This window comes from Homo sapiens, chromosome 6 (genome assembly GCF_000001405.40).
Source record: "Homo sapiens chromosome 6, GRCh38.p14 Primary Assembly".
Taxonomy (NCBI): Eukaryota; Metazoa; Chordata; class Mammalia; order Primates; family Hominidae; genus Homo; species Homo sapiens.
Window position 1 is genome coordinate 48,496,211 of NC_000006.12, and position 144,179 is coordinate 48,640,389.

At 35.1% G+C, this 144,179-nt stretch overlaps 1 long non-coding RNA gene across 5 annotated transcripts, besides 1 other annotated feature; it reads left to right on the forward strand.

Annotated features, from left to right (window-relative positions):
- Nucleotides 1-28,223: 28,223 nt before the first annotated feature.
- Nucleotides 28,224-102,345, forward strand: LOC107986602 (uncharacterized). Of its 5 annotated transcripts, none has more exons than XR_001744151.1 (4): nt 28,224-28,375; nt 38,132-38,363; nt 42,990-43,071; nt 100,975-102,345. It is a non-coding gene; the product is annotated as an uncharacterized LOC107986602 (long non-coding RNA). The 5 variants fall into 5 exon arrangements; XR_001744155.1 differs by having other exon boundaries at nt 38,181-38,363; XR_001744154.1 differs by having other exon boundaries at nt 28,224-28,364.
- Nucleotides 72,790-72,990: a silencer, noted in NCBI's record as "peak5834 fragment used in MPRA reporter construct". NCBI's record gives its function as "represses an SCP1 promoter by STARR-seq MPRAs in K562 erythroleukemia cells {active_cell/tissue: K562}" and the evidence as "EXISTENCE:reporter gene assay evidence [ECO:0000049][PMID:32103011]".
- Nucleotides 102,346-144,179: the final 41,834 nt, after the last annotated feature.

Below are 144,179 nucleotides of genomic sequence, written 5' to 3' on the forward strand. Positions count from 1 at the left end.
GGGTATATACCCAAAGGACTATAAATCATGCTGCTATAAAGACACATGCACACGTATGCTTATTGTGGCACTATTCACAATAGCAAAGACTTGGAACCAACCCAAATGTCCAACAATGATAGACTGGATTAAGAAAATGTGGCACATATACACCATGGAATACTATGCAGCCATAAAAAATGATGAGTTCATGTCCTTTGTAGGGACACGGATGAAATTGGAAATCATCATTCTCAGTAAACTATCGCAGGAACAAAAAACCAAACACCGCCTATTCTCACTCATAGGTGGGAATTGAACACTGAGAACACAAGGACACAAGAAGGGGAACATCACACTCTGGGGACTGTTGTGGGGTAGGGGGAGCGGGGAGGGATAGCTTTAGGAGATATACCTAATGCTAGATGACGAGTTAATGGGTGCAGTACACCAACATGGCACATGTATACATATGTAACTAACCTGCACATTGTGCACATGTACCCTACAACTTAAAGTATAATAATAATAAAATAAAATAAAGAAAAAAACAAAAAACAAAACAAACAAAAGAAATATATCTTTTAATTTTTTAATGGTGCTTATACTGTTGAAGTAGATATATAATTCATATTGCATATTGAATACCATGTGATTTGTACTATTTGCTAGGCAAGCTATTGGGCTTCACATAACCTCACTAACCTAACTAACTTTGCATAACCCTCACGTAATCATCTCAGAGTTTGCTCCCATTCAGAATTTCCTTTGATGTTATTATTTTCAAAGTGTCAAAATCAACATTTTTTTATTTTTTAAAAAGTGGTATTGTTCTGCAACAATCCCTTCTGATTTTGCTAATTTTATTGAGATGTAGTATTTACAGCAAGAAATATCCCTGTATATCTGAGTGTTTGAAAATGGTTAAGTTTTCAGGGAGTCTGTCAGAATCATACACTGTGCTTTCAATCCTAAGTTCCTTGAGATCAAAACCATCTTTTTTATATGCTGAAAGAGGAGAATATTGAGAAACTTTTAGTGTTTCCTAGATAAGTGTTAGTCTCCTACTGCAGGGGTTATTAACATTTCATATGTTGAGAAGACATCGCTCTTCAGTAAAAGCCGAACCTTTGGCTTGAGACAGTGTGAGACAAATTCAGCCAGTGAAGTGGTGAGCAATGTTCCTCATGAGTTTCAAGCGGGAGTTTCATAGCTACCCCATAGGAATTTATCATTTCACAAGCATTTTACATTATTATTTTTCACAAATAGTCACACATTTGTATTCTTTTGAAATTGGATTGTTACCTCTATCTCTGTTTGAAATAAAGACTGCTTTTCTCAAAGAATTCAAGACACTCTTTAATTATATTAATTTATTCACACGTAGTAGGTGCATTTACAAGTTATATGAGATGAATTGAATCATTATCAGTACCATTACTGATAGATTTATTCACAATAAATCTTCATTGTTGAAAAGTGACCACCCTTTTCTTTTTAATTAGGTTTATCCAAAGGAAACAACAGACCTAATTCAAGTGAGTAGTTCAACCCTTTGGATTTGGGTTGGAAATATCAGAAGTGAATTAGAAGTGAGAAGGTGTTAATGGAGGGGTGATATGTGAATAAATAACCAAATCAAATTTTGTCATGTGGCCATGCTCTCTACCCCACACATAGCTTTGAGAGTGGCTTGTCCAGGTGCCATAGATATCTCTTCTATGCTATCTTGCTCCTCTTTGGTACAAATATTCTTAGGGGAATATGAACTTTTGCTTATTCTAACATGTGTATGAGCTTCAATGCCTTCATGAAGTCTTATTAAATGGACTGATGTGTAACTTTCATGTTTCTTGAATTAGGTATCTTTTGGTAAACTGTCTCTGTAACTTGGACATTTATTTCTTGTTTAATTATTTGTGGGCTGTGTGTCTGCTGTGGGTTGGCTGCAGGTCGCCTCAGCTCTGCTAAGCTCATCTGGGATTGGTTTCATGTTCTTACAGGTATTCTTATCTCAAGCTGAAGGAAAATTCACCATTTGGGACATGTTTTCTCCAGGGTGTGGCGGAGGAACAGGGGATCCTCAGTCAACCTATAGAACTACGTGGAAAACTTTGGCTTGGATTCAGTAAGTACAATATTCACTTACTTCCCACTGGCCAAAGCCTGTCACATGATCACAGCCGTAGTCAATGAAGTGAGCATGAATGCTTCTCCTATAGGCAAGATTCACGCAACAGGTAAGGATGCATACTCAATCCTATTATAGTGAGGAATGAGAAGCTGGGAACAATCATCTGTCTGTCTCCGTTTTAACCTCCACCAGTAGCAGAAGCCAGCACTAAGGGAGTGCGGCAAGCTCGCACTAGGTTCAAGAAAGCCACTGAGGCATGCTGGTGTGATTCCCTCCTCTTGCCCCACCTCACCTGCTTCTACTCTCATGAAGTCATCACTGGGAAGTGCACACTGGCAGCAGGAGGGGATAGCCTAATATCTGGCATGCAGGCTGACAATACAGTTTTGGCACATTATAGTGTAAAATATTTCTAGTAGTACTCCACATTCATTCTGTCTACTGCAGATAGCCAATTTCAGGGGCCAAGAGGAACTTCCCTGTTGAGTAAACACCATGGGATACGGAGGAACAGGTGAGCACAGCAAGAAATGGGGCCATTTGTTGACCCCTCAAAGGAGGATAATTTGCACAAAATTTTGTATCTACTTTGACTCCTCCTAAGGAAAAATAATATTAATAATGAGAATTTCCACAAGAAAAAGAGGAAAAGTGAAAAATGGAAAAAAAATTATAATAATGTACGTGACAAAGTTCTCTAGCTACTACAAGGAAAAAAACCCTAAAATCTTAGAGTTGGACTAAACCCTAGGGCTCTTGGTGAAAATTTACTTTCCAAGTTTATTTTGGTGTAAAACCTATCGTAACATTTCCTGAAGTATTTTCTTTAGATTGCTATTCAGTTATATGAAGGAAAAAGTCTTGGGAATTCTAGTGAAATCAAGGTTAATGGGTTTCCTTCATTGATGTAATTTTTATATGATGATGTTAAATAAATATAATACATATGTTTTCATGCCTTTTGGGCCACTTATTTATTCCAGCACCCTTTTTTTAATTTTATTTTTTTTAAAATAGAATTTTAGAGAACTATTGTTATACAGATTATACTTCGGGAAAACATTGTCAATTCCGATAATGGGTTCTGGACAACTTGAGATGGAAACGGACTTCTAAGTTTTGGTAAACATGCCATATCATTTCTTCTATATTATCCTGGAACTCCAATGGACTATGTACCAACTGATATTATCTCCAATGTAATCCTTCTACGTGTGCTGGAATAACTTAACTAAACATTTAGCTTTCTGTTGTTTCCTTCTGTTTTATCCACATTTCCTTATGTAAATATTCTTTATGTCTAAAAGCGTTAAGCTTCTATAATGCCATAAAATATTTGTGTAGTGTGTTGTATTTGTAACCCACAATGAACCACACTTTCTAGTACTCATGCCCTGCAGTTTCCTCACTTTGAGTCGCTACTGGCCCTGTGATATGCTTTTACCAATGAAATGTGAATGAAATGATCCCATTCAGTTCCAGCCCTAAACATTAATAAGACTAGGCAATTTCTGTGTGTTTTTTTCTGTTTGTTTTGATTTTTACTTTTAAAAACCTAGCCTATAGAGCCAGGAATCATACTATAAGGATGCCAAGACTATCTTCATAGAGATGGGATGTGTGGATAGTCCTTGGTGGATGAGATAACATTTGGAAAGACACCATGAGCAAGAGAAATGAGTTGCCCCAGCTGATAACAGCAAGGCCCCAGACATGAGAGAGGCTTCTTGGACCTCAGTCTAGGCCATCCTTGTACTGAATCCAATCGGATGGGGGCTACGTTAGGTATTTCTATCCAATCAAAACTGTCAAAATTAATCACACAAACAAAAAAACATTGAGAGTAGCTCAGCTGAAATTCCTGACCCACGGAAATGTAGACAACTAAAAGAGTCATTGTTTTATGCTACTAAATTTTAAGATGGTTTGTTATACAGCCAAAAGTATTAAAACAGAAGTTGTTCCTGTTTTCTAGCTGATGATATGGTGGGGAAGTAGCATAAATTAATACAAAACAATATAATTAAGAGTCACTATGTGGTAGGGGAGATAAAATAATAGAAGGTCAGTGTTTATAATTAATATCAAAAAATTAAGAGAGGATTTGTGATTTTTTGAACCTCTAAGTCAGAGAAAATTAATGCATACACACATACACATATAAAGAGACACACAAATACATATCCTATCCCAAATATGTAGAATATGTATTTATGCATATACAAATATATACACATATACATACAAACATACATGTATATATCCCAACTATATAGAATATCTCTATAAAATTTGTATAAATATATGCATATACATGCATATATATTCTAACTATATAGGATTTGTATATGGGAGATATATGTGTGTGTACACACACACACACACACATATATATATATAAAACTATGTAACAAATAAGTGTAACTTTATAGGATACAAACATACCAACAGGAAACCCAAATATGCTTTTGGATGCATACCAATAAATTTTTCATAATTTATCTAAATTTTCAGCCAATTCTCCAAAATAGGCATTATGCTCCCTGAATTATAAAAATGGGAATTGAAGTGCAAAATGCTTATATACCTTACTCAAGTCATAAAATATTTTATTCTGAACTAAATAGTTCTTATTCCCTTTTTGTTTTTTTTTTTTTTTGTTTTTTTTTTTTCCTGAGATGACGTCTTGCTCTGTTGCCCATGCTAGAGTGCTGTGGCACCATCTTGGCTCAGTGCAGCCTCCACCTCTCGGGTTCAAGTGATTCTCCTGCCTCAGCCTCTGGTGTAGCTGGGACTATAGTCATGCGCCACCATGCTCGGCTAATTTTTGTATTTTAGTAGAGACAGGGTTTCACCATATTGGCCAGGCTGACCTTGGGCTCCTAACCTTGTGATCCACCCACCTCTGCCTCCCAAAGTGCTGGGATTACAGGAGTGAGCCACTGTGCCCGGCCTGTTCCCATGTTTTTATGCTAATCTGCCTGCGTTTTCAGTCAAAATGACTGCAAAAAATATCTAATTGATGTTATTCAGCACAAATTGTAATGGCAGCAAATCTGTAAATTTCTGTCTGTGTTGCTCATGGCACTGTTCATGAGCTGTGGCCAATCATCCCATCAAAATCATTTCACTGTATTAGAATTTGCACACCATGGAAAGTCAAAACTCATTATTCAAATGCAATAGAGCCAGGCTAGCTCTGGATCAAATTGTCGTGTAGATCAGCATTTTCAGACATTAATGTTCCTGTGAATTTGAGATCCTGTTAAAATACAGATTAGATTTCAGTAAATCTTGTGTGAGGCCTGTTGTTTTGCATTTCTAACAAGTTTGTAGATGATGGTAGCCAAGGGCCACTCTCTGAGTATCAAGGATCTAAATAAGGTGATTCTCTCATCCTCCATCCCCACCACTATATCTACCCATAGATTACTTCCCAAGCACTGATGACAAGTACTCCTGGTTCAATTGGAATTCAAATATTTTTCTCTGTTCTCCAATCTCTATTAAATTTTAGGTGTGAGCTTTATCTAATCTCAAATTTTTTTAATTGAAAAATTACCTAGTAAAGTAATTACACACAATGAAAACAGTTTTGAATTCAACCTTTCCAAAAAAAGAAAAAAATAGTTTGCTGTAAAAGAGATTCTCTTTACATTTAGCCAAATAATACAAATAATAGTGAAATATTTGTGCCTGAAATGTGCGGCATTATTTCTGAGGCCTCTCTTCTGTTCCTTTGGCCTATATCTATTTTGGTACCAGTACCATGCTGTTTTGGTTACTGTAGGCTTGTAGTATAGTTTGAAGTCAGGTAGCATGATGCCTCCCACTTTGTTCTTTTTGCTTAGGATTGTCTTCGCTATATGGGCTCTTTTTTGGTATAAAATTTAAAGTAGTTTTTTTTCTAATTCTGTGAAGAAAGTCAGTGGTAGCTTGAAGGGAAAGCATTGAATCTATAAGTTACTTTGGGCAGTATGGCCATGTTCACAATATTGATTCTTCATATCCATGAGCACGGAATATTTTTCCATGTGTTTGTGTCCTCTCTTATTTCCTTGAGCAGTGGTTTGTAGTTCTCCTTAAAGAGATCATTCACATCCCTTGTAAGTTTCATTCTTAGGTATTTTATTCTCTTTGTAGCAATTGAGAATGGGAGTTCACTCATGATTTGGCTCTCTGTTTGTCTATTATTAGTGTATAGGAATGCTTGTGACTTTTGCACACATTGATTTTGTATCCTGAGACTTTGCTGAAGTTGATTATCAGCTTAGAGAGATTTTGGGCTGAGATGGTAGGATTTTCAAAATATACAATCATGCCATCTGCAAATAGAGACAATTTGACTTCCTCTCTTCCTATTTGAATACCCTTTATTTCTTTCTCTTGCCTGATTGCCCTAGCCAGAACTTCCAATACTGTGTTGAATAGGAGTGGTGAGAGAGGACAACCATCTGATCTTTGACAAACCTGACAAAAACAAGAAATGGGGAAATAATTCCCTGTTTAATAAATGATGTTTGGAAAACTGGCTAGCCATATGCAGAAAACTGAAACTGGACCCCTTCCTTACACCTTTTACAAACATTAACTCAAGATGGATTAGAGACTTAAACATAAGACCTAAAACCATAAAAACCCTAGAAGAAAACCTCGGCAATAGCATTCAAGATTAGGCATGGGCAAAGACTTCATGACTAAAACACCAAAAGCAATGGCAACAAAAGCCAAAATTCACAAATGGGATCTAATTAAATAAAAAGCTTCTGCACTGCAAAAGAAACTATTATCAGAGTGAACAGGCAACCTAAAGAATGGGAAAAAATTTTTGCAATCTATCCATCTGACAAAGGGCTGATATCCAGAATCTACAAAATACTTAAACAAATTTGCAAGAATAAAGGATATGAAAAGACACTTCTCAAAAGAAGACATTTATACAAACATATGAAAAAAAACTCATCATCACTGATCATTAGAGAAATGCAAATCAAAACCACAATGAGATAACATCTCATGTCAATTAGAATGGCAATCATTAAAAAGTCAGGAAACAACAGATGCTGGGGAGGATGTGGGGAAATAGGAACACTTTTACACTGTTGGTGGGAGTGTAAATTAGTTCAACCATTGTGGAAGACAGTTTGGCAGTTCCTCAAGGATCTAGAAACAGAAATACCATTTGACTCAGCAATCCCATTACTGGTTATTTATCCAAAGGATATAAATCATTCTACTATAAAGACACATGCACATGTATGTTTATTGCAGCACTGTTCACAATAGCAAAGACTTGGAACCAACCCAAATGCCTATCAATGATAGACTGGATAAAGAAAATGTGGCACATCTATAGGATGGAATACTATGCAGCCATAAAAAAGATGAGTTCATGTCCTTTGCAGGGACATGGATGAAGCTGGAAACCATCATTCTCAGCAAACTAACACAGGAACAGAAAACCAAACACTGCGTGTTCTCACTCATAAGTGGGAATTGAACAATGAGAACACATGGACACAGGGAGAGGAACATCACACACCAGGGTCTGTTGGGGGGTAGGGGGATAGGGGAAGGATAGCATTAGAAGAAATGCCTAATGTAGATGACAGGTTAATGGGTGTAGCAAACCATGGCACGTGTATACCTACGTAACAAACCTGCATGTTCTGCACATATATCCCAGAATTTAAAGTATTTTAAAAAAGGAAAAAAAAAAGAAATATTTGTGCCTGAGGTAGTCTATCAGAAAACAGTTTTTGTTGCTTTTTTTATTGTTGTTTGGCAGGGGAATATTTTTGATAAATATCTAATAACAGATATTAGGTATTATAGTATTGACTTCTTTTATTATATATAGGACTACTCTGGGACCCACTTATTAAAATGAGAGGCAGGGGAGATGATGCAATCTATGTTCAAAATTTATAATTTTTTAACCTCTTCCTCAGCTCATAGGGTCTTAAAGAGATATAAAGGAATTTTCTATGTGTTGTATCTACCAACGTGTTTCATGGTAGGATTGGGAGGTTTAAACTGATTAGATTCTTTAATTTTTGGCTAAACTTGAACTGGTCTCATTTTAACTATGAAAAAATTATAGAAATCTATTCGAAGAGAGATTATATTGAATCCTATTTCCAAAACAATATCTATCTCTTTTACTTGGTAGACACTTGCATAATAGTAAATACCTATAATCTTTTCAAAGACTGTGAACTATCTTGATTAGATTGTTTCTGTAATAAAAATTGCCTGCCACTCAAGAAAAAGGAATAACATGCACTTTGTAAGCAAGTTTATAAAGGGTTAAAGCTATAAGAATATATAACTGTGTAAGTCCTGAGAACATGAACCAGGCATCCAATTTCATTTTATGAAGATCCTAGCAAAACAAAATAAGTTCTGTCTTTTTATACAGTTATATATGACTTAATTGCTTATATTAACACTTGCTTCTCAGTTGTATGCTCTTTAGAAGTGACACCCGTTTCAGCTTGTGCCTTGACTAATTGCAAAATGATTATCAAGCATCTAAATCCAAATGTATACCCAACATGGCTGATTAAAGAAATAATTCTCCTAGTCACTGGCTCAGGAAAAAATCGATCATTGGTTGTATGAAATTCAAAGAACAAAAAAGTAAATATGTCACTTACCATATATATGCTTTTATTATGGAGGGAGTTGAGTAGGTTGGTTATGACGATGAGGAAGGATTAGGGTTGGGAGACTTATATGGACAATTCTTCAAATACTTGTTTCCTAAAAATATTAATAATTTTCTACATAGCCAAACTTAATTAAAAATATATCCCCAAATGTTAATTCACTATGTGTTTTTATAGCAATGTCTAGGCATTTATGTGTATTTCATGAAGACTATTGGGTCACTAAGAATCACAGCAAATACCTTTTACAATCAGTAACCACAATATTCACACCAAAAATTGATACCTATGGCCAGTGTTCTAAAAAGACTGTAATAGCATCAGAAAGCAGAAGAAATGGCACTTGAGGGCAATCAGTTCTATTCACAAACTGTGATGAGCACCAGAAGCACATGAGAATATCATAAACAAAAGATATATCTGAGTTCACCAGGCTTCCTAATTCTCTTCTTTTGCATGGGGCAAGGGAGATAAATTCAAGATAGAGGCAAAGGTCAGGGGACCATGAGTGCTGAGGAATCCAAATTAATCAAAGGAAGTCTGAAACAAGGAGTTTCAGCATTGTTATGGTTTATTCTCCTTCAAAGACCATGTCAGAAACAGTTTAATACCAGATGTAATACCATAATTCAGCTTTTCAGCAGGACAAATTAACCCTATCTCTGGATTATTTGTCACAAAAATATCACTATGCCCGTTAGGCCACCTCCTACTCTGCACTTGAGTCATTAGTTTTGTCTCACCCTATATCTGCTTCTGGAAATTTTCTTCTTTTCACTAAGGGGCTAATGTGAGCAGGGTTGGCCATGCTTAACACACTCTTACTGTAATGGTTAACTTTATAGGTCAACTTGGCTGGACCTTAGATATTTGGTTAAACATTATTCTAGTTATTTCCATGAAAGTATTTTTTGGAATGAGATTAACATTTAAATTGGTAGTCATTGAATAAAGCAGATTACCCTCCATAATATGTATAAGCCTCATGCAATCAGTTGAAGACTTCAATAGAATAACGACAGACCTCTCCTGAGCAAGAAGGAATTTGACCAACACACTGCCTTTGGACTGGCACTGCAGCTCTTCCCTGGATCCTCAGACTTCTGGGAAGTTTTCTATTCATCGAGTCTTCTCAGTTGCATGAACCAGTGCCTTAAAATAAATATGTGTATTGTTTGTACTATGTCTATTTGTATAATCTACATCTATATTATCTATATGTACAACTGTATAGATAGATAGATAGGTATATTTTTTGTTGGTCTGTTTCTCTGGAGAACACTGAATAATACACTCCCAGTAGATTCTTCTTTTACAAGTCTGTATTTATTAGAAAGAAAAAAGTTGTAAACCTCTATTTAGCTATAGGTGGGATTATTCTTTACTATCAGTGTATTAGTCAGGGTTCTCTAAAGAGATGGAACTAATAGGATAGATAGATATATGAAAGGGAGTTTATTAGGAGAACCGACTCATGTGAACACAAGATGATGTCCCACAAAAGGCCATCTGCAAGCTGAGGAGCCAGGAAGCCAGTCCAAGCCCCAAAACCTAAAAAGTGGAGAAGCCGATAGTGCAGCCTTCAGTCTGTGGCCAAAGGCTTGAGACCCCCAGCAAATCATGTTTTAAGTCCATGAGTCCAAAAGCTGAAGAACTTGCAGTCTGATGTTCGAGGGCGGGAATCAACCAGCACAGGAGAAAGATGGAGCCCAGAAGACTCAGTCCACTCTTTCCATGCCTGCTTTTATGTTGGCAGCTGATTAGATGGTGCCCACCCAGCTTGAGGGTTGATCTGCCTCTCCCAGCCCACTGACTCAAATGTTAATCTCCTTTGGCAACACTCTTGCAGACACACCCAGGAACAATACTTTGCATCCTTTAATCCAATCAAGTTGACACTCAATATTAACCATCACAGTCAGTAAAATTCAGAGCTGCTCTATTATGTAGCAGCAAATGAGTCCTTGCTGTGGGAGATCCTCTCATTCTTTTTTCTCAGTTCATAATTTTATCTTTATCATAATTGCATAATGGTCAAGCCTGCTCATAATTTTATCCAGTTCAACTGTGTTGACTCCCATAATGACCCTAGCCACTTGCCCTCATGTGGCCTGTATTTATGCATCAAGAGAATGTGGAAAGCCCTGTCTCTATGCGTTTGATTTATGTCTTGATTGAGACTGAGGATTCTACAAACATCTGTGTGAATGCAGATAGATTGTTTCCCAGAATTTTTTGGTGCCTAGCTGAGAAATTCAATTTCTTCTTCAGAGAAGAAAGAAATAATGATAAAGTCATAGGTATTTAACTAGAAAAAAGCCCACCTTCTCCCATCCGTCAACCTTTAATGTGTGAGTCCCTAGTGGAAAGACATGATCTAAATGGCAAACATCTTTCTTCAAAATGACTGTGCTTTCTCTGGAGGCATCATTCCAAGGCTCTGGATATGCTGATTGAATTAGAACTTTCTCTGTAATATAATGAACTTAATGACAAATGCTTATGCTAATTGTTTGATTTTAATTAAGTCTAAGTAATGGCTTATGTCTATTTTTTTCTGAAATCATATTGAATATTTTAATTTAGGCATAAAATGACTTTCAAGGAATGAAAAGGATTCATATTGTAGTCATAATTAAAGTCTCAAGGCCTTATTCATAAATTTTATTAACAAATTTTTTATTACCTTATAATTCACCTACTCTAATTTTTTTTTAGAGGATTTTTTTTTCTTTTTTTATTATTATACTTTAAGTTTTAGGGTACATGTGCACAATGTGCAGGTTAGTTACGTATGCATACATGTGACATGCTGGTGCGCTGCACCCACTAACTCGTCATCTAGCATTAGGTATATCTCCCAATGCTATCCCTCCCCCCTCCCCCCACCCCCTAACAGTCCCCAGAGTGTGATGTTCCCCTTCCTGTGTCCATGTGTTCTCATTGTTCAATTCCCACCTATGAGTGAGAATATGCGGTGTTTGGTTTTTTTGTTCTTGCGATAGTTTACTGAGAATGATGATTTCCAATTTCATCCATGTCCCTAGAAAGGACATGAACTCATCATTTTTTATGGTTGCATAGTATTCCATGGTGTATATGTGCCACATTTTCTTAATCCAGTCTATCATTGTTGGACATTTGGGTTGGTTCCAAGTCTTTGCTATTGTGAATAGTGCCGCAATAAACATACGTGTGCATGTGTGTTTATAGCAGCATGATTTATAGTCCTTTGGGTATATACCCAGTAATGGGATGGCTGGGTCAAATGGTATTTCTAGTTCTAGATCCCTGAGGAATCACCACACTGACTTCCACAATGGTTGAACTAGTTTACAGTCCCACCAACAGTGTAAAAGTGTTCCTATTTCTCCACATCCTCTCCAGCACCTGTTGTTTCCTGACTTTTTAATGATTGCCATTCTAACTGGTGTGAGATGATATCTCATTGTGGTTTTGATTTGCATTTCTCTGATAGCCAGTGATGGTGAGCATTTTTTCATGTGTTTTTTGGCTGCATAAATGCCTTCTTTTGAGAAGTGTCTGTTCATGTCCTTCGCCCACTTGTTGATGGGGTTGTTTGTTTTTTTCTTGTAAATTTGTTTGAGTTCATTGTAGATTCTGGATATTAGCCCTTTGTCAGATGAGTAGGTTGCATAAATTTTCTCCCATTTTGTGTGTTGCCTGTTCACTCTGATGGTAGTTTCTTTTGCTGTGCAGAAGCTCTTTAGTTTAATTAGATCCCATTTGTCAGTTTTGGCTTTTGTTGCCATTGCTTTTGGTGTTTTAGACATGAAGTCCTTGCCCGTGCCTACTCTAATATTTAAAAATTAGAAAGTAAACCAAATTAATTACAGCAAAAATACTGAATATTATATATCCATAGAGTGATATAGATATCTAAATTATAATAACAATCCTAAAAACTTCTAATCTCTATTACTATCTAAATTGTAACCTAAGTAAGTACTTGTAATAAATTCCTGACTCCAGCAGTATATCTCAAAAAGAAGATAATAACTAAGGACATATCTATATAAAAACATTGTTGACCAACAAGTAATATTTTTTGTCTATTTGTCTTTTATTACTCATATTGAATATTTTGATTCAAGATCAGAATTCAGGAGTCTTTCACTTTTTATTACATACTTTAGCTCAATAATAATATTCTGTAATTAAGTGCCACACCCATGACTTTCTGGCCTAGGAGGCAGGTTTTCCTAAAATAATAGGAAATTGGGAGATAATTTTATATAGTTTTTCTTTCTACATTTGAAAATGCACATATAAAGTATAATAAAACACAAATATTTTTACTGTTGCTATTGTTTTACATGATATATTTAAAAATTAAGTAATAAAAGAGAAAATACTTTCATACAAGTAGATACTTTGCTAAATAATATTTAAGAATCAATTCCTATTTATTTAAAATATTATCTTCAGGATTTGGTAGATATTAATTTTTTCCATTAATCCTGTATCTCTTTGTGGCTGCAACTCTTTTAGCAGGTGTACAGATATTTCTACATCTAGTTTGAGATCCCTGTTGGTAAAAACTCATAGTTGTTAATAAGCTTGGTGCCTCTAAGCTTACTACCCCTGCCCACCCCCAAATTTCCTGTGCCTATCCTGATCCAGACAATGAAAACGACCCACCTCAAATAATAAAAATACATGGTTGAGTATCCACTGTTTGAAGGCTCAGACATTTAATTATCCTCGTTTACTCACTCTACTCCTTTGACTACTTTTTCTCTGTTATAGCTACCTGCTCTTCACTTACTTTCACCTGGCCCTTCCATTCTGACCTCACAGTATGATGTTTCTTAACTTTTGACTCTGAAATCGATTTTAAGGTAGTAATATCATTGATCTGCATTGGCTTGGAGAGGCCCATTATTTAGCTTAGCCCTGATCTCCTTGTGGAAAAGGTAGAAGGTTCTCTCAAGCCTCACAGTATGGCTATAGATTGAGATCTTGAGCCAAACCAAACCAGAGTGTTGCCAGCCTTCTATTTCCACTATTGTGCCTGCTGGGAAACTCTCCCTGTGGTACCCCTCTTACCAGAAGAGCCCTACTTATTTGGAAATGAACGACAAACAAACAGAGCTTGAGTTTCCCCCAGCCTTATCCTTAAAGACTTAAACACATTAATTTAAGCTGCTGGAATTTATTTATTTTTTTCTTTTTCACACAGCAGACGCAGACGACGCAACTTCAACATCCTGTGTGAAAAAGAAAAAGGTAAGAGGGGTACCCATTCTTGGCTTCAATCTCTTCCCACCACCTAGACCTGATCTGCCTTCCAGCCTCAGTCCCCACATGTCAGATGAGTAATTCTGCTTTTGCTTAATCACTTCTGGTAACAAAAAATTCACTTCTTCATGTTCGGTTCTTGAACAGTTCCACAGCCAAGCTCGCTATCATGACCATAGCTTTTCTCCTGTGATTTTCCTGGGTTGGTTTTTATTTCACCAGCCTAAAGAGCATAAATGTAAGCAGAATAAATGTAGAAGATTCTGGGATCCAGAAGATTATGTGGAATTTTCTTACCCAAAATGCTCTACTTCATTATTAACTTTTGCAAAATATAACATCAATAGAAGAGCATAACTTCTCAGATGTGACAATATAAGTGCTTATGATTAAGACTTTAATTTTTTACATTGTCTTACTTAAAAAAACAAAAATGTATACTTAGCAGGTGGCTTGCTGATCATTTTCTGGCCAAGAAAATCTTTCCAAAAACATGCATTATAGCATCATAGTTAATACGGAGTTTTGAGCCCAGCTATTTGGAAATGAAACCTTTATTTGGAACAGCATACTTTACTCTTATTGCTTTTAGTTAATATAATTATATATTTTATATATTAAAGTGATCTAAGATTATATTTGACTTTTTAATGAGGTCTCATACTTTAAGAATGGTGTGTTTAAAGTTAAATAAAACACCTCAGTTTATTTACTCAAGGTATTCTTATATTTGGCAAGATTTATTTATTTTACTGCTTTTCAGTTATTTTATTTAAATAGTTACAGGACGATAATTTTATGATTGTGCAAATGTATTGGGTTTTAATCCAATATATTAGTTAGCATATTTGTTTTTATTTTTTACATGTAAAATTTATAAGCATGCTTTTTCTGCTATTATATGTCATTAATAACACAACTTAATAGTTCAAGTTCAAAGTCAGAACCCTGAGATAAGAGCTATTAAGTTAGGTCAAGGTGATCTATTTATCTGCTTCCTGTAAATCACATAAATTAACTCATTTCTGCCACATCTATTTGTTTTTCCCACAAGGGTACCACAAGGGGTGCTACTAAATCTGTTCACCATCTTACCACTTCTCAGCTTCATAGCTGTATCTTCTCCCTACAACTCAATTATGTCATTACTGGTCTTGTTTACTGGTCTCACTGCTTCCCCACCCTCACCCCTGAATTCTCTTCTCATTACAGAAGACGTTGTTTAAAACCTAAGTCCAATCACATCACTCCTCTGCCCACAGCCCTCTAGTGACTCCCTGTTTCTCTCGGAGGAAGAGCCAGGATGCTTACTATTTTTTACAATGTCCTACCTGATCTGACTCACAATTACTCTCTGACCTCATCTTTTATTTTCCCCTGTACTTATTCTGCTCAAGGCTTATCTGCCAACCCCCTATCCTCTCACTGTTCCTAAACTTGTACCTTCACCAACAAAGCATGCAATGGCTCTCCCCTCTGCCTGGAACACTTTGCAGTATCTCTAGGTCTCACTCCAATACTTTATCCTTGTTTGTGCTCAAACGGCTTCTTTGTAGAAAATCTGACTTTGGTAAGTGAATGCTAGACTGCTGTAACATGATTTTTAAAATAAGATTATGCTTTCTTGTTATATCTTTTCTCCTGATGAGAAAAGATGTACATAATAAATAATTGGACATATTATATCTAGAGTATTAGGGTAGTTTGGTGGCAGACAAGCATATCATAAACATTCTGCCTTGTTTCCATATGTTTGAAAATCTTCCTCTGATTCATATCAAGGACACTTTCTTGATATACTGGCTTCTCCTCCTTTTTTTAGGAGAAAGAAAGCAAAAAGTTTAAGTTTAGGGTAAGATTATAAGATGGAGTTTCTCATTAGAATTAATTGTCAAAGTCATTTCTGTTAGCTTGGATAGATATATTTTTATGCAGATTAAAATGGTCAGAATTAACTCAATAATTAGCCAATGTATTGTGAGAACATCAGGCGCAGAAAGGCCTGCTATGTTATTACATCTTTAGAAAACACATTTTGTAAATTATAATGGTAGTCATATTGATCCAGAAACTAGAAGCAGAGATTGACTTGAAATTAATTTCTACCAACCAAAATGCAATTATAAACAATGTGACTAGATTAGTCCTGAGCATTGCTTCTTTTCTACTATTTTGGCTAAAACACATCTATGCTGTGAAAGCCAACTGGAGAGTTTTGCTCCTGTGGACTGAAATATTAGGGCTTTCTGTGTATGCTTTTGTGATTATTTGAATGAAATATGATAGTGCCATTTTTAGCTTACCATTATCTCTGATGAATGTCATCCTAACACAATTGCTTGTAGAGCATATATCAGAAATAAGTCACAGTTGTCTAAAACAGCTACTTCACTAGGCAAATCTGTCTCTTAGTTATATTCCAAATGTGAGTCTCAAAATGCTTTAAAAATAGAACTAAAATAATGTAAAGAACTTTGATTAGAAAACAGTACAAGTATCTACCAGTATCTAAATTACTCCATGTAATTTAGCACAAACTGTAACAAAAATAGTCATCCACATTTACTTCAGCATAATAAAAGGATCAGAAACACATTTTTTCTGTTTTGCTTTGTTATTTTTGCTTTGCTTTTTCTTCCAAGGGTTTTTATGTATCCTAGGGACATGGATGAAGCTGGAAACCATCATTCTCAGCAAACTATGGCAAGGACAAAAAACCAAACACCGCATGTTCTCACTCATAGGTGGGAATTGAACAATGAGAACACATGGACACAGGAAGGGGTACATCACACACCAGGGCCTGTTGTGGGGTGGGGGGAGCGGGGAGGGATAGCATTAGGAGAGATACCTAATGTAAATGACGAGTTAATTGGTGCAGCACACCAACATGGCACATGTATACATATGTAATAAACCTGCACGTTGTGCACATGTACCCTAGACCTTAAAGTATAATAAAAAAATATATATCTATATATATGTAAACTCGTTTTCTAAAACTATTCATTTGCAATTCAGGAGAACCTTGATATGTATAGTCGTACTCCTTAATCAGGAGACAGATACGTTTTAAAACTGTCCAAAATCAAACTATTTATTTCATTCATTCCAGTTAGTGATATTCTTGTGCTAAAAATAGGCTTGCTTAAAAATTTAAACTGTAATTTGAGTTTGGAGAGCATTTGCTTTTTAATAAGTTTCCAAGTTTTCTCCTATTCTTCTCTTTCCTGTTCTGAAATTCGTGGGAACATAAGGTTTTTGTATCTCCATAGCACCTTTAGCTAGCATTTACTGTGTGATACAGGCTCTATAGCTATTGAGTAGTTGACCGTAGTCATAGGTAAATGTATATTTTCCAAACTATTTAATATGCAGCAGTTCTGGCAATCTTAAAATGCAAAAAGAAAAATGACATTCTCTTAAGGCCTTTCTGTAGCATCCTATTGTACATAAACTAAAATAAAAATTTGTCCTTTCAAAAGCTTAAGAGAGCTACTTGAACTATGAGATCCTGTTTCCTTCTTCCACCTCATTTGGTTCATCACTAAGCTCTAAAACCAGTAGTGGCCTTTCAAATATTTGCCCAGCCAAATTCTTTCCCAGCACAGAGATTTTATAAATGCCATTCTCTCTACCTAGGATACCCTTTTCTCATAAAAAAAAAAAAGTCTAAAGTCTTTTAGTTTCAGCCTAATATCTTTTCTGTAAGAGTGCTAATTCTATCCCACATGTCTGTCATGTTTAATTTTTCTTTTATTTTTTTAAGATGGTACTCCTCATTATTCTCTATTTCAGCATCTGTTTATTTCCTACATGGCACAAATAGCTTTTTGCAATATTTTATTAACTGGTTTTTGGTCTTTCTGCTGAAGTAAAATGTAAATTCCATGTCTGTATAGCCTATGTCTGGATGATCAGCATTGCATCCCCAGGTCTGGCACAAATATGACGCTAAATAAATATTTGTTGAAGAAAACAGCTGAAATTTATCTTTATGTGTTTAATGTTTTAAATTTCTTTTTTAAATGAACAGTTTTGGAAATAATAATGCAATACACATTCTCCAGATTTAAAACCTATCAATTTTTGCTCATATTTGCTTCCACTTGTACTCTTTTATTCTTCTTGTCATTTTCCTTTGATAAAATAGTTTAAAGCAAATTTTAGACACCCTGTCATTTTCACATGTATAAACATACCCGTAATTACTAAACATACTAAATATACCCATAATTGCTCAAATATACTAAAACATACCCGTAATTACTCACATACTAAAACATACCCATAATTACTCAAATTCTCCTCCTGGGGAATGAGCACTGTACTCAAATTCTTGGGAGACAGTTTTGCCAAATAAGATTTTTTATTTGTGGAATTTGATTTGTAGTTCAATTACACCTGAATTGTGGTTGTTTGTATTTTTTGGGTGTCAGAAATTACTCTGAAATATGTACTCTTTTTTACATAATCACAATGACATTATCACAACTAATACAAATGGAAACAGTCTTTTGGTAGTATATAATACCTGGTCCAAAGCCATATTTCCTTGCTTGTCTTTTCAATACTGTTTTACAGCGTCTTTGTTTAAATACGTATTAAAACAAAGCCTAGGCTTTACATTTATTTCGCATATCTATCTTATTCTATCATCTATCTATCTATCTATCTATCTATCTATCATCATCTATCAGTCTCTTTTAACTTAAATTAATACATTCACTCATTTTTTTTCCTGCCATTGATTTAGTACAGCAATGACATCGATGGTCCTATATTGTGTCCTACCTTCTGTGGCTTTCTTTCTTAACATCATTTAGCTTGTTTTACCCCTTCTATATGCCAAGAATGGATATAATTTCTAAAAGTTGGTTAAAATCAGGTTCCAATTTTGACAAGACTGCTCTACATAATACTACATGGTTCAAATTACATCGCAGCAGGAGGCGCAAAATTATCCTGATGCTAATGTGACTAAAGTGAAAGTTAGATTCAGGTGTGGGCAGCCTGGTTACTCTTCTTACGTTTCCTCACCCAACTTTTCTCGAATAATTTACTTACTGGTGAATGTTGCCACAATTAATAGCTTTTGGGGTGTCAAAATGGAGATTTTTCTAATTCTGTCTTTCCTGCACATTTTTAATTTGACCTTGCTTGGAATGTTATAAGATGGTTAGTGGGACTTACTGTTATGTAGATATATTGATGATATTATTCATGTATTTGTTGTCATTTTTCCTGTTTGTTTTTTCTTTCTTTCTTTGTCCAAATTCTGATTAAGTTTGGTTTTTTTCAGGAGGAATTTTGAAGAGATTAAAAAACAAAAAGCCCTACATTGCTGCAGTGATAACCTTTATGCCACCTTCTTGTTTTAAAGTCTTGTTTTACTGTGCCTTTCCATGTACATCTCCAGACTCCACTTTCCATTCTCTTTTTTCCCTTTCTAAACATTTTGGGTCCAAGTAGCAATTTTGTTTTTCAGTATTAAAGTAGAAGGGCAGAGCTGATTTTGCATACATAAACTGCAGTTAATTACACAGCTGTGTGCCAGAGTTATCTAGGCTCTCCTTTGTGAAAAACCAAGGCTTACTCCTCCAGTTTAAAAACTGTCCAAATGTCATTTTAATTTATGAAGGCACCCAGAATAAGTTCTAATCTCATACTGCCCCAATATATTTACTGAAGCCAATTCTCTCTTTTATTAATTTTTACTGAAAATAGCACTTTTTTCCTCCCCCTGATAGTACTGGGTAATGTTAGAATGTCCTCTAAAATTCTTTGGACCTCATTTACATTCTCAAGAGATTTTTTTAAATTTACCAATAAGATGTGCTATTTGAGGAATTAGACTTTAGTTCAGTTGTACATGGATTATGTCTGCTCATATCATTCATGTCTGAGTCTTTCATTTTATTAATATGTGTATGTCTCCTCCACTCTGCTTCCTGTGCTATTCAGCTTGGATAAGAATGCTAGTGACTTAGGGCACAGAGTGCCACCTCATTCATATCAACTTCTCCACCTAGGAAATGAGCACTGCGCTCTGGGCTGCTTGTGTCTAAATCAACCTAAGCACCCAATGTGTGAGGCCTAAAACTAGACACAGTGAAAAGAGAATGATTTTATATTTATTTCTACAAGCTGCCTCATTTATAAGGGAATAACTAAAGGCTATTAAAAGAGGCCTTTAGGATAAAGGAAATTCAGACATTTACTTTGAGTCTCAGGACCTTGTCATAACAACCAGAACCACATTTATGCCCCTTCCTTCCTACCTGTCAGATGCAAGTTGATCTGTGTATTTGAATTTGCAAGGTGTAGATCAATTTTGCCAAACTATGCTAAATGGTTCTACAAAAGGCATGAAAATCATCAAAGAATAAACTGAAATTATAGGTTATATTGTCTGTAGAAAATATTGACATTAGAAGATAATCAAAAGCCAAACAGGCCTTCTCTAGTAAAATATGATTTTAAGGATGTACCAAAACCAAATTTATTATTTTATTTTTTTATTATACTTTAAGTTCTAGGGTACATGTGCACAATGTGCAGGTTTGTTACATATGTATACATGTGCCATGTTGGTGTGCTGCACCCATTAACTCGTCATTTACATTAGGTATATCTCCTAATGCTATCCCTCCCCACTTCCCCCACTCCACGACAGGCCCCAGTGTGTGATGTTCCCCTTCCTGTGTCCAACTGTTCTCATTGTTCAATTCCCACCTATGAGTGAGAACATGCGGTGTTTGGTTTTTTGTCCTTGCGATAGTTTGCTGAGAATGATGGTTTCCAGCTTCATCCATGTCCCTACAAAGGACAAGAACTCATCATTTTTTAAGGCTGCATAGTATTCCATAGTATATACGTGCCACATTTTCTTAATCCAGTCTATCATTGATGGACATATGGGTTGGTTCCAAGTTTTTGCTATTGTGAATAGTGCCACAATAAACATACGTGTGCATGTGTCTTTATAGCAGCATGTTTTATAATCCTTTGGGTATATACCCAGTAATGGGATGACTGGGTCAAATGGTATTTCTAGTTCGAGATCCTTGAGGAATCGCCACACTGTCTTCCACAATGGTTGAACTAGTTTACAGTCCCACCAACAGTGTAAAATTGTTCCTATTTCTCCATGTCCTCTCCAGCACCTGTGGTTTCCTGACTTTTTAATGATCACCATTCTAACTGGTGTGAGATGGTATCTCATTGTGGTTTTGATTTGCATTTCTCTGATGGCCAGTGATGATGAGCATTTTTTCATTTGTCTGTTGGCTGCATAAATGTCTTCTTTTGAGAAGTGTCTGTTCATATCCTTTGCCCACTTTTTGATGGGGTTGTTTTTTTCTTGCAAATTTGTTTTAGTTCTTTGTAGATTCTGGATATTAGCTCTTTGTCAGATGAGTAGATTGCAAAAATTTTCTCCCATTCTGTAGGTTGCCTGTTCACTCTGATGGTAGTTTCTTTTGCTGTGCAGAAGCTCTTTAGTTTAATTAGATCCCATTTGCCAATTTTGGCTTTTGTTGCCATTGCTTTTGGTGTTTTAGACATGAAGTTCTTGCCCATGCCTATGTCCTGAATGGTATTGCCTAGGTTTTCTTCTAGGGTTTTTATGGTTTTAGGTCTGACATGTAAGTCTTTAATCCATCTTGAATTAATTTTTGTGTAAGGTGTAAGGAAGGGATCCAGTTTCAGTTTTCTACGTATGGCTAGCCATTTTTCCCAGCATCATTTATCAAATCGGAAATGCTTTCCCCATTTCTTCTTTTTTTCAGGTTTGTCAAAGATCAGATGGTTGTAGATGTGTGGTATTATTTCTGAGGGCTCTGTTCTGTTCCATTGATCTATATCTCGGTTTTGGTACCAATACCATGCTGCCAATACCAGCTTTATATCAAGCTATCTTTTTCTCAGTCTAACACTTATTCTTTCCCTAACTGAAATGCTTATCATCAGGCTTTATTAGGACCTGCCTTTCTCTCAATGCTCATCTGTAGTTAGTGAGACTCTTTACCTCAACTTTGGCCAATCCATGTACCTCAGTCATTTTTGTTCAGTTATCAAGATTATATTAGGTTAACCTGCCAACCAGCTGATTAGGACTGGCGCTTTTTTATCTAGGGGAGTTACTATAATATGTATATGTGTGTGTGTGTATAGATTCAGTAGCTTAACCACACAAAAAAAATTACTTTTAATAAATTTTAAAAGAAGTAATTTCACTGTCCCTTCCTGTTGTACCTAAAGACAAAAATAACTGCAATGACATTTTTAACTATTTACTAACAATATTTGCATTGTCAATATTGGTAATGCTGTTATGAAACTATTATATATACATTGTAGGATGAAGCAAATGAGTAACTATGTTAATGGTGTGCAGAACCAAGAAAGACAAGAAAGCATACAAGAAAATGCAAGCATACAAGAAAATAATATAATATATTTTTAAGCAAAATTAATCAAAACCTCTCTAGTTTTAAATGTAAATAGGAAATATCAGTGTCAATTTATAAAACATTTTATCTTCAAAAAAAGATTTACCTATCTTCATGACTGAAAAGGGCCAATATTCCAGCCCAGTAGTAATCATCACTCTTCATCCAATGAGGACTTTTAATTCCATTTTTCACAGAAAGCAAGCAGAGCTTCTCAGATAAATGGCTGATTATCTGATTATAGATTTGGCTGGGGCAGAAAATATACAAGATATTATAATACTAGAAGACAAAGGATATATCAAATACTCCTGGTTTTGTACTAAAATAAAATAAAAGCCAAATTGAAAGGGTGCCTCTGACTAAGATGGGACACTTTGAATATCACAAACAATGATGACTGCAATGAATTGAAACTCATCAAATATGTTCAAATCCATAATTTCAAAAATGAGAATAAAACAACTAAATTAGTCATTTTAGAATTTTACTAGCACATCATTTTCTTATCATTCTAAAAACTGGTAAATAAGGGCAACGGATCAAAAACCTGTCCTGCCTATCCTAGCTCAACTGCTTTTCAGGGCAATCAAACTGTTGATCAACAGTTTCTCTTAGAAAACAATTCATATTGAATAATTCACATTTTCCCTAAAATAATCCAACAGTAGAGATGGGGAAGTGGGTGAAGGACATAAATGAAGTGAATTTTGACCATCACTGAGAATTTAGTTGAAATTGGGAGATGGGTAAACGTGAGTGTATATTTCAGTATTTTCTATTTTTTATGTCTGCTTGAACATTTCTATAATGAAATTTTTTAAATGTCAAAAGAACTAGTAAGCAAAAGAAAGAGTGAAGGATTTGGGGAAAAGATACTGATTTTGCCTGTCTGGATGGACATAGTGTAGAGACACCACTGCATTCTCTGAGCAGCCGAGATAGCATGAAACCACTTGGAGAGACAGAGTAAACAGAAACATCAAGAGGGCTCACCATCGTGCCCGTCACATTGGGTGGCTCCAAGTTACTTGTGATTTGAGTGGGTTAAAGATAGAGTAGGGGCAGATATCTTTAGGGGCTTTGACTTTATTTATACACTTTTTAGCCATGGAAGTTTTTTGAGAAATTAATTTAAATATTTCTATCTGTGTTTTAGAGATACGTTTCTGCTGGCAAAGTGAAAAATCTGAATTAAGAGATACAATGTTGCTGACAGAGAAATTAGTATATTAGAATATTATTACAGATAACACAATATGAGTGAATGAACTTATATAATGTAAGAGTGCAGAAGACAATTGGTATGAGAGAAACTGGAGATTTAGAATCATCAAAATGGCATAACTGAATGTGGGAGAGGAGTCAGATGAATTGAGGTATGTTTATAAAAATCCTTAAGATAAAAGATATAATTAGCTAGAATTACTAAGAAAGAACTTTTTCTTTTGATGAATGTAACCAGGAATGTGTGTGTGTGTGTGTGTGTGTGTGTGTGTGTGTGTGTGTGTGTGTGTCTAACTTCTATTTTTATTTTTTATTTACCCTTCTCATCCACTGTTATGCTAAAAATAGTTGGAGAATCAGGTCAACTCAACATTCGCTTTTGCTCAAGGCTACATCCAACAAATTGCTTCTTGCTTCAATTTAGAAGAGAAATAAATCAATTACCCTTGCTGAGGGGTGGCTATCTTGAGTGATTTTAGGAAAAAATCAGGTCATTCTAAACAGGTGTCTGAAATGACTGCAAAGAGTTGAGAGTAAATAAGCACTAATTTACTATCTCCTTCATCCCTGTAATGATGTGCTTAATAGAGGACAAATTTCATCACCAGGTATTGTCAGGGTCAAACTACTATTTTAGTGTTTCTATTAATAAAAGTATTATGGGGATGCTACACTGTCTCCGATGAAGGGTGTTTTTCTAAGAGGTTTAGGATTAAACCTTACCAGTAGCATTAGAGGGACAGCAATCTTCATATTAACACTGAGAAAAGCCCTTTGCATCCTAAATCTTCCTGACATCCTTATTCCCAAATTTGTTAACCAATGTTATCCTTAGGTGAGAAGCTAAAAGACAGAGGGACAGTAGATGATGAGCTGATTAAGGACAGAAATATGTTTTATTTATTTCAATAACCTAAGCATCTACTAGCGATTGGTAAGTGTCCAAGGAAGAAAAGATGGAAGCAAGCAGTTAAGTTAGTTGACATGTAGAAAAAGGTAAACACAGCAAAGAATACAGAAGTGAGAGAAGACATAAATTAACTATACATTTAACATACATTATTCTCCTATGGTAGGAGAAAAAAACAGTTTTTAACATGTGCTTGAATGGAGGGTGTATTGGATACAGGTGATTCATGTCTGGACAAGGAAAACTGTAGTCTTAATTATGTGAAAGCTTGAATGTCTGGCTTCAACTCCTGGAAAAGCTAAGAGCAGTGGGATTTATGATGTGCTATTTAAAATCTGGAACTCCCCTGGTAACTCCCAAGACCAGTTTGTATATGAATATTTTTTAGCTGGCATAGCCCATTAAATAGTCTGGCATAACCCGTTAAATAGTCTGTCTTGACGAAGTGACATTAGAAGCATAAAAAATCCACTGAGAACTTCTGCTTTAAACTCTCCCAAAGCCAAGATGTATCACACACATCTTGGTGGTTCAACCTGGAGAGAGAACAGGTCTCTGTGACAATAAGGACTCTTTATTAGACCTGCAGTTCGGGTCCAAACATTCTTTCTCTTGTCGCATCATATTTTTTGTCTTTAAATAAAATCTTAATGTGAGTATGTCTATGAAGTGTTACGAGTGTTTTGAAAAAATGAAACTTGTTAAAATGTTTGCAAACCGTATTCTTGAGAAAAGGAATGTGAGGCAAGGAGTCAAAAGAGAAAAACTGGGAGAATGGTTAAAAAAAAAGGTGGGGATTTGAGAAAAGATGGCTGTGGTTTAGCTATTGTGGCCTCTGTTTTTAATGGTCTGTCAATTCATGTTTGGTAAACTCATACCAGATTAAGAGCCATCTCTGAAGTTACTAGAAAATACTTATTTACATCTCCTATTTAAAATAGTTTCTTCTTCATTTTGTGCTACACAAAGATAACAGAGTCTTACACATTGCTGAAGTGTGTGGCTGATAATTGATCCAGAAAAGGCATAACATCAAGGATTTTTGGAAAAACAAACAAACAAACAAAATAAAGAATAGTGTAGTTCAGGCTGGCGTGGTGCCTCATGCCTGTAATCCTAGCAATTTAGGAGGTCGAGGTGGGCAAATCACTTGGGTCTAGGAGTTTGAGACCAGCCTGGGCAACATGGTCAAACCGTGTCTCTACAAAAAATACAAAAATTAGATGAGCATGGTGGCACACTCCTGTAATACCAGCTTCTTGAGTGGGCGAGGTGGGAGAATCATTTGAGCCCAGTAGGCGGAGGTTGCAGTGAGCCGAGATTGTGCCACTGCATGCCAGTCTGGACGACACAATAAGACCTTGTCTCAAAATAAATAAATAAAAGAAAATAAAAAATTTAGGCAGGGCATGGTGTCTCACACCTGTAATCCCAGCACTTTGGGAAGCCGAGGCAGATGGATTATGAGGTCAAGAGATCGAGACCATCCTGGCCAACATGGTGAAACACCGTCTCTACTAAAAATACAAAAATTAGCTGGGCTTGGTGGTGTGTGCCTGTAGTCTCAGCTACTCGGGAGGCTGATGCAGGAGAATCACTTGAACCTGGGAGGCGGAGGTTGCAGTGAGCCGAGATCATGCCATTGCATTCCAGCCTGGTGACAGAATGAGACTCCATCTCAAAAAAAAAAAAAAAAAAAAAAATTAAAAAAAGGTGTAGTTCATGGTTAATGAAGGGGATGAGTGTGCTGCTTCTATGACTCCTCATTACTTTTCTTTTTCTCCAACCAATGCATGAGTTGCAAAAGCAATCTCATTGTCTCTAAAAACAAACAAGAATTAGACCTGCATCATTTGAGCCAATAAGCAGAGGGAATCCTGGTTTGAGAAATTCTTATAATGTTGTAACTTGGGTTTAGGTCTAAAATTATGAGTGTTTTCTGTTTCTCTTTTCTGGAAATAAAAGAAGTCAAATCTAAAACAAACTACATGATTGATGTAGGCTAACCTGTTTTTGAAAAATCAGACTTGATACCACATTATGAATGTTTAAAATCAGATTAACAGATATTCCCTTGTTATGTGTTTAGTGCTACCTACTATTTCATTATGAGTCATAGTTCAGAGCTCTCTACTATTTCATTATGGGACATAGTTCAGGGCTCTCTACTATTTCATTACGTCTTGGGCTGCACATGATTAGACATTGGTCATCACAATTTGTAACAAAGATGTCGCTTTTGTCACATTTTAAATTAAATCAAAATAAAGTCCACTGTTTCCAAATGATCAACTGACAATGCATTAAAAAGCATAATTAGAATTCTTCTTTTCATCCTTTGAAGTTATCATTTAGTCAGACAAATATTGAAAGTAATGGCAAAAATCACAATTAATTTTCATCAACTTACAGACGATGAAGAGAGTACAAAATGACAATACCACTAAGATTAACCTACACAGAGGCAGAAGGTATGAAAATAATGTTTTACTGATTTACATTTCAAGACAGTGAGCAGAAGCATACAAGCATATAAGTTCTAGGCTAGGAATGAAGACACCATTACTTCTACTGCATTCAATTGGCCAAACCAAGTTACAGGGCAAAGCCAGACTTTTGTCTGGGGGGTGGGAGAGGGTGCACTGCAGGGGAAGACACCATACTGCTACTCATGGTGTGAAAAGCTATAAAGTCACATTACAAAAGAGACTAGGAACAGGAATGAGTGAAAGATTGTGGTCATTTCTATCATTTACCAAACCAGAGAAAATTCAAGTAAAAATTCAATGACATGGGCTTTATAGGATTCAGCCCAACTTTCCATTTTCTGCATAGAACAAAATTTCTCTTTCCTACTTTTTCTAAACAGGTAAAAAATGTTCAATCTGCAAACAAAAAAAATCATCTGAAGGAAATTTGTTAGTATATTGGTTAACATATTTTGATATAAACTCAATGCTTACAGCTGCATAGAGAGGTTTAAAATATAATTATATATATTAATGTATCTGATATTCATCATAAAGGGTATTATTATGATCAGCATTTGTTCTGATCTTTCCATTACAATCCTATAGTGTTTAAAGTGTTTTATTATTTCATAAGTTCTATTCCATGTACTTCAATGTAGTTCACTTTTGAAAGGTCATGTATTCTCATTTTTTCACTCACAAAATACCATCCTTGTATGAATAACTTGAAATGTGTGTAATGTTTATGTATATTAATTGGACTTAACCAACTAAGAAGGGTGTAGAGGAAGCTGGAATGAAGATTAAGCTACATGTATAAGATAAGAAGTTTCTGTGTTCAGACCATCGGAGAATACAAAAAATGGACAGGTTAAGAGATACTCATTAGATTAATCATTAGTTGTAGAGCAGATGTAATTGTTGGCGAATATTTATTAGTGACTAGCAACACCTCATTATTCCCAAGAGAGCTCTGGCAGGCAGAGAGCAGGCAGTACCTTAGGAGTTACTGGGAGTGCAGTCATCATAGCAGAGCCAATGACGTAAAGCAGTACCTTGAAGACACAGAGATATCAGAGATTGCAAAGTTGATCAAGGAAAGAAAGAACTGAACACCCTGGAAACTGAATGTGGGCCAAGGGATAGATCACAACACTGCTGTTCGAGTCAGTCTCTCTTCTAGCATCAACCATAGAGCTTCAGTGCAGACTAAAATCTTGGGCTGAAATCCTCCCAAAGCCTGCATGTGGAAATGTAAGTGAGAGGTAAGAAGGTTTCATCGTAACAGCCTAGCTGGGGGAAATGATTCATATTTATTCTTTTTTAAAAAAATAGATCTTTAGCAATTACAGACTGTCCATGTTGAGCATTCATATTTACTAATGTATTTACTACACACGTTCACTAATTATGTGACATTTGAAAAGTTACTTAACATTACTCCTTATGTAAAATGAGGATTCTAATATGGCACTAGTAAGTACTCAGCTCAAATACATTTTGTGAGAAGTGAACTTGTATAGCTATTTGTTTTGGTTATTGAACACAGGGTAACAAATTACCCCTAAAAGTTATGGCTTAAATGGAACATTTATTTTTTCATAAATCTGCCATTTGTGCAGGGATAGATCCTCTCCAGCCCACTCAGCATCAGCTGGGTGGCTGCAAGGCAGGGGACAAGAATACTTTGATGTCTCTTTCTTTCATACTTCTGTCAGTGAATGCAAGGTGTCAGTTGAGACCTTAGCCAAAAGATCCACATGTGGCCTTTCCATGTGGCCTGAGCTTCCTGAAAACATGAAGAATGAGATCTAAGGATAAGTGTCCCAAAAGCAAGAACAATCCAGGTAGAAGTGATATCACCTTTTCTCACAGTTCAGAAGTCACAGCATTACACCCACTGCATTCTATTCATTGAGGCAGTCATAAAGTCCAGTCCAATTTCAAAGACAGTAGAAAGAGTCTCTACTCTTGATGGAAAGGTGGCAAATTTCTGGAAGAGCATGTGAAAACTGGAATACTGTTGTGGCCATTTTTTGAAAATACTATGTGCCACAATTATATATGAGGTACTTTTTTAGGCAATAAGAAGTATATAAAAATTTATAAGTTCTTAAGGGTAGTTTCTGCCAGCTAATAAATAAATGCTAGTTGTTATTAACATTTTTAGCATTATCATTTTCACATAGAAAACTTTAGTGTTGATGAACAAGTATATTCCCTGCCTGCCCATAGACTTTAAAATAACATTAACAAATGAAATCAGCTTATAGTCATGTACAACTTTACAGCTGAGGTTAAAAACCTCTTTGCGTATGAAGTTAAAGGCCTTTGATGTTTTCGTATGGAATGTTTTAACGGATTCAATAAAAGTTGATTGATACCCTATTATACGGATAATTATACCATTGAGGTTTACCTATATGTATAGGATCTTAAATTTCTCCTCTCCAACGTATACATTTATTTAAACCTCCCAGAATTCCAACACAAATATTATTAGGAAATAGAAACTACATGAAGTAACTTACTATCTGCCACTAGAATTTGTATTTCAGTGAGAAAAAAACTATATGATGTGCCCACTATCCTAACACCAAAACTCAGCACTTAGAGGATAACAGACATTGCATAACTACTTGTTTTTGCTGATGCCTCACCTCCAGTTAGTAGCAGGCTTAGAGACGTGGTTCTGGAGGTTAATGGATTTATGAACTTGATCCTGTGCTAGCTTCGTATCAGAGTCATCCAGATAAAAGAAGTCAAAGGATGGCTTAGTGTGTCTTTAAGAATGCCTGAGGCATAGTACTGAACAAATACCTGAACAAGAAATGACTGAAAATAAGCCTTTAATATATGTGTCTTTGAAGTTATATTAACTAGTTTCTACATATTTTTCCTGACTAACTGGTAGGCATCCAGTTGTAGCTGGAAGTTAAGAAATCATAAAAATAAAACAAAAAAATCTGAAAAAGCAAAAGAGAATTTTATGTGTGTGTCATATCCTACAGTACATTCAATCTATGTAAGCCTTGTCTTTGGTATGTAAATCTGCATCTCCAACCTAGATTATGATGCTGTAAATATATATCTTGCCATTTCAGGTACTATGTCCTATTGTGAGGCTCATTTATGTCCAGTTCCAACTGAATCTTCAAATCAAGCTCTTTCTACTGCCTCTGCAGGAAACACAGATAGAACACTTCCTTTCTTGTTCTTCTCCAGTCACTTTTAAATCTAAAGCTAGAAGTCAATTCATGATGCATCATTTATCCCCTTATTCATTCTAGGAAGGAGTTCAGAAATAATAGTAAGAAGTGGTTTATAGCTGAATATTGCTATATAACAGAATCTTGCTGTAAGCTTAGAAAGTCTTAAAATAATATCTTGAGTGAGAAAAAATATCAATTTCAAATTACTGAAATCTCCCACTTAACAAAAATTTTATCCCGATTCTCTAACCTGGCTTTCTCAGAAGAGTACAAAAACCTTTCTACTCTATAGATGGTATGTCTGATACCTTCCGGCAATACATCCATTCAGGTTATCCACTCCACTGTCATGGTCTTTATTCACCTCTTTCTCCAGTTAAGGTGTAAAACTGATTGAATTAGGAAACTGTCATTTACTCAGACGAAGTGCCTCTCTTTAAACTCACCAGCAGAGCCCAATTCTCAAGGACTATAGATCCTCCCTCTCACTCCCCCAAAAAGATTCCTTATAATTCACCAGACTTTGCTCTAGATCCTGAACTCCAACATAAATAGTAATATAACTCTCCCAACTTTTTTTTTCCAAGTTTATCTTAACTAGATGTAGCCATTTTGAATTTGTATATAAATTCTAGAATGTTGTCAATTTTGATAAAAAGTGTATACTGGAATTCTGATTGTGATTTATTTGAGTCTATTGTGAAATTTTATAATTTTAAATATAGAATTATGAAACATAATTGAAAGAAACATAGAATACATTTCTTTTATTAAATTTGTTTCTAGATGTTCTTAGAAGCTGTGATAAATGCTACCATTTTAAAAATTTGCTTTCCTGGTGATTGTTGCTAGACAATTTCTATGAAAATAAAATTGATTTCCACAGTGGTCTCGTACCCAGTGAGTTGGCTAAATTCATTTATTGTTTTTAGTACTTTGTGATTATTTAGCATACTGTTCATACACAATAATGTCAACTATATATAATGATGACAGTTTGACTTTTTTCTCAAACCTTATAACTTTTTTTTTTCTTATCTTATTGATCTGGCTAAGACTTGCAGTATGAAGTGAAATGGAAGTCATGATAGCAGACATCTTTGCCTCATTTCTGATATTTGAGGGAATTATGTCAAAATTTCTGTATTAACTGTGACGTTTACTTAGGTATTTTGCAGATACTCTGAATTGAGCAAGTTTCCTTCCATTTGTTGCTAGTTTAAAGTTTTGATTATGAATTTAGGTTGAATTTTATCAAGCTTTGTTTATGCATCTATAAAGATTATAATATTATTTTTATTCTTTCCTCTAAATATGGATGTAATACATTGATTAATTTTCAACCTGACCCTTCTGGAGCAAACTCAAATATGTTTTCTATTACTCTTTTACATCACATTTGATATCTTTATTATCTTTCTGTGTAGAATTTTTATATTTGTTTTTAAAAGAGTGTCCTGTAACTTCCCTTTTTAAAACTATCTTTGAAAAGACTTAGTTTTTTTTTTTTAATTTAAAAAAAGGTCATTTCAGGTTACTTTCATACAATACATTGAGAAACATTCTTACTTTTTCTACCTTCCGGAAACATTTTTCTATGATTAACCTTATTTCTACTAAAACTATTTAAAATAATTCGTTGGTAAAGCCACCTGGGTTTGGAGTTATTAATATTTCTGTAGATATTGGTTATACAGATCTTCTATTTCTTCTTGTTATGTTTTTCAAGATTCATGCCAATTGAAAAAAATTTAATTTTTTGTCACAAAGATTTTAGACTACCTTTTTTTTCTTTTTAATTCTGTGAGATCTGGAGTATGTTATCTTTTATTTTTATAATATTTCCTTCTTCACTCTTTCTCTGTTTCTTTCCTCTCTCCCACCCATCTTGTCAAGGTTGTATTCAGCTTATTAAGCTCTTTAATATTAATATTTGTTATTATTGATTATGGTGTGTATTTGATTTCTAACATTCATTTCTGTTTTGGATTTATTGTTTTCTCATTTTTATTTGGTATGTTTAATTTCTTATTAATGGTTTTCTAGTTTTTAAATGTTTACTTAGATCATTGATTTTTCACCTTTATTATTTTCTTAGGCAGGTATTTAAGGATATACATTATCTCGTAAATACAATTTTGGTTACATTCTAAAGGTATAGAGATGTTATATTTTCACAATATATCACTTCAAATATTTTCTAATTTCCACTGTGACATCTTATTTTACTCATGAAGTATGAGTTATTTATAAGCACATTTTAAAAATATCCTTACATATGGGAATTTTTAAAATTTATATAATTATTATAATTTTGTTGCTTAAACTGTTGTCAGAAATCATTCTCTAAATAATTGTCACTTTTAGTTTGTGATACATTTGCACTTTTAAAATGACCATTCTATAGTTGTTGAATATTGCTCTATATATGTCATTAGAATAAATATGTTTTCTAATTTTACTTAGATCTTCTGTATTGTTTTTGTTTACTATATGCTATTGAAAACTTTGTGCTAAATTTTTTATGATTGAAGATTTGTCTATTTCTCTTTAAATGCCATTTTTCTTTATATATTTTGAAATAATATTATAAAATAGGTTATAAAATTTCAAATTTTTCAAAAGTTTATTTACATTGGATAGGAAATTGCTTATATTGTCTCTTATAATCCTTGCTTATAGTCAGTTATTTTGGTTATTGTATAATTACTTTTGCTTTCTTGGGTTAACTTTTGTATTTATATTTTTTCATCAATTTACTATCAAACATTCTACAACTTTATATTTAAGTTTTGTGCCTTTTAAGTTACTTATAGTTTCTTTTGGTCCTGTAATGCATCCTTTACATCTACTTTGGGTATTCAGTACAATTTACTGTCACTACTATTACTATTTCCAACACATTAAATATATCCATATTACTATTTGCTTTTATTAATAGTACCTGTTTCATCTTCAGTTGTGTAAATATTTTATTATTTTCCTTCTAGTACTTCAATAGTTTTACATTATTTACTAGTTTTTAGTGGATATCCTGGATTTGACAACATGTATTTTTCACTCATTAAATTCTAATATAAATTAATTCATTTAGCATTATCTAGACAAAGCTTTGACCTTAATATACTTTTGTGTTATTGATTACGTGTATTTTAATAATTCATATAATTTATGTGCCTTGAAACACATTTTTATTGTTTTATAAAGTCTACAGTAATTTTCCTTATCTTATTTAGGGCTATGTATTAGTTCCTAAATTTCTTTGTTTCTGCCTACAAATTACTTCTTCCTGGAGAACTTCCTAACTAATGCTCTTAATATAATTATTCTGCCAATCAAATCTCTGAGCTTTTGTTTGCCATATATTATGTTTATATTGCCTTTATTGTAGAGGAAGCTCTGTGAGAATAGAATAAAAAGTTAGCAGTTATTTTGGCAGTTTAAAAATCATATTTCATTGTTTTTAGCTTCCATTATTTTCTATTGTCAATTGTTTTCCTTATTTTTTCTTTTATGATTAAAAAGTCTTTTTTTGCTAGTCACTTTCAATATTTTATTTTTATATTTTACTTTCTGAAGTTTTACTATGTGTTGTGCCTAGTTTTTCTTTGCAGTGATTCATGACTAGGTGGATAAGCTTTTCCTCATTTTCAGAAAATACTTTCCACCTTCTTTTAAACATTGCTTTTACTCTCTCTTTCCTTCCCTTTGGGACTTCAAACACACACACACACACACACACACAAAACACTCTTTACCTCTACCCTTTCTAACTAGACATTTTCAATTGTCCTGTAATTTAGTTCCAATCTCTTCTTCTGCTACATCCGTTCTGTGGTTAATTCTATTTCATTTAGAATCTTATCGTTTCTTTTTTTAGCAATGAGTAGGCAGAAATTCATATTTAGACCATAAAATTTTTCCAACTTCACAGAAACAGCATTCTGCCATAGCTATATTCAATTCACAATACTGAACAGAATATTTACTATTTCACTCTAATGAATATGCATTTGGCTTTTTTTTCATGGTATTAGAATACTGATCAAAAGCATAGGCTAATGAACTAAGTGAATAACTAAATAAATGTACTTAAAAATTAGATCTTTCCAGAACAAAAGAAAGTATGCTTTGATGTCTAAATTTATTTCTCACCCAGGAAAGTAGAAACTTTCAAAATGTTCATTTTGGTCTAGCCTTAAAATCTTGCCCTTTAAAAGCAGACACCTTGTCTCCTTAGATGATGATGATATTTCTGTGACCCTTTCTGTCATATTTCTTCAAATAATTGAAATTGAAGATTTCCTAGAGGAGCTGAGAATGTATTTCAGGAGTTATATCTTTTAGCAGCTTGTTAATAATTCCCATTAGTGTTTTAAATTAATCTTTTATAAGATGTCAAGACAACAGGAAGGGGAATATCACACTCTGGGGACTGTTGTGGGGTCAGGGGAGCGGGGAGGGATAGCATTGGGAGATATACCTAATGCTAGATGACGAGTTAGTGGGTGCAGCGCACCAGCATGGCACATGTATACATATGTAACTAACCTGCACAATGTGCACATGTACCCTGAAACTTAAAGTATAATAAAAATAAATAAATAAATAAATAAATAAATAAATAAATAAAAATGCCCTAAATTATCAGGTCTGACAAAAAAAAAAGATGTCAAGACAAATAGAAAATAAATTTAAATAGAGAAATATTTTATTCTCCCTAATCATACAGAAGTCTATATACTCTGAATGTGAATATATACTCCCCATCACTTCATTATGCTTTATGTACCTTCATGAAGAGAAGAGTGTCAGTCACCTGTATTTTTTCTTAATTTTAGAATTAAATTTTAGAAAATAAATATGAGAAAGAGGCTGCAGCCTTAAAGATACAAACAAAAGATATTCTAAGGCAAATATAGCACCTTACAATTTGACTAAACATAGAAAGAAAAACATTGAAAAAATATTAAATCCTAAGAAGACAAAAATCAGACTTTATGAATTAGTATTTATTTTGGTAACATAGAGCTAATTGAGTTGATCATTTTAATTTTGAATATTTTAAAAAATAAATTGAGAGGTGATCACAATAATTCTCAAGATAACACAAACGAAATAATTTTTTTTTAATAAATGCAGTTGTATAACATATAGTACTCAATTTCAACTGCTGGGACATCCTATGTCTTGGGTAGTGCTTTCATCTAAGGGTAATGGATGAGGAGATTTCTCCTACTACGTAGGAATCGGTGAGATAGCTGTGGGCAAGTTCAGGTAGAGTTAAGTTGGGGTACTAAGAATCACTAACAGAAAACTGGTTAGACTTGACATCAATGCTAAATACTCGTTTATTTATTGAAAAATATTTATTTAATGCCTACTGTGCGCCAACACTTTTGTTTATAAATAATGCTGTGCATCAGAATTACAGAAATAACTCAGGGAGTTTTTTGGGGGTTGTGATAGTAATAGTTTAGGTTGTGTTTTTTGTTTGATTGTTTTTAAAAATGTGTGCAGATTCTGTCCTCCAGAGGCCAGACCTAAGATAGTTCCCTTGGCTACATATTAGAAAAAGTTCTACAAATGATTTCAAGGTCTACATTTGGTTTGACACCATTACTTCAGTAAATTAGGTATAATAGGGCATACTAGGAAATATAAAAACAACATAAAGTCAGATTATTCTAAGTATTCCAAATGTATCAGTTCTTGCAAGGTTGGTGTTAAACAAGTAAAAGTGTCAAGAATGTTGTTTAAATAATAAGTTTAATCTAATGTTCAAATAAGGATGCTCTGTGAAATGTTACATAATACATGCTTCAGAAAACCAAGCCTATCGGAGCAAATCTAATGGTCTAGCCACAATTACCCTTTGGTAAATGCTTTTCTTTTACGTGTTTTAGAGTCCAGGGGGAAAAAATGTCTCAGGTTATTTGGGCTAAAACGTAAATAACTGCAAATGGCAGCAATAGTGGGCCAATTGAAATTTTCAAAAGTTATTAATGTCAAAAATATTTGTTGCCAATTATCTCTAGATGAGGAAAAAATATAGTTCTTTCTTGATCTACTTTGGCCATCAGGATTCAAGGTCACAACGCAGAAACAGTCTGTGTGCTTTAACTTTTAATAATGGCACAGATAAACCAAAGTTATCTTTGTATTTTCTCTTTTGAGCTTGCAAGTATCTGAAAACTTACTTAAAAGATGGTTCTTGGAAGTAAAACATATGCATTTTGATGAATGCCACTTCCAAGCTTTGCCACACAATACAAGTCACTCAAACTATTGACATGGTGTGTTTCAATTTACAAAACAAAGGTAATAACATTTGTCTTACATAAGTCACAGAGAGTATATAGAACCAAACAAATATTATAAATAAAAGTTATTTTTAAACTGCAATTGTATTAACACAAATATACAATTTTAAGAAAATTCTGTTATGCCAATGTTATTGCATTACAAAGTCAAAAGGGATTTCAAAATTCACCTGGTATATGGAGTTCTGTGCCCAGATCAGAACAGTTGTCCCCATATGAGAAGACAATTTCAATTTAACAAAAGTAGATACTCATTTCATATGATTTAATCATTTCCACATTTTTCCCCAATTTTTATTACTTAATTGCTTTTGAGCAGTAGTCTTCTTCCATTCTCTATATTTTAGAGCAGTGGAAAAATATAGACAAAGATAGGTCAAATGACATTTTGGAAATAAACTTAATTAGAATGAGAGACAAGAGCTTTCAATGGGAGTTGCTATCTCATAATCCAGATATTTGGGTTGGATTTATTAAACTTTGAGAAAAGAAAAATAAGAAAAAACACAATTGATGATAGCTGGCCTAATTCCAAAACTATAAGGACTATCTCTTCTAGACAAAAGATCTTCTATCTATTAACATATTAACATTTTTTGAGATTTTTAATTTGAATGCAAACTTTACTTTTTTTTATCAAACAAGATTAAGTCAAGGAAGCGGATTCAGTAGGATTATTGATAGCATTAAGAGATTTATTATAGTAAATAGACATTACATGGTTCTGGGAAGAGATGAGGATGTAAAATCCCCAGAATTCCAGAGAGCTGGAAAATCAAAGAGAAGGTCACATTAACCAGCCTGACTGAAGCACTGGCTTGGGTAGGCAGTTGAAGCTTGCAGGGAAATGCTGTGAAGCTAATGACTTTCAGCCTCCAAAGTAAGCCCGTGACTGGGAAACTTGGGGAGAGGTCTATGGGAAGCTATTACCTCTATGTAGCTACAGCTTCTGTGGGTCTGTTGCCAAGCCTTAGCAGGAGGCTGCCATTTGTCAAGCATACACTAGAAAAAAATAAAGCCAATAACAAAGTCTGACTGGTTTGGCCAGTAAAAATACAAGGAACCTCTTTCAGAACCTCTTTTATTACTTACATAGACTGTGAAAAGAAGAATAACCCAAATCCCTTGTCCTTAGACACCTACAAGAATGGCACCAAAACCAAGAAGCCAGAGGACTGCAATGGATGTTGTGGGATATATCACTGCTAAGGAGCCAATTCTAGCCTGCAGCTAAGAGGTTTTAGTCTACAGCTCTATTCTGAGAGGTTAGGGCAAAAATTCCATTCCTCAACCCGGGAGGTGATGAGAAACTGTCTCATGACAGCCTCCCCGAGAGAATAAGGGGGAGGTTGGGAGACTGATCTCCGAATTGCTTCTTACTAAGTTACCATCCTTTCATGTTCTAGCAGGATCACAAAGTATTCTGTCAAAATTCAGGAAAGCTGTGGGTCAAGCCTTTCCTTGATGTTTTTTTATAACTTCATAGAGTGCGCTACACAAATTGCTTACCTGTTCCAACTCTCCTGGGTCCTAAGGAGAGGTATCTGCAGTAAAAGACTGCAAGTCCTGCTGTCTCTGAAATCTCTACAAGAAGTGAGAGATAATGGAAACCTTACCTACCTGGTGAAGCTTTGAAAAAATAAAGAAGGATGGTATTCCGGAAAGCCAACCTGAAGAGATGAAGAGGGAGAGTGGTGAATGTTAGGAGCAGCTGGAGGGTATGTATTTGCCTTAAACTTAGTCCCTGGAGACTTTCTGAACTAATTTGGAGGAAAGTTAGCACTTAAAAAGCCCTCCTTGATTGTGATGATTGAAGTAAGAAGAGTAATAGTGATTTATTGCTATGATTTTGTGTCTTCTGTATCCTCAGATTCATATAATTTGGGAATTATGCATGTAGTTCTTTTCTAAAAGAATAAATTAGGATTTAGAAGTGTTAAACATGGAAGGTGGCTCTTGAAAGCTTACGTAGAATTTTTTATTCAATATTTACATTATCCATGTAAATTTATGATTATTAATGAGAGGATAAAAGTAAAGAGCATGGTCATGTGTGCCAAAGTTGGGCATACACAGGTACCACATGTAAATGTGTGTTTGTAATGTAAGTAGGTCTATCATATCCATTTACTTTGAAAAACAGGCTGAGTAGATTAAACAAGCATAAAGTTTAGTGTTCAAACCAAATAATTTCCTTAAAGTTAATTATCCTGAATTTTAACACAGCTCCACTTTGAAAGAATTTTGGGCATTAGCAAATGGATTTTTTAGTAATAGCTTTAGAGCCTCCTAAGAAGATGTACAACCACTTCTACTTTATACTGGTCTTATTTACTAAAATCATCAGCATTCCTTATACTGAATATACAAAGCACAATGCCCATACCATATACAGATGTTCCTCAACTTATAAAAGTTTGATTTAAGATTTTTTGACTTTAAAATAGTATAAAGCAGTAGGCATTCAGTAGAACAACTATTCTGTTTTTCACTTTCAGTATAGAATTCAATAAATTACATAAGATATTCAACTTTTTGTTTTAATAACCTTTATGTTAGATGATTTTGCCCAACTATAAGATAATATAAGTGTTCTGAGTATATTTAAGGTAGGATAGGCTAAGCTATGATGTTTTGTAGGTTAGGTATATTAAATGTATTTCAATTTACATTGTTGTCAATTTACAATAGGTTTACCAGGATGTAGTGTCATAGTAAGTCAAGGAGCATCTGTACTAAAATAGAACTCTGACCTGCAACCCCCAGCAACCAGCTAGGGAAGCTAAACCACAATGAGGAGCTAAACCACAATCTGCAGCAACCGGTTCAGGAAGCCAAACCACAATCTGCATAGCAAATGCCCACAAATGGTCAGAACTTAATCAGTAACTGACAGCTTCCCTAATTCCCACATCCTAAGCCCTTAACCACCTTTACTTTCCTATTTAGGACCAATCAAAGAAAGCCAGTTATCCTAGACTAACAAATCACCTAGGGTGTCCCACTGCTAGTTAGCCTGTCTCTAGCTTCCACATGCCAACAGTCTCCAATCAGGGAATACCTGAAGCTTTCCCTTTCAATAACTATAAAGCTTTCACATTCCTTTGCCTGCCTTTGAGTCCCTGCCAAACCAAGTGATAATGACTGACTCCCTGGCTGTAACAAGCTCTGAATAAACAGCCATTACTTATTGTCATTTGATTGGTCTTCATTTATTTCCACAGTGCTTAAATATACTTATTTAGTATGGATAGTTTGAGTAATTCAAGACTATTGAATGACTTTGAAACAAAGAAACAAAAAATAGTGGGCTTAAAACCCTTATTTAGAGGTGAGTTGATTTTCTTCTCAAACATCTGAGAAGAATAATTATCAGCTACCATTGATCAAGAGGTAGGCATATTTTAAGCCCTGCGCTAGATGTGTCCTATGGTTCACCTCATTTGATCACATCAGCAGTTCTAAAGAATAGGTATTAAAGATGAAGAAATCAAAGAACCTAGAGGTTAAGTTTTCTGCCCAAAGCTAGCTAGGAGCTCATATGGTAGGGGAAGGAGGGGCTAAAATGAAACAAAATATATCACAAATATACATGTTGGAAGGATTTATTAAATCAATAATTTCTGTACTTTATAGTTAAGCTTATAAGTTTTGACAATAACATGGGTAAAAGGGCAAAGCTAATGGATAGCCTTAGATGATAAACATGGAATAAGGGAAGAATAGTTCTGACATGTGTAGTCATCAAAAAACTATAATCATTACATGTGTAATCATCAACAATTTAGCAAGTAAATTTAATGGGATGTTCTTTTCTCCCCTGGCACTCAGTTTACCAGTCTCAGGCAATGGTTTCCCAAATATACAAGCCTTCACACCAGGTCTGTAAAATCCCCAATACAGGAACCTCTTTGCTAATTATAGAGAGGGCATTAAAGAGACCAAGCTTCCAGTCCAGTGGTTCTCAACTTCTGTTGCCTAGGTTAAATTCTATATCCATTAAATAAGAATCTTTGAAAAAAAGATGGAAACAGCAATAATTTTAAAGCTTCAGAGGTATTAAAATGTGTGCTTAAGTTGAAAGCCACTCTTGATGAGGATTTCTTCAATTGTGAACTATAGACATTTTAGGACAGTTAATTCTTTGTTGGGTGTTGGGTGCTGTGTTATACATTGCAGAATGTTTAGCAGTATTCTTGACCTCTACACATTAGTGGTCAGTATCATCCACACCTTCCCACTGTTAATAACCAAAAATGTGTTCAGATATTACCAAATGTCTTCTGGGGAGCAAAATAGCCTCTCATTGAGAACCACTCTTCTAGACCAAGGTCTGCTATAGGATCTCAAACATCATCCTATTGAGTGGTTCTCATACTCAGCATGTATCAACATCACCAGGAAGGGTTGCTCAAACTCAGATTGCTAGATTCTACACTGAAAGTGGATTTAATGTGCCTGGGAAAAGGCTCAATACTTTGATAGTATATTAAATTAGTTGTCATATTTAAAACCTATGTTTATCTGCTTTGTTCCCAACCTCAAAATTCCAATATAGCCAAGTTTCACACCCTTACCTAGCTATTTCAGAAAGTCTCCAAGTCATGTTTAAAAGTGCCCACAGAAGTTATTTCTTCTCTTCCTACGTTGGTGGCTGAGGTGATATCCCATGTCACCTTATCCTTTGTATATGATGCCCTCCTCTGCTTCACTTTCACTATAGATGACTACTTGTCCAGCATTAGTAGTTATTATAAGAATAGGGAAGGTTTCCCTCACCCCAGCCACACTACAGCCAGTTACATAGGCCAACAGTTGCAAATACCTTGTGAGCACTTAGTTTTACTACCTTATTTTCCTATGGCTGTAACAGGGCTCCCTGAAAAATAGAGTAGGACAGAGAACATTATAATCATTGCATACTGCACAGAATTTTGTCCTGAAGCTCACCCATGCTTTTTGGATAAAGCTGCTACTCCAAATTCTTTCCCTTTCTGTAATGTACACACAATCATTCTTGCGAGACTCCTCATTTCTCAGAAACCTGTAAGATCATCTCTATAACCCTCTGAATTTCGTTTAATATGTGAAATTTGGTTCTCAAGTTGATCAAGATAGCAGGGAAAAGAGAAAAATGAGTAGGAAGGTAAAGCCAACTTTTTTACAACTTGCTATGGTTTAGCTGTGTCCCCATCCAAATCTCATCTTAAATTCCCATGTGTTGTGGGAGGGATCTGGTGTGAGGTAATTGAATCATGGGGATGCACAGTGCTGAGGGTAAGACTTAGCCCTTTAAAAACTCAAACAAATTTACAAGAAAAAACAACCCCATCAACTAGTGGGCGAAGTATATGAACAGACACTTCTCAAAAGAAGACATTTATGCAGCCAACAGACGCATGAAAAAATGCTCATCATCACTGGCCATCAGAGAAATGCAAATCAAAACTACAATGAGATACCATCTCACACCAGTTAGAATGGCGATCATTAAAAAGTCAGGAAACAACAGGTGCTGGAGAGGACGTGGAGAAATAGGAACAATTTTACATTGTCGGTGGGATTGTAAACTGGTTCAACCATTGCGGAAGACAGTGTGGTGATTCCTCAAGGATCTAGAACTAGAAATACCATTTGACCCAGCCATCCCATTACTGGGTATATACCCAAAGGATTATAAATCATGCTGCTATAAAGACACATGCACATGTATGTTTATTGCAGCACTATTCACAATAGCAAAGACCTGGAACCAACCCAAATGTCCAGCAATGATAGACTGGATTACGAAAATGTGGCACATATACACCATGGAATACTATGCAGCCGTAAAAAATAATGAGTTCATGTCCTTTGTAGGGACATGGATGAAGCTGGAAACCATCATTCTCAGCAAACTATCACAAGGACAAAAAACCAAACACCACATGTTCTCACTCATAGGTGGGAATTGAACAATGAGAACACTTGGACACAGGAAGGGGGACATCACTCACCGGGGCCTGTTGTGGGGTGGGGGGAGGGGGGAGGGTTATCTTTTAGGAGATATACCTAATGTAAATCACCAGTTAATGGGTGCAGCACACCAACATGGCACATGTATACATATGTAACAAACCTGCACATTGTGCACATGTACCCTAGAACTTAAAGTATATATATAAAAAAAAGACTTAGCCCTTTAAGTTAAGACTTAATCCTTTCTTGATTCCCACTATTGGATTTTCACATGGGAAGAAAGAAGCCAGATACTTTCCTAGCAGAAAAGCATTCTGTGTTTTTCCCCCATCAAAAATGAGTAAAGTATTACCCATACTTAACACAGTGCCAATGTTTCTTTGCAGATAAGGATTTCTCTAGGGAGAATTTGCACCACTCTGCAAAGACGCTAATGAGGCAGACCAAGAGCTGACAGACTTATGCCAGGTAAGGTACTTTCTTCCCAGGTGGAGGCTGACTTTTTAGTTTTAATGTACTATCTTCTCTTTTTTCTGTTTATTGTTAACCATGCAGGTGTTCACAGACTTATTCCATTTAAACTTACTTTAAATTTTGAATAGAATTATTTAGAGCTTCTAACTCCCCAAATTTCTCTTTTCTTTAACCTTGTTTTTAAGAAGGCCTTCCCCCCCCCCCCCCTCTAATTTTCTACTGAACTGACTTCTTGGTTCATGCAGTGGATAGTAAGCCTTTGGGAGTATAAAAATTGAAAGCCTGCTCCTGGCTGACCTAGTGAAGCAAACATTTAATAAATATCACCTCACTAATAGGGACATGTACTTGAAAGAGAAACTGACATTTGTCTTCTCCTTGAAACTAAACAGCTTGGCGTTAGCATATATGGAAGAGTCCCCTTTGGGGAGCTTATTTTTCTCCACAGTCAACATAGTGGGATGGGAAAGTATATAAAATCTTAATAAGTAACATTCCTTAGGCACTTAAAGGCCATAGCACAGTGTGCTAACTTCCTTACGTGTGTTGTTTTATTTAATCCTTACCTGAATGCATGGAATTATGAGTTACTTTTGCTGTTCTCACATTTTATAGCTGAGAAACTGAGCCTCATGTAACTTATTCAGCTTTGCAATATACATACTTGGAAGACTTGTAGCAAACAGATGTACAGAGGTTCTTAAACTTGGGCTCATGGACTTCCATTGAATAAAATAACAGTTCAATCAATGACTTTAGTTTGCAATCCTATATCTATAATTGAATGCATTTATACACATTTATATTAGTTGAAAAGATGACCACAGGCTTCATCAGACTGCCATAGTGGTCCATGGCATCCAAGTTCAGAATTGTTCATGGCGATCTAATTTCCATCAGTATCTCTCCTGAGAGATATCATCTCCTCATCTTGTGAAATCCTTTGTCTTCTTCAACATCTCTGTGTTATTTCTTCAGATTGGGGACAATGGTCTTCTCTAAAGTGGGCTTTCTGTACCATTTTTAAGACAGGTAGTATTTACAAATCAATATGGTTTTTATGTGTGATATCAACAGCCTCTTAAAGTCCTCATACAATACACATAGCAACATATATTCAATTGCAAATAGCATTGATTCCATTTTATGTTGAAGTATACAAGTTTAAAGCATTTCATATACTTTTATTATTCAGGCTTCCAAGAATGGGAACCTTACAGCTATTATCTTTTTAGTATCTCGTCATCGATTACTGGAAGATGATACTATGTTACAATGGATCAAAAAGCTTTTGAAAGTTTTTATTCAAAGCCGGGCACTGTGGCTTACACCTGTAATCCTAGCACTTTGGAAGGCCCAGGCGGGAGGATTGTCTGAGCTCAGGAGTTCGAGACCAGCCTGGGCAACACAGTGAAACCCCGTCTCTACTAAAACACACACAAAAAAATTAGCTGGGCATGGTGGCATGCGCCTGTAGTCCCAGCTACTCAGGAGGCTGAGGCGGGAGAATTGTTTGAATCCAGGAGGTGGAGGTTGCAGTAAGCCAAGATCGCACCACTGTACTCTAGCCTGGTGACAGAGTGAGACTGTCAAAAAAAAAAAAAGTTATTTATATGTGGAACAAAAATATTTCAATCAGAAAATCACCTCTGTTTCTCTATATAGAAATTTGCTCATCCTTCCATTAACTTTTATAACTACTTATCTGCATTTTGTTCAGCAGTTTATCTCTTACTAATTTGTACTATAGTTACTTGAGTAAATCTTATCCCTCTGAGGGTCTGGTCATCATTATGTCTTCTAGTTCCTAGGGTAGAGTCTGGCACACTGTAAAAATCCAGGGAATTTTTGTTCATAAACGACAAGTATTTCTCTACACCCAGTAGACCCTAAGAGCCATAACAACTCTGTTTATGCTCTTAGCACAGATTGATTCCAAAGAGAGATGGAGAGAGAGAGAGACAGAGACAGAAAGACAGACAGAGAGATAGAGAGAGAGGTCTTATTCAAATGAAAAGTAATCATGTAAAGGAAATTTTAGGAAATGAAAGAAGTAAGTAACTCCCTCATTGGTAATTCTAATTATATTTGGCTTCTTATTAAGTCTTTTTTCCTAAGATTCTTATTATTCCGAGATGCCATTTTAATCTATTTAAACAAAGAAATTTGTTGAATTTCTACTGAGGAAAATATATTATACCAAGCTTCATAAGGGGTAAAAAAATTCAAGGAGCTTAAAGCCTAAAACCAAAGGTATACATTTACAACTGTAAATGTATTGGTAATCACTCATCCAGTAAATAATCCAGTCAACTCATACAGGTTCTTAGCAGGGTTACTAAGGATGTTACTTACAGTTTTGCAGGTTGTCTACTGTGAAATTTTAGGACAATTCAAGTCATTATAGATTTATGTATTTATTATGACAATTTTCTAGCAGATAGCTAAAAAATGATTTTTGAGCAAGAAGCACCTTTAACAATCTTGCTCACAAATCTTTTAAATTGACAGTTCTGACATACTGAAATACAAAGCAGATCTAATCTCTGCTGTTATGCATCTTACATTCTAAGTGAGATGAGTCAGATGATAAACAAACAAACAAAACCCAAGAAAGTACAGGCATACCTCAGAGCAATTTCAGTTCCAAACCAGGACAATAAAGTAAGTCACAGGAATTTTGTTTTCCCAGTGCATATAAAAATCATGTGTACACTATACTATAGTCTATTAAGTGTTCAATAGTATTACACTTTTTAAAAAATACACATCTTAATTAAAAATACCTTATTACTATAAAATGCTAACGATCAGCGGAGGCTTCAGTAAGTTGTAATGTTTTTGCTGATGGAGGGTCTTCCCTCAATGTTGATGGCTACTGACTGATCAGAGTGGTTGTTGTTGAAGGTTGGGATGGCTGTGGGAATTTCTTAAAATAAGATACCAATAAAGTTTGCTGCATTGATTGACTCTTCCATTCAGAAAATATTTTTCCGTAGAGCTAAGTGTGATGGCTCATGCCTGCATTCCCATGTACTTGAAAGGCTAAAGCAGGATGATTCTTTGAGGCCAGGAGTTAGATCAACTTGCGCAACATAGCAGGCCCTATCTCTAAAAATATGTTTTTAATTAGCCTGGATTTGTGGCAAGTGCCTATATTTCCAAATACTCAAAAGGCTGAGGCAGGAGGATCCCTGGAGATTAGGAGTTCTAGGCTGCAATGAGCTGTGATGACACCACTGCACTCCATCCTGGGCCATAGAGTGAGACTTTCTTTCCAAAAATAAAAATAAAAAAGAAAGAAAAGTTTTCTTTGTAGCATGTGGTGCTGTGTGATAGCATTTAACTCACAGTAGAACATCTTTCAAAATTAGAATCTCTTCTATCAGACTCTACCACTGCTTTATCAATTAAAATTTATTTAAGTATGAATTTTAATTTTTTTAGAGACAGGGTTTTATTCTGCTTCTACTTCAGCCTGGGATTATAGGCATGAGCCAGTGAGTCCAGCCTATCAATTAAGTTTATGTAATATCCTAAATCTTTTGTTATATTTTCAACAATGTTCATAGCATCTTTACCAGGAGTAGACTCTATCTTAAAAAACACTTTCTTTGCTCATTCATAAGAAGCAGTTCTTCATTTGTTCAAGTTTCATTGTAAGATTGCAGCAATTGGCTAGGTGCAGTGGCTCACGCCTGTAATCCCAGCACTTTGGGAGGCCGAGGCAGGTGGATCACGAGGTCAGGAGATCGAGACCATCCTGGCTAACACGATGAAACCCCGTCTCTACTAAAAATACAAAAAATTAGCCGGGCGAGGTGGTGGGCGCCTGTAGTCCCAGCTACTTGGGAGGCTGAGGCAGGAGAATGGCGTGAACCCCCGGGGGGCGGAGCCTGCAATGAGCCGAGATCGCGCCACTGCACTCCAGCCTGGACGACAGTGAGACTCCGTCTAAAAAAAAAAAAAAAAAGATTTCAGCAATTTAGTCAAAAATAATCTTAAGCATCCATTTTTAATTCTAGTTCTTTTTCTATTTCTACCACATCTTCAGTGACTTTCTCCATTGAACTCTTGAACCCCCTCAAAGTCACCCATGAGAGTTAAAATCAATTTCCTTCAAACTCCTGTTTATATTGATATATCGACTTCTTCCCATGAATCGTGAATGTTCTTAATGGCATCTAGAATTTGAAATCCTTTCCAGAAAGTTTTTAATATACTTTTCCCAGATACATGAGAAGAATCACTATCTACGACAACTATAGCCTTATAAAAGGTATTTCTTAAATCATACAACTTGAAAGTCAAAATTACTCCTTGACACATGATCAGCAGAATGGCTGTTGTGTTAGCAGGCATGAAAACAACATTCACCTCCTTGTACATCTTCATCAGAGCTCTTGGGTGAACAGGTATATTGTTAATAAGCAGTGATATTTTAAAAGGACTATTTTTTTCTCAGCAGTAGGTCTCAACAGTGGGCTTAAAATATTCAGTAAACCATGCTGTAAACAGATGTGCTGTTGTCAAGGCTTTGTTCTTCAATTTATATGGCACAGGCATAATAGATTTAGCATCAGTGTTAAGAGCCATATAAATTTGGGATGGTCAATAATCATTGGCTTCAACTTAAAGTCACCAATTACATTAGCCCCTAATAAAAGTAAGTTTGTCTTTTGAAGCTTTGAAGCCAGGTATTGACTTTTCCTGCCTAGTTGTAAAAGCTGTTAGGTGGCATCTTTTTCTAAAAAAAAAAAAAAAAAAGGGTGTTTTATCTCCATTGTATATCTATTGTCTAGTGTAACCACCTTCATCCATCATCTTAGTCTAATCTTCTGGATAACTTGCTGTAGCTTCTACATCAACACTTGCTTCACTTTGCACTTTCATGTTGTACACATGGCTTCTTTCCTTAAACCTCACAAACAAACCTCTGGTAGCCTCAAACTTTTCTTCTACAGCTTCCTCAACTGCCTCAGCCTTTGTATAAATGAAGAGAGTTAGGGTCTTGCTCTGGATTAGGCTTTGGCTTAAGGAAAGGTTGTGGCTGGCTTGATCTTCTATGCAGACCACTCAAACGTCCTGTAAATCAGCAAAAGTCTGTTTTGTGTGTGTGTGTGTGTGTGTGTGTCTCTGTGTGTGTGTGTTCACTGGAATAGCACTTTTATTTTCCTTCAAGAACATTCCCTTTGCTTTCATGACTTAACTAACCATTTGGTGTAAGAGGCCTTGCTTTCAGTATATCTTGGATTGGGACATTCCTTCCTCACTAACCATAGTTATCTCTAGCTTTCAAATTAAAATGAGAGGCCAATAACCCTTCCATCCACATGAATACCTCGAGTCCATTGTAAGGTTATTAATTGGCCTAATTTCAATATTGATGTGTCTCAAGGACTAGGGAGGCCCAAGGAGAAGGAAAGAAACAAAATAATGACTGGTCAGTGTAGCAGTCAGAACACATACAACATTCATCAATTAAATTCACTGTCATATGGGTATGGTTTTTGGTGCCCAAAATTAATTATAATAGTAATTGTAATTCATCAAAGAACCCTGATGACAGATAACCATAACCAGATATGACAATAATGAAAAAGTTTGAAATATTGTGAGAGTTACCAAAATGTAACACAGAGACTCAAAGTGAGCACCAGCTGTTGGAAAAATGGTGCTGAGAGACTTACTCTACGCAGGGTTGCCACAAATCATCAATTTTTTAAAAACACAATCTCTGTGAAATGCAATAAAACAAAGTGCAATAAAACAGGGTATGCATGTATGCCAGATGGTGATAAGTATTATGGAGTAAAATAAACAGTGTCAGAGGATAGAGAGTAATGGAGGAGAATGTCTTACTCTATTAAATTCAGTGATGAGGAAGGGCCTCTCCGATAGGAAAGGATGGTGCCCTTCTAGCATAGATCTAGTTGGTGAGAAGGACAATGCACGCAGATATCTGAGAGGAGAGAGTTCCATTTAGAGAGCAGAATACACAACAACTCAGAAGTTTGCATTTGCGATGCCTAGTAATTGGAATATAAAAATGATAACAGATCACTAAGAAGGAGGAAGAAATCAATTCCATCACATGCTTCGTAACATTTCTTCACCCCTCAATTTTCCCAGTCATCCTCAATTTTCACTGTTGGATAACCTTTTTAAAAAGATAATAGCTTCTGAATGGCTTCTATGGAGTTAAATCTCATAAAGTATAATATATTAAGCTACTCATTACTAATTAAACATTTTATCTTTTATCAAATATTTATTAAGGCCATCTTAAAACCAAAAAGTTGTTTTGAAAATTTTAGGTTTTATTTCAGTGACAGACCTGAAATGCAAATATTGATTTTCAGCTATTTGTCAAATAAAAGTACTGTATTCAGCTGGACATGGCACAAGCCTATGAGTGGTCAAGGAAGCTTATATTCCTGAAAGAAATAGCCATAATGAATAAATACTAGTACTTCAGGCCTGTTACCTGTTAACACTCTCCAAATAAATAATAACTCAGGTCTTCAATTCTAATGAAAGACCAACACTCTTAAAGAAGAGAAATTCAGGCTCTATTGCCAAACTTAAAATGAATCATTGCTTTATTTTCACCTGAAGAAATACCAGAATTCTATGATTTTGGAGTATCAGCTTATTAAGAACTTTTTTAAACATTGCACCTGGGAAAGTGTCAGATTGCTTCTTGCAACGTGTTCAACAGACGGTGAGGAACTGAAGCCATCAGTCCAACAACTCATGAAGAACTGAATTCTACCAAGAGCCACTTAGGCTTGAAAGTAGATCTCTTCCTTTTTAAGTTTAAAGATTACTACAGCCCAGATGGCAGCTTGATTATAGCCTGTGGGAAACTCTGAAGTAGAGGCTCCAGTTAATTGTACCCAGATTACTGACCAATATTAACTGTGAGATAATAAACATGTTTTGTTTAACCTGCTAAAATCCATAGTTATATATTATGCAGCAATAGATAACAAATACAAATCATCCACCCCTACAGAGGAATTAGTCTCAACCTGACATCACCAAATGGAGTGAAGCTAGTATTTGTTTTAACAAAGATTTCCAAATAGATCATCACTTTAGATATCTGGATACTACAATTTCTCACTAAATCAAATATTTAAAGCCAAAGTGAAAAACGTGACAGATTGAATACATCTTTGATCAGGGATATTTCAGTGTTGTTGCCTCCAACACAGAGGACTTAATACATGATGTTGCCATTTTGTATATCAACATTGTATTTGCTCTTTTTTAACTTAGAAACCAGGCTGAGGAAGAAAAGAGTCAAATATATGGCATTTTATACATTCTAAGCATCTACAAGTTCCTACTGATAGGGTTTGGAGAACTGTTGAATAAATTTTACAATAAGCACACAGATATGTAATTGAGGTCTATTTTATTTTCATTCTGTTCTATACCATAATGGCTCAAGGCAGATAGCAGAAGACAAACTTTGGCCAACTAGTAAATTACTGGTTGACTCTAAAAATATTAGGCTCTCCTGAGCCTGAATCCTTGCTATTGGTTTCTGCTTCGTTTGCTATGTCAGCAAGGGTAAAAACAGAAAGCAAGAAAACGAATTCTCCCATGCATGTCAAAGGATTGTTTATTCAACAGAACTGGAGGCTATCAAGGTAGTCTGATGTTGAAGTGACAGAAAAAGTGACTTCCTATGTGACACAAATCAGAGAAGGAGTCAGAGAAGTCCCTTGCCTATCTAGCACTTGCTTTGTTCATCTTTTTATTATGAGAGGTTATTTTTAAATCTTGAATCCTTTTTAAACATCCCCTATTAAAATGGATATGTACTTGGGAGGAGTCACTGTAATTTTTTATCAATAAAAATTGAAGTATTAAAAAAACAGGAATGGTATTAGATAGTCTTTTGGGACCAACCATTAGAAGCAGCAGGCACATAAATATCTACTGTAGTTCATGGCCAAGGGAAAGGGACTGTTTCTATGGTTTAGATGCGGTTTGTCTCCCACCAAAACTCATGTTGAAATTTAATTCCCAATGTGATAGTGTTGGGAGGTGGAATCTATGGTATTTGGATTATGGGGGAATCATCCTCATGAATAGACTAATGTCAGCTTGAGAAAGTCAGTGAGTTTTTGCTCTCTTGAAAATGGACTAGTTCTCTCAAGAGAAAAAAACCTAGACTCTCCTGCGTCTCTCTTTGCTGGTTTTCCTTTCTGGTTTCTGCACTGAGTTGAAGCAGAATGAAAGCCCTTGCCAGAAGCCTAGCAGACGCCAGTGCCATTCTCTAGGACTTCCCAGCCACTGGAATCATAAGCTAAATAAACTTTTTTAAAAAACAATTACCCAGTCCCAGTTATTCTGTTATAGCAACACAAAATGGACTAAGACAGATGTCATCAACAATAAAAGCACAAAAGTGTAATGAGATCTGGTAACTTAAAATTCTGCTGATATGAATTTTGCAGCTACATCCCATCTTAAGCCTACATTCACATTAAATTCACATTTGAATACCCATGAATTATCCTTTATGGTTGGCTCATTGCTGCAAATCCATTTGCTTCTCAAAAGTAGAACTGGAGAGTTCCTTAGAGAAATGTGACAAATGGAAAACACTGAAACATCGATTGTTGTATCCAGAGTCAGATCCTGTAGACTCAGTAAAATTTCTATAAGAAAAAAGGCACATTGACCCACTTCCAGGTTCTCCATTCTCAAATTTATGGGGAGCAAAAAACTTTGTTGAGTACTGATGCTTATGGCTGGTAAGTGACTTGAGGCTATAAAATACAAAATGCTAAGTTTGAATGTGTTCCAATTAACTACGAAGCAAGTTCATACCATCATTTTCCAACCTCTCAGAGTATCTATAACATTAGTTGGATGAATCATGATTTCTATAATCCAAATGGTTATTACCAACTGGTACTCTATTAAAAATTTCCACTGAGTAAGATAACCTATTGCATGTGACTATATCTATAAATGGACTCTTAAGGATCTGATTTTGACTGATTTGCTGAGTTAAATGGCACAATATTTTCACTTTTCAGAATCATTAGTCAAGTCATAATTTATTTGGGGCATAGGAAATAAAGTCTAGATCAGGATTCAGAAATTCTGTCTTTGCCTTGAGGCTTGTCTACCATGTATATAGCCAGCCTTCTAGGAACTTCAATCCATTCAGGAAGTCATTACCTTCTTTATGAAAGGAGCTTTAGTAAAAAATAATTATGTATCTTTTTATGAGAATTTTTTTAAAGTAAAGCTATCTTAATGAAAACACTATACTGTGTAGTTAGGAGAGATAGTATTTGATTTAAAATATGTCAAATTTATTTTTTTGTTTGAGGCTCTCTGCTAACTTGGTGTCGGGGGCAGGTAGGAAATAATCTCCCCTGAGAATCTGTAGCCATAAGCTGGCACATAAGTTTCTGGAGTGCATTAATGTTACCCATGAAATACAAAATGATGTCAAATAGAGAATTTAATTTGGTCTGCATTCATGCTGTCCTCAAAATCCGAAATAGGTCTTAAATGTAGGGTTTATCTTAACACTATCTCAGATTACTTTTGATTGTTGGTAACTAGGAGAGACAATACAAGAAAAAAAAAGCTTAAAAACATAACCAGGAATGAGAGTCTAAAGAATCAATGTGTAACAATAAACATTAATAAAACCTATAGAATTAACCAGCTTAAAAAGTCTGCTTTTAAAGAGGGGTACATATCAGTCACCAGACATAGAACCAAAATAAACCTGTAGTGCAATGGTAAAAGGACACTTTTTTCAATAAATGTTGCTGGAACAATCAACTATCCATCTAGAAAAAATATATACCTGGATTCTTTCCAGATATTATAACAAAACACAACTTCAGGTGTTTAGTAGATCTAAATGTAAAAGGCAGAACGATAAAACTTCAACCAAGGAGAATATATAAATTGTATTAAAATTGTAAAAGACTTTGAAGCAAGATACAAAAGCTTCGTATTTTATTTTAAAAGTCTTGTATTGATAATGAAAAGAGATTGACAAATTACATTATAATTTAAAACTTTTATTCTCAAAAGATGCTATTATAAGAGTGAAGAGGCATGCTGGGGTAGAAGGTGTCCACAACACATATATCCAGCAAAGGACTTGTATACGAACTATATGAAGAATTCCTATAAACAAAAAAGGAAAATACAGTACTAAACCATTTTTAAAATGAGCTAAAAATTCTAGCAGGTATTTTAAAGTAGAGTATATCCAAATAGTTTACTAGTATGGAAAGATGTTCAATGTTTTTTGTCATTAAGGAAATGCAAATTAAATCTACAATGAGATTCTATTATAGATTCATTATGATAGCTAAGATTATAAAGACTTATCAAACCAGTGTGTAAGGGTGTGGAAGGTATTAAAATCTCATACACTGTGAGTGGACATGTGAACTTGTACTTCTGAAAAGTGTTTGGCAGTACCTTCTAAAGCTGAATATGCACATACAACATGATCCAGAAATTTATCCAACATAAATTTGTACATGTTGCTATCAAATATCACAAATATCAAATGTCATGTACAGAAATGTTTGCAGGAGCATTATTTGTAATAATAATTAAAAATAAGAAAAACTGGAAAGAACCCAAATGTTCTTTCATAGTAAAATTGATAAATTAATTGTGGTACATTATCCAATGAACTAAATTAAATAATGAGAAATAGTGAGTTACTACTACATACAAAAACATAGATAGAACTCAAAAATGCAATATATGACAGGCTAAGCTAAGCCCATTGAGTACATACAATATGATTTCAGTCATACAACTTACAAAAAAGGACAAAGAATAATTTCAAAATTAAATATAATATAATAGTTACCCTTTGAGGGCCGTTTCTGGCTTAACTTTAGGGAAGTTTCCGTTCTATTTCTTGATCAGGGTGTTGATTTTAAGGGATTATTCAATCTGTGACAATGTGTTGGGCTATGAACTTAGATCTATATGTTTTGGGAGTGCAAAATATGTTTAAGTAAAAGTTTACTCAAAATTATAATACGTACATAAAAATCCCTTCTAATCACTTCATTCACATCCATCTAATTAATTCTTCCAAATCTGCCAGGTTTCCTTTTAGCTATTTCAACTTAAATAGCTAGATGATCGATGGCCCAATGTACAACTGTTTGGGCAGCCTTGCTTAGAGCAGGACATGAACTGAACAGCATGATATCTGATGTCCTTAACCTCTGCTAACTCTAAGGGTTCAAAGTTTCTTACTCTGATTATCACATTGTTATAATTTCCTTCACCTTACAACCCCTAAATGCATACCTTACCAATGGGTTTTTTACAAGCATTTTCATTTGGAAAATAAATTTCTGCACATATCTTCACAAACCACTAAAAGAATATTAATTTAATCTCCATTTATAAACAAGAAGGCTGAGATTCAGCATAATCAAATAGCCTCTTTAAGACCATTCAGCTGACACATGGTAGATTATTTTTCGCTTACTCATGGAAATTTTGTAAAAATTCTTAACTCACATCCTCATATCCCCATCACGTTTCCTTAGTTGGACAGAAAATTCTTCAAAGCGGAGACCATATTTTTTTCCTTAGTGTCCCTCAACAATGTGTTACATAGCTGTCAGCATGCAGTAGGTAATTAATAAATGATTCTTGAGAAATGGCAACATTCTTCAGTCTTGTCAGTATTTGGGCATCTAAAAGCACATCATTCTGAGCAAAGACCTGAATGACTAAATCATCACCTCAATTCGATAAGATATCTCATGAGCATTGTCTTCTTTGTGACATAAGCCTTTATTTAACTAATTAAAAAAGCCAGCCTATGAAGAAAGAATAGATGATATGTTATCAGGCATTAGGATAAGTAGACTAATCTTTCTTTGCATTAATGTCACTAATTACTCTCATAGGAAAAGTGCCAACATGTGTTTTTTAGTGACTAACCATGATTTTAAAATATCTGCACTTTATAAAGTGCTTGCACGAAACATCCAAGACAATTATCATGTAAATGGGCTCAAAGGAAAATCAGATACAGCAATTCACCAAGAATCTGTGTCCTTATCTAATCAGATTAATCGTCTTTCAATATGATGCTGTAAAAGACGCAAACTGAGCAAGGGCAGAGCTGGTCAGCATTTAAATGAGATTTTTCCAAAGGCAAATTCAAGGACCCAAAATACTCTGAGAAGGAACGCCAGTATTTTCATTACTGAATCATTTTCCTCTTGAGCATAAGGAGACTTCCAAGTGCCCTGAAAGTTATTGTACTTAAAGATGCTTTTTTAAAGGTAAAATGTAAAAGGAACAATGCAGACATGTTGGTCATTAAATTTCATGTGGTGTTTTTTCTGAAGGGTATGAAGTTAAAGGCTCATTATCATTAACATAAATATAGTTCATCTTACCCTAAGACCAAGCAATTACAGATGTCATTTTAGAAAATTCATAACACTCTTTTATAATTCTAAGACATGATCAAAGTAAATATCCGTTCAGACTATTCCAGATCCTTGTCTTCAAAGTATCACAATTCACTCACACTTCAACCATCTGGGAGTACATAATGGACCTCTATTATTACAAGCAGTTTAGTTTTTTTCTTGAATTACAGCAACTGGAAAATTTAAAATATTCTCCTAATATACAGATTATTCTAGAATTGGCATAGCTTCTGATTCCTCCTTTCACCATCTCACCCCTTAGAGAAAAATGGTTACACTTTGCTAGAAGCACTTCCAAGTAATAATAGAACTTAAGAGAATCTTTCAGGCAAAGCTTTGGTAACTAGTTCAGGTATGCTTATCTAGATTTCTCCTATAATAGATGGCAATGTAGAAAAGAACATTACGACAACTAGAAAGAAATACACACACACACACACAGACACACACACACCCACACTAGCACTTTCTATGTAGTTTTCTTTGAATTAGTAATCATAAAATTAAAAAATCACATTTTTACCTATAGCTCTCAATCCTAATTTTCCACATAACCCTTGCTTTTGTTTTAAAAAAGGCCAATATGGTATGAATGGCTTTAGTTTTTTTCCTAAAATTTTATTCTGACAAATTTGTACCAGGTAAGTACTTCTTCCTTCCTTCCCTCCCTTCCTCCCTTCTTTGCTTTCTTCCTTGTTTCCCTCCTTCATCCCTTTATCTCTCCCTCTCTTTCTCTTACACCCTTCTAAAAAGTATTCATTATTTGTGATCTAGAGAGACATCAATGAATTATAAGGAGCAAGACCCTTCCAGCTATTACCCTCTGATAAAAGCTCTTTGAGAGAAAATCAGAAATATGATAGAAACTTATATGGATGGAATTGAAGAGAGTCCCAGAAGAGGAGAGCTTTTAGCAGAGTATGAACTGATGTTCAAAATAAAACAGAATGCTTTCCTCATCTGGGCTAAATGAAAAGGGTTCTAGGAGCATCCTGTTTCTACGCTTAGGAAGATCTGTGTCTCCCTTTCTATATAAATAATGGCTGATCTGCACAATCTCAGTTCTTCTGTATTCTGTCAGTGGAACTAGGGGCCTATGTGTTTATAGCTCATAGAGATTCAAAGTCAGGAATTGACAAGGGTAACAAAATAGCAGGGTAAAAACAGAGGGAATAACAGACAATCTGCAATTACTAACTGGCAAAAAAAAAAAAAATGGTATGAGCATTCTGTGGATCAATTCTATGCTACAGAAAGTAACTGGACTTATATTGCTTTGACGTGCTCAAGAAGGCAGCCTGCCTGGGCTATAAACCCCACCTGTGAAAGGCTGATGGGGTGAATCAAAGTTCAAATGCTGAGGAAGATTATAGAAGATTAACCAAAGAGTACGTCATTGGTGAATAATATAGTACATGTGTTCATGATAAGGTACTAAAGAACCAAGAAGTGAATCCCTCAAAAACACAGCCAGCATGTGGAAGCCTTAGAAAAAGAACTTTAAGGAACAAGATCAAACTTCATCACTTTTCATCTGATTCCCTCTCCTTTTTTTCTGCTCTATCACTCCCTCCAATAAAATTGGAATTTCACAGATTTCTTTCCTAACTTTTAAAGAACTAACAACAGGAGGGTTGTGGAGAAATCAAAGGGCAAGGACAAATGGAATAAAAGAATACATACATCCCACAAGTGTCCTCTGCATATTTCAAGGCATAAATTGGTAGGATTGAAGTGTGGAATTGGATGTAAAATTGAAGTTTTGATGTAAATTTGAGATTATAATGAGACCCAAAGTAATTGTATTAGTCAGAGTTATCTAAAGGGACAGGACTAATAGGATATATGTAGATGTGAAGGGAGCTTATTAGGAGAATTGACTCATATGATCACAAGGTGAAGTCCGCAATAGGCTGTCTGCAAGTTGAGGAGCAGGAAGCCAGTGGTGGATCAGTCCAAATCCCAAAACCTCAAAAGTAGGGAAGCCAATAGTGCAGCTTTCAGTTTGTGGTGAAAGGCCTGAGAGCCCCTGGCAAACCATTGGTGTAAGTCCAAGAGTCCAAAAGGTGAAGAACTTGGAGTCTGATATTTAAGTGCAGGAAGCATCCACCATGGGGGAAAGACAAAGGCTGGAAGACTCAGCAAGTCAAGTCCTTAAACTGTTCTTTTGCCTTCTTTATTCCAGCCATGCTGGCAGCTTATTAGAGGTTGTCCACCCAGACTGAGGGTGGGTCTGCCTCTCCCAGTACACTGACTCAAATGTTAATCTCTTTTGGCAACACCCTCACAGACACACCCAGGAACAATACTTTGCATCCTTCTATCCAACCAAATTGACACTCAATAGTAACAATCACAGTAATCTAACCAGAAAGCTATGAAATATGCTTAAGATATTTTCCAGTGGTAGGGAAAGAGATTCCATGGTTCATTTTCAAGCAGTGAAAAGAAAGAAAAAGTTGGTTCCTATAGTAGTTCATGAATTTTAATACCCTCAAGAATCCAATTACACAGTACAATCTACTGATTAAAACATGAGATTAATCAATCTCAGTATACTTTCCTAGAGTCCCAAATTTAAGAAGAGTTATATGGATACATATATGGAACATGTAGAATTTAACTGGATTCTGAAATTCAAAGAATAAACAGATTAGGCACCTTTGATTATAGAATAGAAATATAATGAATTGGCCAGACATGGTGGTTCATGCCTGTAATCCCAGCACTTTGAGATGCCAAGGAGGGTGGATCTCCTGAGGTCAGGAGTTTGAGACCAGCCTGGCCAACATGGTGAAAACCTGTCTCTACTAAAAAAGAAATACAAACATTAGCCAGGCATGGTGGCAGGTGCCTAAAATCCCAGTTACTTGGGAAGCTGAGGCAGTAGAATTGCTTGAAACCAGGAGGCAGAGGTTGCAGTGATCTGAGATCATGCCATTGTGCTCCAGCCTGGACAACAGAGCGAGACTCTGTCTCAAAAAAAAAAAAAAAAAAGAAATATAATGAATTTATTCATGTTAGGGTGCATATATTGTAATACTGAAATTGATCAAGGGAATCCCATTGAAGATTGCATCTGCAGTAGCATCACAGTTTCACCCTGGGACATTTAGCTATAGACAAACTTTGGTATATAAAAGAAAAAAAGTTTTTAGTATAGCTACACAACAAAGAGAAAAATTACTGGATTTAAAAATTGAAATATTTTTTGCTATTGCATTGTATGAGTTCCTTATATATTTTGGATATTAACTTATCGATGTATGGTTTGCCAATATTTTCTCCCATTCCTTCTCATTTGGTTGATAGTTTCCTTTACTATGCACAAACTTTTTAGTTTTATGTAGTCTCTCTTGTTTATTTTTATTTCTATTGCCTCTGGTTTTGGTATCAGATCCAAAATTTCATTGACAAAGCCAGTTTCAAAGAACTTGTTCCTTATGCTTTATTCTAAGTGTTTTACAGTGTCCATTCTTACATTTAAGTCTTTAATTAACTTCAAGTTAAGTTTTGTGTGAGGTGCAAGATAAAGGTCCAGTTTCATTCTTTTGTATGTTGATACCCAGTTTTTCCTGCACCATTTTATTTTTGGCACTCTTGTCAAACATTAGTTTACTATTGATTTGTGGACATATTTGTGGACTCTCTATTCTGCTCCATTTGTTTATGTGTCTGTTTTCATGCCAGTACTGTTTTGATTACTATTACTTTGTAATATAGTTTGAAATCAGGAAGTATGATGTTTCCTGCTTTGTTCTTTTGCTCAAGATTGTTTTGGCTATTTTTTAGTTACATATGAATTTTCTATTTCTGTGAAAAATGGCATTAAAATTTTGCTAGGAGTAGCATTAAATATGTAGATTGCTTTGGGTAGTATAGACATTGTAGCAACATTAATCCTTCTAATGAACATGGAATATCTTTCCATTTATTGTGTCTTGTTAAATTTCTTTCATCAATGTCTTTTAGTTTTCAGTGTACAGATCTTTCACACCCTCAGTTACATTTATGCTTAAGTATTTTATCCTTTTTGATGTTATTGTGGATGAGATTGTTTTAATTTTTTCATAGTTTATTGTTAATGTTAATTGAAATTGATTTAAAAATTTTAGCCTCTAAGTCAGGAAGTGGGAAGTGGTAAAAACCCAACACCAGAGAAATACTTTCTTTAGAAATAATAGGTCCAGATCAGGTGATATTTTCTCGTGTTAGATACCTGGTTAGAATTCTACCTCTAACTAACTGTGTGACTGTGAGCAAGTTATTAAATCTCCCTGTGTTCAGTTCCCCCTTCCTGATGTGGTATGTGATGATAGTATCAACTTCAACTACCAACTCTCATTGCTGGACAGGGTAAATGAATGTAATAAAAGTTCTTATTATGGTGATTGCAACAAGAAAGCACTCAGTAAATGATAGCTATTGTTATTCCTATTATATCTTTTGACTTATAGGATGATTTTGACCTGTGTCTTTGTATTTTGCTGCATTTATGGTTGAATAAGAATCCATTTATTATTATTACCCTATATTCTCCCCCCTTCCTCCCTGACACATACACATTAGAGATAGACAGATAAATTAGATAGATAGATAGATAGATACATACATACATATATGATAGATAGATAGATAGATGATCATTCTCTTTGATATAAAAGTAGGATAATTTAATACTACTCTAGTATCAAGTATAGCTTCAGGCATCTAGTCAAATTGAATTTGGAAGTCTTAGAGCATTTACAGTGTCACAGCACAGGCAATTTTGAGAACTGAGTGTTACAGGTTTGACTTTCATTATAGGCTCATTTTTCAGGTAAGTTACAGAAAAGTCACATTTTGTAGCTGGAAAGAGCATTAAGGCTTACTGGTGAGTTTCAAATCTCTTAAGACATATGGTAAGAAAATTATATGAACTCTCACCAAGTGTTTGAAATACATATTTGTTTACAAATTACTGTTTATTGTTCAGCTCTAAGTAACAAAATTCAGTCTCTAGCAGTAAAAATTCAGGTACTAAATTTTAAATGTCATGTACAAAATCAGATGAAACCCCGTATCTATAAATAAATAGATATACAGACAGATAAATACAAGCTTTGTCTAAAGTGATCTTCCTATATTTCCCATCAGTTTAAAAATGGTTGAACATTTAAGTATATGATACACAGTTATATTGGTGGAATAGTATCTGTAATTAATTATTGTAAAATATTATACATGTATACAAAAGTAATAGCAATTTATAAAAATATTATATATTTTCAATATTATTTTAGCTAAAATTCAATATTGTTTTAATTAAATTTAAACTTACATTGTATTTTTGCAGTTTTGAAACATCATTTTATTAGTTTTTTCTTACTTTTAAATGAAGTTTTTATTTTAGAATTTATTTAGTTTTCCAGAGAAGTGGGATAATAGAGGTACCATATATTCCACACTGAGTATCCCCTGTGAACAAATGAGCCCATATTGATACATTATTATTAACTAAAGTCCATACTTTATTCACATTCCCTTAGTTTTTATGAATGTCCTTTTTCTGTGCCAGAATCTTATTCAAGAAATCACATTAGATATAATTGTTCAGTCTCCTTGAGCTCCTTGTAGCTGTGATAGTTTCTCAAATTTCCTTTGATTTTGATGACTTTGACACCTTGGAGGAGCACTACTCAGATATTTTGGAGAATGTCCCTCAGTTGGGATTCATCTGTTTTTTTTAATCTCATGCATACACTGTGCCTATGGGTTTTGGAAAGATATACACAGGAGTAAAGTGCCATTTTCATTACATTCTATCAACTACATACTATCAACATCATTTATGCTTGTTGATGTTGGCCTTGATCACCTTGTTGAGTTAAAGTTTTTCAAATTCCTCCACTGTCATATTACTCTTTTTTTCCCTTTCTACATGCAACTCTTTTGGAAGGAATTTGCTGTGTGATCCCACAATAAGGAGAGAGAAGTTATGTTCCACCTCCTTAAGGACAAGTAACTACACAATTTATTTGGAATCTTTCTCCATGAGATCTATTAATATTTTAGATTAAACTGTAGCCATAACTCTCAAGCAAATCTGTGAAACATTGTGTCTATAGTGCAGACTGGTTGTGGTGCTTGGTTTTGGCCATATTCTGCCCTGTAGCCAAGGGCTAACACACCCCAATCCTTTCTGTCCATTCTTCAGCAGCTTTCATGATGGTTTCTATGGGGAAGTGGAGAGATGGGCTCTCCTGAACATGATTACACACAGGGTGATGTAAGTCATTCTCTCAACATCAGGCTATCCTCTAAATAGATCTGCAGCAAGTAGTTTACTCTGATTCATTAACTTCATATCCTGAGATTGTCTCAAAATCATCTCCTTTAATTCACCTAGAGACTCCTAACTAGGTCAATTAAGTTTTCACTTAAGTCTAACCTAAGTCTCATGTGCTGTAATTCAAGCTATTTTTTCTTTTGCTTTCATGTTCAGATTAAATTTCTTGAAAATTACTGGGTGTATCAGTCAGAGTTCTCCAGAAAAACATAACCAATAGGATGTGTGTGTGTGTGAGTGTGTGTGTGTATACAGAGAGCGATTTATTTTAATAAGGAATTGCCTCACATGATTGTGGAGGTTGGCAAATCCCAGGATCTGCAGGTAAGTTCGAAAGCTGGACTCCCAAGAGAGCTGATGATGCAGTTCCAGTTGAGCCCAAAGATCTGAGAAACAGCAGGGCCTATATAGTTCCAGGCTCAAGGCCAGCAGGCTTGAGACCCAAGAATAGCTAATGTTTCAGCTCAAGTTCAAAAGCTGGGGAAAGCCAATATCCCAGTTCAAAGGCAACCAAGCAGAAGCAATCCTCCCTCACTGAGGAGACAGTCAGCCTTTTTGTCCTGTTTAGGCCTTCCAATGATTGAATGAGGCCCACCCACATTCAGGAGGGCAAATCTACCAATTTAAATGGTAATCTAATTCAAAACCACCCTCACTGAAACACTCAGAATAATGTTTGAGCTATGATAATATCTGGGAACCCATGGCTCAGTCAAGTTGACAAACAAAATTAGTCATCATAGTAGGGTAGAGTATTAAAATATTAAGATCCTCAGAGAGAACATATGTACTTTACAAATATATTACAACCTTAGTTATCTTAGATTTCAACATTGGCTTTTGAGAAACGGGTGATTTTCTTTCACAGCAAAGAGCTGCAATATAGGTGATAGAATTTATTTAAAAAAAGAAAAATATAGATTATTATTTTTATACCAAACCTGGAATCATGGATACTACTCCTCAATGACAAAAATAAGATAAATTGACCAAAAACAAAACAAAATAAGCAAAGGGTAAGAAAGGGAAAGAAAAATATTATGGTGTTGATAATAAGAAAACAAAGACATCTAAAATGAGTCACAAATAAAATAATTTTCCACATTTTATTTATTAATCAGGTCAATAAATACATGCCAAGTACTCTCCTCAATGCTTGAGAGACAGCACTAAACAAAGTACAAGAAAAATCCCTCTTGAAGCATAAATTTTTACAAGGAGAGATAAGCAATAAATAATAAAATTTACTGTTATAATCATTAATATCATTGTTAATTATTATGTAATAATCAACAATACATGTATTGATTATCAATTATATAATTATCAATACATAATATAATAATATAATTGTATATGATATAATAATACGTATTACTAACAATATATCTAGTTTATTGTTAACAATGAATATTATTAATAATATTGTTAATAATTTATTAATATTATTGATAATAGTGAATAATATTATTCTAACTAGAATATTATATTTAGAAAATATTACTAACATACACAACTTTCAATATTATCTTAACTAAATGTAAAATTATGTTGTATTTTTGCAGTTTTAAAATACCATTTTATCAGGTTGTTTCTTACTTTTTAATGTTTTTATTTTAGAATATATTTAAATTTCCAGAAAAGTAGTATAATAGAGTTCCCATATACTCCATACTCAGTATCCCCTGTGAACTGGTGCACCAATAGTCACTTTCTAACTAGTCATCTTCTAACTAGAAGGTGACTTGAGGGCCCCCCACTTCCTCCTGCTTTCTTTGTCCTGAGAAACACGGAGTGCCTTGACAGCTCTGTGAACCAGCCAGCTGCATGGTTTCCATGCAGGCTTAAACTCAAGCTAGGCCCTTGAACTCAAGCTAGGCCCAGGCACTAATTAAGGTGTTTAGGTTGTTACTGAAAACAGTGAGAGATTATTCCTCTTGCTAAATGCATAGAAACTAGCCCTAGCCCTGAACCTCCTTAGACCCTCATATTAATAAACTCCATAAGCCAAATCTCCTTCCCAACTGGTGGAAGACATATCCAGGTCAAACATCTGTTCTGTTGCTGTCTGTCACCAGAAAGCTTCAGCCCTCTGTATATAAGTTCCTCTCCTAAATAGTTAGGATTGATCACTCTGGCATTTACTGCTTCTGTCTTTGGAATTGCAACCAGTGCCCACTCAGGAGAGTTTGAAGTACCCCCTGCAGAAACTCCCCTGCTGCCACTTTTGTGGTCACTCCAGCCACAGGGGATAAATTGGATGGAATAGTGACAAGTACCTGGAAAAAAATAAAAGTAGGGCAGGGGAAAAAGTACCATGGACATTGGTGTTGAGGAGAACAATTTTACATATGAGGTGAAATTCAGTCTCCTTGAGAAGGTGGTATTTAGGTAAAGTCTCAAAGGCAGTGAAAGAGGTAGCCATGTGCATGTATTGGAAGATTATCTAGGCACAGGGCAGTCAGAGCAAAGCAGAGAACATGACTCACATGTTTGAGGAAATGCCAGAGCGGCTGGAGTGGAATGAAGAATGACAGAGTTGTAGGAAGAGGCCAGAGAGGTAGTGATGGTGTTAGATGTGCAGGAGACAAGATCGTATGGATCAATCTGTCCAATAATGGCTTTGCAGGCCATTATTAGGATTGTCCCTTCAATCAAATGTCATTCACACTCAAACTTCGGTGTTTAGTTGACAGTTTGGAGTTTTGCTTACCTGAGCTGGTGTTTCGGAACAAGTGATAAAGCAGTTATTACTCTATGTTTGATTTGAGGCTAAACATCATAATGTATCCTGTGGATACAATTGTCATACAAAAACGTATATATGAAAAAAAAAATCACCATCTATTGGAGAAGGAAGAAAGAATAATGGGATTCTAGAGTTCACAGTGAAGACATGGAAAGCAGTAAGTTGCTCACCCCACATCCTTGTACATAACTGCTACCCATGACTGCACTTTTGCAATGTGGAAAACAAAGTTAGATGCAGAAATCCAATCTGAGTTTTAAGGATACATTTCCACTTCTTAAATAACTTTTCTGTAACTTTATCTTTAACATTTAGGGTTTCTTTTGTGAAGAATCACATAGATGCTTAGGAAAAACATCTATGACAATATGCTGATAATCAAACTGTAAATCAAAAGTAGCTACCATATAATCATATATTTTCTTTTTCTTTTTTTTTTTTTTATTTTTACTTTTGAGATGGAATCTCTCTCTGTCCCCCAGGCTACAGTTCAGTGGCGCAACCTTGGCTCACTGCAACCGCTGCCTCCTGGGTTCAAGCAATTCCCCTGCCTCAGCCTGCCAAGTAGCTGGGACCACAGGCATGCAACACCATACCCCACTAATTTTTGTATTTTTAGTAGAGACGGGGTTTTGTCATGTTGGCCAGGCTGGTCTTGAACTCCTGACCTCAGGTGATCTGTTCGCCTTGGCCTCCCAAAGTGCTAGAATTACAGGCGTGAGCCACCACACCCTGCCATAATCATATGTTTTCTAAATAATAATATAATATCACCAGGTATTTTCCAATATATAAAGTACTTTATATTCACATCTTCATACAAACCTTAATTAACAAATATTATTATTTATGGTTGAGAAAAAGTGAAGTGAAAAACAACTATCATTATGCCCCTTTTACAATTATACGTTATATATTTTTTACCTCCATGATGAGTATTAATCTTTATCTTTCTTGTGCAAGAGTGTTATACTTTGTTGAAATACATTTCAAAAGGAACATAAAAAAGAGTGTATGTCGCTTACTATATGTAGTTTTTCCACATACAATATATTCATTTTTTTCTTAAAGTGATATTAGAAAATAAGTATTATAATTTCTAGTTTATACATGATAAGAATGATTTGTGTAAGCTCTATTCTTTGATAAATATTACCAAGCTAGTAAGAGTCAGAGTCAAACTATGACCCAAGATTCTCTTACTCTAAAGCTAATTCAGAACATATTTAAAGCGGTTCTGCATTTTAGAGAATAAAGAGAGATATCAGAGCCAACAAGGACTCTGATAATTTATTTAATATCTTTGGATTTTTGTGAGTCCTCTCTCCCAGATGTAAAGTGAGCTTTTGTTCTATAATCAATCTATAATTCTGCATTTAGAATTATATTTCATGAAAATACAAAGTTCACTATAAAGCATATCTTTTTCTCAAAATGTATAAGAATAAAACAATCTTTACCTCTTGTCCTATGTAACCAGTTCTACCATACAATTTATAGGAGACAGTTTTAGCATAAGGAATGAAGGCTTGACTATTACTGGGACATAAGGCTTAATCCTTTGTAAAATTAAAAAAAAATTCCATTGACGTGTTCTACCAAAAATTCTACTCAGTACTTTCCAGTGTCATCATTACCACTTGTGAGTATTTTGTACTCATCACTCAATCTTTTATTTGACTTAGCATCTAAGAGAGCACTCAAGGGTTGGGCTAAAAGTAGACACAAAGTAGGCTACTTACTGCAGAGATGAAAAAAGTATGAATTTGGGCCAAATTGGATGCACTAACGGGAATACTTTTCACTCTCTGAAAACCAATACTTTTTTTTTTAACAAATGAATACTTACAGTAGCTTTGCTGATGGTAAGGAACATCAATTTTGAACCTCCAATAAATAAAATGTTAATTCAAAAAATGGATTCCATTTTCCTTATTAGTAAACCTATATTACAAAAAAAGTTTTATTTTTATTTTTATTATTTGAATTTCACCAATAAAAATCTTAGGGAAATCTGTTCTCTCATTTGTTATATTACTACCCATACAATATTTTCAAAACTATTATCTGACCCCTCACAGAAAAAAGTTTCCTAACTGATGGGGTACTGAATTTTGATCCTCACTTGAAAACTGGGGATTCTAAAAGAAGTGTTTATTATCATGAAGTGACATCAAGAGTCCATTGAGTTTAAAAATGGTCCTATGTTGAATCGTAGTACAAATAACACAAACTTTTATCAGCATTTAAAAGGCAAGAAATAAGAAATGTTCAGATTACAAATATTTACAATTTTTTTTGTACTTGATTATGTCATTGCAAAAATGCTTCTCTGGCTGGACGATGTGGCTCACACCTGTAATCCCAGGTTTTGGGAGGAGTGAGAGGACTGAGATGATTGCTTGAAGCCAGAAGTTTGAGACCAGCCTGGGGACCAAAACAAGACTCCATCTCTAAAAAAACAATAATAATAATTAATAAATAAAAACAAATACTTTTTCCCTAGTTTGATTTGCATCAACATTAAAAGAAAACTCCAGGCAGGTAAACCATTCTTATTAATAAATTAAGAATCCCTGGCACAGTTCATTATGATAGTGATCATTCAGCTGTACAGAATTGGCACTCAGAGCGTAACATAGTTTAAATGTTTGTCCTCTCCAAATCTCATGTTAAAATGTGACCAGCACATTTGAAGGTGGGCCTAATGGAAGGTGTTTGTGTCACAAGGGCAGATTCCTCATAAATGGTTTTGTGCTGACTTCATGTTAATGAGTGAGTTCTCAGTGCATGGATTCATGTGAGATCTAGTTATTTAAAAGGGCCTGGCATCTTCTCCCTCTCACTTTTGTTCTCTCTCTAGACATGTGATATGCTGACTTCCCCTTAGACTTTTGTCATGAGTAAAATCTTCCAAGCCTTCACTGAAAGCAGATGCTGGCACTATGCTTCATGTCCAGCCTGAAAAACCATGAGCCAAATAAACCTATTTTCTTTATAATTTTTTTTTCTTTATATACTCACATTCTCAGGTATTCCTTTATAGCAACTCAAACAGACTGACACAGAAAATTGGTTCAGAGAGTGGGGTGTTGCTATAAAAATACATGAAAATGTGGAAGCAGCTTTAGAACTGGGTAAGAGAGATTTAAAAATTTTAGAGGGCTCAACAAAAAATACAAAAAGACAAGAAAAAGTTTGGAACTTCTTAGAGAAGTTGTTAAATGGTTGGGACCAAAGTACTAACAAAAATATAGTTAGTGAAGGCATGGCTGACAAATTCTCAGGTGGAAATAAAAAATGTATTGGAAACTGGAGCAAAGGTCACCCTTGTTACAGCCTAGCAAAGGCTGCATTGTGTCCATGTCCTGAGGGTTTGTAGAAGGCATAACTTGTGATTAGTGACTTAGGGTATCTGGCAGAAGAAATTTCTAAGCAACACAGCATTCAAGATGTGGCAAGGCTGCTTCTAACAACCTAAGTCACATATGGGAACAAATAAATGACATAGAATTAAAACATATTTAAAAGAGAAGCAGAGCATAAAAGCTTGAAAAATTTACAGCCTGGCTGTGTGCAAAAAAAAAAAAAAAAGCACTTTCAGGAAAAAAAATCCAAGTGGGCTCTAAAGCATCCACTTGCTAGAGAGATTAGCATGACTAAAAGGGAGCTAAGGGCTAATATTCAAGGCACTGGGAAAAAGGCCTCAAAGGCATTTCAAAAATCTCTATGACAGGCCCCACTTCATAGCTCCAGAGGTCGAGAAAGAAAGAATGGTTTCAGGGGCCAAGCCCAAGGTCCTGCTGCCCTGTGTAGCCTTGGGACACTGCTTTCCGCATCCTGTCTGCTCCAGCTCCAGCCTTGGCTCAAAGGTCCCCACATATAGCTTGGGCTGCTGCTCAGAAGGGCACAAGCTGTAGGCTTTGGCAGCTTACATATCATGTTAATTCTGAAGGCGTGCAATATATGAGAGTAAAAGAGTCGTGGCAACTTCCCCCTAGATTTCAAAGAAAGTACTGGCAGGCTTGGGTGCCTAGGCAGAAGTCTGCCACAAGGGTAAAACCCACACAGAGAGACCCTACTAGGGCAGTGCTGAAGGGAAATAAAGGGTTTGAACCCCCATACAGAGTTCCCATCAGGGCCCTACCTTGTGGAACTGTGGGAATGAGGCTACCACCCTCTAGACCCAAGAAAGATAGAGCCATCCCCAGCTCATACATTGAGCCTGGAAAAGCTACAGGCACTCAACTCCAACCTGTGAAAGCAGCCATGGGCTCTTCATCCTGCAAAGCCACAGGAGCAAAGCGGCTCAAGACCTTGGGATCCCACCGCTTGCATCAGTGTGCTCATGTTACGAGGAAAAGAGTCAAAGAATATTATTTTCTTGCCTGCCCTGATGGGTCTCAGACTTGCGTGAGGCATATTGCCTGTTCTTTTAGCCAGTTTATCCCTTTTAAGATAGAAATGTTTACCCAACACCTGTACCACCATTGTATCTTAGAAGTAAGTTATTTTAAATTTAACAGGTTCATAGGTTAAAACAAAACAAAAGCCAACAAACAGAAACAAAATGTGTCTTAAGTCTCAAATAAGACCAGACTTTGGACTTTTAATTAAGTTAATGGTAAAACAACTTATGACTTTTGGAGACTATTGAAAAGGGCTAATTTTACTTTATAATATAAGAAGGACATAGATTTAGGGGGCCAGGAGTAGAATGATGTAGTTTAAATATTTGTCCTCTCCAAATCTCATCTTAAAATATGACCTCCAAAGTTGGAGGTTTGTCTAGTGGAAGGTATTGGGGTCATGAGGGCAGGTCCCTCTTAAATGGCTTGGTGCTGTTCTCATGTTAATAAGTGATTCTCACTTCAAGAGTTCACATAGGATCTTATTGTTTAAAAGAGTCTAGAACCTCCTGCCTCTCTCTTAGTCTCTCTGTCTCTCCCTCTTGCCATGTGACATGCCAACTCCCTCTTTGCCTTCCACCATGAGCAAAAGCTCCCTGAGGCCTTCACCAAAAGCAGACACCAGCACTATGCTTCCCATATAGCCTGAAAACTGTGAGCCAAATAAACCTCTTTTCTTCATAAATTACTCAGTCTCTGGTATTCCTTTATAGCAACACAAACAGACTAACACAGATCACCTGCTCTATGTGGACAATTTAGTTAAAATCAGTTCTCTTATAGTAGATAGTGCTCAAACCTGACCACTTGTGCTCACTAGACATCATGCCTGGAGCAGAGCTATTATGTGGTGGGAAGTCACAGTCAGGAAGAAACTGTGAGAACAAACTTCCTGAGCTCCTAGGCTGTGGCCTGAAACTATTAAACAAAGAACAACTTGTCTATCAATGCTGCCATTTTGTTCTATACTAGAACATTTTCACTAAAGGGCTCTAAGAGCAAGAGTTAAAGAAAAATAATTATATAGAAACAACATTGAGGCCTTCTGGGTGAGTAGCTCTTTGCTTTTTAATTTTCCTAAGTACTAAAAGGCAATGATGTAGAAATTGCTAATTAGTAGCAATTCTCAATAGAAAAATATTATAAAAGGAGACTTTCTAGTTCAGGCACAGTGTCTCACGCCTGTAATCCCAGCACTTTGGGAGGCCGAGGCGGGCAGATCACCTGAGGTCAGGAGTTCAAGACTAGCCCGGCTAACATGGCAAAACTCCATCTCTACTAAAAATACAAAAACTAGCCGGTCGTGGTGGCAGGCACCTGTAACCACAGCTACTTGGGAGGCTGAGGTAGGAGAATCACTTGAACCTGAAAGATGGTGGTTGCAGTGAGCTGAGATGACGCCATTGCACTTAAAAAATAAAAAATAAAAATAAAAGACTTTCTAACAACAGATCCCTTAATAGAGCTGGACTAGTGTAATCTTTCAATTTGAAAGATATTCAGGCTAATCAGATAATATGTTACCCTGAAAAGACGTATTTCAAAGTCCTGTATTTGTTTTATAGAGTAGGCTGCATTTTTCTTAAAGGGCAGAAACTACCTAGAGTAAAATTATCACCATTGCTGGCATCCACATATCACTTTCCAGCTGACAAGATACTCTATACTCATTTTCTCATCTGAGTCACAGCATCTCCCAGTCAAGGCAGGTAGGATCCCTATTTTACAATTGAATTAACAGAGTCTGTGATTTTCTTAAAGTTACATTGTTTATAGAAGAATAAGCTCAAAAGCAGATCTCAAGTATGTAGGCTCTTTGTCTTACTTTCTTTCTAAACTATTATTCTAACAATCCTCTGATTCTCAGGAGGGAACATTCCAACTCCATTTGACTCAGAGTCATTCATTTCTCTCTCACACCTCTTCTTTGTTCATGTCTTAGCTAAAACACTTTACAGAGAGCCACAAACATGAATATCTTGCCAAAGATAGTAATCTAGTATAATATCTCTTCTGTGGTCAGAATTGGTCATATATGCCAGGATAATAGAGAGCCATGAACATGTTAATCCTTGACTATGGAATGTGTGGTATGTTTAAGTTTTTGTTTGTTTCTTTCTTTTTACTCTTTTCTTTTTGTTTCACAACTGGCATGCCTGTGCATACACAATTTGGGGACAATAACATACTGTGCTAGGAGAATAATCTGTTTCAGAATCACGTGTTGATTATGTGAAATGTACAGTTTCTTGAACAATATCTCAGAACTGTGGAAAAAAAATCTTTCCATGTGGTATTCAGAAATGTGGATTTTAAACAAATTCTCCAAGAGATTCTTATGGAATTTGCAGTTAAAGAATATTGGGAGAGTTAATCTGGCACAAATATTGAATATTCATACCCATTTTTGCTGGGCATAACAAGAATGCAAGACACAGATAATTCTTTTCTCAGCCATTTCTGATGGTTGTACTTGCAGTGAGCATCCTTAAGGGATGAGATATCTTCATACATACAAAGAGCAGGTTCCTATGGAAGCAGTGATACTTAAAGTTTACAGTTTTTTGCAATGCAAACTCACTGCATGCATAGTTTCCAGAATGCCCCCTCTGCATTACTCTGCAGGACTTGATGGCATACTTGCTGTGCTTTAAGTGATAAAATCTTTTCTCTCTGATCCTAGAGTCTGTTGTCATCTATCAGCATCCATGAAGCTGTAATTATCTAATTTCTTAGCTTGTAAGAAGCGTAAAATTCCAATTTCTGATAGAAACCCCTGCATCAGTCAGATGTAAGTGAGTAATGTAGCCAAACTTCATGCCTAACAGAACAGGTAACTAAAATTCAGACAAAGCCGGGTGCAGTGGCTCACACCAGTAATCCCAGCACTTTGGAAGGCCGACGTGGGTGGATCACCTGAGGTCAGGAGTTCGAGATCAGCCTCAACATGGAGAAACCCCGTCTCTACTAAAAATATAAAATTAGCTGGGCGTAGTGGTGCATGCCTGCAATCCCAGCTACTTGGAGGCTGAGGCAGGAGAATTACTTGAACCTGGGAGGAGGGGGTTGTGGTGAGCCGAGATCGCGCCATTGCACTCCAGTCTGGGCAACAAGAGTGAAACTCTGTCTCAAAAATAAATAAATAAATAAATACAATTCAGACAAAATCTTCAAAGGTTTTGTATCAGAAACATGCAGAAACCTATCTGCAGGAGGCATTTGGCTTTTTGCTCCAACCCCCTACTACAGTCTCATTTTATAATATTCAAAGATAGAAAGCATAACTGTATTTAACCAGCTATTCTCTATTCCTGCTAGAAACCCAGAGGCCGAAAAAAAGCCAAAAGTTTTATTGAAACACATGCACGCACACACACACACACACACACACACGCAGAGAGAGATCGTAAATATTACAATAACAACTGAAAAGCAAGTAAATCTTAGAGATGGATAAATGAACTTTGATGATACATTTTTGGAAATAACCGACTGATCAGCAGGAAGAAAAGAGGACTCAGATAGTCTCATTGTCCACAGTGATAAACTAGTACCAGATCACCAAGGAGCACATGAATCTTTGTCCCTGTTATTAGGGCAAGAGAATTGAAAGCAGACCTTCAAAGCAGGCTCAAGTGTAAAGGGAAAGTGAAATTCCAGTCCGAAATGAGGGGCAGGAGCTAAGGTAGGAAAATCATGATATCATGGGAATTGGGAATGAAAATAAATTTAAGGAGGAAAACAATACAGGCAGCAGTGCCCAGGAAGTACTAGCCTTTAACTGATGGGTCAGACAGGAACTGTGCAGTGGAGCTCCTCCCAGCTCTTGCTGGGCGAATTGTTTCTTCAGCTTATCTGATGATAGGGCTGAGGTTAGAGTCATGATCTGCCTCTGTCTAAAGATGGTGAAAGGACAAAGTTTTCAGAGTCACCAGGAGCTGCAGGAGGTAGAGAAAAAGTCACTAATGGAAGGACCAAAGTAAGAGGTGAAAACCCTAATTGAATATTACTATCTCCTAAATGTTTACGATTTTTCTGCAAACATTCGTTTCAGTTTCCAGATAGAACTGAACCAGCAAAGACAGGAGTTCATTAGAATGTGTGGAGAACTGACCGGATGAGTTTTCTTTGCCGCCTCAATTTATATCCTATACCAGCCAATCACTGAGTCTACTACTAGAATTTTGGGACAGACAGATGTTTCCTTTTTATTTTAGTCACATATTAGAAAGTGAAGGCCTATGACAAATCTCATATGCCATTATCTTTTTTTTTTTCTTTTTTTGAGACGGAGTCTCGCTCTGCCGCCCAGGCAGGAGTGCAGTGACGCCATCTCAGCTCACTGCAAGCTCCGCCTCCCGGATTCACGCCTTTCTCCTGCGCAGCCTTCATTATCATTGACACTGAAAAATAAAAAGTTTAACTTTTAAGAGCCCTTCACCTTATTTTTAAAGAAAAAGCAACATAGGATATTCTCACTTTTTTCTTTTTAAAATATTTTCTACTTGCTCAAAAAGGGTACCACATAAGCACAAGTTAGAATAACATCTTTTATTTACGTTAAAGATAGATGGCAAACTTTGTTTTTGAACTGACTGTTTTCCTTATTATGCACCTCCAGAATAACGTGTTCCAGCAGTTTTATTTTTAAATGTCAGTTTTTCGTATACTTCACCTAACTAGAACCCTGATGCAGACAGAAAATGTAGAGAGAGCCACTAGGGAGGATCATCAGTCATGAAGATTAGAATTAAAGCAAACAACAGATAATTTTCTCCACTTGTTTTCTACTAGCAAACAGACCTCGTTTTTAGTGGAGCAAGAAAATAAGATTAGGATATGCCAGTCATGGGACTATTGACACACCATGAAAAGGTACGGGAATTTTAATTACTCAAGCACATGTCAAGTCTGAGATTTCAAAAAAGGCCTTTAAATAATTAAAGCAGTGGTAAAACTGCCAAAAAGTTTTATATGGGCTAAATTTAAAATATTTTATCACTGTTAAGAAAATCCTTCTCCTTATATTGTAAGGTAAGCATGGGTGTACTGGAAACACCACACTCAGAACCATTTACTCTGAGGAAAAAAGGATGAACTATGATCACTTGTGAGGTTGCTGAAAGAAACTAGACAATCTGAATTTAATTACAACGCATCTCTGTGCAATTGACTATTTAATATGTGCAATGGACAGTAGAAGAGGAATTGAGAATATGATCTCTGTCCTTGTGTGACCTTTAACTTCAGAAGACATTGATGATAAACAGGAAATCATCATTATTTTAAGGTAAGGTAATCTATATCCCTTGCTGAGTAAGCTATACTGGTAATAGCTTACAGAAGACACTGACTATTTTAAGTTGTGAAAGTTAGAGGCTGCTACTTAATGTTAGAGGGGCTGGGGCAGAACTCTGAGGTATTTTGAATATGTAGGAAGAAAATATTGGGAAACAGTATATGCAAAGGCATATTGATGGGAATAAGTGTGCAGACACAACGAACAACCAGACCAAATAATAACTGTCATATAAGGTTGTATTATGGCATGGCAGGAAATGAGGCTGACTAGAAATGAGAAACATGAAAATGAGAGGAGGTTTCTTTAATGCAGTCAAGACATGTGGCTCTAAGTTTGAAGGCAGGAAGTAGAGATATAGGAAGCATACTATAGAAATATAGTATAGACCTCTGAATTAACAGAAGACTCAAAAGAGAATCCAGAGTCCTGATGTATAAGAAGAGACACAGAAAAACAGAACCGCCAATATATATTTCAAGAGAGTGGATTCAATCTATCGATATATTAGTTAACTATATTAGTTAACTATTATCTGGGGAAAGGAGTGGTGGTGAAGGATCAAAAAACAAACACCGAGGTATCTAAAGGCAGTAACTGTAGAAAGCACCTAATACACTGTAGCCAGAAAAATAAATGGAAGGCACTGAGTTACCAGAAGCTTGGAAAAGTCAGGTAAGGTGGACCCAGGCCACAAGGATAAGGCATTGTTATCCAGTTTCTACAATTCTCTGTGAGCGAGTATGATGGGGTTGGTGCTAGAAGTGGTAAAAGAAGCTGAAGTCTAGTCCAACTAATGGTATTGTGACAAAGAGACACTTGGGTAATGATGCTAGGGACAGCAAGAAAGCAGGAAACGGGTCTCTTCTCTCCTCTTGCCACCCACTGTCCCACTAAAGCCCTATATTCTTAGAACCTAACAAAAAGCTAGCTGACAAAAAATAAAATAAAAATAAAATAAAATAAAAAGTCTGTATAATGTTGTTTGCCCGCCCTAGCCCCAGCTTCAGAGAACAGTGCGTGAAATGTTGACCTCGGCTGAAAAACTATGTATGGATAAATACCAGTCATGCCCAACTTCTTTCTTTACTTCCTAACTACTAGATGTCTGATGATAAACTGTGAAAAGCATTAGAAGTGAAATGCATTATCTTCCATTGATATTCATTGCAACTCCGGGAAATCAAAGGAAACGGGCTGTTGCTTCGTGGCCTGCCAGAAGCTTCTGATGTGTGTTCAAGGGTTATTTCAGAACAGCAAAACCAAGAAAACCAATTTTTAAAAAATCCCTAACTTACAGAGTTTTTCCTCATTTTTCTCCTGTAAACAATATTACCTTCCTCAGTTGGGGAGTATTTCCTTACCTCTCTGACCTCCTTTGCTGTCCAGAAATATGAGTTATTAAAGGGATTGTATGGATTCCTGAATAAGCAGCATGGGTTGTTGACCACATTAGTAGTATGAGCCTCAGAGGAATGAAGTGAAAATGGTAGCACTGAGCAATCATAGCCAAGAAGAAATAGCTTATAATTCTCTACATATTTCTTTTTGTTATTTTAGTACAAACACATTAGGTAAATGAAGTATTAATATATAAGACCATTAAACAAACCCTTGTATCTTGCATTAGTCTCTAGAGGAAATATATTATCCCTTCCCTTCCCTTCTCCTTTCTTCCTTCCTTCTTTCCTTCCTTCCTTCCTTCTTCATTCCTTCCTTCTTGTCTTTCTGCCTTACTTTAGCAACTATATTTAAAGTCCTATTCCAGAGAACAGGAAAATACAAAAGAATGAGACAACATTGATTTTACAATATTATTTGGTTAAAAGGCTAATAATCAGTAAATGGAGAAAAAGTGTTGTTCACACCAATTCCTTCAGTGACATAGACTATGAGACATATGTCTAGGTGGGAGACATGAGATATGGAGGTAATTAGTGAGAACTAAGGCCAAAAGATTAACAGAATACTGGTTATGTTAAATTAGATTTTATCCTGAAAACCACAGGTAGTCATTGAAGGATCTGGAGACAAAGAGAGATATAATGAGATTTGCCTTAAGCTCTATTTGAGGGAAGAATGGACCAGATGGAGATAGAGAAGAAGGAAATATGTCAGCACAAAGACCTTGTGTTCAAATAGGGCTAGATTCCCCATTTTGCCTCAGATAGGGCTGTATATATGCAGTCAGCATCTAGGACATGTATTTACTTCATGATATATGTGGTGAGGAAAGGTGCATGGAAGGATAAAGTTTCTTACAAGTATATGGGTGATACATGAAGAGGAAAAGAATTGATAAGGGCAATAATGCATTTCTTTCCCATTTTGTTTTTCAGAGCATTGTGATACTAAGCCCCATTCTAGTAAGAACCAAAGGCAGGGCGATATTGTTTTAAAAGCTCAGAGGTGTCGATACTTGGCTTTTACCGGAAAAAGTATTCTGGCAGAGTGGCATTTTCTAAGAGGAGAAATAGCAGAATACAGTTGTAGCCCTTGATGCCTGGGCACAGAGTAGGCTTGCAATAGACATGTTAGATTCCCTCCAGAGTCTTGGCAAAAGAGCAACAGCAGTCAACAAAGGAGGATTTCTTTGAGAGTGTATATAAGATGTCCTCTGGTGGCTCATGCCTGTAATCCCAGCACTTTGGGAGGCCGAGGCGGGCAGATCATGAGGTCAGGAGATCGAGACCATCCTGGCTAACACAGTGAAACCCCGTCTCTACTAAAAATACAAAAAAATTAGCTGGGCATGGTGGTGGGCACCTGTAGTCACAGCTACTTGGGAGGCTGAGGCAGGAGAATGGCATGAACCCGGGAGGTGGAGCTTGCAGTGAGCCGAGATTGCGCCACTGCACTCCAGCCTGGGTGACAGAGCAAGACTCAATCTCAAAAAAGATATTACCCCAAATACATAGAGAATAAGAGTTTGCATTTTAAACAAACAAACATCTCAGATGAGTTTTATGAGGATTAAAATTAGAGAACCACATTTCCATGCATGGTTGACATATTTACTCTTCTTTTGCAAGTACCTTGCCTATTTGTATTACAATAGCAGTGACATTATCTAGGTTTTTTCTGCTGCTTCATGCCTTAACTTTTCTGACTTTTAATCATCTGTTTTCTACTGGAAAGACAATTATATCTGACTTACAGCAAGCATGTCACAGACTATTTTAAATATCTTTACCTCAATTATGAAACTCCAGCTATGATACCTTTTTTTGTGTGTGTGTGTGTGTGTTGGATTTTCACTCTTGTTGCCGAGGCTGGAGTGCAATGGTGCCATCTCGGCTCACTGCAACCTCCACCTCCTGAGTTCAAGCGATTCTCCTGCCTCAGCCTCCTGAGTAGCTGGGATTACAGGTATGCATCACCACACCTGGCTGATTTTTGTATTTTTAGTAGAGACTGGGTTTCTCCATGTTGGTCAGGCTGGTCTCGAACTCCCGACCTCAGGTGATCTGCCCGCCTCGGTCTCCCAAAGTGCTGGGATTACAGGCATGAGCCACTGCGCCTGGCCTTTTCTACTTATTTCTTTAGGCCAGTGACATATGATAATTTACTAAGGGAGCATAGATGGTCTATGGAACTACAGCTAGACATATAATCACATCCCTATTGTTACAAGCATAGTTTTTCACTTAAATAATGTGTCAGGTTTTGCCATTTAATCTCATTTCATCTATTTTAGGTAACAAGTATATGAACTTGATACCTTTACTCTTGGGAAACCCATAGTGGAAAAGTCAGCCCACGTAGCCTAGAGAGAAGGACATAGGTAATAAAGCCCACATATATAGGGCACAGAGCACAGGACATATACTTAAAACAATAGTGAGGTCTTTAGCAGTGAGACAAGATGTAAAGAGAGGAAGCTCATACTCTAGGGTTCTTCTGTATCCTCCAATCAACTGAGAAGGCAAAATTTTACACAGTTGCAAGAAGAGAGCACTGGTAAACAGTGCCAAAAGTTACAGCGAGTGGAAGATAAGGTCTGAAAAATGTCCATTTATTCAGCAAATAGGAAGTTAGTATTGCCTTGGAATGAAACAGTTTTCATGCAATGGAAAAAATATAAGAGAGAAGGCAGAGATTTAAGAATTTGTGTGAAGGTAGAAACAGCAATTATTTTATTATGTAATGAAGATTTAGACCTGAATTAATAATAATAATAATAATAGATACCAATTCCTGACACTTGTGCCATATTTTCTTTAATCTTTACCACAATCCTGGGACAATTGTACTGTTATTATCTCTATTTTCAAATGAGAGGCAGGAGAATTACAGTTAAGTATCTTGCACATGATCACAAAGCAATAGTGAAACCCCATCTCTAAAAATACAAAAAAATTAGCTGGGCGTGGTGGCACACGCCTGTAGTCCCAGCTACTCAGGAGGCTGAGGCAGGAGAATGGCATGAACCCAAGAGGTGGAGGTTGCAGTGAGCAGAGATCGCGCCACTGCACTCCAGCCTCAGTGACAAAGCGAGACTCCGTCTCAAAAAAAAAAAAAAAAAAAGAATTTAATACAGGTGTATCTGAGGTTTTAACTACTATGTCATTGATATCATAAAAATCCAAAGTTCTTGATTTTGACCCACATTAGAAGTTTATTTGCAATTTTCACTTCTCTACTTTGAAAAAAGTTGATTATAATTTTTCTCTCCCTGACAGAGTAGCAATAAAACAAATAGAAAGATTGCCTAAGTCTTTTACATCGAGGTACTTTAATAAATAAAAGCACCATAATAAAAGTGCTGTATAAACTAGAAAAAGAAACACATATTTTCACTCCAAACCCAAATTTTTCTGACAAGAACTTTAATATGAGTGGTGCTTATACATTAATATTCCATCATTGTGTGTCCTTTCCTTGTTAAAAGCTGCTGCAAGTCAGGCATTTATAATTATTTCATGAAATATTAATCCTCCATATCAGAAATGCTCTAGAAAAAAAAACACTTCCTACAAGGAAAAAAGTTTCAGAAGTTAAAGGAAGGCCTCGAGTGGAAAAAATTATTAAATTTTTATTTTTAACTAAATACTTTTGTAATTGACAAAGAAAAAATTGCATATAATCTTGTGTATAACATGATTTTTTGAAATATATACACATTGTGGAATGGCTAAATCAAGTTATTTAACATATGCGTTACCTCACAGTTATTTTTGTGTGGTGAGAACACTTATCTACTTTATTAGTGATCATAAGTATACAATATATTATCACTAACTATGGTCCCCATGTTTTATAATAGATCTCTTAAAATTATTCCTCCTATATAATTTATATTAAGAAATTGGGAAACTCCATTGGTGCCTCTCCACGATGTGAAAGTTTCAGTCTGTCTGAAAGCACTGATCTTCTGAAAACAGTGTTTCTTATTCTTTCCAAAATAGAAGTCAGTAGGAAAGTAGAACCAGCTTGGCATTAGGAAAGTCAGAGATAAGAACAGCATGTCCTTTGTATTATCCTTTATAATAAACCAGTAAATGTAAAAGAAAAAAAAAGCATGTTTTCTTCAAAACACCTATTCTTAATGACTAAGTATGGACACACAAATCATAAATATTATCCATTAAGAGAAAACAGAAGAAAAATCTTCCAAACTAAAGAGAAACTAATGGTTACCTAAAGTGAAAGGGAACACAGACAATGGGTATGGGACACCTTCAAAACAAACCCAGACAAGCAAAAACAGCAAACAAAACATTGTGATTTCACACCAAATTGTGAATATAAATTTGAATCTCGAAAATACTATTCATGGAAGTATGAGATCATCACATAATTGTTTAATCAAACTATCTGATCATCTCAAGGATCCAGAGGAGAAAAGTTAGATTTCCAAAATATCTCCAAAACACTATCTCATACACAAGTTAGTTGTTTATTATGTTTATCAGTGAAGGAATAAATAAACAAATAAACACAATCTCCCAACAATACCTTAAGACTTGATCCTTTTGTAACATTGTTCCATTTTGTTTCAAAACACCTGAAAATGAAAGAACTTTGATTTTTCCGTGTTCATAGTAAAATATCAAATATAAGAGGAGAAACTTAAGGTGGCCTCTAATATTTAGAGTATATTGTTTGAAATTCACCAACCCTTCTTAATTGCATCTGATATTAACGGCTTATTTGAAAAAAAAATTAGAATGTAATTTATTATCTTAGAATAAGCTTTTAAATATTATATATTATTCTTTTTAAAGATTATTTTATCAATGGGTACTGATTCATCTTTAAACTAATGTAGTTAATTCCTCTGAAAAACCTTAAGGCTCTAATATTCTAAATCATAAAAGAAGGCAAAGAAACAATAGCCTTTAAAAACACTTTGATTAATAGAATCTACCTTTTATTAAATCTTAAGCTATATTAGATTGCTAGCATTGCTGAGTGCTGGTAAAAACATCTTTAGATCAATGTGAATTTGTTTAACTTCAGCGTGTTTAACTTCATAAAGTCACTAATTGTGAGATGAATCACATCTGTGCTTTCTTTGATTATGTTTATCTTGTTATTCAGCAATATTGAAATAATTTATTTTTGTCATAGCAGTCAGATGTCAATCTCAAAAGACCCTATAATTTGATAACAACATAATGGCTGGCCATCTCATATATCACTAAGAATCACTGCTTTTCCTGAGTATTAAGTAATACAATGTATGTAAAATACACAGTCTGGGATGTATATCACTAAGAATCACTGCTTTTCCTGAATATTAAGTAATACAATGTATGTAAAATACACAGTCTGGGATGTAGCAAATAGGAAACTACAAGAAATGGTGTTTATGAGGATCTACTCTATCTCCCTTAAAATGTGGAAGAATTGGTGGAAGTGAAAGAATCTAATGCGCAAGTGGAGCATGAAAAGGCAGAAGTGTTACAAAAGACTGAGATTAGAAAATAATGTTTTCAGCATCAATCAGGGTGGAATTTAGAGCATCTCTGGAGCACTGGAATAGTATAGTGTTTGAGAAGTGAACAAGAAGGACAGGATGGACAGAAGGACTAACATTTGCTGCTCTTTGAAATCTTGGTAATTGTATAACATTCGGGGCAAGACAGAAGGAAAGTAGTTATTTTCAAATTACTTTTCAGCTGCTTGCTTGTGTTACTTTGAGCAGAGCACAATTATAAGCATGAATCAGGAGTACCACAGACTCATAGGGAAATATTAATATTGAGGAATCAAGGGAAGTACAGATTTTTTGGCTGCACATTTTGTTCTGTTTATGGTAAAGACCTGCACAGAGAAAAGATGGGATATTATGTGAATGTGCCATGTTGGGACGTTATGTTATTTCATTCGTTCTTTAACTCTTCATGTATGAGAAGAATATTATTTCCATACCAACAATAGTAAATCCGAGACTTAGAGAGTTTAAATTACTTATCTGAAGTTGCACGGTATATAAGGGACCAGAATTGTATCCAACATGTGTTTGACCATCAAAGCCCATGCTTTCTGTTACATCTGGATCTAGTCACAAAGAGATGGACAGTGTAATGCTTTAGAGAACAAGGAACTTTGACTCAACAGTTTCCATTGTAAGCATGAGATATTCTTTAAAATATTATTTTCTTTTACTGACTTCATGTTTAATAGATGTCCTTATGCCTTTAAAATTTGGATTGCATTATGTAACACTTTAGGCAAAAGGGTGTCAAGTATGTGGTATTCAGTTGTGTTCAGGTATGTTTGTGTAAATGTGTGTGTGTGTTCATTTATTTGTATGTATTTGTGTATGTCTATGTATGTCGTTAGTAATTGAGAAATGGATTTCAATACCCTTTAAATCCGGGACTACAGGAGTTAGATGTATACAAATTATCACACTTAATATTTACAAAAACCTCAGAAGTTAAGAAATAATAACCTTATAAGTTAAAAAACACTATCCATCATCTTTTATTAGTTGGAGAAATTTAGAATTAGAAAGATTGTAAGTCAAGATAAATCACAGATCAAGTCAAAGCTTGTGCTTTTTCTCTTATTCCCAGAATGCATGTACCCAGCATATTAACTATGTCCCTACATTTAGTTTCACACCCAACACAAATTAGAGAGTAAGCCTTAATACCCAAATGAATTAACAAGTAACTTAGATTCCATGCAGATGGAATGCATATATATGTGGAGGTGTGTGCTTTCCACCTTCCGTTCACCCTGTCATATGCAAATCAATCCTCTCTACCCTCAAGCCTGATACCTACAGACTTGGTGAACACTGCTTCTTTGAACAGAAGGCAATAGACTAGAAATATACCTTGATAAATGATTCCAGTATTAAATAAAACATAATTAATACAAATATATATGCAGAGGTTTCTTAAAGTGAAGGAAACAGCAGGCATTACTGAACTTGAAAGTTTCTTTTCCTCCTTATTCTGTATAGTCTCACTCAGGAGCCACATACATGCAAAAGTGCCACACATTGCCATATTGAAGCTGTTTTATCAATGGATAGCTAGAAGAAATTCAAATTAAGACATAATTCTTCATGGTTTTTTCTTTTTTTTTTTTTTTTTGAAGAATACAGTTGATTAACTGATAAAAGAATCCAAAAAGAAAGAAAAAGAAAAAGAGACATCAGGATCAAGCACCAAACACCAAGGCCAACCAGGAAAATATAAATATCTATGTTTTAGAAACAGAAAGGATTTCCAAGAATATTTTATTCAAAAATTTAAGAAGTCAGGATGCTGAAGGAGTCCCAGGGAACAGATCTATGTGTTCACAGAAAGCTCATGGTAAAGTTAGGGCTAGGCCAAAGAACTTCTGACTCCCAATTCAATTCTATTATCTCTCCCTACCATTGTCAGCAAATTAATTGCACAGTGAGCTCTTTTCTAAAAATTCTTATCTTTGTGAGTCAAGTACTCTACATTTTTGTTTCTACAAGCACAGTAAAATGAGGACAAACCATTGTAGACAAAGACTGCCACACTCAGTCAATAAATGCTTATTGACTGGGTAGTTTTCCTTGAGAACAGACAATGACAAGAAAATATATTTTTAACTTTTACTTTGAGTTAAATTTTTATGGAAAAACTGAATTCTGTTTCTATTTAACTTTATTGGTTTGACTAGAGAAAAAATAAAATAAAATATTAAAATACAAAACAAATCTTACCCCCTTACTGTCTTATTAGTAGGAAAGAAGAGAAAAAATCAGTATCTTAAATTCAGTTTGAATCAAAACTCAGTGACTCAGAATTTAAGGTTGTCTACTCCCTGGGGACTGTGAGGATGTCCTATAGCATATCTGTACTACAATGATAGTGTCTCCAGCTGAATCAGCATGGCAGGTCTGGAGAACAATTATGAAGTTATAAACAATAACAAATGCACTTGGTTTGAAGGAGGCACATCAGGTACTTGGTCAGCAAATTACTTTAGACATTGAACTGCTGGTAGTGGGAATATTCAAAGCTCTATAGCAAGATGGCATAAGACTGATCTAGAATACATATTTTTTGTAATTCTGTAATCTTCTTCAAACCAATTCATGTCCCTAGGTTCAATTATTTTATGTGTAAGTGAAATTCAATGGTTAAAATATTTTCCCTACATGTTGCAGAGGTCATTTTGAAGATGAAATAAGGCAATGTATACGGTATGCATACAAATCCCTTTGTAAACTGTAAACATGTAAAAACACAATGGATTAATTATTGTACTAAAATATTATTAGTGATCTGGGATTCAGAATAGCTCCATTTAAATTACATATTTGCATTAACTTCTGGTATAATTGGATAAGCCATTAATTTCTCTAGACCTCAGTTTTCTCGTTATTAAGTGAGCAAATCTTTTTATTAATCTTCTCTGGTTATGACATTCCTTGATTGTAGCTAGGGTTGTGATTTTATATTTAAAACTCAATTGTCCTTGGGGTGTTATATTTTACTAAGCTGGAGAGTATCTTAAAATTTCCTTTTACTTAAATCTCCCCAAGGGCTGTATATTATCTTACATCTTCTTCAGAGAAACAGGGTAATTGTATGATTTTCAGCTATAAATAATGAAAGCCTCTGAAGTAGGAAAAGCTGATGTTGAAGCAAAACTAGAGTTAGGTTTTAAAAAGAGCCAATTATTGCTTAGTTATTAGACTTTTATCTAATCAGAACTAAAATCATAAACACAGGTATAGGCTTTTATAGGTGATACCAAAAGAAAGGTAAATTAAGATTTAGAGAAAAAATGAGGAAGGATAGATCTATTTTCTAAGAACTCATAATTTTCTGGGGTAGTGAAAATGTAAATGGTGTAGGATAAATATGGCAGATCTGTACTGTCTGAATATATATCAAGGAATAACAGAAAGGGAGTTTTGTATTTCAAAGAAGCTATTTGTTATCAACATTGTCTCTAAGAGTGGTAAAGCAAGTCTAGCAAATGTGAAATTTTTACTAAGTATTCATGTTTAGAACTTAAATTTGCATAAACTGCCATGAAGCTGATTAATAATAACCCGTATTTTGCTCTTTTCCAGGAACACTAGCTTGTTTACTAAGTGCCTTTTTCTTTTTTAAAGTAAACATTGCAGCATTGTTTAGGAATTCAAATTCCAAAAGAAAAATTTTAAATATACACTTAAGGAGCTATTTTCCGAGCTCCATATTGTTTACCTTATCATTCACTTACTTAGATCTTCCTCACTTTCTTATCTATGAATTTATCAAGCAACTGTCCTTTTGAAGTTAAACAGCTAGGCAACTCCTTTCATCTGAATTGAACATTCAGTGGAGAATAACAATCCATATTTTTATGTAACATTGAATTGATATAATTTTACAACTGCTTCTACATTGCTACCACCAAATATCTAGGTGTCATAAATTTAGCAGCCAGAGTCTGAACATTAGGGTGGCATAATATATCCTATGTCTCCATGTGTTGTTAGTTTATCACTATAAAGGGTAACAGAATTTCTAGAATTGCCTCTAGACAATTCAACCCCACTGCAGTTCTCTGAAATTGTATCAAACATAAGAGGCAGATATTTCAATCACTTGAACTTCCATCAGAGGCAAGACCCAGGGTGATGGATTTACTAGCTGTGAGCTCCATAATTCTAAATTCATTTAGGAGACTAAATTCCTTTGGGTCTGTTATGGGCTGGATTTTGTCCTCCCACTCCCTTAAATTCATATGTTGAAAAAAAAAACCGAGGAGATATTAATCTACAAGTCAAAATGATAGGCCCTCAGAAGAAAACAACGCCCCTGACACCTTGATCTTGAACTTCTGGCTTCCAGAATCATGAGAAAATAAATTTCCTTTAAGTTACCCAATCTGTATAACTTTGTTATGGCAGCCCAGAAAATTAATACAGGGTTCAAACTCTGGAAGCTTTAAGGGACAGACCTCCTGGAACTTTTCTTAATTAAAACCTGTCCCTCATACCAATACCTATATAACATTATGTATACTTCATTATAAACTCATTTGCCTAAGGCTGTCCTTAAATCTGGGTTTTGTAATAAAAAAATTTCACTCATGTCAATGTTCTGCAGTCAAGAATCACTCAAATTTTGTGAATGCTTGGATTCTCTATCTTACACTTTTTATAGGGTCATATTTGAGATGTAAAGGTTGACTCATCTTCCTCATTCAAAAGACAGAGACTTGGATCTCATGAGCATTTATTTCCCTTATGAAGACAGAATATAGTTGCGCACAGTTCTGTGAAAATAATAGTCAGTATAAGGCATATGTAAGGTGATAATGGCTTTTTCCCTCATTTACCATCAAATAATATCCTTAGGACCTAGTATTTCATCTGAAATTGTAAAGACAGGCATTTTTTATTAAAAAAGAATGTCATACTCAGCATGTTACTGAAGCAGTAAGCAGTACTTACTAAAGCAGGGAGAATGAGTGATTTTTTGCATTGAGCCTGAAAGATAATAGAACAATAATAGGCATCAAACATAGAAAAGCAAGACCTTCCTTTGTGTGCCATCTGAAACATCCAACTTTATATCTACGATCTGGTGACTTAATAACTTGTACCATATTTTATAATTCACATTTTCCTATATTTATTATCTCTGAAATCAGAAGCATTTTACAATTGTTCATGTTTTATAATTATAAATGGCAGCATTATTTCCTTAGAAATCTCTTAAAATCACTAATAGTAGCACTTTAGATTCTATGAAATATGATGATACTATTCCTAAACAGTAAAAATTAACTTGGGTTAAAAGAAAAAAATGTGTGCTTCTTTTCCTTAGTAAAGGTATCATAAACCTTTTCATCATGAAACCTTTAATACTTCTCTTTAATAAATCATATATTTTAATACCACTTTCTTCAAATACCTCTCGGTGTTAGTGGAAATGTGTTTCTCCAATTGTTAATCAGTCTGAGTAGGAATAGAAAAACTAGGATTCAGTTTAATAATGATCTGACAGAATTATATTTCTAGCCCTGCTAATGAGGAACAACTACTGTATTAAAGTACTAGGAGGTCATAATGTCTCAATATCTCACATTTTAAGTTCATTTGGAAGACTAAATCCATTGGGATTGTTAAGAGTTGGATTGTGCCCCCTTTCGGAAGTGGTCACCTCTTAACACTTATCATTTAATTTTACTTCTTAGCCTCTGACCACTTTTCAGATTATTGATGAGCAATCAATCAGCCCATCTTGAATTTTTGTATTTAAGTGCCTTATAATTACAATTGGCTACATAGCGAGAGTCATTACATGCCCCACAAATCTGAAAGGAAATCACAATGGCATAATTAAGCTCTCACCAGACAACCCTATTCCTTGGGCAATTATTTTATCAATACAATGAGAATAGTTTTTTTTGTTTTATTTTTAATACAAAAAAATGTATTTCACAATTGACAGAGGATGGTTCTTAAAGAACTAGATATTTTAAACCTTGTTATTAGGAACTTACAACCCTGTTAAACATAATCTTAGATAAATTTCAAGTAAATAATTCTTCATTTTGTGTGTATTCTCAACATATACTTTAATATATTCACTTACTTTTGTCAGGTTTGTTAAAGATCAGATGGCTGTAGATGTGTGGTGTTATTTCTGATGCCTCTGTTTTGTTCCATTGGTCTATATATCTGTTTTGGTACCAGTACCATGCTGTTTTGGTTACTGTAGCCTTGAAGTCAGGTAGCATAATGCCTCCAGCTTTGCTCTTTTTGCTTAGCATGGTCTTGGCTATACGGGATCTTTTTTCAGGTTGATGGGTGCAGCAAACCACCATGGCACATGTATACCTATGTAACAAACCTGTACATTCAGCACATGTATCCCAGAACTTAAAGTATAAAATACACATATTCACTTACTTCACAAATCTTTACTAAGTATCTAGCAGGTGTTAGACATTAATGACATTTACCATGTCCTTAGTGGATCTCTTGCCATGCTGCTGTCAAGATGTTAGCTGAGGTCTCATCAAAAGTCTCAACTGTGGAGAATCATTTTCACTTCCACATGGATGTCAACAGAAAGCAATTCTTTATGGGATGGATTGAGGGTCCTAGTTTAAACTAAACTAAATTATTTGCCACATAGGCCTCTTGAACAGAATAGCTTGTTTCATCAAAGCATGCATGCTGAGAAAGCCATAAAAGAGTCTCTTAGCAAGATGGAGGATATAATATTTTGTATTATAATCACAGAAGTGACGTCCCTTAGTTTTGCCATCTTATTCATTAAAAGGAGGATGACAATAAGGATTAGGAGTTACACCAGGACATGAATACCAGGAGGCAGAGATCACTGGGCGCTATCTTAGAAGTTTGTCTAGTCAGCAAATTAAGTGTATGTGTATATATATATATATATATATATATATATATATATAAAATTCTAAATTCATTTAGAAGACTACATTTATATATATGTATGTGTGTGTAAAAGAATATATTAAAGTGTGTGTATATATATATACACACATACACGCATATATATTTACATATATATATGGAAAGAGTACTTCATGAAATTATATTACCAATTTAAATTCAGGGCTAGAGGATTATTATTTATGCTATACTAAATCTGTATGATTTCTTCTACAAAGCTAATCCTGATTTTCCAAAACATAGGAAATAATAAGATATTTTGTTTATCACACATTAAACACAAAAAAATATTATCCACATCAGTATGATTACTGAAAGAAGTCAGTTTTTCTAGGCTCTTCCCATTCTTTCCCCATATTTTAATAATTGTACTTTACATTGTGTGAACATAGAGCCACTAAAAAGGATACTATTTCTCTTTTAACTTTCATGCAGTTTCACTTTTCCAATAAAGTCTCATTTATTGAGTCTCCACCTTTATACCTAGAAGTGTACACTAATATTTCTCTAGTTACTTTGGTTTTATGCAGCTTGTTCTTAGTCGATTTCTTAGAAACTGCTGTGGGAGTCATAATCCCTGAGTTCTTAGATGTTGATAGCAATTTGTCTTTAATACTTGATTGTCAGATGTGTGTGTGTGTGGGTGTAAAATCTTTGGCTCATAGTTTCTCTAATTTCTTCTAGCATAAAATGTTACTGTCAAAGTGTCTGATGATTATCCAGTTTTCCTTCCCTTTTAAGGTATTTTCTTTTTTTGGCTTAGATTACCAAAGCATTTTTCTTTTGTTTAAAGTCCAGAAGTTTTGCAAGTATATATGTTTGAGTGTTGGTTATTCTGTGTTGATATTCTTAGGCTGAAGTGTGCTCTGTCAATTGCTGGTTTGCTATTTTTAGTTTTCCAAAAGTGTTTGGAACAATGCTTTTTTAGTATTTATTACATTATCTTGTTTTATATTTCTTTAGGAAGTATTATAATCCATATGTTGTTTTTTGACTACTTTCATTATTTTTCATATTTAAAAAAAATTATTTTTAAATTCTACTTTAAAAATTTAATTCCCTTCTCTTTACTTATTTCGTTTAAGGTCTTACCTATGTTATTTGCTTTTGTGTTTCTTCTGATTTCTGATTTCAAATTTACCTGCAACTTATTTTTCTATTATTTTTAATTTATACCTGATATATCTTACTTCACTTGTGAGTTTTTATAAATTTGTAAAGTATGTTTTTTAGTATTACCATTTTCTTATTTTACCTCATTCAGAAATAATAGGTAACAGTTTTGATCTGTTTTGTGGGTGTATCTTTCTTGCATGCTATCATTAACTGTAGCAGTGTTATTCTGCCCCTTATTCTCTGTTTTTTTTTTAATAATACCATTTTATGAGATTGGAGCCTTTAAGGCAACATTATTTTACCTAAAATGTTAAAGGCAGACATAGTTCAAGATAGATTTTCTAACTTCATTTAATTTCCTGTTCCATTATTGTGGGAATGTGTTTAAAAACACAGCAACTTCCTTTCTGAGATTTCCAGGCTCTGTTCTTCTCTCCCCTGTTTATCTAGATCTCCATCTTTCCTTCATCTCTCTTCTCTCTCTATTCTATTTCATTGTGATTCTACTCCCAAGTTTAAGACTCTGCCCTGGAAAGGAGCTATGTCTGGCTGGTTTCATGAGATTCTGTGACTCAAACTGCTCTAGGACCTATACCCAGGATCTCTGTGCTGTTAGAGCAGCAAAATCCAACTACAGCTGTTGTTTTCAAATTGGTCCAGAGGACCTTAAAGTGAAAATATGTTGACTCTTTGGGATTCTCCTCTTCTCTGACCTGTCAGATGTGCTACTGCTTCCATCTATTTATTCCTGCATACATTCTCATATCATGGATGTCATGTCACAACTAGTAAATTGTCATCACTTAAGCTGTTATTCAATTATGTTATATATGCTATCTGTGTTTTGTTTTGTTTTATTTATTTTGTTATATGCAGTTGGCCTTTTTTTTTAATCAGTGGATTCAGAGATTAGCAAAATGTATACCACCATGACTGCCATTTTCCAAGTATTCACAGGTTTTTAGTTACTGTTTTATTATGAGATTCTTATCTTATAATTACCTGGAAATCCAGGTAACGTACCCATGGTCCTTATTCTCAAACAACTTATAGTGTATTAAATGAAAGTAGATAAATGTGCTGAACTCTGTTATAAAACAGAATTTATTCATTCAACAAATATTTATTATGTGTTATGGGTCAGAAACCATTACGGATGCTGAAAATTAAGCAGAGATGAGGCACAGGCTCTTATTCTAATGGGCCTTATGGTTTGTCAAAGAGCATCAAAGTGCACATTAAAAGTGATCATATCAGCCCTCACAAAATACCATAAAAAATTAAATAGATCATTTCTTGGCCTTTGGCTATTGTCAAGTGTAAGAATAAAATAGAAATTTTAATTGAGAACAACTGGTGTAGAGTAGTAGGAGGATACTTATGATTGGTTGGCCAAGAATGGCTTCTTTATGGAGCTAATAGCTAAACTATTGAATGATGAAAAAAGTTAACCATATGAAAATCTGAAGGTGTATTATTACGGCCCAAAGAATAACTAAATATAAAGGTTTTAATGCTGTAGCAAACTTGCTACTGCGAGGACCAGACAGAGCATTCTAATCCATATCAATGAGAGAAAGAAGTCAGAGGTAAAACATGAGATAAATTCAGAGATCCAGGTGTGTGTCAGATTACAAGAGGTCAATATGAATATTGTCAATGAGACTGGATTTGATAATAGCTAGTAAGATAAGCCTTGGCAGTATTATGAGCAAAAGAGTGAATTGATCTAATTCTCTCTGAACTCCATGTAGACAATGCAATGCACTAGTGAAAAGTGGAATCAAGTAGACCCACTAGCTTCTTTGACAGGAGTCTAGAGGATAAGAATGGTGGCTTAAGTTAGGGAAGCAGCAATGAAAACAGATGGAAATGGATAGCTTCAGAATATATTTTTGAGAGATTGACTTTATGGATGCTTCCCAGATTACAGAAAATACCTGTCTCACAGGATATGTTTTGAAATGTATAATACAGAAGCAGAGAAAGTTTGTGTGACACAGTAAGAGAATTAATTATGAATTCTGCATTTGGCATGTTGTTCTACAAGTGAAAAATATCAAGAAAGCAGTTGGAGCTTAGAAGAAAGTTCAATACAGGAGGTAAACAGATGGAAGTCAGTTGTAAGTGGGTTTTTAAAACCACACCTGAAATTATATCACAAAAGACAAGAGCATAACAAAAAAGAAAATAGGGTCCAGTTCCAACATTTGATAGTACTTCAATATTTATAGTTCTGCAACCATAAGAGGAACCAAGGGAAGAGAATACAAATCATTACCTCTGGAGCTAGTGCTATGATCTGAATGTGTTCCCTCCAATATTGTCTTAAAATTTAACCCCCAAGGTGATGGTATTAGAATATGGGGCCTTTGGTAGTTGATTAGGTCATTAGGGCTCCAAACTAATGAATGGGAATAATCCCCTTATACAAAAGATGCCAGAGAAATGGATAGCCCTTTCTTCCATAAGGTTACAGTGAAAAGACATACATTTATGAAGAAAGCAGACCATCACCAGACATTGAATCTGCTTGCTCCTCGATGTTGGACTTGCCAACCTCCAGATCTGTAAGAAATAAATTTATGTAATATATAAGCTATCCAGTTTGTAATGCTTTGTTATAGCAACCCAGATGGACTAAGACAGGTAGGAATAAAACAAAAAGAATAGTGACATACAAGACAAGAAGAGATAATTTTTCAGAAAATATTCATTGCGTTGAATAATACTAAGAACACATGATAGGTGAACACAGAGATGTAGTATTTGTGTTTATCAAATTGAAGTCATTGGTAAAGTTGATAAGATCAAATTTGGATGAGTTAGGTAACAGAAGCTCATCTGAGATAGGTGTGACTGTCAAGATTTTATTCTTTCAAAAATTTTGTTGTAAAGATGAGCAAACAGAGAGGTGTGCCTGGACAAAGAAGTGAAGGTTGAGGGATGATTTATTCATGTGTGTGTGTCAGTTTTAAAGAAGACAGTTGTAGCTGATTATAATATGTCACTAGAAAAGGAAAAATTGATAATTCGGATGATTCAATGTGTAATTTCCAGAATAAAATTTGTGAGAAATTAAGAAAGAATGTGATCCAGAATGCAAGAGCCTTTGTTAGCTATGTTCTGTATAGTAGCAATGAAGGAGAAGGGAGTATGGGCTCAGATTCAGAAAACTTGTGAGGTTTAAGAGAAAGAAGGCAAGGATATCCCATCTGATAGCATCTTTTTAAAAAATGCAATATAAAACAAGGCCATTAGCTGACAGGGAGTATGTGTGCAGATATTTCAATACTTTTGTACAGCAAATAAGAAGGCTTTTGATAAAATAGAGAAGTAAAAATGGAATTTGGTGTGCAGCATTATGAATAAACTAGGAAAATCATGGTAAGAAATTATGAACTGCATAGAGTTTCCATAAGGTTTTGTTGTGATTAATTTAAATTGAAGTCACTCATATGTTTTGTAGGTATTTTCTCAAGAAATACTGTTTATCAGATATTTATCTGATAAATATAAACATAATTACTAGATAATGAAATCATGGAAGACCTCATAAAGGAGGTGAAACTTGAGCAAAGTGTTAAAATGCAGGAAAGTTTACTCAGAAGGACAAAGAGGAAGGGAAAAATGTTTGCTAAGGACATAAGCAGTTTAGGAAAAAAATAACAATTTTATATGATAACATCAAAGGCCTATGTGTGGATGAGATAAGAAAGAGGAAAAGTGGAGGCCCAGGAAGCAGTGGGAAAAGTTGTAGCAAATTTCAAGGGTCTAACATATATCATGTTTATGATTCTAAAGTTTATCCTTTAGGTTATAGTAAATCAAAGTATAATTTCAAACAGCTAAACAATATGATCATATAAAATAATTAGGAGCATGATCTTCTAATGATCACAATTCAAATACTCTGTAAATATTTTTTAATATCTCTCAAGTTTATACTAATTTATTTTTCCATCCTTACATACCATATTAAGTACAATGCGCTTCATCTGTAGGTTACTCAACCATGTCTCTTGCTTGGTTGACAGACTGATTTCTAAATATATATATCTTTTCCCCTACATAAGGAAGCAGTTCATATAGTCACTGATCTCTTATTGAAAACCTTTGTGGAAAAAAACCATATAAATAGATACATCTAAATTATTTAAGAATTCTCAATTGCACAACTCTACTATTCTTATCAGTCTATTAAAATTATTTTCTTTCATTTTCAATCAGGATCTATTCATTTTCAAGACAGCACTTCAGAAATTTCCATTATAAGGAAACTACAAACATAGATATTATTGGCATTCTTATTTTACACGGTACTGAGGAGACTTGTCTTTCTCTTCTGATGCCTAATTTTCATAATTTATCTCATTTTATAGCTTTTTATTATATCTATTTCATTTCTGAAGTATTTCTATTTTAATTACTTAAAAATTTCTCTCATCTTCAGAGAATCGACTGCCTGAAAATATTTCAATCAATGGCTTTTCATATACTCTCTATAAAATTTTTATATTTTAATAAACTGATAATCCAATAGTGCATTCTTTTTTTTATAACTCCCCTCTCACTTCACTTCAAACTGCAAATTTAGTATCTAGAACTTTCTGTGAGTCTTCTACTTTCATCAAATATGAAGTCTCTCTCAAGTCTGTATTAAAGTTGTTTTTCCAAGAAATCTTCCCTTTTCTTTCAAAAGTCAAGTTAAATAAAGAACAGTTGGTCGTTATTACCTGATTATTCATTATCTGAGTTCTACAATCATGGCAATGTCTAGGGAAACAAGTCATCACAAAGAAAAATGTAACAGTTAACTGACCTTGTATATATGTTATCCCTCTTTAAACTCTTTTCACCTTAGCATTCCATTCTAATCCTTCCCACTGTGTTATGGTCTATCTGTTTTATATATCTCAAAATTGCAAGTAAATCGATCTCCAAATTTAAATCACACAAAAATAGCAATTCTATAAAGTCCTTAGGAACAAAAAATGTGGAACTAAATTACTGATAAAGAGACTGATAGATAAAGATTTGAAAGAGATAGATGAGTTAAGAACTGAAGGAGAGATAATTGATGAGGATGATGTATTCATTTCCCAGCGCTGACATAACAAAGTACCTACCACACACTGAATGGCTTACGGCATCAAAAACTTATTCCTTCACAGTTCTGAAGGCTAGAAGCCCAAAATTAATGTGTTAGCACTATTGATACCTTCTAGAGACTCAGGAAAAATCTTGTTCCATGCCTCTCTTCTAGTTTCTGGTGGTTTCTGGAAATCTTTGTCATTTTTTGACTTGTAGACTCATCACTCGAATCTGTCTCTGTCTTCACATAGCATTATTTTCTTTATGTATCTATGTATCCAAGTTACATAAAAAAAAATGCTTCATGTATACTACATGTACCTTTAGGTACCTACTTTATCCAAAATTCAGGAAAGATACCTTATGTATCTTTTATGTATCTACATATTCTTTTTTAAAAAAAATTATACTTAAGTTCTGGAATACATGTGCAGAACATGCAGGTTTGTTGCATAGGTACACATGTCCCATGGTGGTTTGCTGTACCTATCAACCTGTAATCTACATTACTTATTTCTTCTAATGCTATCCCTCCCCTTGCTCACCAGCCCCCAACAAGCCCCAGTGTATGATGTTCCCCTCCCTGTGCCCATATGTTCTTATTGTTCAATTCCCACTTATGAGTGAGAAGATGCAGTGTTTGGTTTTCTGTTCCTGTGTTAGTTTGTTGAGAATGATGGTTTACAGCTTCATCCATGTCCCTGCAAAGGACATGAACTCATCCTTTTTCATGGCTGCATAGTATTCCATGGGGTATATGTGCCACATTTTCTTTATCCAGTCTATCATTGATAGGCACTTGGGTTGGTTCCAAGTCTGCTATTGTGAACAGTGCTGCAGTAAACATACATGTGCATGTGTCTTTATAGTAGAATGTTTATAATCCTTTGGGTAAATAACCAGTACTGGGATTGCTGGGTCAAATGGTATTTCTGGTTCTAGATCCTTGAGGAATCACCACACTGTCTTCCACGGTGGTTGAACCAATTTATACTCCCACCAACAGTGTAAAAGCATTCCTATTTCTCCACATCTTCTCCAGCATCTGTTGTTTCTTCACTTTTTAATGATTGCCATTCTAACTGGTATGAGATGGTATCTCATGGTGGTTTTGATTTGCATTTCTCTAATGACCAGTGATTATGAGCTTTTATTCATATGTTTGTTGGCCGCATAAATGTCTTCTTTTGAAAAGTGTCTGTTCATATCCTTTGCCCACTTTTTGATGGGGTTGTTTGTTATTTTCTTGTAAATTTGTTTAAGTTCCTTGTGGATTCTGGATATTAACCCATTGTCAGATGGATAGATTGCAAAAATGTTCTCCCATTCTGTAGGTTGATTGTTTAATCTGGTGATAGTCTCTTGCTGTGCAGAAGCTCTTTTGTTTAATTAGATCCCATTGCCTATTTTGGCTTTTGTTGCCATTGCTTTTGATGTTTTAGTCATGAAGTCTTTGCCAATGCCTGTGTCCTGAATGGTATTGTCTAGGTTTTCTTCTAGGGTTTGTATGGTTTTAGGTCTTACATTTAAATCCTTAATCCGTCTTAAGTTAATTTTTGTATAAGGTGTAAGGAAGGGATCCAGTTTCAGTTTTCTGCATAATGTTAGCCAGTTTTCCCAACACCATTTATTAAATAGGCAATCCTTTCCCCATTGCTTGTTTTTGTCAGGTTTGTCAAAGATCCAATGGTTGTAGATGTGTGGTGTTATTTCTGAGGTCTCTGTTCTGTTCCATTGGCCTATATATCAGTTTTGGTACCACTATGAAGCTGTTTTGGTTACTGTAGCCTTGTAGTGTAGTTTGAAGTCAGGTAGCATGATGCCTCCAGCTTTGTTCCTTTTGCTTAGAATTGTCTTGGCTATACGGGCTCTTTTTTGGTTCCATATGAAATTTAAATTAGTGTTGCTTTTTTTTTTTTTGACTGAGTCTTGCTCTGTTGCCCAGGCTGGAGTGCAGTGGCATGATCTCAGCTCACTGCAACCTCTGACTCCCGGGTTCAAGCAATTCTCTGCCTCAGCCTCCCAAGTAGCTGGGATTACAGGTCCCCACCACCACGCCTGGCCAATTGTTGTATTTTTATTAGGGACGGGGTTTCACCATCTTAGCCAGGCTGGTCTTGAACTCCTGACTTCGTGATCCACCCGCCTCATCCTCCCAAAGTGCTAAGATTACAGGCGTGAGCCACCCATTTGGCCTAAAATATTTTTTTATAATTCTGTGAAGATAGTCAATAGTAGCTTGATGGGAATAGCATTGAATCTATAAATTACCTTGCACAGTATGACCATTTTCACGATATTGATTTTTCGTATCCATGAGCATGGAATGTTCTTCCATTTGTTTGTGTCCTCTCTTACTTCCTTCAGCAGTGGTTTGTAGTTCTTCTATAAGAGGTCCTTCACATTCCTTGTAAGTTGGATTCCTAGGTATTTTATTCTCTTTGTAGCAATTGTGAATGGGAGTTCACTCATAATTTGGCTCTCTGTTTGTCTATTATTGGTGTATAGGAATCCTTGTGATTTTTGCACATTGATTTTATATCCTGAGACTTTGCTGAAGTTGTTTATGAGCTTAAGGAGTTTTGGGGCTGAGACGATGGGATTTTCTAAATATACAATCATGTCATCTGCAAACAGAGATAATTTGGCTTCCTCTCTTCCTATTTGATTACCCTTTATTTCTTGTAAAGACATAAGTCAATGGATTTAGGGCCCACTTTGACATAGTATGACCTCATCTTAACTTTTTTACATCTGCAAAAATCCTATTTCTAAATAAAATCACAGGCACAGACAGTGGTGGGCTGGGAGGTTAGGACTTGGACACATACCTTCCTGGGGTGCGTAGCTCAACAGCTACAGAAAATGATACAAAACTTCAAAAATAACATATAAATATCAAAATATTAAAAGAGGCCTTAGTAAAATTGATAAAACCTTCATATATAGTTTTTGGCAAAAGTAACTAGTATGTTCTACCTATCAGAGTCAAATAGTGATTGGTGTTCTTTTGTACATCCACATAGTTTTGTCAGAAAAATTATGACTCTTCCTCCTGCCCTAAATCAATACTTGTTCTCACTGGTTCTATGAAACATTGCAGTTATGATGATAATTTATTTTGTTAAACAAGAGGTTTTTTAAAGCTCTCTCTCTCTTTTTTTTTTTTTTTTTTTTTGGTTTATTGTTCAATATATAATCCAGTCCTAACCACTTTTTTTTTTTCTTTTTTGAGATAGAGTCTCACTCTGTCACCCAGGCTGGAGTGCAGTGGCACGATCTCAGCTCACTGCAAGCTCCGGCTCACTGCAAGCTCCGCCTCCCGGGTTCACGCCATTCTCCTGCCTCTGCCTCCGGAGTAGCTGGGACTACAGGCACCCGCCACCACACCCGGCTAATTTTTTGTGTTTTTAGTAGAGATGGGGTTTCACAGTGTTAGCCAAGATGGTCTCGATCTCCTGACCTTGTGATCAGCCAGCCTCGGCCCCCCAAAGTGCTGGGATTACAGGCGTGAGCCACCGCGCCCGGCCCTAACCATATAATTTTAGACACATTGTCCCTGCTTGAAACTGGTTAATTTATTGTAATCTCTTTCCGTAATAATTGACCTTATAAAATGAGAATGTTTGTACAGTGAGTGGTATTTTATAAGGTGTTTCCTTTTAAAAGATAGACATATTTTCACAGCCATTTCAATTTGCCTTTTTTTCTGTAAAGGTCTTTTATTTTAACACATTAAGGGTTAGGCTCGTCTGACACTTATAACAGATCTTATCATATCAGCTCTTCTTTAAAGAAATTAATAATTATGTAGGAGTGATATTTATTTCAGTGGATGATACCTTCATTTAAACACTAAAAACTTTAGCAGCATTGAGTTATATTTTACCAAACTTCAGGTTATTGGGTGCTGGAGAAACTGGGACACTTGAAACAAATGTTTTCAAACTTTAAAGGAATCATAAACATATTTGTTTTTGGTGTCATAGTATGTGCGAATGTCTACAAAGGGATATTTGGCAAACATGCTTTCAGCTGACTGGAGTACACCCAGTCTACATCCCTAAATGTTTCCATTTTTATTTCTCCTTTTATTCATTTGTCATGATCAAACTGGTTTGTGTACATGCCTTTTGTGTGTATGCTTCTGATTTCAAATTTACTGTTATCTTCATGTCTCAATTTCAGTGTAGTTTGTGTGTGTTTGTTTTCATAGGAATTTCCTTGTCTTATCTGGCCCTTGTCATTGAGTTAAGGAAGTGAATAAATGTACACAAGAATTTATATTATCTATTTAAAGTTAATATAAACTGCATATAAGTACTGAGATGTACAAAATAAGGAAAAAAATTAATGGAACATTAAGTTAGTCACAAAAATTTTCCAAATTATACATGCTGTGTTAAGCTTTAAAATTACATATTTATGTTTTCTACATAGGGGTCTTGCGTTTCAGAAAGATTTTAAGAGCCCTGAGGGCAGAGGTCTCACCTTCTGGTTCACAAACTTTCACAAAAATACAGGCTACTGTCTTTGTGTGGTGGGTCCTTTCTATTCCTTCCTCTGTGATTTCCCTGTCCAAATACACACTGCCCTATTCTTTTCTTGCATATTCATCTCATGATCATTGCCAAAGCCTTCTCAAACTGGCTAAAATGGCCTTCCTACTCTGTTCAGCATTCTCTCTTCCATCTATTTTGCTAAATTGCAAATTTTTATTCTTTTGAGAAATGTCCTTTAAGTAATTAAAAGGGCAGTAATTTTTTTTTCTAATTTTTAAGTACATAGGTTTCATTTGCTTCTACACTAAACTGTGCTTTTCTTAATGCAGTAAAACATATTCTGGTATAATTTTAAAACTACTTCTGTTTGTAATTTCATTTTATTTATTTAAAAGGGTTATTGGGCCTTCAGATTAGACATCTAACACTGTAAATGTAATGCATCTGAATTTCACTGGGCATTAAAAGAAAACTTTTAATGGTACTTTTTACCCTGTCAAAGGTCTTGTTGATATTTGTATAGTCATGTACATGAATAACACAAAAATATTCTCATTGGAATTTGTAATTGACATAAATAGTCTGATACAAAATAAAGACCCAAAAAAGACATTTAACATTAATATATTATGAAAATAAAAAATTCCTCAGAAAAAATATCTGACTATGGCTTCTTCTGCCTTCTGAGAAGTGGTGATGAGTTGAATGATTACTTATGGAAGAAGATACTGGGTGTCAATCCTTTCTCTTTACAGAGAGCTACAAGAAGGAACTCTAACCTAGAATTTGATATTTTAAATGATATAATTTTTATCCTCAGCAAGTTTTCTCATTGTTAAAACTGTGAGACCCTGTATTGGGGTGTGTGTGTTTGTGTGTGTGTGTGTGTGTGTGTGTGTGTGTATTTTAGACAAAGAAAAAATCAGAGAGGTAATTGTTAATTTGTACTCATGCAACATAAGCTCTGAACCAAGCAAGAGGTAGGAGTTAATGTTCATGTTCATTCAATGAACACTTTATCAAATGAATATTCTTCTCAAGTTAGAGCTGCCCTTAGTTCACTGATTGTTAGAGAATTCATCCTTTCAGGGAGGAGGGGTCTTGCTATCCTTCAGGACACATGTGGCTAGATATGGTGATGAAGGAAAGCAATGGGTACTGAGAGAGGAGATTGGAGCAAGTGCCATCTTGTTTCACAGGGACACACTTATCCAAATAGAGATAACTCAGGTCCTTTTAATCATCACCTTTCATACAATCTTTTTCCCATGGTGTTTTCCTCTTTTCCTTCTCATTCTCCTTCTTCTTGTTCCTCTTCTTCTTCTTTTATTTTATTTTATTTTAGATTCAGGGGGTACACATGAAGGTTTGTTACATGGGTATATTGTGTAACAGTGTTCATGATTTCTTTTTTAGGGCTGTTCTTTACAACCCTGTTAACAACAAATATCCTGCCTAAATGTAATCCACACTCCACGTCTCCCACGGATGTTTTTCCTATCACAGCATTCTGTAGTAAACCATTCTTAGCTCAATGAACTTGGCTTTAGCTGCTCTTTCTCAAAATACTCTTTTGAGGCAAGAAGATGGAGAGAGTAACACATCAAGTTTGATTCTTATTTTTAAAATTTACTTTATTTCAAGGAGCAGGAAAATACACATTCTAATTTCACTGAAGATGAAACCAACTTAGGTATTCTAAAGGTCTGTTAGGCACCTAAAAGCATAAACTGAACAAGAGCAGAAGCTGAAATCATTTCTGGCAGATAGCACATGAGAATCAAGAAAAAATCCATCTTCAACAGTAATGTCAGGGAATGCCTTCTGAATAAAATCTATGGATTCTTCTTATGAGTCATATCTTCATTCTCACCTCTAGAAAGCTGGGCTCTGCCCCTGTCAAGACCCACACTGAAGTGAAATATAATTAGAGGCATACTATCAATATTTCATATACCTTAAACTGTCTGAAGACAAGAGTGTTACAGTCAGAAAGGAATCATTCACTCTTTTAATTTCAGACCCTTTTGCTTCTTTTCTAGGCTTATATGAAAAGGCTCAAAGAAAGAAGGTAGAATCTTTGCATGAACTGAAGCAAACACAACTGTAATATAACCAGCTTCCTGGGATACACAATTGTCATAGACAAGAGAAACCAGAAGAATAACTAGATCACTACAATAGCAACCGGTCAATTTGGACTGACTGTGGGATCAGAGAGCTGATGTACTACAACAGAAGAAGAAATTAAGAACTAGAACTAGTTTCCATCAGCCACTCCAGAGTCAAAACAACGTAATGTAACCACAGGTGTAAAATTCATCATCTTCACAGAACTAAGAATTTTGCAGTATCTGTACACTAAAGGGACAGAATTTCTTTGGGGCTATTGTAGAATTCAGCCTGCCATAATTCACCCTCTGGCCCCAAGGATTCATGTCCCTTCCAAAAGCAAAATACATTCACCCTTTCCTAAAATTTTCAAGGATGTCAGCATCAGCTCAACATCTCAAATATCAGTTTTGGAAGAGGATCCTGGGTGTAATCCATTACAGCTGCTGGAGCAAAATTTCCCTCCAATTTTGCACTTGTGAAACTAAGAGACAAATTATCTGCTCCCCAAAGTCCCAATATTCAATAGTGGGGCAGGCATAAGATAACACTTTTAAGACATTCTGGTTCAAAAAGAGAAATGGGAAGCACAAACGAATAACTGGTCAAAATATTCCTGAAATCAAGTTGAGAAAACAGCGGATTTTTAAAAATTATATTTCAAGATCTGGGAGTAATTTTCTATGGCCCTCTGGGCTCTCAGCTCCACCCTCTGGGCAATTTCTTCTACCCTTAGAACCATTCTTTCTTATTGTAAAAGGTAGTACATGTTTCTAGCAAAGAAGTTTTATCAGCCTGCTTGTTGCCGCTCTCTGGCTCTTGCAGTACAAACTGGCAGTATTTTTGCTGATATGGATTTCCCAAGAACCTGTGATCTTGCACGAATTGTACTTGGTTTCACTCCATTGGACAACAGCCATACCCACAAATCTTTTTGAGATAATCCCTCCTCTATTTCTGGCTCCCGTTGATCTGACTGAGGCACAAAGTCCTTAAGCTTCCTAGTAGTCCTCTAAGCATTTCCTTAATCTATGGAATCTAATCCTAGTAGTCCTCTAAGCATTTTCTTAATCTATGGAAAGAGCCAGTTGTATGACAGAATTTTCTGACCTTTTGAGTATTCTGAGGTTTTGGTCTGAGTTTGTACCACCACACTCTCTGCCTTTTCTCTATGCCACCCTGTCTTTAGTGCTCTCATCTTAGCACCTTTTGTCATGTGAATAGGCTAAAATTATCGAAATTACTTTTTTTATTTTTATTTTTTTGAGACAAAGTCTCACTCTGCTGCCAGGCTGGAGTGCAATGGCGCGATCTCGGCTCACTGCAACCTCCGACTCCCTCATTCAAGCGATTCTCCTGTCTCAGCCTCCTGAGTAGTTAGGATTACAGGCATGCGCCACCACGGTCAGCTTATTTTTTGTATTTTTAGTAGAGAACGGGTTTCATCATGTTGGCCAGGATGGTCTCAATCTCCTGACCTCGTGATCTTTGATTGTAACTTCTTCCTTTATTTTTCTTTTCTTGCATTTTGCTCTAAGCAGCAAGAATAAACCAGTGCTTCCCGTAAACACTTTACTTGGTGGGGGTCGGAGGGGTCCCCTCACCTTTATATCCAAATTAATTGCCCATACATTTTGCTTTCCACAACTTAGGACAACTTCTGCTAAGCTTTCAGTGGCTACATATGAAAAATCTTCCTTTCTCCTGTGTGATAACATGTTGTTGACTTCCTTCTTAGCCCTCCAAGGTAGCCATCCATGTCTGTATTACCCCTAACAATGTGTTCAAGGCATTGTAGAATTTTCTTTCACATATTCCGACTTTTACTCACTTCTTGATTCCAAAACCACTCCTTCATTTTAGCTATGTGTTAAGGAGTCACTTATTTGCAAGTACTGAAATCTGTATTAGTTTTATATTACTACATAATAAATTACCACAATCACAGCAGCTTAAACCATCATCTATTTGTTAGCTCATGGTTTTGTAGACTAGAAGACTGGCACAATGTGGCTGTGTTCTATGATCAGGGTATCACAAAGCTAAAATTCACGTATTGGTCAGGAGAAGTTCTCATCTAGAGGCTGCAGGTAAAAGATCGGGTTCAAGCTGACTCTTGCTATTGGCAGAATTGGTTTCCTTGGAACTGTAGAACTAAGTTTCTGTTTCCTTGTTGCCCCTATTTAGAAGCCACTCTCAACTCCTAAAGCTGACCCATATTCCTTGCCATGTGGACCTCTCTATCTTAAAGCCAGTAATGGCACATTGAATCCTTCCCATGCTTTTTGAATCTCTGACTGTTTCTGACCTCTAGACTCAGATTTGCTGGGCGTGGGTGATAGTCGATCCCACCTGGATAGTCGCCCTATTTTAAAGTCAATTCATTTGGAAACTAAATTACATATACAACTTTCCTTTTTTCAGTGTAAGGTAACATGTTCATGGGAATAAAAGCCATCATATCCACAGGCCAACAGATTACACAAGTTATACAACACAAAACAAGGATCTTGGAGGCTGTCATAAAATTGTGCCTAACTCTGTATCCCAGTGTCACATAGCAGTCTCCAAGCTGGTGCTTCCACTGTGCCTTAAACACAATGTTGAAAGTTTAGCAGCCTCTGGGAAGTGTAGTATATGATGGAACTAGTGGATTCCACAGTCCTGTGACAACCCCAAATATCTCTTGCTATATAGTAGATTCCTTGGTCTCCATAAAATTATGTAGTATTCCCATGTCAGCAGATCCAATGCAATTTATGACATTGGAGAGTGATGCTTGTTATGGTTCTGCATACAAGAAGGGCAAAATCACACCAGGAATATAGATGGCTGATAGTCAGAAAGAATTACTGCCCCTTCCAGGATGTAAGGTATCTAATATAGCCAACTTATCACCAAGTACCTTATTTGTTTCCTCTAGAGATTGTGTTATACTGGGGGCTTGACTTGAATATATGTTGGATATTTGGCAATGGCAATAACTAGATCTGCATTGATGAGTGGGAACCCATGCCATGGGCTCATGCATAACCTCCATTGCTGCTATCATGACTACTCCATTCCATGTACCCTCCATGCCGGCCCTGGGCTGGCTAATGATAGAGATTGGCAAATGTCACCTGTAAAAGACATTCTGTCTAATTGGCTATCTAGTGTCTCTAATGGACTAAATGACACAGGTGAACTTGATATGTATAATACAAATAGCTTCATATTTTGCATCCATTCTCATAGATCAGTCTATATGCCTCTTCTCCATATCTCCTTCTATTGGACTGACCCTGTCCACATCTGAATCCCCAAAACATGTGAAAGTTACATTTGAAGAAAAAAGTCTTTGCATATGTAACTAAATATCTTGACATGAGTATATTATTTTAGAGTATCTGGGTGGGCCCTAAATCCAATAACACGTGTCCTTCTAAGAGATACACAGAGAAGACAGAAGAAGACAAGTACGACACAATGTGACCACAGAAGCAGAGATTGGAATAGGTGACTACAATTTAAGGAATTCTAACATCCACCAGATGCTGGAAGAGGCAAAGGATAGATTCTCCCTAGAGGCTTCAGGGGATTTTGGTTCTGCCAACACTTTGATTTCACACTTCTGGACTCCCAAACTGTGAGAGATTAAATGTCTATTGTTCTAAGTCACCAATTTTGTGGTAATATTTATTATGGCAGTCCTAAGAAGCTAAAATGCCTTGTTTTCCTGATCTTCCAACATTTTTAAAGCTCCTGACCAACTAGCCAATCCATTTATTTTCACAAAAAGTAAATGACCAGGTACCCTACTCAAAGCTTTGTCCTTCAGAGAATTTTCCTGCACTAGTCTTTTCAATATGATTTCTGAGTGGGATAGTAGTTTAGCAGTAATTCATTTTCTATTACATATGGCTCAAGAAGCAGGGCGACTTGTACTGCAGGCTTCTTTTTGCAGACCCCTTGTGTTATCTAGTTAATGCGTTAGCATGAGTTTACCAAGGATTGCCCTTCCTTCTTATTTGGTGAAGGTGTGGAATTTAACAATATATTCTTTATTTTGAGGGGGTGCTTTAGCATTTCACAGACTACTGACCTCCTAAAATCTTCCCTGATTGCAAACCCTTATATCTTCATAGGTTTTTATCTCCTACTCTCTAGAGTATATAGGTATATTTAGAGGATATGTGTCTTTCTAAAGCCTCCAACAGACTTATCATTTTGTGCTTTTCTTGTTCTAATCATATGATTTATTCAATATACTGTTCCAATTAAGATAGTCCAATATAGATGTTTCTGGTCCCCTTAGATAATATAACAGAGGGCAAGAAAATTAACATGGTACTGGGGCAAGATTATAAATGTATTTGATTTTCCATCTTTCTGTTCCTTTTTCTGATAAGTATGGAAAAGAACACATACACCAGCTCAATGTCCAAATATATACCTAAAGCCATGTTGACTTACCTTAGCAAAGATAACACACCAGCCATAGCAGCTCTGACTTTATGGAAGTTCACTTTCATTTTCCAGGCTCTGACTAAATTTTGTTGTGGCCAGACTCGTAAACTAAATGGGAATAAGATAGAAAACACTACCATCATATGCTTGAGGTCTGAAATGTTGTCAATGATTTTTATAATTATTTCTAGAAGTGGTATCATTTTTATTTAACATCATTTAATATAGTTCATTCATACCTTGAAGAGATGAAAAAATTTTCAGTATTTTTCACTTGTCTTTCCCCACTCTAATATTCCTTACCATATGCACCAAACAACAAATGTGAGGGTATTTTTTTTCCAATTACTAAGTCAGTCCATTCAGTTATACATATGGAGATAGGACATGACCCCCAGCTGGAATTACTGACCTACTATACCCACTGAGTACAAGAGAACATTGATAATCAGTACTCTTATGCCTCCATTTTAAGAAGTGAACTAATGGGGATGTTATAGCTCCCAGGTTATAAATGTCTTGGCTCTGTTCTACTAAGTCCTAAAAATGTTTGCTTATGGCTGGGCGAGATGGCTTTTGCCTGTAATCCCAGCACTTTGGGAGGCCGAGGCAGGCAGATCGTCTGAGGCCAGGAGTTCGAAACCAGCCTGGCCAACTTGGTGAAACCCCGTCTCTACTAAAAATACAAAAATTAACCAGGCTATAATCTCAGCTGCTCTGGAGGCTGAGGCAGGAGAATCGCTTGAACCTGGGAGGCAGTGAGCCCAGATCACGCTGTTGCACTCCACCCTGGCAACAGAGAAAGAGTCCGTCTCAATTAAAAAAAAAAAAAAAAAAGTCTGCTTATTAGCCTTTACCTGGTACGCAGTTACCCAAGTAAATTGCCATATGTAACTTTGGGGGAACACTGAGGAATCATTAACCTATCAGTACATTTACTGTGATGTTGTAGGAACATTCCTCCTAGGGAGCCTGCTTATTCTTCAGTCAGTGGTTCTGCATTCTAGAAACTAAATCAGATCTGGAAACGGAGCAAGGAATTGTGTCTTTTTGCTGCAGTGGCTTTACTCAGCTTCTTGATTACCCATGCATTATTTCTTTTGGATGTAGAGACTGAGCAACACTCGTGTTGACTGCCCATCTAATCTGCGTCTATAGATGTCTGCTCCATTAACTATTTCTATAGCTCTCTGTGAGTTAGTCCACAGTCGACTCTTTGATCTTGCTAGTCATTACAATAAGTGCATCTACCTTGTTTCTTTGGGTAAATACTACCATCTTCATTTCGTTATTTTTAGTATTTTATAATATCCATTGCAACCAGAGATCCTATTTATGTAACATCTCTTACCACAAGCTCTATCTTACAAAGGACAGCCACCACTGAACTTCTCCATGATGTCAGTTCGTTTCTCAGTAGAGCTTTGGTAAATGAGTGTCCTCTAGTAACTCCCAGAGGACAAATCAGGTGGTGGCTTTTGTGGCCTTAACCATAACTACTGGTCTGCTGGCCAGGAGGGGATGAGCAGTGGATCTGAAGGAGAGATGTGTTGTCTTGTAAGTCACAAGCCTTGGTATTGTTTTCAGGTAAATGGGGTATTCACACCTTTAAGAGGGATACATGGGGCAACTTTTGCAAGCCCCAAAACTTACACTGATGTTGGTGTCATTGTTCCATATCTCAGGTTTCACATCTGACAGGGATCCGGATTGAGAATTAAAATATCTCAAGAACTGTGCTACTTTTACTATTAAGTAATGAGCTTAAGATTTTCTTTCTCCATAAAATCCCAAGATTTTTCTATCTTCTGCTTGAAGGAAATTAGAGTCTTTTTAATGCTGTCTAGGAGGCCTTCTACCTTTATTTGTTATTAAGAATTCCTGGCTTTTCATTTTATCTCTCAATATGTCAAATGTCCCAGTTCCATACTCATTATTACAATTGTCCTCATATTTATCAAATGCTGAAAATATTCTGCTTGTCAGTTCATTCTCTTCCACTTGATCTATTACCCCAGTTAACCTCCAGCTGAAGCTGTAAAGTTGCAGCATGGCAATCTGCTATGGGCTATTCATAATGAAAAATTTTAATATTTCCTTATGCTTCATTATGGACTATCACCAGTGGTAGGGCTCTGATTGCTGGTGAGCTGGTGGTTGGCACAGCTCGAAATTCCTCTTTTCAGGCCTTTCTTTAACTATTTCTGATTCCAGGTTTCTTAGGAAGCAGGGTCTTACTCAGAGATTTGCAAGTAGAAAGTTCATTAGGGAGTGCTCTTGAGATCAATGTGTTTAGGGAGGTAAAGGAAGCAGGACGGGGAAGAGTGTTAACTGGACTGTGATGAAGTTGAAACAAAGACCTCAGTTGATTACATGAGGTTGATATGAGGCTTATATGGCTGATATCGCTCTTTGAAGTCATCCTAAATTGGAGAAATGGGACAAAAGCTTTATCCCCCTGCATCTGCCAATTATAACTTTGAGTGAGACAGCTCTTTAGCCCAGTCCAAGTACCAGAAAAAGACTTAGCTAAAATCTATCAGCTACCATCACTCCTGAAGCTGTGGTGATGAGTGCTTCAATCTTGGGGAAGAAGTGCTGGAGAAACATGAAATCCCATAGGATCATAATCCATGGTTTTATTTTCTGTTTATTCTTTTTTCACTCTCTCTCTTTCTTTCTGTCTCTTGGTCTCTCTCTGTTACCCAAATGTGGTATTTGGGTAATTTTAAAATTATAAGACAATGTTATAGACTGAATATCTATGTCCACACAAAATTTATATGTTGAATTAAGCCCTAACCTCTACTGTGATGGTATTTGAAGATGAAACCTTTGAGAGTCAATTAAAATTAAATGAATTCATGAGGGTAATGCTTTCATGCGGGAATAATGGTCTCAGGAATAATGATCTCATAAGAGGCTTGCACCTACTGAGAAAAGACCATGTGAGGACCTAACAGGAAGTTGGCCACCTACCAACCAGGAAGAGGGCTCTCAGCATGAACTGAGTCACCTGGAGCCTCGAACTTCGACTTTCTTTCCTCCAAAACTATGAGAAAATAAATGTATTCTTTAAGCCATCCAATACATGTTATTTTGTTAATGGCAGCCCACACTAAGATAGTCAGTTTTAAGACTATGATATAAACATAGAGAAAGCAGTATGGACATATGGCAGTACAATTGTGAGACAAGCAAGGATGTTGGACAAAGAATGGAATATATCACTCACCATCCAAACAACCAATAGCACAAATTCCACTCACAGACTTCAGCCTCTTAGTATAATAGTATACTTGGATAACAGGCTGGCGTGCCATAACGCCCGGCTATTTTTTTGTATTTTTAGTAGAGATGGGGTTTCACCATGTTAGCCAGGATCGTCTTGATCTCCTGACCTTGTGATCGGCCCACCTCAACCTCCCCAGAGGGATGTTACCTCTGAGGAGGAGGTATACCTCTGAGGCAGGAGAATCGCTTGAACCCAGGAGGTGGAGGTTGCAGTGAGCCGAGGTAGTGCCACTGCACTCCAGTCTGGATGACAGAGTGAGACACGGTCTCAAAAAAAGAAAAAAAAGTATACTTGGGTGACAACTCTGAAAAAAATCTCAATATTTTATCATGTTTAAAATATTATCTTTATCTGGGAACAAGGAAGAAATCTGACTCATTTATGTAAATTATCATTGGAAGGCTAACTATCTGATGAACCTATGAAAATTGTTTTTTTAAATAACTAGAAAAAACCAATCTTCTATTTCTCTCTTCTGGTAAATTTAGTTTATATAGTTTATATATACTGCTGAATATAGTTTAAATATTCCCATCAAATTGTTTCTCATACTGAGAACAGAAGAGATCCCAATGTCAAATCTAATTTTAAAATTTAAAATATTTTTCTGCATTTATGACATGCGTCTGTAGTGTGACATATCTTCAGATGCCAGATGCCTTTTTATGATACTTTTTTTCAATCCCTTTGGCAAAATTCTGAACTCCATATCTTTGATATTTATGCATTTGCCTTTATCCTTGATCTTAATTTATGCTATAACTTGTTTATCTTTTCTACTTTCTCATTTTTCACTTTCATACTTCACAATTAATTAATTTCTGCTAAAAATGTTTCTTTACTGCTATGGCTCATATATTGATTTCAAAAGTGTTCATGAGATGGTCTCTATGATTGAAACAGAAATATATATTAAAGTAAGAAAAAACATTTTAGATTAGCCTTAATCTCTTAAGATTAACAAAATAGATGGTTATTTTTAAGTCCAGGCACCAGATTTGTCAGTAGGTGAGTCTTGAGATGATAACAATGCCCTGACATTGACTCAATTCTGCCTTGAATATCCTCTGGAGCTCCAGATATTTGTAGCAGACAAATGCAATCCAATGTTCATTTCTGAATCCCTAAATATTAGATTCATGACATAATAAAATATTGTTTTATGCTAATTTGCATCAAGGCATAATTAGGGTAGAAAAAATAAGATAAATGCTGTTTTCTCTGAGAGTAATAATTATGACAATAGCAAATATTTATTGAAGGTTTAATATGTATCAATCATTTTGCTAAGTATTTCTCATATACTGTCTTATTGAAGGTTTAATATATATCAATCATTTTGCTAAGTATTTCTCATATACTCTCTTACCTAATACGCAAACAACAATCTGATAAAATATTTTTATTTTTCTCACATTTGCTAGAGGAATAAACACGGACTTACAGAAGTTACATAGTGTACAAAGGTAAGTTAGGGCTTGATTGAAGAAACTAGAATCAGCTCTAATGAAATTAATTTAAAAGTCATTGCTGTGGCATTGTAAATGGCTTACAGAATTGTTAGCAGAGAAGCAGACAATCGGTGAAGTTTAAGGATGAATTCCATATGAAATGTCCCAAAACTGGGTTACAGTGTTTTCCCATGTTTCTTCCCTGACATGGAACTCATTCAATTAGGAAATAATTTTAGAGTTGATGGGTTTAAAACCTCACCACTTCTGCATGTAAAACAGAAGCTCATGCCTTGTTTCTCCTTACTTCAGATTCCTTTTGTTTAAGAGCACTTAAAGGTGAAACTTACATTCCATTCAGAATAATACATGCAAGAGAGTCTGTGGCATGTAAGTTTAGCAGCACACTAGAAGGAAGTTGAAACCAATGTTAGTAAACAATCATTCAGTATTCTCAACACTTATGAGTGACAAAACTAGGTTAAACTGCTTTTCTTTTCTAAGACCATTTCTGGATACATTTTATCTTTCTTTTTTATTCTCATGTTCTCTTGTGTGCATATTTGAGCATGTATGTCCCTCTGCTCTTCTTGAAAGACAAATTTGTTCCTTTCTTCCAATGCTTATCATTATCATCATCATCCAATATTAATATGACAAGGAAAAAGAAGAGATACCACAGCAGGCATCTCTTCAACTGAAAATGGAACACCAACCAGCCACCGAGAAACATGGGATCACAATAAATGATGAGCTTGAAGATGAGTACAAATAACCAAGATAAGACATTTTTATTCCTGAACTCCCTGGATAATGACAGGAAAAAATGTAAGCAAGAGTACAACATCTTGTTTTGTGAAGAAAAACATGTGGCAAAGCGCTAGAGCTTCAGAGCACTTCTGAGTTCATTTAGTTTTTTTTTTTTTTTTTTTTAATTTATTTTATTTTTTTTATTTTATTATTTTTTTTATTATACTTTAAGTTTTAGGGTACATGTGCACATTGTGCAGGTTAGTTACATATGTATACATGTGCCATGCTGGTGCGCTGCACCCACTAACTCATCATCTAGCATTAGGTATATCTCCCAATGCTATCCCTCCCCGCTCCCCCCATCCCACCACAGTCCCCAGAGTGTGATATTCCCCTTCCTGTGTCCATGTGATCTCATTGTTCAATTCCCACCTATGAGTGAGAATATGCGGAGTTCATTTAGTTTAATTCCACACATTATAAATGAGAAAACTGAGATGGAGCAAGGGAACACAATTTGACTCAAACTTGGAGACAGAGTCAGAAGTGAGATCTTCTGCTCCTTACACCAACTTTCTTTGCTTCTCCTAATCCCATTTCCTAAACTCGAATATAGCTATGAATCTTCAGAGATAGAGAAGGGTATTTTAATGCTAGCTTTGGGGAAGAAGGATAATAAGTTATTTCCATACAGGTAGCTAGTTTTAAAACCACCTTGTAGATTAAGAGTTACCCTGGTAATCTTTTATGTAAAAATTGACTCATTTACAATTTTTATACATTTTATACATTTTATAATATTTTACAGAGGCCTGCAGAAGAGTTTGTTCACAGCATGTTCAAGCCACCAGATCTTACCTGAAAAACTCCAGTGTCCTTACTAGCTAACTCTAAAGGAAATGATGCAGCTGTGTGGCTCTGTGCAAAGTGCCCATCTAGCTCATATTGGACTTCAAATTAAGGTCTCCAATCAAAAGAATCAACCTGTAACTATTTGCCCTCCTGTTAGCCAAATTTCTTTGCCATTGCTGAAGTTCACTTCTTTCATCTGGACACAACTGATTTTATATATTGTTTTCTTCTCTTTGCATATAAAAATACTTCAATCAAAGTGTGCAGTGTATAGGCAACACAAACAGGAGAATAGATAATAAAACATTTAAAGTCTTGCCATGTGGTTGTAGGAAAACTTCTTCAAACTTTTTCTGTTTAAGAAAAACATTTTCTGTTTAAGAAAATGTGCCCATGAAAATCTGACGGAAAGTCATAACAAATAACAAGGTAACCTACAAGCCAGTGAATGTTTTGCTATTATATTGACATGAAGATATTTGTGTTAAGATTTGCCTTTCACCTATTTGCCAGATGGAATGCCTTCATTGTTCCAAAATGCCATTAGCATCCATAAACAAATATGATATGAAAGATATTTGGATACATTTTTTGTAACTAATAACATAATTTTTTTCATGGAAGGAGCAGTTGCTATACTTCTCCATAAAGTTGTTTTAACTTCACACATGACAATTCTTAAATGAACTGTCATTATAGCAAAGCTTTCCATTGTAGAGAATAGTTGAGGATAATTCTCTTCATATGAACTTTACTAAAAATCAAAGAAACTAGATACAGTTTCCCCTTTCTGATTATTCTTCCAGTATATTAAGTAAAGCTCTTCACCTTTCTCCACCACATACTCCATTTATAAAATGCCAGCTACTCTTTTAGCCATCTTTCTGTAAGGTTTTAACGTGGCCATAACTGACCCAATATCATAGTACCTGTTCAAGGAAAACAGCAAAACACGAAAAACAAAAAGGGCAACAAGAGGTAAAACAATGACATGTTAGATCTATCTTGTTCTAAATAACCTATTTGACAGTTTGGGCCAATATTAATATTTTTCAGTGAATTTGTGGATTTGACAGATTATTTTTGCAAATCAAGGAAACAAAAATGATACAACTCTAGTGATGTAAAGTCAACTAAATGATACCCCACGACAAGCATGAGACACTAAACATTCAGCAGAAAATCAATTAAGACCTCAAAGTCATACAACTGTTGACCATTTGTATGTCTTTTTTCATAAATGTTTATTCAGATAATTTGTCCACTTTTTGATCGGATTATTGGGGTTTTCTTGCTGCTGAGTTATTTGAGTTCCTTGTCTCTTTGGAATATTGGTCCCTTAGATGAATAGTTTGTAAATATTTTCTCCTATTCCACAGATTTTGTCTCTTCACTCTGTTAATTGTTGGGAATGTAAATTAGTATAGCCATTACGGAAAACAGTACGAGGGTTCCTCAAAAAACTAACAATAGAATCATTATACAATCTGGTAACCCCACTACTGGATATTTATCCAAAAGAAAGGAAATCAGTATACCAAATGAATAACTGTACCTCCATGGTAATTGTAACACTATTTACAATGGCCAAAATATGAATCAACCTATGTGTCCATTAGCAAATGAGTGAATAAAGAAAGGTGGTATATATACACAATGGAATACTATTCATTCACAAAAAAGAAGGAAATGTCATTTGCAACAACATGGATGGAACTATAATCATTATGTTAAGCGAAAGAAGCCAGGCACAGAAAGACAAATATTGTGTATTCTTATCCTTAAGTGAGAGCTAAAAAAAAAAAAAGTGAATCTCATGGAGGTGGAGAGTAGAATGATAGTTACTGGAGGCTGTGAAGGATGTGTGAGGGCGTATGAAGAGGTTGCTAATGGGTACAAACATACAGTTAGACAGATGGAGTAAATTCTAGTGTTTGATGGTGCGGTTGGGTGACTTTAGTTAACAATTTATTGTATATTTCAAAATAACTGGAAGAAAAAATTTGAAATATTTCCAACACAAAGAAATGATAAATATCCTAAATACCCTGATTTGATCATTACACATTGTATTCATGTACCCAAATACCACAAGTGCCCCATAAATATCTATAATATGTATAATAATATCAGTAACATTGTTAAAGAACTCTTCAAAATCAGTTGTTTGATTCTATAACAAATATCTAGTCATATGTAGAAGCTGTAAAATTAGAGCTCCTTTCTGATTAAGGGAGTGTGCTTTTACATTCCAAGGAAGGATAAGAAGAGAAGTTGTCCTTTAACAGTGATAGTAATTTAGGCAATTATTTAATATCCCTGAGGCTACTCTCCTTTTGAGAGGTTATTGTGATTAAAAAACACTAGATGTTGTATGAAAAACACCTTAATGTTGGCTACCACACAGTAGGACATAATTGTAATTCCATTATAAGTATTATTTTTAAATATCTAGAAAAGATACAAAAATAAATGATCCATTGATTTACTCCAGAAGATGAGTATCAAATCTCCACATATCTAAAAACAAAAAAGAATTTGTCAAAAATATACAAGCATACCAAAAAAAGCATCTCTTAAAAAAAGTTGTTTCAGTTAATGCCTTTCTTATAACCTTCACTGGGAAATTATAATCACATGTAAACCTCAAGCATAAATAAACCTATTGTTTCCCAGAATTACCTTAACTTCTCAAGGACCAGTATAAAAATATATATATATATATATATATATATATATATATATATATATATATATAATCACTGATATACATAAAGTCAGATAATTTTCTATCAGGTATAAAAGAGAAAATATAGTTTATGGTAGAGAGGTTAGGAGGAGATGATGAAATTTCTCTCTATTGACAATGCCTAAATTTGTGGAGTCAAAGCTTAGTTGATGGAACTAAAGAAATAGCGTTTTTCTCTTCTAAAGGGATAAATTATTCTAGATGCTTGTCATTTCCTTTTACAAGTGTGCTGGAGAACTTCCAAAGGCATATGATTAAACTGCTACAAGGTCTTAAAAAAAAGAAAAAGAAAAAGAAAGACAAAGAAAATGAAACTCAGTAAAAAAGGGGAAGAGTTCACAATGCATTTGCTTCTTTGGTATATCTGAGTAAAAGGAAAAAAAAGTTTGCCTCAGTTGCATTTAGGCAAGGGGTTCAACATATCCAGAAAATAAATTAGAGATCTAGAGAAAGGTGTTCAAAATTGTGTAGAAATTCACAAATTTTGTAGAAGTCAGGTAAAAGAAAAATTATTGATTGCAGTGATATAATCTTTGTGTTTTCCATAATAGAGTCTTATGCTATAATCTATGTTAACCCAAAATAAACATTGCAATTGGTTTGGGCCATAGGCAAATGGAGAATATAATCACTTCTGTAAGGAACAGCCCAGTTTGTTGATCTTGGATCAGTTATCCAACATACTTTGGAGCCCTCAAGGTTTGCCAAGTCTTCGTCATTCTATAAATCTCTTCATTCCTTTTGTGAGGGAGAATATAAGGAGCTTTAATCCTGCTACCCAGTGATTCAGTTATCATTTTTGCTGTGGTTCACTCATTGACCTTCAACCTAGTTCCTGCACCTAAATCCTTACCTCGTTTCTCACTGCCAGAAATTCAACCGCTGGCTATATCTGCACACCTGTTTTGGTTCTAAGTCCTGTTTTAAGCCGTTGCCTCCAAATCTTTGTGCCAGTCTTTTCAAATGTTTGCTGAAAGCCTGAGTTGGCTTATGTCTTTTTCCAATGAATAAAATCTCCACTAATGCAGCACACACTGGTGTCCTTTGATGTCTCAAATATAATCTATATTCATTTAGTTATATATCACCATAAACATTACTCCATAGGGAAAATTTTTAAATGAATGAATTGGTGTAATTTACCAATGATCTTCAACCCTAAATCAAAGATTCAAAAACATCTGAATCAAAATGTAATTGATGTTAATTGCTTATTAATGTAAAATAAGATGATATTCACATTACTTTGTTGCACATGATATGGATTCTAATACAAACACATACCTCTCTCTCCTTCTCTTTATCTCTCCTCTTCATCCTCTTGATCCTCTTATCTTCCTTGTCCTTCTTTTCTCCCTCCTCCTCCTTTTCCTTCTTCTTGTAAAGCAAAAGATGTAGAAATTCATAGGACTTAAGATAGCTGGATGGTTAATCATTTCACAAAAGCAAATCACATGATGTCATAAAAAAACAAACAAACAAAAAACATGGGATCTGGGTTCAGGCTGACCCAGATTTAAATCTTAGATGAGTTTTTATCATATTTTGGAAAGTATATGATATTTCCTAGCTATTTTGCTTGCTTGTGAAATGGACATAAGCATATCTACCACTCAGGGATTTTGCAAAAATCAAATTAAGTAGTAGGCAAAATATGCATAACTTTGCAACTGTCACAAAGTAGATACTCAGCTAATTTTTATAATCCCCCTCTCCAAATTTCCTTTTCTTCAATAATTAATTAGATATGGTAATAAATCAATATCTGCACTTCCTTAATTTATGCTACTCAGTTGGCATTCATATTTTCTTATAGACTCAAATACACATATGTTGACAAATATATGCAGAAAAATTTATTACTATATTTCTGTATATTGTTAAGTATGTTATCTGATGGTACAGGGAACTATTTAGCTTTCAGGCAATAAAAATGTATAAAACAGATAGTCCCCTACACTCTCTCCCAATAAACAATACATACCATCATATGAACAATGTTCTCAGAAAAAGTTTTGGATATCTTATTTATGTATTATGTGAGATCAGTAGTGTATAGTGCTTATTGTACACAAGGTCCTCTATTTCTTGTAGTTGTTTTGTATTCTACTAGTAATGTTAATCCATAATGGCTGACTAACAATGTAGAAATGATAATGTTAAAGAAAAAAATTCCAAAGAATGAAAAGTTTAGTCAGCTGAATGTTTTTTAAAAAACGAGATTTAGAGCTTCTCAATGTGACTTCAATAAAATATCTAAAAACTTAGAGGACAAAAATCATCAGACTGGTTGAGATGGTTGAAGGTCCTTTCCAAAAACTTAGAGGACAAAAATCATCAGACTGATTGAGATGGTTGAAAGTCCTTTGATGCCATGAAGGTTAGAACGCACATCACTGAAATCCATTAGAATAGATCAGCTCTTCAACAATGCTAGTTGGAAGGACCTACAGCCAAGTAATATCACGAATCCACAGAATTAGAAGAGTGGAGACACTTCTAATTTTTAGTGCTGGAAATACATCTTAAAAATGAGAATTATGAAACAACTCTATGTATTCGTGATGTATTTAATGCACCATTTTCTGGAATGCATCCCATTTTATATCACAGTCTTAAAATTAGAAAGAAACTTGGAGGACATCCAGACAAACTTGCAACCCGATGGAGAAATTCTTTTCCCCTACATCGTTGAAAAACAATTCTTCATTTCCTGTTTGAAAGATTTTAATGTTAAAGAGCTAACTTCTTCTCACATTAACCTCTGGAATTGTATAGATTAGGATATCAGAAGAAAAGAAACAATACATTCATAAAGGTCTAACTAAGTGAGTTTAATGAAGGTGTTAGTTACAGAGGCATGGGTACTGTTACTAGGATTATTAAGTGATAGAGAGAGGCCCAGTGGTGAGTAATAGTAGGAAAACTTTGCCACATCTGGCCACCAGGGTTAGATGTCCTTCTTGTCCTTGTCCCTAGCCAAGGACATCTCTTATAGTTGTTTTGTACTCTACTACATTATGCACTCTGTAAATATTTTCGACTTTGAGTATCATGTCATTTGCTGATTCCCAAGTTATTGTGCTTCACTTCTTGATAACAGCTTTAGCTGTTGGCTCTTTGTTATTTTTTCTGAGTTTGTAGAGGCGGCTTCTCACCACTGGCCTCTCAGTTTTTTGAAATTCTCTTCTCCAAAGATTCTGTCTTCCTTCTTCTTCATCCACTCACTCTCATTGTCATTCTAGTCCTTGGCACTAAAAATAACCATAACCTCTCCATTCCCTCAGTTTTACTAACCACCAATTCTTATTTTTCAAAGTCACGGTTTGAATCAACTTAAATTGTATTGTTCCAAACTGGGGATTCCTTTATCTATTACTACAGATGAGTAGTTTGCACTCTCTAAAACTAATCCGTGAATTATCTTTCTAAAATGTAAGGTAGAATGTGTTATTCGTCTGCCTAAAATCTTACAGTGGTTCCTGATATCATTCAGAGTAAATATCAAGTCCTTACAATGGATCAAAATGTGTTAGATGGTTTCATTGCCTGATATTTTGCTCAAGTCCTCACAGGCTACTGTCCGCTTACTTTTTCCACATGAGACACATCAGCCATCATGGAATTCCTTGAACACCTTGAGCACACTCTTAAAGATATTTACACCCACTGTTCCTTCTTCCGCTCTTCCTGGAACATTCTTTTCCCGCATGCCCGCATGCCTCTCTCCCTTACCCCTTTCAAATCTCTGTTTAAATGTCACTTTTTCAATGGGGTTTACCTAATCCCTATTTAAAATGTTATCTTGTCCCAATGAACTTACATTCCTCAGCTTCCTTAGCCTTCTCTACTCTTTCTTTCACCCAGCAACTATATAACATACTGTAAAACTGACATTTCGGCTGAGCACAGTGGCTGTTGCCTGTAATCCCAGCACTTTGCGAGGCCGAGGCGGGCAGACCACGCGGTCAAGAGATAGAGACCATCCTGGCCAACACGTTGAAACCCCGTCTCTACTAAAAATACAAATTTAGCTGGGTGTGGTGGCGCATGCCTGTAGTCCCAGCTACTCGGGAGGCTGAGGCAGGAGGATTGCTTGAACTCAGGAGTTGGAGGTTGCAGTGAGCTGAGATCACACCACTGCACTCCAGGCTGGCAACAAGAGCAAGAATCCGTCTAAAAAAAAAAATCCATTTCATTGTATGTTATGTATGTATAGTACATTTAGTATGCTCTTTATTGGCTATCTCCCCTTCTTGAAAGAAAGATCTATGAGGACAAAAACTGCTGTGTTTTATTTACTGATACAATTCAAAAACATAGAGTTGCGTCCACAAAGGAGGGACTCAATATTTGTTGAATGAGTATGTGGCTGTTGGAATATGTATGAATAAATTACTCTCAAAGAATCCTCTAACTTTCATGACTCAGTGGGAGGTACTAAGGAGAGGGCTGGCTTGTCTTGGGAGTAGGCAGAGAGGAACTTGCTTACAGAGTTTGAAGTACAGAACCTTAGACAGACTACGTATCTCTAAGATCTTGAAGACTTGGTCCAAGGGTTTTCTGTGTATGTAAATATTTCCAGAAATCTCAGCTTGCTAAAATTGGAGATTCCTAAGAAATACTTCTTACCTATTCAAGCAAAGTACCTAAGTTGGGGCCCAGAAACTGCACTTTAGTGATCCTTTTTAGGGACATTTATATATAATAATCTCTTAGAAATATAGCCTCAACTCTTTACAAGTAATACCTCACTGGAAAAATATATATTTTAAATGACAGTTTGAGGAAAAATGTAGAAGGGACGGCTGTTTAGGTGTGGGGCGATGAAAAGAAAAGAAAACGAACAAGGGAAAATGTTTGGTCTCAAAAGAGAATAGAGAGTCAGAACAAGAAAGAAATTATTTTACAGGTTTGTTCCACCCCCGCCCAGAGGGATGAGTACAATGTAAAAGAGGTTGGAATTTGGGAGAAAATTAGAATCTTGTAAACAATCATCCTCTATACTAAGTTCTATCCATTTTTCACATAGTATTAGGACTTAAACATACTGATTTTTCACATCTTGCAGGAGACGTGGAAAAACTTAAATCGCTTCTAGTGTTTCTATACATATTAGAAATGTAGTTATAATGTAAATAACAGCTGAGAGTTCAATGAAAGGTCAAATAATTATTTTTCCTATTGCTCTGACTAAATCACATAGACACACTCATATGTACAGCAGCATCCCTGGGGATTACTACTATAAATGACTATTATATTATTGCCTTGAATTACCCTTTCAAAACCACACAAATCCCAAGCACTTTCCACGTTAAAGATCATAAAACTCACCCATTTTAACTGATAACCATTTAGCATAGGAGGCTCTAAATAAGATTGATATCTCACAGGTTGGCAAGTCAGGTAAGAAATTTCTCACTGAATACACACAGGCCATGTAGAGTTAACAAAAAAAATTCTTTTGAAATTTTAAAATGTATTATATTTTATTCTATCAGGATTAGATATTAGTTAACAGTTTAGTAGAGAATAAGTTATTAGGTAATTTGATGGCATAGAAACATATCAAAAAGAATTGTTTCAGCTTTTGGAACATAAATTGAGAACTGGGGTATTAAAAAGAAAATATTTTAAATGCCTTTGTAGCAAATGTAGCAATATTGTTCATTGATAATGTGATTCTTGTTAAAATAACAAACATTCTGTGTTTTGCCAATTGCAAGTGGTTCTGAACTTTACAGACTTTCATTTTACATGCAGGGGTACATGTGAAGGTTTGTTCCATAAGTAAACTTATGTCGTGGAGGTTTGTTGTACAGATTATTTCATCATCCTGGAATTAAGTCCAGTAGCCAATAGTTATCTTTTCTGCTTTTTTCTCTCATCCCACCATCATCACTCAAGTAGGCACCAGGGTCTGTTGTTTCCTCCTTTGTGTTCATAAGTTCTCATCATTTACCTCATACTTATAAGTGAGAATATGGGGTATTTGGTTTTCCGTTCCTGTATTAGTAGGCTGAAGATAACAGCCCTCTAGCTCCATTCATGTTTTCACAAAAGACATGATCGTGTTCTTTTTTATGGCTGCATAGTATTCTACATATATATGTGCCACATTTTCTTTATCCAATCTGTCATTGATGGGCATTTAGGTTGAATCCATGTCTTTGCTACTGTGAATAGTGCTGCAATGAACATTCGCATGTATGTGTCTTTATAGTAGATTGACTTATATTCCTCTGGGTGTATATCCAGTAATGGGATTGCTGGGACAAATGATAGTTCTGCTTTTAGCTCTTTGAGGAATCACTGTAATGCTTTCCACAATGGTTGAACTGATCTACACTTCCACCAACAGTGTATAAATGTTTCCCTTTCTCCACAACCTCACCAGCATCTGTTGTTTTTTGACTTTTTAATAATAACCATTCTGACTGGTATGAGATGGTAATTTTATTTTGATTTGCATTTCTCTAATAATCAGTGATGTTGAGCATTTTTCATATGCTCCTTGGCTGCAAGTATGACTTCTTTTGAGAAATGTCGGTTCATGTCCTTTGCCCACTTTTTACTAGGGTTTTTGTCTTGTACATTTGTTTAAATTTCTTATAGATGCTGGATATTAGAGCTTTGTCAGATGTATACTGTATACAAATTTTCTCCCATTCTGTAGGTTGTCTGTTTACTCTGTTGATAGCTTCTTTTGTTGTGCAGAAGCTCTTAAGTTTAATTAGATCCCACTTGTCAATTTTTGCTTTTGTTGCAATTGCTTTTGGCATCTTTGTCATAAAATCTTTGTCCATTCCTATGTCCAGGATTGTACTGTCTAGGTTGTCTTCCAGGGTTGTTATAGTTTTGAGTTTTGCGTTTAAGTCTTTAATTTATTTTGAGTTGAATTTTGTATATGGTGTAAGGAAGGGGTCCAGCTTCAGTCTTCTGCATATAGCTGCCTCATTATCCCTGCACCATCTATTGAATAGGGCATCTTTTCCACATTGCTTGATTTTGTCAGCTTTGTTGAATACCAGGTGGTTGTAGGTGTGTGGCTTTATTTCTGGGTTCTCTATTCTGTTTCATTGATCTGTGTGTCCATTTGTACCAGTAGCATGCTGTTTTGGTTACTGTAGCCCTGCAGTATAGTTTAAAATCGAGTAATATGATGCCTCCAGCTGTGTTCTTTTTGCTTTGGATTGCTTTATCTATTCAGACTTTTTTTTTTGGTTCCATATAAATTTTAAAATAGTTTTTTCTAGTTCTGTGAAGAATGCCATTGATAGTTTGATAGGAATAGCATTGTATCTTTACATTGCTTTGATCAGTATGGATATTTTAATTATATTGATTCTTCCTCTCCATGAGCATGGGATGTTTTTCCATTTGTTACTGTCTCCTCTGATTTTTTTGAGCAGTTATTTTGTAGTTCTCACTGTAGAGCTCTTTTGCCTCCCTGGTTAGCTATATTCATAGGTATTTTATTCCTTTTGTGGCAATTGATAATAGGATTGTCTTTCTGATTTGGCTCTCGTCTTGGCTGTTTTTGGTTTATAGAAATGCTAGTAACCTTTGTACATTAATTTTATTTTATTTTTTTAAAAAAAAGCTTCCAGCTTTTGCCCATTTGGTATAATGTTGGCTGTAGGTTTGTCATAGATGGCTTTTATTACTTAGGGACACAATAACAAAACAAGAAAACTTCAAGCCAATATCCTTGATGAACACTGATGCAAAACTCCTCAGCAAAATACTTGCCAACTGAACTCAGCAGCACATCAAAAAGCGAATCCACCACAATCAAGTAGGCTCCATCTCCAGGATGCAAAGTTGGTTTAACATATGTAAATCAATAAATGTGATTCATCATATAAACAGAATTAAAGACAAAAGCTGCATGATTATCTCAATAGATGCAGAAAAGTCTTCCAATAAAATTCAACATCGCTTAATGTTAAAAGTGCTCAAAAAACTATGTATTGAAGGAACATACCACAAATATATATATATATACACATACACATATATATATACACACACACATATATATATACACATATATATATATACACACGTATATATATATTTGATATGGAGTCTCACTCTGTCACCCAGGCCGGAGTGCAGTGGCGTGATCTCAACTCACTGCAAGCTCCACCTCCCAGGTTCCCGCCATTCTCCTGCCTCAGCCTCCCAAGTAGCTGGAACTACAGGTGCCCGCCACCAAGCCTGGCTAATTTTCTTTGTATTTTTAGTAGAGACGGAGTTTCACCGTGTTAGCCAGGGTGGTCTCGATCGCCTGACCTCTTGATCCGCCTGCCTCGGCCTCTCAAAGTGCTGGGATTACAGGCGTGAGCCACTGCGCCTGGCCAAAAATATTTTTTTAAATGTTATCTTCTGTCCTTTAGTCAAAACTCAGCATTTCACACTTGAAAAAAAACAGTGAATCTTCACATGGCCTCTGAAGATACAGCAGAAAAGGTATTATGAGCAGTCTAATATGAAGGTTATGAAACTACTTTTCAGCTGCCATCCTGGTAAACTCAAGACAGTGCTGACTTTTTTTTTTTTTTTTTTTTTTTTTTTTTTGAGGCAGAGCCTTGCCCTGTCACCCAGTCTGGAGTGCAGTTGCACGATCTCAGCTCGGTGCAATCTCTGCCTCCTGGGTTTAAGCAATTCTCCTGCCTCAGCCTCCTGAGTAGCTGGGATTACAGACGCCCACCACCACGCCTGACTAATTATTGTATTTTTGGGAAAGACGTGGTTTCACCATGTTGGCCAAGCTGTTCTCAAAATCCTGACCTTGTGATCTGCCCCTCTCGGCCTCCCGAAGTGCCGGGATTAGGTGTGAACCACCGCACCTGGCCTTGATTTTTTTTTTTTTTTTTTTTGCCACAAATCAAATGGCAAAATAAGCAATAGACAGAAAACAATAGAAGAGGATAGAAACCGTTGTATCTAAATCAAGGACTCCCAGATATGTTCAAAAAGTGTTTGAATCACTTTATTTTTTGTAAGTTAGAAATTAATGTTTCATGTTCTCTTATAATATTTCTAAGTATATCTTACAACATATTCTTCTGTCACAGCCAGCATGATTCTTTTAATCAGATCTCTCTTTGTCATTGTGTTGCTATGCCAAAGGATAGAACGCACACAGAGGGGTCACATGAGGCCTCTTTTCAACAAGTGCTAATTAATAAGCAAGTCAAGACAGAGCCTCAAAAGACAAAGTGCTGAAGCTAAGATCGCTCAGCAAAAAATGAAAACATACTCTTTAGATTTGAAAGTAAGGATGGCTTGCGGGATTTGTTTATTTCTTTGCCACATAAAGAAAGTTTAAAATTAAGGACATTGTCATACAGTAAGGGACCTTGACCCCTGTCTTTCCTTTAATGTTGCTAGGTTCAGTGTTCTTGTCAGTAAAATTAAAGGAATTAACCCAATACATGACTCTTATCTATGTTGACAGAGTCCTAGAAAGTCACAGGGGCAGTTGGGGACCAGTGATGAGAAGGATTGTGAATAAAAAAGAAACCAAGGATTTTGTTTTCCTTCTCTTTCTTTCTCTCTCTCTCTTTAGCTATTACCCTTTTTGAACTTCAAACAATATTTTAAAATTTTTAGTTGAATATTTTAAATAAAATATATTATATATACAGTTAAGCACACAGAGCTTAAGCATCAGATTGACTAATTTTCACAAAATAAACACAACATGATACTCATTTAGACTTCCAAAATCTCTCATAAAAGTAGCCCTATCATTAATTTCCCACAGAGTAAGCACTATATACTGAATTTTATCACCATAAACTAGATTTTTCTATTTTTGAATTTGATAAACATTGACTCATACTATATGTGCTTTTTGTGCCTGTCTTTGTTCAATCAATAATATGACTTATCCACGTTGCTCCATGAAGATTTATCCACGTTGCTTCATGAAGCTATAGTTGGATTTTTATTATGTATTAACCCATTGTATGAATATACCAAAATCTATTTTTTGCTAACACATTTAAGTACATTTGGATAATTTTACATTTTCCACTTTTACACAAAATGTTGCTAGAAATCTTGTGTACATGTCTATTGGTATCAGTAGGTTCATCTTACTATCAGCGATAGGAATGAGTGGAATTACCAGATATATCTTTAGCCGTGGACAGTCCTAACAGTGTTCCAAAGTGTTTGTACAAATGCACACACCACTTGTCAGTGTATGAAAATTCCAATTACTCCATGAATTTACAAATATATGGTACTATCATTTTTAAAAATTTTAGGTATTTTGAGGGAATTATATTGGTATTTTATTGTGGTTTTAGTGTGAATTTCCTTAATGACTAATTTTATTGAGCTATATATATGTGTATATATATATACACACATATATATACATACATATATATACATATATACATACATATATACATATACACATACATACATATATACATATATACATACATATATACATATATACATACATATATACATATACATACATACATATATACATATATATACATACATATATATATATATATATTTACCTATGCCTCATTTCTACTTAGTTATCTGCATTTGTGAAGAGACTATTCAGATTTTTTGATGTTTTTAATTGGACTCCTTGTTACTAGTGATTTGTAGGAATTCTTTCTATATTATTCCATAAATAGGACCACAGAACCTATAAACATTGAAGGGATACTGAGTGGATATTTTGAACAACTTTATGGAAGTAATTTTTTTACAAAAATAGTGCACTTAAAAATATTATATATATAATTCCAATGTTTTATATATGTATATAATTCCAATGTTATATATATTGCATATATATATATAACATATATATATATATATATATATATATATATATAATGTTGCAAATATCTTCTTCACTCAGTGGCCTCTGTTTCTCATCTTATTTTTTTTGAGAAATAGAATATTTACATATCAACCTGTACCTATATTGCTAATGCTTTTGTTTCTCATTTAAGAAATATGAACTTCCACAAGATCATAAAGATAATCTGTTAATAGTCTTCTAATTTTTAATGTTTTTCTTGTGACATTTAGATATATTATTCTCTTGAAGTTGAAGTAATTACTTTGACATGGAGAACAAACTTAAAAAAAATGTTGCTAGACACTTTAGCAAGCAACATTTATTGGAAGACTTACCTTTTTCCCCACAGAATAGCAATGGCACTTTACCATAGATGAGATGACCATATACGTGTGCTTTTGTTTCTGGGCTTCCTATACTTTTCCACTGGTCTATCTGTCTGTATTTTTATAAAAGTCTTTATATATCAAGTCCTGATATATTCTTCTTCAAGAATGTTGTAGCTATTCCTGGTCCTTTGTCTTTCCACATAAAATTTAAAAGTTGCTTTACCCACCAGAAAATGTTGGAGTGTAATTAGCCTTGCATTGACACTTTTGATCAATTTAAGGAAAAAATTATATCGTTATAATTCTGAGTCATTCAGTTTATGGCCATGGCATGTTGTTACATTTATTTAGATTTTACTTCATTATTTCAGCCATATTTTGTGGTTTTTTAGTTTTTGAAGCCTTAGAATCTTTTTATTTATTTCAATGATTATAAGACAATTTCGATGGTAGAAATTTTAACTTTATTTTCTAATTTGTTTTTGACTTTATCTAAAACTATAGAGTTTTGATTTAGTTTGTTTTAGATATCTTGTTAAATTCCTCTATCAATTCTATTAGTTTGAACCACATGAGATTGTTGTTATGGTAAGTAAAAATGTTAAAATATCAGCATTTTAATGTGGTTGAACGTAACAGTTTATCTCTAGTGTCTTGATTTCCTATGTACACAACTAAGCCATCTGTATTAGTCCTTTTTCATGCTGCTATGAAGAACTACCCATGACTGAGTAATTTATGAAGGAAAGAGGTTTAATTGGCTCACAGTTCCATAGGGCTGGGAAGGCCTCAGAAAACTTACAATCATGGTGGGAGGTGAAGCAAACAGGTCCTTCTTCACATGGCAGCAGCAGGGAGATGTGCAGAGTGAAGGGGGTGAAAAGCCCACTATAAAACCATCAGATTTTGTGAAAACTCAATATCATGACAACAGCATGGAGATAACTGCCCCCATGATTCAATTACCTCCAACCAAGTCCCTCCCATGACATATAGGGATTATAGGCACTACAAGATGAGATTTGGATGGGGACACAGCCAAATCACATCACCATCTGTCGCTTAATACAATTTTATTTCTTACATCTCAATACTTATCTTTTAAACATTTATTTTTGTTGCCTTATTGTAGTATGTGCGACCTCTAGCCATATGTTGGGTACAACAGGTGACAGCAGATATCCATGTTTCATTCTCAATATAAGGAAAAACACTGTAACTATTTCACTAAAAAATATTACATTTCCTGTACATTTTAAAATATATCTTTTATCAGATTAAGGAAAGCTCATTTTATTCCTACTTTACTAAAATATTTTTTAAAATCATGGATATATGTTAAATATTATGAAATGCTTACATTATGCTTTTTAAATAATATCATTTTCTGCTTTATTTTGTTAATATGGTAAATTAATTATATTGTTTTGATAATTACATAAAACATAAGCTCTTAGAATAAATAAATTTTATATTATCTATATTTTATATATTTCTAGATTTGTTTTGCTACAATATTGTTTACAATTTTTGTGCTTATGTTTACAAGAGGGATTTTGTTATTATTTAACTTTTGTGTGAAGTCCTTGCCAGTCTTTGAAATCGAGGTTATTCTGAACTAATAACATGGAGAGAAGGCATCACCAATTACCAATTGGTATTTAACAATGTCAGATATAAGCATTCAGGAACACAAAACCTATAAACATTGAAGGGATACTGAGTGGATATTTTGGACAACTTTATGGAGATAATTTATTTACAAAAATAATGCACTTGAAAAAATACAACTTCCTGATATTGACATAAGAAGAATTAGAAAACTTGGATAATCCTATATTTATTAATAATGTTGAAACGATAATAGCCCTCCTACAAAGAAAAGTTCAGGAATGGTAGACATCAAGAATGAATTGTTTCAAACACTTCAGAGAGAAGTAATGCCAATATTGCACTAACATTTCCAAAGAATAAATAATTAATTGAGTATACTAGACATTAAGGAGACAGAAACATCAACGATAACAGAAATTACAAGGCTTTAAGCTTGGAAATGAACGGAAGGAAATAGCATACACTGTGTTCACATTTAAAGTTTATTATTTAACAGTCATGCCAAGTTAGAAAAATGAAATCTTGCGTGTCAATAAGTATATATACTAATTGTGAATAATGGCTTTTCTGTATTCTAATAGTCAGTTGATTTATAAAAATAGTAGGTCAATTTCAAAGACCATCCAGCATTCATTTAGATATTTCCTCTCAGCTTCAAACTTACCCATCCATTATCTGATTGATAATGTTGGGGCTTGAAATCTGGAAACTAAATTTTTATTTTCCAGCTGGCTCTTAGTTAGACTCTGCCATTAGTGAGAACTAGAGAAATCCTGCAAGTCTGTAGGAGAAAGAAGGTACATGCCCCTTCCTGTTTTTTTCTGCCTGTTTATATTCTTTTTCTTTGAAAGTAACCCTGTCAAGTCTTCTTAATCCTGACAGTGGTAATTCTGTCCGGTTGCAGCAGAATTCATTTTTCCATTTTCCCAATGTTTTCAGAAAAGATTTAACTTTACTCACCTGAGAGATACTAACATTGTCAATTATCACTCCTCAGAGGTTCAAGTCCAAGCCCCACAGGGCACTTCCTCTGAATTTCTAAGTTTTAATATATCCAGCCTCTACCCTTTGTAACCTAGCTATAGAGAACTTACCTCTTGCGATTGCTATCTCAGGTATAACTTAGAGTTCTTGTTTTATCTTTTATAACTTGACATCTCAATACCTACTGAACAATTCCTTATATTAATTCTCTCTGTTCAAACAATAAGTTGGCTTCTATCCCCTGGATGATCCTGAATGACAGCCCTGCAAAAGGCAAACATACAATGAAGAGGAGATACGCTGGGCTGTGAAATTGTAAAACTAAAGCATGGGATAGATATGTGATAGAAATTAAACAAACCAAACCATATAACTGAAGGAAGTTCAAATAAAATTTTTAAAAGCACACGTGTGAAATAGATATTGCAGAATAAGAGAAAGGAAAGATTGTAAATGTGTGTGCGTGTGTGTGTGTGTGTGTGTGTGTGTGAGAGAGAGAGAGAGAGAGAGAACTGTTTCCACTTCAGCTAACTACTATTATCTTTCAAATGCTTATAATTTAAAGGGCTATTGTGCTCAAAAAGAGTCGGATACTTACAAGAAAGGAAAATGTAACCTAGTTCATTTTTATTTAATTTTCTCTATCAATACAAAAATCCATGGGAGTTATGATTTACTGGAAGTGATATCTCATTTTAAGTAATCAGCCCTCTCTTCAGGATATAATATGTCGTATGCTATCAAAGCAATTGTTCTCAATACGTACATCGCTATTCAACATCAATAAATGTCTTGGTAAAGAAACAGATGCATGAATTTACATTTATTTTTAAGCGCAAATAAATCAATGACTATCCTCTGATGAAGTCTACCAACTTTACTGGCAAAGGCATTACTACTTTCTTTGGCTTTTATATTATGCCATATTTCCTATTGCACTATTGGCTTCTCTGTGAATTTGAATGGCACATTTACTTAATTAGGAAAGCTCTAACCAATGAATTTTAAGAAAAATTTTTTAATAAACAAATAAATAAATGCCTACAATGACAACAAGTCAACTTTAAAATAGGTTTTTTCAGGATACTGACAATGTATTTTAGACAATTTTTGTTTAATTAAAGATAAATTACTATAGCCTTTATTTTTTTATTTTGAAGCTGCATGTGTTTGTTTCTACCTGGCTTTTTCTCACCTTTCACATCATCCTTCTATCTCGGGTAGAATTTGATGATGGTAATTGTGTTAGTCATCAATGTATTTACTCAACTCAAAATTCACCTTTCATTGCCTGCTCTGCAAAAGTTGAAATGGGCCAGTTATATATTTAACCTTTGCTGTTGTCATGATGTTAAGTTTTGCCACTAGAAGGTCCTGAAATAGAAACTATGAGAGGAATAAGCTCTTCTTCTTATTCCCAGCAATTTCTGTTTGATTCTTCACATGATTGTCAGTAGTATGTGAATGATGTAAGGTAGCGGGGAGGTACCAGTGGACTCTACCCTCATTAAGTATTAGCAGTAGCCGACAGCTTCCCACTTGGGATTGAGTGATTTGCCACAAGTGAATTATTATTAAGGCTTATGAGTGTCAGTGGTTGGTTCCCAGCCTCGTCTTACCAGCAACCCAAAGAAGTATTTTATTTGCCAGCACTGACCAGGATTTTCTCTTCTATACCCTGAAGGGGTTTTTCTTACTTACCCAATAACTAGGAACAAGATCTGACCTGAGTTACCCTGCCACCTTCTCTGCCATACAGTAGTCTGCAATCATACCTTCACCAATGAGGTCTGAATCCAAGCCTTGAGATTTATCTCTTTGGTACACAGCACTCTTTACTCCTTTACATCAAATTCCATTATAGTTAACAATTCTTTATTTTAAATACTCCCTTTTCAACTTATTGTGTGATTTCTGTCTCCTGATTGGATCCTAACTGATAAAGGAATGAACAGATTTTCAAATATTTTCCAAATCCTCTCCATTACTAAATGGAAATTTTATAAATGAATCACATTGACCTGGGAAGTTTGTCTCTTAATACCTTCTTCTTCTGAAATAACATTCCAAAGAGATTCATCAAGCAATGACAACACAGAAAGAACAAGTAATTATCTAGCTAATGGTCAGAATAATTACATTTATAATTGAACTGAAAGAAGTTTAAAATTGGACTCTATCTTTAGATTTAGAATGTAAGACAAAGTACACACCACCTGAAATTTTAAATAGTCATAAGGGATGGGTGATTTCTCAGCCTAAGGAAAATTATAACTTTCATAAGCATTGACCAAATAGTAAATTGTAGAGGTTGGTTAATGGGCCATTATATTTTTGCCATTTTCTTGATAGTACGATTTTATCACATAGGTTGGGCAGTACCATTAAGTAAATTATCTATCATATTATCTATGGAAAAATGATTCTTCTTTTGGAAATGGGTCCCCAAGGAAATTTCACATATGCAATCTTCTTATTTTTTAGGTGAAAAGTCAACAGAAAGATTGCTGACTTTTTGATGCGTAGAAAAATAATATTACATGTCAACCAAGACTTATCAAAATGATGTGCATACTTTGTGGATACAAAGTAAGAATAACATTGGTGTTAATAAAAACAGAAAAAAACATCACTGCAGTGTATCTCCCAAATTCTCTCTCTCTCTTTCTTTCTTTTTTTTCTCTTTGTAGCTAAAATTCTGGGAACTGAGAAGTCAGTTTGTAGACTTCTAGGAAAAAAAATATTTCTCTGATAAGGCAACCCTCATACCTCCTGTTAATTTCTTTTCCCCCTGGAAAAACAGCAGAGGCTAGAAGGAAAACCCAATCTAATGTTTGAAGAGAAAGTTAAGGGGCCATATGGCATGGATTAACTTGTGCAGTTGTGAATTTAGCCAAGGACCACTTACTTCTGGAGTTCTGGTTAGCTCAAGGTATTTGCTTTGTTTCTGTTACATGCAGCCTGGGACAATATAGAGTTATCAAATATCATAACTGAAAAATCATTGCAAATTCTACAGTATACATCAGTGTTTTCTTCATACTTGTTTGCGTATTAGAAGCACCTGAGGAGTTTAAAAAATAACAACAGCAGCAACTAATCTATAGATCTAAGCCACATTTTGTAAATTAGCTGTGACAGAGCCGATTAATGAAAAGCTTTCCAGGTAATCTAATATTCAGTCAGTATATAGCCTCGCTGGTATTATATTCTGCATATATCCTTGTGGCCTGATGGGGATTATGGCTGTTTCTGTATCAGGTTGAATTTCAGAGAGATTAGGGTGCATAAATGCATCATTTTGCATAAGTTTCTTTGCAATATAATTTTAAAACCTTAGTATTGTATATATGAGTCTAAATTTAAAAAAAGCAAGTACATTGATTTGTGGAGAATATATGGTCACACTCTTTAATAATCTACTATCTCATCTTTTTGTTTATCAGGAAGGTTATTTTTTCACAATGATGTAGAGACAAGCCTCTGGTTTGTTTATTACGGGTCCTAAATCCATGGCAGTGGAGGAAAAGTATTCCTATAATGAAAGTGCCAGCCTCTGAATTGTTTTCCTGTGGTTTCTGGATTTGAAGTCACATAATAGTGACTTCATTGTTAAATTAATAATATTGAATTTTCTAACATACAAGGAGCACATACCTCCTGGTAGATAGCTGAATGTATTTACTACATTGAGGAGATGAAAAGATGCTTTCTTTGAGTGACTGTGGCTGGCTTACTCTACATTATTTTTCCATGAATTTTTGGTCCACACGTGAGATTAACTATCCTGATTTAAGCTGCTTTGAGGATCTTTCCTCAAAATCATTCGCAATTCAAATGATTCTTTGAAGCCCTGGGAGAGCTGGTTGTGGGCAATAACAGCTAAAGGGTGAGAATCCAGACTAGTCATGAAAAACAAAAAAATAACTCAAAGCAGTCTGAGCTATGTGAGGCATGCAGAATTTATCAGACCCAGAGAGACATAGCATGAGACTTCAATTATGTCTCCTGCAGCCAAGCCCAGAGGTAATTGTTTAAAGGCATTTTGTTTTTTCTTCTTTTCCCTGTAGTTTCCAGACTAGCTTATACGTTACATAATTGTTATCACAAGTTGCACAGTGTGATCCTTATTCATTATCATCCGGTTCCTAAAATTTTTAACACAAAGAACGATGTATAGCTAATTAATAGCTAATGTTATGAATACCTTCAGCTAATATGCTATAAGTTAATACTGTGCACCGATCTAATAACAAGCTAATATTTTGCATTAACCCTGATAACATAATCTAATACTTTAATTAACCAATGTAAATTATGTAAATTATTAATAAATAACTTCAAAATTGCCTCATTCTTTTTTTCCTTTAAAAACCCACCAGTAACTGCTGGTAATCAGTGTATATTTTCAGGGCAACTTGAACCTATGTCTAATGGGTTGCAGTTTTCAAATTTGGCTGAAATAAAATCTCTAGTTATATTATTAATTTTGCCTCAGTTTCCTCTTTTAAGTTGACAAAAAAGTTAGACTCTAGCATCTTGATATTCAAAGATAATGTTATTTAAACATAAGAAAACAAAACTAGACTGACTTTTGCATCATTGGAACAGCTTTACAGAAATTATTAATATTTCATTCTGTTTTATGGTTGAATAGTATTCCATTGAATATATATACCACATTTTCCTCATTCATTCACATATACAGAAACATTTAGGTTAATTTCATACCTTGCCTATTGTGAAAAGCACAGGAATAAAATGGGATTGCAGATGTCACTTCAGCATATCACATTTACTTTCTTTGCATATAATGAGATTGCCGCATCATACAATCATTCTATTTTTGAGGACTGTCCATACTGTTTTCCATAATGGCTGTAATAATTTACATTTCTCCTAACAGTGTATAAGCATTCTCCTTTCTGTGTGTCCACGCAAGCATTTGTTATTTCTTTTTGTCTTAAACCTGTCATTTTCAGCAATATGAATAAACCTGAAGGACATTATGTTGAGTGAAACAAGCCAGGCACAGAAAGACAAACACCATATTATATGTGGTATCTTAAAAAGTTGATTTTGGCCAGAAGCAGTGGCTCATACCTGTTCTCTCACCACTTTGGGAGGCCAAGGTGGGAGGAACACTTGGCCCAGGAGTTGGAGACCTTCCTGTGCAATATATGAAGACCCCATCTCTACAAAAAAAAATAAAAATTAGATTAGCTTTGGTGGTGTGTACCTGTTGTCCCAGCTACTCGAGGTGGAAGATTTGCTTGAGCCCAGGAGGTTGAGGCTGCAGTGAGCTGTGATTGTGCCACTGCACTCTAGCTTGCATGAAAAAGCAAGACCCTGTCTCAAAAAATAAATAAAAACTAAAAATAAATAAAATTAAAAAGTTGAAATCATAGAAGTGCAGAGTAAAAGAGTGGTTACCAGAGGCTTGAGAGTGTAAGAGGGTTGGGGCACTAAAAAGAGTTCATCAACCAGTACAATGTCACAGTTAGGAAGAATAAATTCTGGTGTTCTATTACACAGTAGAGTGACTACAGCAAATAACAGTGTAGTATATATTTGAAAATAGCTAGAAAAGAAGATTTTGAATGTTGTTGCCAGAAAGAAATGATAAATATTTAAAAGAATAAATATGGTAATTACCTCAATGTGATCAATTATGCAATGTATACATGCATTGAAACATCACCCTGTACTCCATAAATATGTCCAATTATTGCATATCAATTATATATAAATACAAAATTAATTGATAAAAATATACTATTAAAACTGGCTTACAAAGTTCACAGTTTGGTAATGTGAAATTAAATAGGGCAAACCTAAGGCTGTTGGAATTTTACATTATTTAAGCCTTGAGAGTAACGTGACTATGTGGCCTGAGTCAAGTAGCATGCAGCTACAACTTCTGCTTCTCTGATTATATATTAAATCTCTTCCTTATTATTGTCTTATAAATGATTGGGAAGGACTAAATGGCCATTAACTTTCCTTAGGGAATGTTAAGTAATCTTCCTTGGAATGTAGCAAGTTGTAACAAATAAAATAATTGTAAAGTATGTACTGACCTTATATGGAAAATGTTGTCACCCTGTTAAACTTCCCTGTTTCTGCCTATGTAAGTGAAACCTTAGCTTCTTCACTTTGGAAACTTGATCCCATTTACTTGCAGCCTGTGTTTCCTGGGTGACTATCCTCAAGCTTTTGGCTTGAATAAACTCTATACTTAATCATATTTTCTGAATCTCGTTATTTTAGTTTGATAGTAAATAGTTCTAATAAAGAAGATCACAATTATAAAACAAAGAAAAGAGAAAAAAAGTTTTTGTAACATATAGGTTTAGCCAAAGTCAACAAAACTATCAATACATATGAGAAGAATGTCATCAGTCATGTAATGTCAAATTACATTGATATTTTATTGTCAATTTAATTGTTTTGAAAAATGAACTCATCTATTTGGTAGACATTCAGTTTACGGGGTCCTTGCTTTGACAGTTAGAAAAGCAGACATTCTACTTTGTATTTGAATAGAAGTTTCAATGTATCAGATTATAGTTATACTATATGAAGGATTCTGAAAGTACTACAGCATATCTGGACAGATCAACAGAGTCATTTCAACTAATCTATTACAAGGCCATCACAATAGCCTCCTGAAACACAGAATATTTATCAGAACTGGTGGTACAAACTCATTCATAGAAGGCTTGAGTAATTTATCTCTTTCTCTTGTACACATGGATCTAAACCTGAGCCAAGGTGGTACCCTGAAAGAAAGGTAGTCATGAAAAACAGGGAAGGGAGTAAAGGGGAAAGAATAGGTTCAGGCAGAGGTTGAGGAACATTAGAGTTTTCCTGAACAAGGGAGTGTTCACATAAGCATTCACCATTTGGTAGAGAGAAATTAAAGACACCAACTTAGAAAATGCACTTCCAAGGAGCAAGATTCTCAGATAATCAAGGCAGTGGAATTGTGGTTGGATTTGTGAAAAATGAAAGATACTGAATGACATAAGTTGGGACTCAGAAATATGGAGTGAGGTTTGAAGAGGAGGGAGAGAACAAAGGGTAAGAATACTCTTCTAAGTGAGTGACATGAAGCTGCAGGAGATGAAGGTATTTTCATCGAAACCCCTAAGGGGATGGGGTAAAAATGAGAGTACTGGGTAAATGAAGGTATGAGGAAATGAATACTGGGAAGAATATCAAAAGGAATTATATTATCAAGACCTTTTGATAAAGAAAGGTCTTCTGTATTGGGAAAGACCATCCATTTGAGTAGATCATACATCAGAAGTTTAGAGATAGAAAGAGCAACTGCTTAATGGGCTAGAACAGCTGAGCCAACCCTGGTTATCCCTGAGGAAGGCAGAGAAAAGGAAAATAACTAACAAATGTCTTTTCCAAGTTAATGGCCTTCACTGAGAGACTGGAGCTTGCATTGTGTTTTATATAACTTACCTTGATGAATACACACATGCTAATAGAATAGGCATTATTATTGCCATTTTACCCATCAGGAAACTATATTTCTCGCATGCTATAGTGATTTCCCAATAAATTCATACTATGAAGATACCAAATATGGGGTCTAAACCAAATATTTCTCATTCAGATATCCACATTAACTTTCTACATAGCTCTTTCTACCCAAGTTGGCTTATCTTACTACTTGGCTGAGGGCTGACTTTGTCTTGAATCAAAAAATCCATTCTACAAGAAATTTTGTTACCACATTCATATGTATGCAAACCCAGGGAGCAGGAGTAGTGAGCAGCTGAGGGAGCTTTATTAAAGCATAAGTAGGTTGAATTTGGAAAATTAATTATTCTCCTATGCCCCAAAACTATGACAGTTTTCATAGCCTTGTCAACCCAGTACTTCACAGATATTAAAATTGGCCTTCAGGTGCAAGCCAAAATTATCTTTAAGTAAAATTAGTAATATGCCATCTCTGATTCTTCAGGTTCATGACAATCAGATATATCACCACTAAGAGCCCCGTTGCGTATGGCAAAGATAGAGGAGGAGTTCTATCACCTTAAAATTATATATGAACTGAGATTCTCTTTTTAAATAATCAAAAACAAAAAAATCTCCCCTACTATTTAGTTTAATGGCAATCCAATTAATATAGAAAAGCATTACCACTTAAAATATACTAAGTTGAATGTCTACAAAAGTAAAAAAATAAATAAATTTTAGACAAAGCTTTCCAGTTATACAAATTTGAGCAATGTCTTAAATGAAAAGAACAGATATATAGTAGGAAATGGGGAAAAAACCTAAAATTCATAGTTTCACTGGAGAAATAATGGTGCTTTTAAAAATCTGAAATACTGGAGCAAAGCACACATTTTGCGTGAAAATAGAAAACATGTAACATTTCCTACAAATGCTTTATCTTTTATCATTCTGACTATGACTGTGATAAATGACTTTTCTACAGAGTATGAAACAACTCACCCCATACTAGGATAATGGAAAGTGATTCTTTCACACCTTAGTCCTTAAAATAGATTGTTTATATGTGGATTTTCAGAGTCTGCCTATTGATAAGGACTAACCTTGAGTAAACCAGAGACTTCATGCAACTAGGGAAAGATGGAAGTCTGGGCCGGACTGTCTTCCCACTGAAGACTTCTTCCTTGAGAACAAGGTCCCAAACCAGTGGTTCTCAAGTCACAGTGTTCTTTTACTAGGCCAACAGAGTATTTTCAGAAAAGTATAAATTTCAATATCTAAAGTAATCAAAGCATACCCTTTCCAATTTCCCAAGTTCTTTACCACTCTGATTTAAAAATGTATTTTACATGCTTGATTCCTAAAGGTATTTGAATTTCAGCCCTTGCATTTACATAAGACAGAAAATATTTAAAGTTATAGAATCATCTGTCAACAGTGTAAAACTCTGAATATGTCTAGTGCCAGTAGGGGTATTAGAAAGTATCCAGTGACATAGCTGCTGGTAGGACTACAGATTTATAAAACACTTTTTGAAGGGACAAGTAGATTGGCAATGTATTAATCAGAAAGTGAAATACTTTTAATTCTACCTCAGGACTCAGAGAAATGTTTAGATTTAAGAATATTCATTGCAACCTCATTAATCATAGAAAATATTGAAATTGACTTCAATAACCATCTCTGAGAGACTGATTAAATAACTATAATAGGGTTATATTGTAGGGAATCATGCAACCATTAAAAAGAACATGAACCTAAGTGTGCTTTTTGGAAAATGCTCCAAGATGCAAAGTTGCAATAAAAAACCATTTCAGACTAAGTATATAATATGAGCCTATTCATTTAAAATATGCATGTATGTGTATTTATATGTATGTGAATGTATATACATAGAACATTAACTGGAGAACTAGTGTGACGTATTCCAAACTCTTAAGTCTTATGTATAAACTGGGGAGTGACGTAAAGGAACATTTTCCATATTTAGTCTGAGGATTCAATATCCTTGAAATATTTATAATGATAATTTACTTGTATATTGATTATAGAAAAGTAATGATAATGATAGGAATATAAACTATAAGAGGGAGAACAGTAAATGTAATTATTAATTTCCATCATAATGTGCCCGCCTTATACTAGAGTACTGTCTCCAGGTGTCCACTCCAACTTCTGCATTCCTGAAAAGTTAACTCTTCATTTCATCTGTCTTTCAGACTTTAACACAGTTTTTTCTGCTTGGATACTATCAGCTATATCCCATAAGATAGTACATACTGTGTTTTACATCATAACTATCTTCTGTATGAGGCTGAAAGTTCAACAAAGTCTGAAACCATACCTTTGTGGTTTTCTCATCATTTCCTCGAGACAATAGGGTCCTGGGATGACTGTGTCCTGTTTAGCAGAAGGAACTGTAATGCACACTGAATACACCAGTGAGCTCTATTACTGAGGTAGGAAGGGTCAGTGGGGCATTCTGCCTTTAAGATAACAGGTGAGCTTACTTGTTAGCCAATGGATGCATTCTAGCTGGTAGGAACCTCAATGTGTTTGTTGAATGAGTCATTGCATCAGTTAATTCATGAATATATTAATCTTACCTGGTTTCTTCTTCTTTTTTTTTTTTTTTTTTTTTTTTTTTGCAATTGAAGACAAACTCCTCCTGGAAAGGAATATGTAAAATTGTGGGAGAAAATATGAGTTTTGAAAATAAATAGAAGAGCAATGATTTAACCAGTATAACAAGCTTAGATGAAAAAATTCTTGGACCTTAATTATTTCAAATTACGAACTTCAAATAATTTATAACCCTTTCATGTATGTATTCAAGTGTAATTAAATAATCATTCATTCATGTATTCATTAATACTCATTTAAAGTTTTTCAGATGATGAAGCCTGTAGATAGAGAAAATAATTAAGGCAGTCTGGGATTCAAAGTGGTGCTTCCCTTTTAGGTCATGTATCCGTTTCCTAAGAGGGAAAGAGGAAGCTGGAACATCTTGTCACAACCTTGGAGTTCAATTGATCTCATTTATATTCCAGTGGTTATATTGTTTATATTCACATACTAGTTGCACTAAGTAATTTCATTTAGCACCCCATTCCATCCTAAAATGTGTTGTACTCTGCAAAACCTATTTTTAATTATTCTAAATATTATATATTTTATTACTGTTTATTTCAAAATTCTGGCAGAAAATTTTTTTTATTGCAGCTTTCCTGACATTCAGGCACCTGTTCTGTGTTCTTATAGGGTTTGACTATCAAATTATATCTAATCATTCCTGTGGTTTCTTTTTATTCACCACTTCCACAAATGTGGCCTGACTGACAAGTATGGTCAGCCATTCTCATGAAAGCAGATTATCCATGGAACTTTTTCTGCCTCCTAATAGAGCTCATCTAGGTCTCCAGCATGCCTCCAGCTCTTTTGCTAAATAGGACATAGTAACTAAGGATCTAGTGTTGTCATCATTAGCATGCATGTCCAAAAGTTGTCTTATTGCAGCTTCTCATAATCTGCATTAAAATATATATAAACAGCCGTTTCCACTATGGTTTTACAGACAAAACCATATCTATCACTAATTTTTCTTTGAATTGATGGTGGTGATAATCTAGACTTAGTTTATCTATGTACCTATCTAGTGTAATCTATGACTTAGTTTATAGAGTTTTCTCATTTAGTTGACTGACAGAATCCAAATTTGAAGCTGAAAACAAAAAAATGTGAAAATTCTACTGAGATAGTATAAAAGTTTTGCAAATATGAATTACTGCCAACTCATAAAAAGAAAAAGAAAAACAGCCCAACTTTAATAATAATAAAAAAATAAAAGATAAAGTCATGGGGAGATAAAATGTAACTTCTTTAACAGTGAAGGTACAACCTATGTCAGTGCTGTAAAATTTCCTTTATCCAAAAGAAAAAATAATTAACAGCTTATAGGATTCAAAAGTTTATGTGATCTCTTTTACTGAGAAATAAAACAAACCTGCAATGTAATAAATTATATCAGAATAGACTGTTAATGTTGATTGAACGTATTATAACATTTAAAACATTTTCTTCATTACTTTAATAAATGATAGATACACGAATGTAAAGAAAGCATCGAATTGGTTCTGAAAAAACATCTTCCTTTTCATTGTGAGAGTTCAATAAACAAAGAGGAAACAGAGGGAAAATATGAATTGGTGAATGTATTATCAGCCTATTCTTTTCTTAATGTTATAATCTTTTTTGGTCATGTAAACAAATGGAAACTTATCTGGACTAAAATCGTACCAAGAACTGTACTTTGTAACTGCATATATTGGTGTGAATAGTATTTTTCTGCATGAATGTCCTAGTGTAGGTTTTAAATAAAGTTGAGATAAACAGAATAAAATATTGTGTGATAATCAAGCCCATCTTTTGCTTTTGGAAATAAAACTGCGCTGTAATTTAGAATGGCCCTAGATCAACTAATCATGTATTTCCAGGATATTTATTTTCCAATTTAAAAAAATATACTTTGGATTGATTTTAGGTTTAAAAACAGGAATCTAGAGGAAATAAGTATACTGTGAAACTACTTATTAATGAACATATGGATTAAACATATGGCCAAATGTGGGAAGTACAATCGATAAAACTAACCTCTTCATAGGAACTCTAGCAGAATACAGAAATTTTGTATTTCTCAAACTTTTTAAAGCCCAAATAATTTCAGTCCAAATATTATCTAGGAAAAAAGTTTGTAGATAACATTCTGTGAAAATTTTGGAATATACTTGTAATATGTATTACTTGAGGAGAAAGGTATTTAAGATCAAATATATTTGGATAAAACTGAGTTAAAGAAAGATAAACGGAGGAGTGTGTGTGTGTGTGTGTGTGTGTGTGTGTGTGTGTGTGTGTGTTCTTTCTTCAGGACTTATCAGCACCCTTAATGTGTTAGTTATGGATCATGTACTTCTTAGGAAGGAATAAGGTCAACAATATTTTTCCATAGTATCTGATAACAGAACCTCTTTTTCAAGAAAATATTTGATAACACTTGCATTTGAACAAGTATATTTTAAAAAATACTGATCCAAATGAATAGTGAACTTTTCTACTCCCTTTCTGTATTTTAATTACTTCTTGATTTGAGAAAGATTCTAAAAGGCAATTGATTCTTTGATTAGGAGTTTGGCATTATGAAGCATTCCACAAATCATTAAGTTTCTCATGTTCATTTGAAATATGGAGACAAGTGATGAAGTGACTTACCTAATACTATAAATAAATTAAATATTCTTATATTCTAAAATGAATACTCTTTCATATTTTCAGTATTTTTTTGGAAAAGCAGTATACAAACCATAACTATGAAAAACTGGTAAATATTTTACTCATTTAGTTTTTGTTTAGCTTTTATATTTCTTATGCACAGCTTTTATTTTTATTTTTTGCTACATTGAAGATAGCACAGTATATAATGGCACAGATAGAGTTTTGGACTAATACAGAAATTTAAATCATTTCCGTTGAAAACCTGTGCAAGTCAAGGATGCCCTCTCTCACCACTCCTACTCAATATAGTATTGGAAGTCCTGGCCAAAGCAATTAGGCAAGAGAAAGAAATAAAGGGCATCCAAATAGAAAGAGAGGAAGTCAAACTATCCTTGTTTGCAGGTGGCATGATTCTATATCTAGAAAACCCCACTGTCTCAACCCAAAAGCTTATTAAGCTGGTAAACAACTTCAGCAAAGTCTCAGGATAGAAAATCAAAGTGCAAAAATTACTGGCATTCCTAAACACCAACAGTAGTCAAGCTGAGAGCTAAATCAGGAATGAACTCCCATTCACAATTGCCACAACAAGAATAAAATACCGGGGAATACTGCTAACTAGGGAGATGAAAGATCTCTACAGTGAGAACCACAAATCACCGCTCAAAGAAATCAGAGAAGGCACCAACAAATGGAAAAACATTCCATCCTCATGGATAGAAAGAATCAATATCATGAAAATGGACACAGTGCCCAAAGTTATTTATAGATTCAATGCTATCCAAATTAAACTACCATTGAGGTTCTTCACAGAGATAGAAAAAAACATTTTAAAATCCTATGGATCCCAAAAGAGTTCAAATAGCCAAGGCAACCCTATATAAACAGAATAAAGCTGGGCGCATCACACTCCCCAACATCAAACTATATTACAGGGCAACAGTAACCAAAACAGCATGGTGCTGGAACTAACACAGGCACATAGACCAATGAAACAGAACAGAGAACCCCAAAATAAGGCCATACACTTATACCTATCTGATCTTTGACAAAGCTGACGAAAATAATCAATGGGGAAAGGACTCCCTATTCAATAAATGGTGCTGAGATAACTGGCTAGCCATATGCAGAAGATTAAAACTGGATCCCTTCCTTACACCATACACAAAAATTAACTCAAGATGGATTAAAGACTTAAATGTGAAACCCAAAACTATAAAAACCCTGGAAGACAACATAGGCAGTACCATTCAGGACATAGGCATAGGTAAATATTTCATGATGAAAATGCCAAAAGCAATTGCAGTAAAAGCAAAAATTAACAAATGAAATCTAATTAAATTAAAAAGCTTTTGCACAACAAAAGAAATTATTGACAGAGTAAATAGACAATCTACAGAATGGGATGGGAGAAAACTTTTGCAAACTATGCATTCAACAAAGGTCTAATATCCAGCATCTGTGAGGAACTTAACCAAATTTACAAGCAAAAAACAACCCCTTTAAAAAGTGAACAAAGGATGTGAGCAAACATTTTTCAAAAGAAGACAGACATAGAGCCAACAATAATATGAAGAAAAGCTCGACATCACTGATCATTAGAGAAATGCAAATCAAAACCACAGTGAGATACCATCTCACACCAGTCAGAATGGCTATTAATAAAAAGGAAAAACAAACAAAAAACAGATGCTGCCAAGGTTGTAGAGAAAAAGGAATGCTTATAAACTGTTGCTGCTGGGAGTATAAATTAGTTCAGCCTTTGTGGAAGACAGTGTGGCAATTCCTCAAAGATCTAAAAACAGAAACACCATTCAACCCAGGAATCTCATTACTGGGCATACACCTAAAAGAATGTAAACTCTTCTGTTATAAAGACAGACGCACACCTATGTTCATTGCAGCACTATTCATAATAGCAAAGACATGAAATCAACCTAAATGTCCATGACTGATAGGCTGGATAAAGAAAATGTGATACATACACACTGTAAAATACTATAAATCCACAAAGAAGAACAAGATCATGTCCCTTGCAAGAATATGGATAAGCTTGAGGCCGTTATCCTTAGCAAACTAACGCAGAAACAGAAAGCCAAATACCACATGTTCTCACTTAAAAGTGGGAGCTAAATGATGAGAACACATGGACACAGAGGGGAACAACATATACTGGGGCCTAATGGAAGGTGGCAGGTGGGAGGAAGGAGAGGATTAGGAAAAATAATTAATGGGTACTATGCTTAATACTTGGGTGATAAAATAATCTGTACAGCAAATCCCCATGACACAAGTTTACCTATGAAACAAACCTGCACATGTACCCCTGAACTTAAAAGTTAAAAGAAAAAGAAAATATTCACATATTTTAGGGACCCAAATATGTAACCACATTTGGAGTTTGCTTCAATATTTAATCTGTACAAATATAATAAACTATTTTCTATTAAAATAAGATTTTATAACTTTTTCACTGCACTGTAGCTAAAAATCAACTAATTTGACAATTGATACGTGGAGAAAATTGGTATGTGGAGAGGTGGAAAAAAAATTAGTGATGAGACCCATCAAGTGCAAAAATTTTCTAATAAATCTGCATATATGCCACCTGTGCCAAGGAAGCACCTAAATCAAATTTAATAATTGGAACTACAATACAGAAGTCAGCTACTCTAGAAGATATTTGTCTTTTCCAGCTGGAAAATGGTACATTTTTACTCTAAAAGAAGAAAAGGGCTTTTCAGCAGAACCTGCTTATTAGGAAATATGCAAAAATCATATCTTACATGCTTGACTGGATGTATTTTTTTTTACCTTTGCCAAATCAGCATCTCTGGCAAAAAATGCTTCTCAAGGTTTGAATCAATATGGAATAATAAATCAGCCACAGTTTGAGGTTATTTTTCCCTATTACTTATGGAAAAGACCTAAGAAATTATGGTGTTGGCTGGGAGCGGTGGCTCACGCCTGTAATCCAGCACTTTGGGAGGCCAAGACAGGTGAATCATGTGAGTTCAGGAGTTCGAGACCAGCCTGGACAACACGGTGAAATTTTGT